The 132,792-nt window shown below is 43.7% G+C and overlaps 1 protein-coding gene and 3 long non-coding RNA genes across 10 annotated transcripts; 1 reads left to right on the forward strand and 3 right to left on the reverse strand.

The window, feature by feature from the left end:
* The first annotated feature begins 14,434 nt into the window (after positions 1 to 14,434).
* On the forward strand, positions 14,435 to 62,097 carry TRAF3IP2 (TRAF3 interacting protein 2). Of its 7 annotated transcripts, XM_059176835.1 has the most exons (10): positions 14,435 to 14,844; positions 15,417 to 15,544; positions 34,745 to 35,581; positions 45,446 to 45,614; positions 48,685 to 48,863; positions 51,105 to 51,193; positions 54,324 to 54,392; positions 55,472 to 55,588; positions 58,997 to 59,071; positions 61,518 to 62,097. In XM_059176835.1, the coding sequence occupies exons 3-10, from the start codon at positions 34,753 to 34,755 to the stop codon at positions 61,662 to 61,664; spliced, it is 1,674 nt and encodes a 557-aa protein (XP_059032818.1). In that variant the 5' UTR covers positions 14,435 to 14,844; positions 15,417 to 15,544; positions 34,745 to 34,752; the 3' UTR covers positions 61,665 to 62,097. The 7 variants fall into 7 exon arrangements, with proteins under 7 accessions (XP_059032818.1, XP_059032817.1, XP_059032820.1 ...); XM_059176834.1 differs by lacking the exons at positions 14,435 to 14,844; positions 15,417 to 15,544 and adding an exon at positions 21,371 to 21,467; XM_059176837.1 differs by lacking the exons at positions 14,435 to 14,844; positions 15,417 to 15,544 and adding an exon at positions 26,571 to 26,598.
* On the reverse strand, positions 17,849 to 21,354 carry LOC131833499 (uncharacterized). The gene is made up of 3 exons (XR_009354494.1): positions 21,338 to 21,354; positions 19,546 to 19,721; positions 17,849 to 19,130 (listed from the first exon to the last, which is right to left on the reverse strand). It is a non-coding gene; the product is annotated as an uncharacterized LOC131833499 (long non-coding RNA).
* Positions 45,614 to 91,914, reverse strand: LOC131833501 (uncharacterized). Its single transcript, XR_009354496.1, has 4 exons — positions 91,848 to 91,914; positions 63,084 to 63,142; positions 49,077 to 49,255; positions 45,614 to 48,156 (listed from the first exon to the last, which is right to left on the reverse strand). It is a non-coding gene; the product is annotated as an uncharacterized LOC131833501 (long non-coding RNA).
* A 21,046-nt stretch (positions 91,915 to 112,960) lies between these two features.
* Positions 112,961 to 119,813, reverse strand: LOC131833500 (uncharacterized). Its single transcript, XR_009354495.1, has 2 exons — positions 118,637 to 119,813; positions 112,961 to 115,214 (listed from the first exon to the last, which is right to left on the reverse strand). It is a non-coding gene; the product is annotated as an uncharacterized LOC131833500 (long non-coding RNA).
* Between the last annotated feature and the right edge of the window lie 12,979 nt (positions 119,814 to 132,792).

Here is a 132,792-nt window from a genome sequence, read left to right on the forward strand (position 1 = left end):
TGGGCTAACCTCGCCCATGTCACGTAAAGACACCACCGACGGGTCAGAGCAATTCTCTGCAGGACCTCGAATCATAGAGGTCTGGGCTGAAGCTTCTCCCAGGCCAGGTGGCTGAGGGGGTCTCCCATCTGGCTTGGAAACCTGACAACCGTAAAACAGAGGAGGCCCCAGAAGCAGATCTTGCTTGTTTTCATAGATGGCAGCAAACCCAGGGGCTGAATCTTTCCTTTCTTACCGGTATGTACCCAGAGAAAGTCTGAACATATTGAAAGGAGAAAAACCAAGGGGTATGAAAGGTCCCCCAATAATGGGCCCGAGATTAAAGGAGCAAGACTGATACAAAGTGAAGGTCAAACAAAGCTTTATTTCGCACCAAGCATCGAGAATCAAACCAACCGTCAAACAGACTGGTTGGGGCCACCTCTTACAGAGAGGGCGACCCCTCCCAGCCTCACAGACTAACTTTTATAGAGCAAAGTCCATGTGGTTGAGCCTGGCCACACACAGGTGGCCAATGAGATTGCAACACACAGAGAAAGCTGCACAGTCATGCTAGGTCACACACGGGTGGCCAATTGAATTACAGTTCACCCCATAGTAGCTATTTGAACTAGCCTATCACCTTGGTCAGAATTGGCGCCCAAAAGGCGGGGCCCACACTCCTTGGTAGCTAGGGAGACAGTATGCGCACTTTACTGATTGGATGTCTCCACCTGACCCGACTCATCCCTGCATTCGGGCTGTTATCTCCACCTGACTTGACCCACCCTTGTGTTTGGGCTTTGTTACCTGGGACTGGTTTCCCGGACTTGCTTTTAAGTAAGTTCCCCTGGGTTGGGGTGTGGGGGGTGGGGGGTGGGCAGCAGGGTCAATTTAAGTTTTACTGCATAAACAACAAAATGGCTGTTCAGCCGAGGTGGGGCCATTCTGGCTAAATAGGCCCTTACAGGGTGAAATGTATATTCACATATTATCTACAGAATTAGAGGTGTATATTTAAATATGGAAGACAGTACATTTTCTAAATATTTATAGAGAGCACCAAACCTGCTTCTGCTCTTCGGTGAATAGTGGGGAGAATCGAGACCCACCTTGGGCCTCTTCCTGGGGCACATGGTTTGGGCCAGGAGTGGGGTTCCCTGATGCAGCGGAGGCTGAGTTCCCGGCCGAGAAGTGCGCGGTTCTTGCCCCAGCACATGTTCTCTGTGCCTTGAGGCCAAGCATGGGTCTCCTGCCAAATCCATTTGTATCAACAGCTAACTATTCAAGACCAACTTCTTCATTTTGATAAGCTCGGGGTGGGAGGCGGAGGGAGGGGATGATGGATACAATCTCTCCGCTATCTCAGGCTAGACAGGCTGTCCTGGAGGTAAGGGGGGAGGTCTTAATTTACCTGGTGTATCTGTCAGGGCAATTAATACTACCTGTGGTAAAAAAAAAAAAAAAAAAAAATTCCCCACAGTCTCAGAGACTTTATACAATGCAGTCACATTCTGGTTTAGTGTGAGCTGAGTGTCTCTCCTGCGTAAACCTCCTGGGAGCTATGACTCAGGCTCTGTCTACCTCATGATACTTCTGGAGGCTTCTCTGGAAGACTGTTCAGTCTTCCACCTTCATCTGGTCCTCCATGAAGGGATAAGGAACACATGCTCTAATGGGACATCTTATGGGCCAGATCTGGAAGTAGGGTTTATTACTGCTTCTCACATTCTATTTCCAGAACTTGTCGCAGGCTTCACCTAGAAGCCAGGAGTCTGAGGAATGTTGCCTCCTCGTGTGCTTGCAAGAGGAAGTGAAATTAGTGGGCCTGTAGCCAGTTTCATGTACATCTAGGAACGGAGCCGAACTAAGAGTTGAAGGTCTGACCGCCTCCCTGCCCACCTAGAAGCAACATGTAATAATTCCATCTAATGTGGATATACAGTTCTGTCAACTACCTGATGTAATTTCTGGACTGTCAGGAGACTCTCCTACCCCAACATACCTTCTCTAGCCTGCCTCTTCTGGAAAGGTAACACTACAGAATCCCACGGGCTCAAGGTTACCCTGATCATTTCTTTCTCTTCTAAAATGTGTGCCAGTGATCAGTTTATTGCTTCTTAACCGGATATTCATCCTGCATTGCCTGCTATTCAAAAATAGACGTGCATCCTTTAAATAGTTTTCATCTGGGGCTCCTGGGTGGCTCAGTTGATTAAGCAACTGCCTTCAGCTCAGCTCATGATCCTGGAGTGCCAGGATGGAGTCCCGCATCAGGCTCCCTGCTCAGCAAGGGGTCTGCTTCTCCCTCTGACCTCCCCCCTTTTCATGCTCTTTCTCTCTCTCATTCTCTCTCTTTCAAATAAATAAATGAAGGGTTTAACTTTGCAGCGGGCACAAGGTTAAGTTTTGTCGATAAGGATACTTGGAGAGACACTGCAGGAAGAAGGGCTTTTCTATGCCAGTTGCCATATGCTTGTTGTGCAGACCCCCACAGTTTACCAACGCCCCGCGGCCCTCAGCCCCCAGGAGCCAGCAGCTTCCCTCTCGCTTCCCCCTGCCTCAGGTGGCTTGGCAGCAGTGAGATATCTCCCTATGATCATCTTCTCCTAACACCCTAGAGTGCAGATTTCCAGCAAGTTCTACCAGTGCAGCCTCCCCAAGTCTTTTCAGCCCTCCTGGGAGCCCCAGCTGTGACCTCTTGGGTAAGATCGGAATCCTGACTCCAGAGGTCTCTGGCTGGAGCACTGTATCTCAGCCCTGAGCATAGCTGTTACTCCTCATCTGCCATTCTTGTATTTTTTAGACTTCTCTTTACTTCCTACTAACTCTTTGTTACCTCAATCCCCTGTTATGGTTAATAATTCTTTGTAATATACTTTCCCTGTCCAAATGACTGTGTAGATTCTCTCTATTGGATCCAGAGTGATGTAAAATGCAAATGTCCTTAGGGTAAAATTCACCAAAAGTCAATGACACTTTAGTGTAAAATAGTTTGTTTTGTTTTCCGGGTACCTAGAGAGCCACAGGTGGCTTGAAGCTAAGAGAGGGGACAGAAGAAAGACCCAGCAAGGGCTGATAGAAAAATCCCAATGACAAACTTTGCCTATTTGACAGTTTTGCCATGGGCTGACTAGAGTTGTTAAATGTTAATCATTTCAGTGCAAAACATCTTTGGTTCCCCAAGGTCAGCCTAACAGCACCAGAAATAGAATGCAAACCAGTTTTTCTGGTGAGGCGGCAACTATTGGACTTCGATAAGCTTAGTACCTTCTTCCTTTGTTGTTTTGTTTCTTAATCACATACAAAAATGTGTTGCTGTAGAAAGAATCATGAGAACAGCTCTGGATATTTTACTTCATTGAAAAAAGCTGGGCCACACCCTGAGTGTACATGAGGTCCTTCAGATAGGACATTATCACCTTGAGGCAGCAAGGAAAATATGAATCAAAACCATGAGGATAGACAATGAAGTGGCTTCCTTAAGGAGAGGCTAGCGTTGCCTTTCTCCAGGGATGATTGAAAATAGGGTGGCACCTTGTATCTTTCCAATGGTGTAAGTGTGGTCTTGATTAAAAACTGAAGTAGGGAACAGAGAACTACAAAACAATCAGAAAACAATTGACAAAATGGCAATCAGTACCTATCTATCAATAATTACTTTAAATGTAAATGGATTAAATGCTCCATTCAAAAGATGCAGAGTGGCTGAATGGATTAAAAAATAAATAAATAAGTAACAAGACCCACCTGTATGCTGCTTATAAGAGACTCACTTCAGATCTGAGACACACATAAAATGAACGTGAAGGGGTGGAGAAAGATACTCTAAGCAAGTGGAAATGAAAAGAAAACCAGGGTAGCAATACTCATATTGGACAAAATAGACTTTGAAACAAAGACTGTAACAAAAGACAAAGGACATTAAATAATGATAAGTGCATCAATCTAAGAAGAAGATAAAACATTTGTAAATATTTATGCACCCGACATAAGAGTACCTAAATATCGAAAACGAATATTAACAGACATAAAGAGAGAAATTGAAAGTAATACAATTATATAATAGCTAATTTTAATACCCCACCTACATCAATGGATAGATCATCCAGGCAGGAAATCAATAAGGAAATGTTGGCCTTAAATGACACATTAGACCAGATGACTTAAGAGATATATGGAGAACATTTCATCAGAAAACTGCAGAGTACACATTCTTTTTGATGTGCACATGGAACATTCTCCAGTACAGATCACATGTTAGACCACAAAACAAGTCTCAATAAATGCAAGATGATTGAAATCATATCAAGCATCTTTTCTGACCACAACGGTATGAAACTAGAAATCAATTCTAAGAAGAAAACTGGAAAAATACAAACACATGGAGACTCAACAACATGACATTAAAGAACCAATGAGTGAATGAAGAAGTCAAAGAGAAAATAAAAAATTTCGATGCAAATAAAGATGAAAACACAACTTTCCAAAATCTATGGGACACAGCAAAAGCAGCATAAGAGGGAAGTTCATAACAATACAACCTACCTCAAGAAACAAGAAGACTCCCAAATAACTTTATAACTAAAGGACTAGAAAAAGAAGAACAAACAAAGCCCAGAGTTAGTAGAAGTAAGGAAACAATAAAGATTAGAGCAGAAATAAATAGAGCTTAAAAACAAAACAAAAAGAAAGATGATTAAAACTAAACACTGGCTTGTTTGTTTGTTTTTAAGATTTTATTGATTTATTTGAGAGAGAGAGAGAGCGAGAGAGGGAACACAAGCAGGGGGAGTGGGAGAGGGAGATACAGGCTTCCCACTGAGCAGGGAGTCTGATGTGGAGCTCAATCCCAGGACACTTAATGACTGAGCCACCCAGGTACCCCTAAACACGGTTTTTTGAAAAGATAAACAAAAGTGAATTGATAAACCTCTAGCTAGACTCATCAATAACAAAAAAGGGTCCAAATAAACAAAATCAGAAATGAAGGAAAAGTTGCAACTGACACCACAGAAATACTAAGGATCATTACAGACTGTGGCAAACAACTGCATACCAGTAAATTAGAAAACCCATAAGAAATGGACAAATTCCTAGAAAGACACAACTTTCCAAGACTAAATCAAAAAGCAGCAGAAAATCAGGATAGACCAATTACAAGTGATGAAATTGAATCAGTAATTTAAAAGTTCCCAAAAAACCCCAAAGTCCAAAACCAAACATCTTCATAGGTGAATTCTACCAAACATTTAAAGAAAACTTGGACCCTATCCATCCCAAATTATTCCACAAAACTGAAGAGGAAAGAACACTTCCAAACTCATTTTTCAAGGCCAGCATTACCCTGTTATCAAAATCAGAAACAGATACGACACAAAAAAGAAAACTACAGGCCAATATCCTTGATGAACATAGATGCAAAAATTCTCAATAAAATATTAGCAAAACAAATTCAACAGTACATTAAAAGGATCGTCCACCACAGTCAAGTAGAATTTACTCCAGGGATACGAGGATGATTTGACATCAACAAATTAATCAAACCACACAAAATGAAGGATAAAATTCATACAATCATCTCAATAGATGCGGGAAAAGCACTTGACAAACTTCAACATCTGTTTAAGAAAAAAGCTCTCAACAAAGTGGATATAGAAGGGAAGTTCCTCAACATAATAAAGGCCATACATGAGAAATCCGCAGCTAACACCATATACAATCCTGAAAAACTGAAAGCTTTTTCTCTAAGATCAAGAACAAGACAAGGATGCCCACGCTGACTATTTTTATTCAACATAATATTGCAAGTCCTAGCCACAGCCATTAGGCAAGAAAAGGAAATAAAAGGCATCTAAATTGAAAAGGAAGAAGAAAACTCTATTTGCAGATGACATGATACTGTATAAAGAAAACCCTCAAGATCCCACCAAAGAACTACTACCACTAATAAATGATTTCAGTAAAGTCATAGGATATAACATTAACATACAAAAATTGGTTGTATTTCTGTATACTGATAATGAAGCATCAGAAATTTTTTTAAAAATCCCACTTACAATTGCATCAAAAAGAATAAAATACCTAGGAAGCTATTTAACTGAGAAGATGAAAACCTGTACACTGAAAACCATAAGACACTAATAAAAGAAACTGAAGACAACCTGAATAAATGGGAAGATACACCATGCTAATGAACTGGAAGAATTAACATTTTAAAATGTCCATACTACCCAAAGCAATCTACAGATTCAATGCAATCCCTATCAGAATACTAATGACGAGGCACTGGCTGGCTCAGTCCATGGAACATGCAACTCTTGATCTCAGGGTCATGAGTTTAGGCCCCACACTGAACATAGAACTTACTTGAAAATAATTAATTAATTAAAATTAAATACATGATTTTTAAAAAGTGCTAATGGCATGTTGCACAGAACTAGAACAAAGAAATCCTAAAATTTGTATGGAACCACCAAAGACCCCAAATAACCAAAGCAATCTTGAGAAAGAAGAACAAAGCTGAAAGTATTACCCTCCCAGATTTCGAACTATACTACAAATCCATAGTAATCAAAACATATCGTACTTGCAGGAAAACAGACACCTAGATCAACAGAACAGAATAGGAAGTCCAGACATAAATCCATGCATCTACCATCAATTAATCTATGACAAAGGAGGCAAGAATACACAATGGGGAAAAGACAGTCTCTTCAATAACTAGTGTGGGAAAGCTAGACAATTATGTTCAATAGAATAAAACCTGACCACCACCTTACACCATATACAAAAATAAACTCAAAATGGATTAAAGATGTGAATGTAAGACCTGAAACCATAAAGCTTCTATAAGAAACCCAGGCAGTTAACTCTAACACCATTTTTAGCAATATTTTTTTGGACCAAATTCCTCAGGCTAGGGCAATGAAAGCTAAAATAAACAAATGGGAATACATCAAACTAAAAAGCATCTGCAAAGCAAAGGAAACCATCTACAAAATGAAAAGGCAACCTGCTAAAAGGGAGAAGATATTTGCAAACCATATATACAATAAGGGGTTAATATCCAAAATAAATAAGAACTTACACAATTTAATATCAGTAAAACAAAGAAGCCAATTTTAAAATAGAGGATTTAAATAGACATTCTGCCAGAAAAGACATACAGGTGGCCAAGAGGAACATGAAAAGATGCTCAACATCAGTGAGCAGCAGGGAACTGCAAATCAAAACCGCAATAAGGTATCACTTCATAGCTGTCAGATTGGCTATTATGGAAAAGACAAAAATAACAAGTATTTGTGAAGATGTGGAGAAGTTAGAACCTTTGCGCACTGTTGCAAGAACATAAATTGGTGCAAAGACTATGGAAAACAGTATGGAGTTTTCTCAAAGAATTAAGAATACAACTACCATGTGATCCAGCAATTGCACTTCTGGATATTTACCTGAAGAAGATGAAAACACAACTTGAAAAGACACATCCATACCCATGTTTATTTCAGCATTATTTACAGTAGCCAAGATATGGAAGCAATGTAAGTGTCCCATTGGTAGACGAATGGATAAAGAAGATGTGGTTATGTATGTGCGTATACATGTGTATACACACACACACACTCACACACACACACACACAATGAAGTATTACTCAGACATAAAAAATGAAATTTTGCCATTTGTAACAACATAAATGAAACTAGAAGATATTATGGTCAGTGAAATAAGTCAGAAAGAGAAAAACAAATGCCATATGATTTCGCTTATATGTAAAATCTAAAAACCCAAACAAACAAAATAGAAACAAACTCATAGATACAAGAAACAAACTGTTGGTTACCAGAGGGAGAGGGGTTAGGGTGAGCAAAATAGGTGAAAGGGAATAAGAGGTACAAACTTCCAGTTATAAAATAAATAAGTCATGGAGATGGAATGTACAGCTTAGGGAATCTAGTCAATAATACTGTACTAACTTTGTATGGTGACAGATGGTAATGAGACTTAGCATGGGGATCATTTCATAATGTATAAAATATCAAATCACTAAGACCTATACCTAAAACTAGCAAGATACTGTATATCAATTATACTTCAATTTAAAAAAAAAAAAACTGGAATAGGAACAAGACAACAAAGATCCCTTCTAACTTAAAAAAAATGTATTTTTACCAGAGTGATATATCTACAAAATTTAAAAAAACAAGTGGTAGAGAGGACTTCTTTAGCAAACCAACTGTCCTCTCTCTTACCTTCCTTCTCCCACTGTCCACAGATTCCTGCTTCTCCATTTTCTTCATTTTTGTGGGGTTATACCTTTTTCGTATTCCTTCATTATCATTTTAATGGATCCTTGGAAGGCAGCATATAGAAACCCATGTGCCCATCTTGAAAAACAAGCCTTCCTCTCATCACGGACTAATTTTTTTTTTTCCTTAGGCAAGAATATAAAAGGCAGAATCCATTGTCTTGAAAATCCTCTGCTTATAGAGTCAAAATGCATACAAATGTGTGTGTCATTTAAGCCTGTGTTAGAAACACACTTCTTCGATCTAATCTAGTCCTTTTGACCTTCTAGATATTTCTCTATCCTGTCGCCCTCATGGGTTCAGGATTCAGGCTTTTTGCCCTCATCCATTTGGTGCTCTCTGGACAAACATTACCTTAAACATCTACATTTTAATTAAAACTTTCGGGGGCACCTGGGTGACTCAGTGGGTTAGGTCGCTGCCTTCGGCTCGGGTCATGATCTCAGGGTCCTGGGATCGAGCCCCACGTCTGGCTCTCTGCTCAGCGGGGAGCCTGCTTCTTCCTCTCTCTCTGCCTCCCTCTCCACCTGCTTGTCATCTCTCTGTGTCAAATAAATAAATAAAATCTTTAAAAAAAAAAAAAAACTTTTGGTATAGGTCACCTGTCACAATAGCAGATTGTAAAATGATTATCAGGATAAAAACAGCAAGGCCACAAATAATGTATTAGCTACAGTCCCAAAGTGCTGTGCTCTAGGAGGGGAGACACAGTGAGGGGCAAAGCAGCTAGAACCAAAGTGGCCGAAGTGTGGGATTCCCCACACCATGGCCTTCCACTCTCCCAGGGATGATTACCCACCCCATGGCTCCCTCCTCGGCTGGCTCCCCCTGCTATCCCTGTCATTTCTGCCCTTCCCGACAGCTAAATGGAAAGCCGGGCGGAGCATAGAAAAATTAGACTAAATTCTATCCTCCGACACTGCCAGTTAACCCACCTGTACTTTACTTCATCCCAATTTCACTTCTCCCCAACTGCTACATACCGCAGAGGGCCCTGCCGGAAAGGACCAGCTAAACCAAAAGCATGTTTCCATTAGGCAGCAACACCACACTGAGCTCCTACTATCTCATGGCCATTGGTCTGTCATCTTTGTTTATTAATTCCTGCTTTGCAGAGGGTTAAGTAGACAACGCTCACAGAATGCACCTTTATCTGGGTTAGTACTCGTGAACAGGGAAAAAAAGAGAAGATACCTACTTCGGGAAAAAAAAAGCCATCAAAGCTCCTTAGCACATAATACATTTTAGCAATCAGAGCCAGAACCCAAAAGCTTCGTAAAGAAAAGCAAGTGAAAACGCCTCTAATCGTCATTTTTTAAATGCCTTGTTTCCTGCCAATCTTACATTCCCTTCCAGAGAAGCAAAAGTTGCCCGCTCTGCCAGCGCCTTTGTCAGCTGCCAGCTGTTACTTCCCTGGAAAAAAGGGTCAGAAGGCTGCTGGTAGCTAATAGCCAGCCAGAAGCCGCGAGAAAGAACCATCCCTCGTGGGTTTTAGCTGCTGGCTGATTGTCAGCCGAGAGCTACAAGTTCTGGTTTGATAAAAGCCAGCTATAGATTTCAAACCTTCTTTTTTTCTTTTTCCATTTGTGCTCTGAAATTGTCGTGCACTCCAAATGGAACTCTGTGAGCACGCGGGCCTTTGTTCTGCCTTGTTAGGCACCCGCAGTTCGAGTCCTCTCCAGACAGTCACTTTGCAGGGAGGGCTAAGGCGAAGCAGGGGAGGCAGGAGGAGAGGGGTTTGGGGCTGGATGAGCTGCGTGATGCCCGATGGCACGTGAGCAGCCCTGAGTGAGGATGGACCCAGCAGAGAGGGTTTCATGCTCTAAGAGACAAGCTCAGAGTCTAGTTGTTTCTGTGATGGCTGGTTGGGGGCGGGGAAATGTGCTTGTAAGTTCGAGTCAGGATTTATTGACTGAAGTCCCCTGAAATGAAACAGTCACCAGCTCGAAGCACCAGGCATGAAATCCGAATCTTAAACTGCTTCAAGGCTCCCAACTGTTCCCCTAGGCCAGTGAGGAGAATTACCTTCTCAGAGACATGGTGCGGAAATCAGAGCTCTGTAGATTTCAGGGGGTCGGGGAAGAAGGGGGGGGGGGCGCGGCAGGAACTCGGTACAATGGTGTGCTTTAAATCCAGATGCTTAGGGGCTGTCATGTGCCATGCATCAACGGTGAAAAATAAACACCCAGCAGAAGCTGGCTTTGAGTTAAGGCGAGTGCACAATAAATTTCAGCTGGTTAAATTAATCGCTCGCTGCTTGTTGTGAATATTAATCCCAGGGAGGGAGCTGGCTTCAACCCAATCAAAAGACAGGTGAAAACTGAAAACAGCAAAACATTTGGGATCTTTAGAGGCAAGGCTTACCTGTGAGCCAAGCGTTGATGCTGAGTCCCATTGAGAAGCAGAATCTGACAAACAGCCCCTCCCGCTCTTCGGGCACAACTGCACCGTGGGAGCCAGCTTAGCCTGCCCTCAGTCCGCACCTGTCCACCGGCTCTCCAGGGACGGAATGCAGAAGAGTCTTGCCTGAGGGTGTGGAAAAATGGAAGATGAAGGAGCTGGGACTCCTAATTTCCTAATTTGGCTTTTCCTGATTATTGTGGTAAAATGTACATTAAAAATTTTACCATTTTATTTTTATTTTTCTTAAGGTTTTATTTATTCATTTGAAAGAGAGAGAGCACAAGCAGGGAGAGAGGCAGAGGGAGAGGAAGAAGCAGACTCCGTAAGGGGCTGGGAGCCTGACGGGGGGCTCGGTCCCAGGTCTTGGAGATCATGGTCTGAGCTGATGGCAGACACTTAACCATCTGAGCCACCCAGGCGCTCCCAAATTTACCATTTTAACCATTTCCAAGCGGTCACGTCAGCAGCCCTGAGTACATTCACAGTGTTCTGCAACCATCACCACTCCCAATTTCTAGAATTTTTCATCATCCCAAATAGAAACTCTGCACGCATTAAACAACAGCTTCTTATTGTCCCCTTTTCCAGTAAGCTTTCTTCTATATTCTGTCTCTATGAACATGACTACTTTAGGTATCTCATAAAAGTGAAATCTAATAATATTCATTCTCGTACATCTGCCTTGTTTCACTTAGCATAACATTTTCAAGGTTCAGCCATGTTGTAACATGTATCAGTACTTCATTATGTTTAGGGCTGAATAAAATTCCATTTTATGGATATACCACATTTCGTTTATCCATTCATCTCTTTGGTTTCAGGGTTTTTTATTTAAGTAGGACGCATGCCCAGCATGGAGCTGAACTTGGGGCTTGAACTCATAACCTTGAGATCAAGACCTGAGTTGAGATGAAGAGTCAGACACTTAACCAACTGAGCCCCCCACATGCCTCTATCCATTCATCTGTTGATGGACATTTGAGTTATTTCCACTCTTTGATTACTATGAATAGTGCTGCTATGAACATTTGCGATACCTGTTCAAGTCCCTACTTTTGATTCTTTTGGGTTTGTTTCTTTGAGGAATCACCAAACTATTTCCCAATTTGTTTCTAATATTCCTAGAATTCTGATATAACAGAAAGAAAAAAAATCATTACAAAAAGATACAATAATGGTTGCTTTTGGCATTCAGTATTGATCTCAGTGGGAGATGGCTGTTTATGGAATGACCCTGATGGGACATGTTTGGGTATATAAAGAGAGATGCTTTGCAATGGTCCCGAAGGAGAAGGTCACCACCAAGAAGAAGAAGTAGAAGGTACAGCTTTGAAAAGGATGCGAAACTTTTGTCCTCCCTGGGTGGTGCTGAGATGGGGGCCCTGGAAGGAGGGAGAGAAGAGGCCTCTGGAGAGAGGGAGCCACATCGAGGTCACGGATCCTTAGGTGAAAGATGGCCAATGAAGCTAGAAGGCCTCACAGTCCATTGTAGATTGCTGACTTGGTCGGCCCTGGGCAGTCATTCCCCTCGGTCTTCCCTAAACCTTCAGCTAAAACCTTTTCTGTTTCATGAAATTGTGATCGTGGCCTTGTGAGCAGATCAGGAGCATGAGAGGGACAGGGAAGGGGGGGTAAGGCTCTCTCACTGTGCGGGAGGTTGGACTGTACCCCTATTCAGTGCCAGCAGAAAATCGGAGGGCCAGGTAGCCGTGAGGCACGTCAGAAACCCTGCAGGAGACGAGGTAGGGATTCAGTATCACTTGGAGTAGATATTGAAGAAGAAAGTAGTTGCAGACAATGAAAGACTTGGGGCTTTCCAGGGTATCCTGAGAATACTGTGCCTCTGAGCAGGAAAACCAGAGTCACCCTATGTAAAGCCCCAGTGTCAGATGAAGGCAAGCAAGTCCTGCTCAGTGAATGTTCCATCCGGGCAGGACACTGAGACTCACCCTCTCTGTGGTAACTTATGTCAAAAGGCACAGCCTGTTAAACAGAACTTTGTGGAGACACTGGGGCAGCTTAGATAAGATCTCACTTCCCTTCTCTATGAGGAACAGCCCCAGACAAGTCGTTCTGGGCACCGGCCCCGAAAAGTGAACTTGCTCAGACAGAACCCACCCTACACCGTAACAGGACCTTGTCAAGTACCATCGGCCTCAATACGGCCACCATGGGTATCAGCGCTTGGACCCACATAATGAAATGGCAGGAATTTGGGGATTTTTCCCCAGGCAGCAAGGGAGACCGTGGCCCCATGACCCAGAATATGTTGAGAGGGGTCAGAATAGGCTCCCCCAAATGGCTATGGTCACGGCTTACAGAGAAACGTAACTCTAGTGAGAAATTCTCCATAGCAGGCAGAGCAAAGGGTCCTCGGAACCGCAGTCCTCGGGCCCTGTGTTTGAGACCCTTGCTGTTCCGAATGTGACCCACAGAGTAGCAGCGACGGTAGCACCCGAGAGCTCATTAGGAATCCGAACCCCAGGCCTCACCCCAGACCTACTCAACCAGAATCTGTCCCTTAAAACACCCCCGGGCGGGGCACCTGGGTGGCTCAGTGGGTTGAGCCTCTGCCTTCGGCTCGGGTCATGATCTCCTGGGATCGAGCCCCGCATCGGGCTCTCTGCTCAGCGGGGAGCCTGCTTCCCTTCTCTCTCTGCCTGCCTCTCTGCCTACTTGTGATCTCTGTCTGTCAAATAAATAAATAAAATCTTTAAAAAAAAAAAAAAAACAAAAAACCACGCCCAGGCAAGGTACCTGTGCACCACATTTTGAGAAGACATTTTTGGCGTCCTGCTCCACAACCTTGGCGGTACCTTGGAATCACCTGGGAAACTTCAGGTTTTGACAGACCCTGTCAGAGCCCTCAGGTGATTCCAATCTGTAGTGGAATCTGAGAACCACCGCTCTAGAGAGTTCTGCTCTGGCCTCTTCCAGCTGCGCCCCTGTGCTCGGGTGATGGGTCCAAAGGCCAGTGGTGTGCTGATGAACAGGCTTCCCAGGAAAAAAATGAAAACAAAAACAAATGACCTGTGATTTTTGAAAGTTGAAAGTTTGCCATGTCTCCTTGAGTATCTATGCCTACTCGACCGCAGCTGAATTTGGGCTTCAAGGGTGGGAGCAGGAGGACAGAGGTGGGGAGAGATGACTCAGCTCTCAGGCTCCTGCACCAGCCGGCACCCAGGCTTGGGGCCAATGGGATGTGTCCACAGGGAGCCTCTGCCCTCCTCTAGGGACCGTAGAATTCTTTGATCCCGTGCAGGCCTTTTCTCCAAGGGGGTGGTACAGAGTTTAAACCGGGGCCCCTCGGAGGAGCCGGCTTTAGGAAGAGCATGGGAGGGGGTTGAGAGCAAGGGCTCCCACCTCCTCCCTGTAAGTGCAGGAATGAGCCTCATTTTGAATTTGCGGCTCTTTGCGGAGCTCTGCTGTGGTATAGCAACCCTCTGTTATGACCAAACTTTCCCCCGTCCTTAAGAGCAGGTTTAACTTGCCAGTCTGGGGCTCAGGTGTGTTTCGGGGAAAGAGGGAGAGAGACAGGGAGAGAGGTCAGCAGATGCTGGCAAGGGCTTGAAGGAATCGGGAATTTAAGTGGGAATGAGCAGGAGAATGTAACTCAACTCTGACTGCCCAGGAAGCCTTGGAAATGGTGGGGAGGCGCTGGACTTCCCACAGGATGTGGGAGACAGATTTACGTCACAGTGTTTGTTTGTTAAAGGAAAGATGATCTCGAAAGTTTGGAGGACTTATGGCAGAGAGCTCAGAGCCTGGAGTTAGACTGCATGAATTCAAATCGCAGCCCCATCACTCACGAGCCTTGTGGCCTTGGGCAAGTGGCCTAAGCTTCCTTCCACTCCCTACACCATATCTTCCTCATGAACCTGGGGTGCACTGGAAGACAGGGGACTGGCCAGATCTGTGGCAGGAAAGGGTTAAGGAGAGCAAAGGGCCTTGTGGCAATAACACTAGAAGGCTGGAGGAGGTGGCATAGAATGGGCCTTCTGTGGAAGGAGTTTCTTGGGAAGATGATGCTCGAAAAGAAGGACACGTAGAACCAATGAAGGGAATTGATTAATGAAAAAAAGGCTGAAGACAAGCATCACCTCCTTCCCAGCTGTTATTAGCTCCAGGCTTCAGTCTCTCACCTAAATGCCAGGTAATCCTTCTTTTCTTTTATATATTTATTTTTAAAGATTTTATTTTTAAGTAATTGCTACACCCAAGGTGGGGCTCGAACTTACAACCCTGAAATCAAGTCATGTGCTATACTGACTGAGCCAGCCAGGTGCCCTGGTAAGACTTCTTTTAAAAGATTCAAAGTGTGAAGGCTTGAGCTGCACCAGTGCCTAGAAATTAAGCTTCCTCAAAGGGCCTATGAGCTCCCCAGAATGCTGCCATCTCTACCGTGTGTGTGTGCATGTGTGACACAGAGAGAGAGCAAGACAGAGAGAGAGAGAGGATGTCTCATGGGTTGTCAGGGTCTTGTGGCTCCGGCTCCCTGGTCAGCTTCGGTGCCAGCCAGCAGCAGGACCCCCTTTGCTTGTCTGTCTCCAACTTGGAACTTTCACACGAGTAAAATTTCCTGACCTTATTGCTTTTAAGATGCAATTCTAAAAACATCTTTTTTACAGATTATCATCACTACTTCTATTTACTCTTTCTTCTATATGCATTCTGCCAAGTAGACAAAGCTCGCATGAGAAGAATCCGTATTTTTTTCTCTGCCAGGAAGGTGGGATACCAAGGCAGAAGCTTAGAGAGAGAGAAAACAATTCTGCTTTCGGAGGGCCTGGATGATGTAGCCCGTCTGTCCCCAGACCAGAGTGCGGATCAGGGCAGGCAAAAGCTCTCACCAGGTATGTGCTTCGGCCTTTGGTTTTTTCTCAGCTGGGTCCTCACCTGTGGTCGGATGCTCTGATCTGTAGTAAATTCTCTGACATATAACACTCCCTTAGTCAGCTGGTAGCAGGAAAGTACATCTTAGTGCCACGTAGGAATATTTGTAGTATCTTCTGTTTTGTTTTTGTTTTTGCCCTTCCAGTATTGACTGATCATTGATTCTGATTGATTTATGCCTTTGTTTGAGAGTTCCTATGTTTTACTATAATAGCAGCTCGTGTTTACTGAGCACAATGCCAGACACAGCCCACAGACCATTTAATCTCTTCATACTCCTCCCGCAGGCCTGCACAGTATAGTGGTGTCATTAGTTGTGTCATCTGTTGTCTGGCTGAGGAGGCAAGTGGGACTAAAGTCTACCCTTGCCCTCGCCCACCAAGGGCTGTGCTGAGGAAGAGGCTTCATCTCGGGGGAGCAAAAATTGTTCTTCACACAAAGACAGCAGCCAGAACTGCTACATTTGGAGCCTTGCTCCCCTGTGAGAGAGATGTCTTACTATTCCCATTGCAGAGATTAAGAAACTAAGGGACACAAAGAAGCAACGCAACTTCCCGAAGGTCACACAGCTGGCAGGCGGAGGAAGAGGGACACAGACCAGACACCTGACTCAGAGCTCAGGCTCTTGACCTGGATGCTATTGGTATAATGTCTGTTCCACTCCCTGGGAATTCCCAGTCTTGGTTGTGAGCGCCCAGAAGACAGGCTTTCACATCCCAATGGTTGGCCTTTGAGTCTACACAACTTACTGGGTTAATGTGTATATGAAGTGACCTCTTGTACTAAAGGCGTGAAAGCTCAGGTTCTCTGCACAGAGATCTCTGACTACGGCACCCGGTGGCTTGAGACTAGAATTTCATGATATAACAAGAAGAGCAGAGGCATTGAGAACTGTCAGGCAAAGGAAGCCCCGAGCAAATCAATTCTCTTGAGAGCATGCAAGTTCTGAGGCCAAGCAGGACTGCGTGCGGTCCAGAGCTCAGACGACCGAGCCTGCTTGAAGGGGAGGGTTTAACATGAAGGTCCACCTACCTGCCTTGTATCCACACCCCACACGGTGGTCGAGCCCTGAAAGGCAGAGAGAGAGGAGGAAGCAGGCCCCCGGCGGAGCGGAGAGCCCCATGCTGGGCTCGATCCCAGGACCCTGGGACCATGACCCGAGCCGAAGGCAGAGGCTAGATCTCCCTTCTTAACCGCGTGACTCAGGTTCCCCCGTTTACTGCGTTTCTCTGCGTTCTGCCCTGCCTGCCACCACCACCCTTCCAGATCCTTCCCGCCCTCTCCCTGATGCCTGAAATTCCTTTAATATGGAACAAAGGCTTTCATCTCATACAGGGTGATGAGGCTTAAAATGCAAGCACCCCTCGGAGAGGTGGCATACTGATTTAAATTCACACCATGTAACTTAGGTATAAACGAGTGCTCGGTTTTTTGTTTTTTGTTTTTTTTCCTGAGAGCACCTTTTGATGAGGGGAAGGCAGCAGAAAGAATAAGGACACTGGGAAAGGCAGCGTTAGAAGGATGGTGGTCTAGAGAAAGAAAAGGGCACAGAGAGGAGATGAAGCCGTGTGGCTTCGGCATGTATATGTGTGGCATCCTTGGCCCCCCAGCGGGTACCAGGCAGCTCGGTGGAGGGGTGGGCAGGGCGGCCTTTCTCGAGAGTCCACTCTGCTGTGTGGCCCTCGCAAGCTACTTCACTTCTCTGCACCTTGCTTTCCTCGCTTGGAAAATGAGGTGAATGAAACCGATTGTGCAGGACTGCTTTGGGGATTTCTATTTTATTTTCTATTTTACTGTGGTGACATGCACATAACATTTACCATCTTGGCCATTTTTAAGTGTACGATTCCATGGCACTTAGTACATTGACTTCAGTGCAACCATCTCCACCATCCCTCTCCAGAACCCTTTCCCCTTGCAAAGCCAGAAGTCTGTATGCATGAAACAATGACTCTTCTTGCCTCCTTCTGCTCAGCTCCTAGCCACCACCGTTCCAATTTCCGTCCCTGTGGATCTGACTATTCTAGGTTCCTTGTACAAGTGGGATTATGTAGTATTTGTTCTTTTCTGACTGGCTTATGTCACTTACCATGATGTCTTCCAGGTACAGCTGTGCTGTAGCATGTGTCAGAATTTCCTTCGTTTTTAAGGCTAAATAGTATTCCGTTGTACGGATAGATCCCACTTTGCTTATCCACTCATCCAAAGACGGACTGTTGTGTTGTTTCCACCTTTGGGGCATTGTGAATAATGCTGTTATGAACATGGAGGTACAAATATCTCTTTGAGACCCTGTTTTTAATTCTTTTGGGTATTAAAATAAAATTCTTTGGGGTATACCCAGAAATGGAATTGCTAGATCATATGGCCTTTATTTATTTATTTTTTTGAAGAACCGCCATATTGTTTCCCCACAGGGGCCACACCACTTAACATTCCCACCAACAGGATACAAGTGTTCCCTTTGCCCCACATCCTCGCCAACACTTGATTTCTCTTCTCCTCCTTCTTCTCCTCCTCACCTTTCTCCTTTTTGTAACCAACCTAATTATTAAATACCTTACACCGTTTTTACACAGTTTCTGAAAGACACACAAGAATACGTTGAGAATCTCACTTTGCATGCCTAGCACCTAGTGTAGGTCTGGAGAAAGGCAAGCACTCACTAAAGGTTTGGTGACTGGAATACCCAGAACAGTGCTGGGAGCCTGGGTATTTCTTCTCGTCCTGCCATTGTCCCTTCAACCATGCCACAGAGCGTAAGCCCACAGTGTGTGAGCACAGTGGACCCACTGAACAAGGGCCATCCTTGGGGAAATTCCTTCTGGTGTGCCCTAGTTTCACTCTGCCCTTTTAGCATTTGAAATCATACCATTTAAAAATGGAAACTCACGTCTTGTCCAAGGAATGGGTCTTTCCCTTTTTCTTTTCTTTTCATGAATTAATACTGTAGAGTGGAGAGTTTCTGAACATCAAGTCCAAATGGCTTTATTTGGTTTGGTTTACGGAGGTGGGAAGAGCTGACTTTCATCTAATGATGTCTTTTGCAAGAAGCTGGTGGGCTTCTTGAAGCTGGCAAACACAAACCGTCCCCTCCTAGGGAGAGGAATGACCCACATCTTGGCTACTCTAGTTATTGTTTCTGCAGCCGCCAGGCCCGTATACACACGGCACCATATGACCGACAGTCTCCGTGCCACTCTTTTAGTGTCTACATCTTCTTCTTCTTCTTGAGTGCTGTCAAGAGTTGTGCAAAGGAAGCACAATACCTGCGTGCACCCAAGCATGCAGGAAGGACAGAACACAATACAACAAGAAGGGACAAGAAGTAACATTCCCCCAGAGGGGAGACAGTTCTGGAATCCTTTTCCACGGACTAGCTGTGTAAATCTGGAGAAGTTACTCGATGTCTCTGAGCCTTGGAGTCCCCGAAGACCAAGTGGGAATGACAGTCATTGGCTTTCTCGGGACTGCTGGAGGGTTAAATGTGCTGACCTGTAGCATAGGGGGGGTTCCTGGTGACGCATCCCTCTCCTGTGATGGCAGCTGAAAGGGTATATGCATTAGTCTGAAAACACCAGTGGAGACCCCTGGGGGACAGACGTGCTCATTTCCCAGACTCCCTCACGCTTTCCCTGCAGCTGCCTACAGCACATTCAGACAGGACTCTCCACTGTTCTAAACAGTTTCCGTCCTCAGGCTGCTTTTCAGCAGGGGCCCCAGCAAAGGCCCCAGGTAGGAACTATGAACCTATTCCTCCAGGTGCCTGCCCTTCTGTTCAGGATAAATAAACAGAGACAGGAGGAAGGCCCAGCTCACAGCAATTAAAAGCAGCACTTCAGCACCTGGTTATCTTCCTACACAGCCCTCAGGCCTCCCATCTGGGGAAAGAGCTAGGAAGAGAAATGGAAAAGAAAATTCTCCCTGTTCTTCCTGGTGGGTTGTATTCCAAAGGTAGTACCTGACAGAAGCATCTTCCAGGCTTTTCCCAGGCCATTGAAGGGATGGAAGAAAAATGAAGACGGTTTTCACAGCCCCTTTTCTCGGCTCTCCTTGTTTCCTCCCCTTGACATTCTTTTCGTCTCTGTTCTCCAAGTATCCTGGGCCGAGCTGCCGCACAGAGAATACTATTTTTCCCTAAGCAAAATAAAAAAAATAATAATTTTTATAATTTTGAGGCAGAAAGTTCAAGGCCACCGTAATAAATACTACTTTTTAAAAAATATGCTTCTGGAAAAAAAAAGACTCAAACAGCCCTTATGTGTAAATAGCATAAAAGTCCTTCATTCTCACTCGTTCCCCTCAATCTCATCCCCTGGAGGTGACAACCACTTCACAGTCTGCGTATGCATTTTCCCAGACATTTATAATTTCTTCCTCTGACAGACATGGAATGATTGTCAGTATGTCAGACGCCAAGGAGAAGTGAAAAAACATAAATCTATATATGTATGTCCATGTGTTTATCTGGCATATATAGTGGCAAAAATGAGATCATGTGTCTCAATAAATAATATCCCAGAGCCACTTCTCCCTGTTAGAATGTAGAAATACATACATACATATTTATGATTTTTCACAGCTGCATAGTATTCTGTTTTAAGGCTATAGCCAAACATCTACAACATGTATATTTATTTTAAAAACAAGCCGTTTATCCTCTGCCTGCAGAATGCAGAGGAACCCACTTCATGGAACCTACTGGAGCAGAACCTGGCATTCTGGGTGGGGATGCTGCAGGGTCTGTCCCCCGCACAAGGGTGCAGAGATGGCTAGATGTGCGGGCTGAGCCTTGGGCCTCTTCAGTGAGTAGGCAGGGCCAGCACCTGCGGCACAATGTGCCCGCCCAGGCACCTCGCTGTGGTACCCGCCGGCCAGTGCCCTCACTGACTTCACACCCACATCCCTCTGATTCCAGAGCTCTAGCGGCCACAGCTCCCATCACATTCTGCTATCCCTGGCATCCTGTGTCCAGCGTCTACTTTGACCATGATTTCTGTAAGGCTACTGATTAAATAAGGAGAAGGAAGGAGAAGAAATAAACTTGAAGTCATGAAAAATGCAGCCAGAGGAGGACAGTGTGTATGTTGCATGTGTGCAAGAGTGCACACGCACGCCTGGGCACATGCCTGTGTGTGGGGGGGTGTGGGTGTGTCTGTTGAAAGGACTCACTTTTTCGTGCGTGTTGATGGGCAGGGTGTGTGCATGTGTGTGTTTTCTTAAAAGGAGTCACTTTTTCGTGCCTGTTGATGGGCAGGGTGTGCAGGCTCACTGGGGTGGGCAGGGAGTGCTCCCTCAGTGGTGAAGGGCAGCAAATGCTGATATTTTAAGCAGCTGCAGATAGTTAAGAAGCTCTTGCCTCATACTCCACCCAGCTATCTGCCCCCAGTCTCCTCCTTTGGAGCTGCTAATGAATAACCAATCTTAACACCCAAGCCCAATCCCCCTCACCCCCAGGCACCCTCTCCAGCTAAGGCTAGGGCACTGCGGGGAGCACGGAGATCCAAGATCCGGGTCAGTGTGGACATTCCTCCACAGTTACTTAGCTGGGTGGTGGAAGCAAAAATGCACCCTAATTGGTCAGTCAGTGGCCTTTTCTAGGGAGTGAAGGAGGTTTCTGTTTTAAGAAATAAAGTGACTTCTCGGCTGTTGATTCACTGCCCACAGGGAGATTTTTCAGCCGAGGCTTCCTAGACTCTAGAAATTTGCATACAACTTCCACTTCCTGCTTCGGAGCCTGTTCTACTACTTACCTGGGCCTGGAGAGGGAGGAGGGAGGAGGGAGGAGGGAGGAGGGAGGCGGGAGCCAGCCAAGGTGGAGTGTGAGAAGCAGAGAGCCCGACCACCCTGCCCGCTGGTCTGTCTGTCTTTGGTGGTGCTAAGGTAAGTTGTGGAGAGCGGTCGCCTGCCTGGCCTTACTTTTTAGCTGCTGACCCATTTTCCCAAACACTGTTTTCTTCTTTACTGAAACGTTCTGCCTTCCTTTCCCCCCACCCTCCCCTCCCCACCTTGAACTTGTTCTCGTATGGACTTGGGCTAAGAAAATGACACTGTAGTCTCTGGCGAAGAGAAAGTGCTGGTGGTTTAATATTTCAAACGGGCGAGCTGAGTGAGATTAACTCTTTGAGCAACAGGACAGTGCGCACACGGCTGTGTTTTTCTTCGGAGCTGCTTGGGAACCATTTGTTTGAGTACTTAGTGTCCCCACAAGTTTCGGTTAAGGATCCAGCCCCACTTCTCCAAGGAGGCAGCTGGGGACGGCAAAAATTAAGTGATTGGCTTCCAGCCCCAGGACACGTCAGTGGCAAAGATGGAAGGAAAACTCCCAGTTTTCTTGATCCTTGTCTCGTGCAGGGAATAGATCAACCCCACATTCTTGGGCCAGGAAGTTCAGCTCTGCTCTGTGCCAGCTCCCCCTACAGCTCCTCTTACCCTCCCCCCTCCCAAGCTGCCGGGACATTTACTGGCACTGAGAACAGGGGGAGAAATGCTATTACTTGATCTCAGCATCTAATCAAGCTTCATGTGACTTTCAAGTTCAAGATGAGCTCTTAGAATAGGGGATTTTTTTTTTTAATGGATGGCGGGGTGGCGGGGTGGCGGGGTGGGGTGGGGTGGGGTGGGGAGGCCAAATTAATAAAAAAGAGGACAAGAGACTTGGTTTCAAGTCCTTACTCCACTCCTTGCTGGCTCTGTGACTTAGGCAATTCACTTTGGTTTCCCTAGGCCTGGATTTCTTCATCAATAAAATGTGTGTGGGGGATGAACTAACATGATTTTGTCTAAATTCCCTTCTAACAAAATAATGGGAGTCCCACAGGGGTAGCCATACTGGGTGGTCTTGGACGATTTCTTTTGTTTGCTGACTATTCAAATAAATTAATTTTACCTCCTGCTACTAGATGGTTAGTTCCTTGAGGAAGGGGGTTTTGTTTCTTAATCCTTTTCTACCCCCTAGCACCCTGTATGGGTATCAAACGCTTTATAGGTGCTCAAGCTCTTTCCATATAAGCTGCTTTGATTTCTGTTTCATCACCTGCTCTCCACGCACAAGGTAAAAGCAGCTTTCAGGGCCAGACACTGGGGGTGGCTGTGAGGCCACGTGGCTCTGTGTGAGGGCTGCCCGGAATTTAGGCGTTTTTATCAGCTCTTGCTACATAAAACAGGGGGTTTCTTGAATTAGTTCATGTCCCATTTGGGTTCTCCAGGAAGAACTGTCCTGTGAACTTGCCCACAGAGTCAAGGCAGGCCAGACCAGCCTGGCTCCAGGAGGCTGTGTTACCAACTCAGCTGGAGCTGAAAACCACTGCTGGGCTAGACCAAGCACTGTGCGGTGAGGCGGGGTGGGGGTGGGGGGGCTTTAACCTGAGGTGAAAGGAAGCGTGGGGCACATCCCGATACCATGTAAGGGTGATGACTGTGATTGGCAGACAGAATCTTTAACCTTTTCCAAACCGCTACTTTATTATTGTTGTTGTTGTTGTTGTTGTCGTTGTTATTATTATTTCTTTTGGGCAGTTATTTTTTGTCAGTGCAGCTCCAGCAGGCCGTGGCTGACTGAGATGGGCCAACTCAGGGCTTTAAGTATTGCCAGACTCTTTCTGTGGAAAGGCTGAGGTATAGTCCTTGTCATGTTCTTAGATGGCTTTCTCCCCTCACCCCGGGATGAGAGGACAGAAATGTCACAGTGTTTCAACTGTGATGAGTTACCCATTAAATTTTCAAATAATGAAGCACCGTTATCTGAAATGAGGCTCACTGGTCCCGGCTGCCAACGTAACTTTTACCCGGAAAGACCACCCACAGTCATTCTTAATCTGGTGTTGTGGCTCCAAGTCATTTCATGATGAAGGTCATGACATGGTGCGGTGATGGCTCTGTGCGCTGTGTGGGGTGGGCTGACTAGCAGTGAAGTCAGGGCAATGAACCAACATGTCTGGGAGAAGATTCCTAACTGGGACATTCCCACTTCTGCAGGGTGCAAAGACAGAAAATGTTTAAGTCTGCTTCTCCCAGGATTAAAGAGTTAGTGACTTTCAAATGCTCTGAAAATAGGAGGAGAGGCATACTTTGACAAGCATTCAGAAAGGCAGATTATGTGGGTAATTTGTCTAAATGAAATCTGTTTTACACAACACAGAATTGAAAGCTCAGAAATACCCTGAATTCCACCATTTTTCTACGGCAGGCGATTTTAGATAAGCCCATAAAAACATGTAAGAATTGCAGGCAACTGTTTGGAGGGGGAGGGGAAGGGAAGAAGCACAGTCGAGGCACGTTAAACTTTAAATTCCTTTCAGATCCAGTGAAATGACCCCTAATGTTTAATCAGATTTCCTTATCAAAACAATCCTGCTGTCCTTCCGTGAGAAAGCATCGGAGGACTGGAATCAAGAAGCTCTCCCCCTGGGCCTCTCCGGTTTCTTCTCAGTGCCGTTGTCACCAAGATATTTTTAGTTCGTTAAACCCCAGCTGTCCCTACTACCCCCCCCTCCCCCCACACACACATTCTTCGTGTCCTGTCACCGGCAGGCCTTTGCCAGCCCACATGTGCTCCAATACCTGCAGCAAGGGTCTTTCTGCGCGTGCGTGCGAGGGGCGCGTGCGTGCGGGGGGGGGGGCGCGTGCGTGCGGGGGGCGCGTGCGTACACGCATGTATAGACACCAGCGGACACGGGGCGGTACTGTGAGTTGTAAATGGGCTGAGGTGGTGGGGCACCTTTCGTCTGCTGGGTGACCCCATAGAGCTGTGCCAGTTAGGCTTGGGTCCCTGATGAGGCCCCTAAAGTGGAGCCATTTGCGGGGTGATGGAACTGCCGGGGCCTCCCCCAGCCCGTGTGTCCCACTTCCTTCCACCCTGAAGACCGAGGCTGGCTGGGGTCTTGGCAGGTCCCTCAGTGATGAGGGAAACTTGGCTCTTTTCTGCCCCATTGATTTCCCGCTCTGGGGGGTTCCAGTGTTTTTCCTTCGTCCGCTCCCAGGGTCACTGAGGCTCCCTCCCGTTTCTAATCTGTGCTCCTCCTCCGAGCTGTCCGCCTAGGCTCTTCCTGGTTCATTAGCTGACCTATGACACTCTTGCCTTTCATTCTTTCCCTTCCCTTCTCTTCCAGCTACCCCTTCTCATACCCAGTAATACATAAAAATCCCAATTTAAATAAATCTCTCTCCTACACCAGTAAAGGGCACATTTTTAAAAATGCCCTTCAAGTTTTCCCCACTTTCCTTGTTGTCTCTCTCCTCTTCCATTCCATTTTTGCTTAATATCCCCTCTTCTTTCTCTCCTGATTTTTCCTTTCTGCCCCTTCTCCTTCTCTCTGGGGCTTGGACTGAAATTAAGAATCACAGATCTGTGCTTAGAGAAACCTTATCTCAAACAAAACGAACAAAAAACCTGGGCTTTTTTTGAGGCTGTTCTCCAAATATTTATCCCCAGCTAACTAGAGAGCAGAATCCATCCGTTCCCATTAGTCCGTGGTCTCCTTGCTTAGGAGCTCAGAGGAACTCCAAGGCAAACTTCAAAATCGGGTCAAGTCATGCTGTGCTGCCTTAAGCCCTATGTGAGTCGTACTGTGCAGGGGAGGAAAAAGGGCCAGTAAATGCTCCCTTGTCTCCTGGGCTCACTACTGCTTCCAATCCTCTGGCAAACCAAATGGAAGAACTTCTCTGTCTGGGAAATTCTGCAAGTAAACTTGGAAGTATTTATTCGCTGGAATTTGAACGGGAGCCAAACAGTTCACTCAAAACCAGCTTCCACTGAGCAAACCGACATTGTGAAAGTTTGCATGCACTTGGGCAATAAACAAAGAACATTAATGAGTTTAAAGATTTTTTTTTTTTAATACGTGACTTTTAGACTTTTAACTCATTAAAAAAAAAAAATTCCTCCCTGAGGAATGAAGTAAGACCTTGAGACTCTGTAATTGAAAGTATCTGATCCATATTGGATCTGAGGATCTTTCTAGCTGTAAATTTATATGTTTATTTATTCTGTCCACCTGAAATATTCATGTTGTGTGTCTCTAGGACTCTTCAGCCCCATTGTTGACCCAAAGAATTCTTTAAAAAAAAAAAAAAATCCAAGCAGTAGGTAAAGAACAAGCCTTGATTACTTAGGAGCTGGTAATGTGGTTTATTAATTACTCAGGCTGCTCACTTCTGCCCTTCCTCTGTTTCGTGCTCTGCTATTTGTCTTCTTCCAGGGACATAACACCTTCATTAAATCCTATCTGTCCTTGCCTCAGAGGCGTCCCCTGGAAGATATCCCCTCTCTAGATGCATCACCATTTATCATCACCCTTTGTTTGTGCTCTGTCAACCAGTTTTCAATTTATTTTGAATTCAGTTTATGATTAAAATTTAATGAGATCCAATCAAGTGCTTTTCTCAAATCAAGATGCCTGTGCAGTCTCATCCGTGTCCTCTATTGTAATGGCATGAAGGAAAGCCACCACAGGTTTCCCGCCTGGTAAACCTTTATAAAACACAGGTGGCCTGTATCCACGCCTCTTCAGCTTCAAGGTGAATGGTTACAAAACATACTCATTCTAGAAGCTTCCAGGGTTTACTCAGCTCCTTCAGGCCCCTTCCTCCCTCCTCCGTTCAAATAGCTATACAAGTCAGGGCTCCCAACCAACAAATTATTGAGTGCGTGGGTTCTGGGGCTGAACTGCTTGGATCTGAATCCGGTCTGTGCTGCTTACTGATCATGTGATCTTGGGAAAGTTACTTATCTTCCCTGTGCCTCAGATGCCCCACCTGTTAAATGAGATTGACAATAGTACTTACCAAATAGGGTAGCTGTGAGGATGAAATCAGTTAAAATATGTAAAGCACTTGGAGCAGTATTTGACATGTAGTAAATGTACGATGAACACTAACAATTACTACTCATAAAGGGGAAGATTTTTTTTCTTTCTTTCTTTCTTCCCTTTTTTTTTTTTTTTAGAGATAGAGAGCAGCAAATGGGTGGTGGGGGAACAGAGGAAGAGCATCTTCAGAAGATTCCATGCCCAGTGTGAGTCCTATGCGGGGCTCAACCTCATGACCCTAAGATCATGACCTGAGCCAAGAGTTGGACACTTACCCAACTGAGCCACCCAGGCACCCTAAGGGGAAGGTTTCTTTACATTTTGATTTGTCAGTATCGTCTGTATCAAAGGTTGGTAAACTATAACCCTTGGGCCAAATGTGGCCCATGGTCTGTTTTTAGTACAGCGTGTTGCTAAGAATGGTTTTTATATTTTTATTTTTATTTATTTATTTATTTATTTTAAGATTTTTCTATTTATTTGACACAGAGAGATCACAAGTAGTCAGAGAGGCAGGTGGGGGGGTTGCGGGTGGTGGAAGCAGGCTCCCCGTCAAGCAGAGAGCCCAATGCAGGGATTAATCTCAGGACCCTGAGATCATGACCTGAGCCAAAGGCAGAGGCTCAACCCACTGAGCCACCCAGGCACCCCTGGTTTTTATATTTTTAAAGTGCTGTTTAAAAACATTTTAAAAAGTAGAGTGGGAGACAGAGACCATATGTGATCCATAAAGCATGAACTATTTACTATCTGCACCTTTACAGAAAAAGTTTGCCAAGCCTCTGATCTATGTGGTTTAATGGAAAGAGCTAGGAGATCTGTAGGTTAGATTTGGCTGTGACTTTGGGAAAGCTACTTAATGTAGCTAAGCCTCGAAACAGGAATGCAAGTGTTAGCACGTACTTATTCTGTGGCCCAGCTTGTTTTAAGACAAGAGACAATGTGTACTGAATGTGCCAGAAACACACATTGGCTAAAAAGATACAGTCTCCATTAGGCTCATATAATAGCATTAACATTGAGGTATAAAACCAGTAAACATAGTGTAGAAGAAAGTTCTAAAACGAGGTCGCTTGTAAAAATAGTATGATGGGGCACCTGGGTGGCTGTCAGTTAAGTGTCTGTCTTCCTTCAGCTCAGGGCATGATCTCTGACCTGGGATAGAACCCCAAGTTGGGCTCCTTGCTTGGCTGGGAGTCTGCTTCTCCCATTCCCTCTGTCCCTTCCCTCCACTCATGCGCTCTCTGTCTCAAGTAAGTAAATAAGATCTTTAAAAAAATAATAACAGGGGTGCCTGCATGGCTCAGTGGGTTAAGCCTCTGCTTTCAGCTCAAGTCATGGTCTCAGGGTCCTGGATCAATCCCCAAGTCAGTCAGTGGCTCTCTGCTCAGCAGGGAGCCTGCTTCCCCTTCTCTCTCTGCCTGCCTCTCTGCCTATGGGGGCTTTCTCTCTCTGTCAAATTAAAAAAAAAAAAATCTTTAAAAAAAAATAACAAGATGGGTTTTGTTTTTTGAAAGCTTGTTATGGGACAGGCCCTATAGTCAGCATTTTTTTAAAAGAGTTATTTATTTATTTATTTATTTATTTGAAAGAGAGCAAGTATGAGTGGGGGAAGGGGCAGAAAACAATCTCAAGTAGACTCCCCTCTGAGCAGAGCCCTTTGCAGGGCCCAGTTTCATGGCCCTGAGATCATGACTGGAGCCGAAACCAAGGTTGGATGCTTAACTGACTGAGCTACCCAGTTCAGCCTTTCACAGCCCCTGGAGTCAGCATTTTACTTATATCTTCTCTCATCCCCACAATATACCTGTAAAGCAAATGTTATTTCCCCCATTTTACATCCCAGAAAAATGAGGCCCAGAGAAGTAAAGTCGTTTTTTCAAGGTCACGCATCTCATCATGCAGCTGGCAGAGAAAGAATTAAAACACGGGGAGTTTGAATCTAGAGCTTGTGCTGTTCAATACTGCGTATTTATCTACTTTCTAGAATTGTGTGTTGATTCAGGGTAAGTCCATCTGGAAAGCAGAATCTGCAGTTAACTGTGTGTTGGACGTTGGATCCCTTCATGTGTGCTCGGACAGAGACCTGTCTGCCACACAGGCTGGGGTCGGGTGTAATAGACACGCACAAAGGGAGGTGGGGCTGATGGAAGGAAAAGCAGCTTTCTGAGGAAATGTGAGATCAGAAAAATAGTGTTGTGAAGTCTCCATAGGCTTTGTTTCAAGAAACAAAGAATTCAAGGCAGGATGTGCTGGAGGACAAGAAGGTTGCAGGGAACAGATAGGAGCAGAGCTGGAGGCCGCTCTAGGGAGTTGACTGAGAGCTGTGCGCAGGGAGGGATGGGGAGGGGCTGGGGGATTCTGTGACTGGGACACCAGGGAGTGCTGTCATAGAGGACACCAGCACTGCTGACACCTGAATAAGATCTGAGCTACAAAATCAGGCTCCTCGAGGTAGAGTGGACATGCTCAGAGAAAGGTTTCAGGCTGGAGGAGACGGCGAGGCAGCCCAAAATGAGGGACTTGGACAGAGAAACACTGACAGATTTGAGGCAAGGTGTGGTCAGAATCCAAGAGCTAGAACCACAGCTCACGGTCCAAAGGGCGATGAGATTGAAGAGAAGGAAAGTTAGCGTCTCTTGGGTCAACTCAAGTGAGTAAGAACCAGACTTCCAAGCACGTACAACTGGTTCCGCCTAGGTCGTGTGAGCTGCAGACTAGTCGTCTATTCTGTCCTCTGTTCCGGGCTTGTGCCAACCCATTCCCACCCCAGGCAAATGTTCTCACCCTCTGCTGAATGCTCTTTTGTATTGTAAGGGACATGTTCTTTCCCTGGAGTGGTTTCCGGAATGCCTCCCTCCTTCACACTGGTTCTTAATCTTCGTGACCATCAGAAGCGTTCTGGAGCTATTCCTTTTCCTTTTCCTTTACCTTTTTTTTTTTTTTTTTTTTTTAAAGACTTTAGGTAGATATAGAAGGAATAAAATGCTCCAGAAATCAAGTCTCCCTCCTGCCCCTGTTCTCTCAGCCATCCGGTTCCCTTTCCAGAATTTGGGAATTTCTGACAAGATGGCATACCCAATCTTAGGTTCTACAAAGAGCCACATACTCCACATGCTGTCTGCTTGTTACTTTTCCTCCCTTCACAGATAAATCTTGGAGACAGTTCTCCTCAGTTCATGCAGCACTTCCTTAGTCCTTTTTTTTAAGATTTTATTTATTTATTTGACAGAGAGATCACAAGTAGGCAGAGAGGCAGGGCAAGTAGGCAGAGAGAGAGAGAGAGGGAAGGAGGCTCCCCACCGAACAGAGAGCCCAATGCGGGGCTCCATCCCAGGACGCAACCTGGGCCGAAGGCAGAGGCTTTAACCCACTGAGCCACCCAGGCGCCCCTCCTCAGTCTTTTTTTAAAAGACACAGATAAGTCATTGTTGGCTGGACTACAGTTTTTTAAAAAATCAGAACCTTTCTGGACATGCGGGTTATTTCTAGCCTTTGCCCTTACAAACAAGGCTGCCTGGCCCGTCTTCAGAGCCTCTTCAGGTCACACAGGGTGCACATATCCCTGTAGAGGAGATTCTTAGAAGTGAAATGAAGGTCCAAGGGCATGAGCTGTAGCAATTCTGACAGTTCTTGCCAAATCGCACAGATTACATTCCCTTGGTAAAGAATGAGATAACCTGTTTACCTATGGCACTTACACAAAAATTACACAGGAGCCCCGACCTCCCCTCAGAATCTCTAGGTGGGGGGCCTGAGCACCTGTATCGTGAGCCCCAAAAGAGATTCTGAGGAAGAGACTCTATTGAGTTGAGTTCCCTCAGCCTCCAGCCTCTCACTTCCCCCAGGAATTTGGCCCGAGGTGAGGTGGACAGGGCCATCGCCCTCCAGGCCTGACAGGCTTCAGCTTGCTCCAGGCTTCCTGAGCTGGGCAGGATGCTGGGGAGCCACAGACTGGCCAGGACACTGCCAGCACTGGGGCTCACAGGGTCCTCGCTGGCAGCCCTTCTGGTCCCCTGTGGAGCCAGAGCCTTCTCCACTAGGGCAACGGTAGGAAACAGGGTTTTTCCACTTACCTCCAGGTACCACTCCTGGTTAGGGACTAGAGCACAGGCCATGCCAGCTTTATAACCATGTGGGTGTCATGTGGAGAAGCCTTGCAGGGAAACGGGAAAAGGAAATATTAGGAGTGGTGAGATATTGACTGATTTTTTAAAACGCATAGTATTTTTACAATATTGGCATTAAAGACCAAAAATAAAAGCGCCATTTCCAACAACCCACTCATCTGCCCATGGCCTTCTGATGTGCCATTCGTGCATAGTTGTTCTCTGTGACGCTTTGGCGGTGGGGAGGATGGCAGGGTTGGTTCTGCCAGTTCTGGTAGGAGTCTAGGGCTGGGAGGCGCCTACGTGGGAGCTATAGGCGTGCCCACTCTCTACCGTTTTGGGTGAAGCCCTCAGGATGCATGAACAGACCAGCCCCCTGTCTGGAACAGAATAGCAGAATGTTCTTACGACACTGGGTAGTAGAATCACCTTTATTCTGCAAGCAAGGGCCATGGTCTAGTCTGCCCATGGATGGGACCTCTGAGACATGGTCCAGACTCACCTTGGGGGCCTGACAGTCAGTGAGCATTTAATAAATATTTGAGAAGAAGCAAGGAAGGAAGGGGGGAAAGGTCCCCATGTGGTATAATTTTTCTTAAGATTTTATTTCTTTCTTTGCGAGAGAGAGAACACCAGCAGGGGGAGGGGCAGAGGGAGAGGGAGAAGCAGACTCCCCACTGAGCAGGGATCCCAATAACATGAGGTTCCATCCCAAGACTCTGGGGTCGTGACCTGAACTGAAGGCAGACATTTAACTGACTGAGCCACCCAGGCGCCCCTACATGTGATATAATTTTAAGAACTTTGAGTACTTGGCCCACAAATACTCCTTGCTACCCACCATGGAGCCTGACTTCTCACTGTCAGTGATCCTTCCAGCTACACAGATCTGTACCCTCTCCAGAACAGGAATTGCTCATTTTTTCATTCAACAAATATTTATGTGTGCCAGGTACAGCTCTAGGTGGTGAGAATAGAACCATGAGACCAATAGTCAAAAATCGCACCCTCGTGAAGTTTAAATTCTGGGGGAGGAGAGAAATAATAAACAAATAAGGAATGTATTAGATATTTGTATTTATAATATACATTTTATAGAATGTAAGGTGGTGCTAATTGCTGGAGAGGATGGTGAAGCAGGGAAGAGAGACAGGGAGTGAGAAGGGTATGTAACCATTTTAGAGAGGGTGACCAGGGCACCTCACTGAGAAAGTGCAGCTGAGTAAAAAGGTCTGAAGAAGAAAGGAAGCAAACCATGCAGATATGTGGGGGAAGAGTGTTCAGAAAATAAGAAACAGCAAGTGCAAAGGCCCTGAGGTAGGGCCTTTGACTTCTTTTATTTATTTATTTTTTAAAAAGATTTTATTTATTTATTTGACAGAGAGAGAATTCACAAGTAGGCAGAGAGGCAGGTAAATGGGGAGGGGGAAGCAGGCTCCCTGCTGAGCAGAGAGCCCTATGTGGGGCTCAATCTCAGGACCCTGAGACTATGACCTGAGCTGAAGGCAGAGGCGTAGCTCACTAAGTCACTCAGGTGCCCCACGCCTTTGATTTCCTACATTAGTTTTGTCTCTTGATCTGGATCACAAGCAACATGAAGGTAGGAATAATGCTTTTAAGTCCTTAGAAATACTTTTGATTACTATTCCCTGTATACCCTTTTATACACTTGAATTTTATATCACTTGTAGGTATCACTTATTATTAAAAAATGTATACTTCAGCTCATGCCTCAGAAGGAGGATATACAACACAGAGTTGGACAATAGTCGGGTTCAGTAGTGATTTTCTGCTTGCATACTTGAGAGTCACACGTATAAACATCTGGGTCTATTCTGTCTTCTACGGAGTACCAACCCCATAGCTTTCCTTCGAGGCTGTTCCTCACCACGGCATCCGCACTGTTATCCGAGCGGCCATTTGTTCCTTTTCAGTCCAGTTTAACTGTAGAATCCCCGCTGCAAGATAGACCTTAAAATTTTGGTTATGTGGGATGACCCCACTTGTCCACTTTCTCATGAGCTTCCACCAAGCCCCTGAAAGGCTCCTCGGCTGGAAGAGAATTTGCAACTTTTTAGGGGAATACTTGTATTTAAAAACCCAGGGAAGGGATGCCTGGGTGGCTCAGTGGGTTAAGCCGCTGCTTTCGGCTCAGGTCATGATCTCAGGGTCCTTGGATCGAGTCCCGCGTCGGGCTCTCTGCTCAGCAGGGAGCCTGCTTCCTCCTCTCTCTCTCTGCCTGCCTCTCTGCCTACTTGTGATCTCTCTCTGTCAAATAAATAAATAAAATCTTTAAAAAAAATAAAAAAATAAAAAAAATAAAAATAAAAACCCAGGGAAAATGTCAACAGTGGCCTCTGAAGTGTGGGCAATGAAAGTGAATCTCAGCAAGAAGCAGTCCGCAGGACGAAGTCCTTTTGCCGGTTGACTCCCTTGGTGCATCTCTTTGCCCTCCCATCCAGCTGTGGGCCCACAGATGCTCACGAGACGGGACACAGCCCTCCGCCAGCCCCTCAGAAAATGCTTTTGTTTCCTGACCCGCTGAAGAGCATGTTGTATGGCCTATCCAATGTCATAGCTATAGACAAATTGTAGGAAAGAGAGGAAAACAGTGGTAAGCCTTCAAAAGTAATTATTTGGTATTGCAGCTATTTGCTGAAATATTTGTGTTTGCAGTAGGTTCCTGTTGATTTTTACAAGGTCTAATCAATGTAGCTGATGAGGTCTCTTTTTTTTGCAGAGTCCAGGGGGCAAGTGGCACCCACCACCTAGACAGCTGCTTAGAAAGGAGCCAGGCAAGAGAAGGGGGAGCCCGAGGCAGGGAGGGAGGGCCAGCCAGGAATTAGAAACTTAGAAGATTAATTAGAAAATTAGAGTTTTCTTTTGTGCCAAAGAACAGTACAAAGGTTTTTTGTGGCAGATGGGTAAGTTTGTCACCAAGCAAGGGGAAGAGACGGGTTAGTGTTCACTTGGCAGAGAGGGGGAAGGGGCAGTTGGGGGGGTCTGCCTATAGGCAGTGAAGATAAATTTGGGAGGAAATTGCTGGTCCCCCCTCTGCTCAGAGGGGAGCATCTTGCTGTCTGGTTGCCATTGAATTGGGTACAGGGCTCAAGAGAAGGCGAGTTCATGTTTTTCAAAACTTGTCTTAGGGCAGTAATTGACATACATCATGATTTTAGGCCCAGCAAGCCCTCAGGAAAGGTTTGTGGTTGAAATTCTAAATGGACTCAGAACATGCATTTAATAGTCCCCCACCAGCATTACCACCCGGTAATGATATGTGAAGTACATTGTGTGCAAGGCCTGCATAGAACAAACCTCTGGGATGTTTTCTTCACGGTCTCCCTCCCCCTCCACCTGCTCTGGAGCCTTCTACAGGCCTGCGGTCACTCCTGTGCTCTTTTTCCCTATCCCCTGTCTTCCCCTGGAGTCTGGGTATCCTGGGGCATCATCTCAACCAAACTCGTGATAAGGGGAGGCTAATTTCCTCTCTCATTTTGTCATGTTGACTAAGAGTTCTGTTGTTATCGGTATAACCAATATTACCAGGACCGTGGGCGAAAGGCGAGTTCAGGCAGCCTTACTCGTTCGGCTCGTACATCACAAGCCAGATGGCCAGGCCTACCTTAACTGCAGGCATAGGGCCAAAGGGAATTAAGTCCTGCAAACAATCTATAGCTGTTAAGTGGAAAATGTCACTATGACCTTTTTCTAGTGCTTTTTAAAAACTCATGCCTTCTTCTTTCTGTGTGTGTGAGTGTGTGTGTTTGATTAGGCAATGGCCACACAGCAAAGTTTTTAAAGTTTAAAAGGTGAAAACTCTCCCCTACTTAACACCATCCTCAAAGGCAACTAACACACCAAAGTCTTGTGTGTCTATCCTGCACACGTGTCGGACAGATCTGCACGCACACACGAAGCAGCCCACGTGATCATGTCTCCTTCCTCAGTACTTGCTGATGATTTTCACCTCCCCCCCGCCCCGCCTGTGGTGCCGTCCACCACATGACTGTCCAGTCACATCCTTTGAATCGCCTTCCATATAAAAATATCTTAGTAAGGATTAGAGGTTTTGCTGGAGAATAAGAGAACAGCTTCATGCGACTGGGGTTTTGAAGCACGTTGGTGTCACACTGCTGTTAATTGAAACCACATCTTGAACGAGGTCCCTTAAGGTCATAAAGCAGGGACTCCAAGAAATGATCTGTCTTCTAAGGCTGTGGCATGTTTTCTCTTGTTCCAGAAACTAGAATGAACCGAAGCATTCCTGTGGAGGTTGATGAATCAGAACCATACCCAAGTCAGTTACTGAAACCAATCCCAGACTATTCCCTGGAAGAGGAATCAGAACCACCTGCTCCAAATCTGACAAACATGGCGCCCAACAGCTTGTCTGCACCCCAAACCCCTCAAAGTTCCTCAGAAGAAGTTTCTCAGGCTCAGCCACCCTTGAAACTTTCCAATCACCTACGGCCTGTGTCGCAGCAGGTCACCTGCCTGCGTGCGAAAATCTTGGAGGAGAGCGAAGACAGCTTCTGGAGGAGACACCCAGACCCGGGCAAAGATTTTCCCTCGGGCTCCCCCGCAGCCAGCGAGCAGGAGCCGGAGTCTGTGGTTGGAGGCCTCCCTCTGGAGCATCAGTTTTCATTTATGGAAAAACGGAATCAAGGGCTAGGATCTCAGCTTTCAGCAGCTTCTCCTGACACTGGCCATGACTCAGACAAATCAGACCAAAGTTTACCTAATGCCTCAGCAGACTCCCCCAGCCGGAGCCAGGAGATGGTGCAGCAGCCCCGGCCCCACAGGAACCGGGCAGCTCCAGATCTGCCTACGATAGACACGGGGTATGATTCCCAGCCCCTGGATGTCCTGGGCCTCAGGCAGCTGGAAAGGCCCCTGCCCCTCACCTCCGTGTGTTACCCCCAGGACCTCCCCAGACCACTCAGCTCCAGAGAGTTCCCTCAGTTTGAACCTCAGAGGATCCCAGCGTGTGCACAGAGGCTGCCTCCCATCCTTCCCCCACACACTCCATGGAACTGTCATTACCACTGTCCTGGAGGTCCCTATCACCAGGTGCCATGTAAGTGAACCTCACCTCCTCTGGACCTTCTGGGCTGGGTAACTAAGCAAGCAAGGGCCTGGCATCAGGGCCTTGCGTCTGAGACCAGCACAGACTGGTCAGAGTGCAGGGAGGGACTCTCCGTGGGTGGTTGGACTTGCCAGGAGCTCAAGAAAAAGGCTGCGTCTTAGCTCAAAGCCTATCCCACTTGAAACCTACTTCTCTATAAAACTTGAAGGAGACAACAGATTCCTTGGTCTCAGTTAGTTTAACTGAAACCTGCCTACAGTCAGGGAGATGACCCAAGTGACTTCTAGAGTAGATTTTTGTTGACTTAATTTTGGGGTACCTGGGCTTTGCCTTCTCTGCATGGTCCTCCCTGTCTTAGATTTGGCAAAGAAAGGAGGCCTTCAGTCAAAAATCCCAGAATGCTCTTCAAACTCTGGATTCAGGCCATGACCTGAAGATGGAGTTGCTCCTGGGACACTGTTACTTAAACCCCTTTGGGGATTTAAGCCACCCCTAAGGACCACAGTCCCCAGAACTGGGCTAACTGCTTCTCGCTGGCAAGTGCCTGCCCTTCTCTTCTGTCTCCGGGATGTTCTTCCCCCTCCTTGCATGTTTAACCCAGCTCTATACCTCCTTTCTTAGCAGCTTTATTGTGATCTGATTTACGTACCGTAAAGTTTGCCTTTTATGCATTTAGGTGTGCAAGTCAATGAATCGTAGTGTTTGCAGACTTATACAACCATCACCATATATACCTCGTAATACTTAGCTCAGGGGTCATTCTGGAAAGCTCCTAGATCAATCCTGCCTTCGGGCTCTCAGTTTCCTTGTGCTCTGCCAGTGGGAACCGCCTAAAGTCAGTACGACATCTACCCACGAACTTGTTTTCCTCTCCCTCCAGCACATCAGCGAAGGTATAATATTTTTATTTTTTTATTTTTTTAGACAGTGCATGTGTACCTGCACATGTGCACAAAGTTGGGGTGGTGCAGAGGGAGAGGGGGAGAGAGAATCTTAAGCGGGATCCTCACCCAGTGTGGAGTCCAATGCAGGGCTCGATCTCATGACTCTGAGATCATGACCTGAGCCAAAGTCTAGAGTCTGGCGCTTAACTGACTGAGCCACCCAGGTACCCCAGGAAAGTTCTATTTTTAACCCATAATTCTCCAGAATTTAGCACAGTGACCAGCGTATCCTAGGCTCTCAGTAAATTATTTCCAAATGAGTGGCCAGGTGAACAATGTGTATCAGTGCAGTAAGCATTTCTGAAAGTGATAAAGTCTTAGATTGAGACAAAAGGTCCATTACAATTCTTGATGTTAAGTCTCCGCCGAGGCCACTGGGAAATAACAAGGCTGTGAGATCTGATATTTTTCTTAGCAAATAAATGCTGTACACGAAGTAGTTCAAATGGTCAAACCAAAGAGTCTGACCAAAGGCCTGATTCCTAGCTTTATTTTATTTTATCTTATTTCATTTTTAGATTTTTATTTATTTGACAGAGACACAGCGAGAGAGGGAACACAAGCCGGGGTGCAGAAGAGGGAGAAGCAGGCCTCCTACAGATCAGGGAGCCTGATGCGGGGCTTGATCCCAGGACCCTGGGATCATGACCTGAGCTGAAGGCAGATGCTTAATGACTGAGCCACCCAGGCGCCCCTGATGCCTAGCTTTAAAATAAATTCTAAAAATAACCAAAAATGTTGTAAGTGATCTCAATTTTTTGTATTTGTACATGTACACCTCCTATAAAGCTGCCTAAAGTGAATGGAGCAACGGAGTAATTCCTAATTAAAAAAAAAAAAAAAAAAAAAAGGAGGGAGAGAAATTTTTGTCCCGCTGTACAAAAACTTGTATTTTGAAGGGAGAAGTAGACATGAGGAGTCCGTGAGCAGATGCCATGCTGACATGAGGTGTTCTGACAGAGCACAAGGGAGCAGAGCCTAAAGGAGGCATTGATCTGGGCCGGTTTCTAGAAGGACCTTCAAGCTAAGCCATAGAGGAACTTAGAAGATGTTGGGAAGCAAAAGGTAGGAACGATTGTGAGGCTAAGAGTGAGGCCAGGAGTTGTGGAAGCAGCAGGGCTCGGGGAGAAAGAGCCTCTGAGGCCCAAAACTGGGACCTTGAGTCTTGGAGGCTGGGAAGTCACTGGCTGGGCTTGTGGACACCACTGCCAGCTCTAAGTGCCCGGTCATAGGATGGGTGTGGCGGGCGGCAGAGTTCCGTAAGTCTGATTCACTGAGGATTGAACCTTGCCAGCGTTGGGGTTGCATTTATTTCTCCATGATCTCCAGGTTAAAAGGGAATAATTCTGTGAGGTTAAAACCATCAACTACTTTTTTTTTTTTTTTTAAGATTTTGTTTATTTATTTGACAGAGAGAGAGATCACAAGTAGGCAGAGAGGCAGGCAGAGAGAACAGGGAAGCAGGCTCCCTGCTGAGCAGAGAGCCCTCCACAGGGCTCTATCCCAGGTCCCTAAGATCATGACCTGAGCCGAAGGCAGGGGCTTTAACCCACTGAGCCACCCAGGAGCCCCCATCAACTACTTTTTTAATGTTCTACTCTCTGCACTGAAAGATAAATTTTCTGATCATAACAGCAATATAAGTTTGCTCACAAAATTGAAATATGCCTAAAAGTCCTATTCATGTTTCTATCTCCTAAATATCATTCCTTTTGAGGGTTTTGACTTATGAAATATGACTATCTATAGCATATATATTTAATGTAAAATTAAAACAATTCCCAGTGACATTCAGTGCACTTCTTCAGAATCATTTAAAAATGCTACATGGTGTTTTCTCAGATGGATCTACCGAATCATTTTTAAGTTCTTCTCTGTTATTGGACAATGTAAAGAGTTTCCAGTTTCTGATCCAAAAAGAAATTGGAGGATAAACATCATGTATATAAGTTTTTATCTGCATTTTTTTTCTTAAATTTTTTTAATCTGCATTTCTGATGAATTCCTTATATTAATGTGTAGAAGTGTGAATACTTTGTAAGGGCTTTGTGATCCTAAGTCCCAGGCAGTTTGCCTTTATTGGTATCAGGAGAAAGCCTCATTGTGATAGACAAAGAAAGCATTAACTCGGTATGATTTGAGGATTCCAGAAAGATCTTCCCACTTGCAAGTATTTTTTTGTGTTGAAGCCTGAAATGACACCACAAGCAGTCCAGTCTCGGAAGCAAGAGCAAAATGCCCCCTCTGGGCAGACTCTTTTAAAATGCAAACACCCCGGACCAGGGACTCTTAGTCTCTAATACCTGCTGATGAAATTCTCTCCTCAGCTGTCTTGCCCTTTCTCCCTCCACTATCTCCTTCCACTGCAGCAGGGAGGAGAAGGCCGCTGTGGGTCCTGGGAAGGAGGAGAGGTCTGGAAAGGCAAAGGAGAGAATTTGGGCAGGAGAAGGGGATAATTCACAGAAGAAACACAAACAATAAGCATTTGAAATCAAGCTTCGTGTTACTAAAGTTAAGAAAAATGTATATATGCAAAATTTTTTAAGCTGCCCTTTTCCTATTTAGGTGTGCGGAAAGAAAAACCCTCAGCTCACATGCATTGTTGTGGGATTATGGAGTTATGGGGAAATGAACACTCCCACCTGCTCTTGGCAGAAGTGGCAATTGGTACAACCTACAACCTTCTGGAAGGCATCTCACTATTTATCAAAATTTTAAATGTGCTTCCTTGGCCCATCAGGCGTACTTGTAGGATCAATCCCATAGAAGCACTAAACAAGCCTATAAAAACATGTGAACAAGGATGTTTAGTAAACCATCATTACAATAAAGTAAGCAGGAAAGCAACTCAGATGCTACTCATAAGGGGACAGATAACTAAGTTGTGGTTTATTTATACAGTGGACTGCTAGCTCACTGTTACACAGAATAAAATATACATTTTGACATAAAAAAGATTAGGTGGGGGGCGCCTGGGTGGCTCAGTGGGTTAAGCCGCTGCCTTCAGCTCAGGTCATGATCTCAGGGTCCTGGGATCGAGCCCTGCATCGGGCTCTCTGCTTAGTGGGGAGCCTGCTTCCCCATCTCTCTCTCTCTGCCTGCCTCTCTGCCTACCTGTGATCTGTCTGTCAAATAAATAAATAAAATCTTTAAAAAAAAAAATTAGGTGGATAAGCAAGGTGCGTTGCTAATTCCATATGTGTTTTAAAAAGCTAAATGTGTTTAAAAACCATACGTTGAAAAGTCTGGAAGGATTGCTTTAACTGTTGCCGATCGAGGCATTGGGGGTGGTGGGGGCAGGGAATTCAGGAGAGACAGAGAGACTTTTCCTTTTACCTTTATATACTTAATTTTTTTACAGCAAACAGGTATTATTTTTATATTTAAAAATAAGTAAATGTCGAAGAGAAAAGAACATGGGGGAATGAGAGCATAGGGCAGCCTCATTCCCCGTGCCTCTCTTTACCCTGGCCCTGGCTCCCAAAAGCATCCATCACTGGTTGTGTCAGGGTTGGGCTGGCTTTGTCCGGGAAGCCCAGGGCTGAAGGGTTTCAAGCTGGGAAGCTTGATGAGGCCTCTGGCTCCAACGGCTCCCAGGAAGGTCACCCTGAAGATTAAATGAGATAATATACGGAGGGCGCTGGGAATGGAAGCCCTCCCCAACAAGCAGTTCTTAGTTATTATTGTTATTCCTTACATGGATCCTGTAGCGCGCCCCTCCCTCCCTCCGGCTGGCACAGATTTTAAGCATTCAGAGCAGGTGTACGAATGCTTAGTTTCCTGTCAGGACTATAACTGCACTTAATTGCCAACAAAACCACTTCAAAAGAGCTGTTCACCTAAGGGATGCTTGGAAACCATGGCTACGTGGTTCTCCTTGGCTTTCCGAGAGCGTTACTTCCTCATCTGTTAATGAAAATATAAATAAATAATGATCGCCATGCAAATGGCATACCTTCGTCTTTGCAAGTTAAAGGAGAAATAGTTACTGGTCACCCCTTCTATGTTAAAAAAAAAAAAAAAAAAAATTCAAAGCTAGCGAAAATGAGTAGAGAGTAAGTAGAAGTTGAATAAGCCGGTGTTTTCTCCCCTACCCCCGACCAGTTCCCCAGAGAAGCTGGCCCCGTACTGTCCCAGGATCCTTCCACTGAAGGTCACCAGAACGGCTGGTTGTAGTTGGCTGTGCAATCAAATAAAACCCATGATGCAAATCACTTGGGGGAAAAAAAAAAAAAGAATATAATGAAATCTAAAGAGCCTTTGTTTTACTATCAAAATGTTTGCTTTCTCTACCAAGAAGACTGAATAACATACACTTGTGGGCATATGCCTACTGTTGCTCGAAGGAACCCGAAAAGAAAGTGATCATTTGTATGCTGGAGTGCCTGCACAGTTAAAAGTCGGGGGAAAAAAATAACCCAGATGGAAAAAATGATAAAGGAAGGAGCTGCCTTTCAGGAACCCCAGCTGCTTACGGCTGTTCCGGTAACAGTTTATGTTGGCCATTTTGTTTCCTGGCCAAGCTGATTGCGTTACATCATCATGCTTTTTGACAACTTGAAAATCAGATTTTATTTTCTGTCTCGTACTCTTGTAATACCATGCTTAATAAGGAAGAAAAATGTTGAATGTTTTGACTGATAAGTGGAAAACCTCGTTTAGGATTTGGTTTACAGATTCCAAGTGGTAAAAGGCCAGTAACATGAAGACCGTCTATACCCAGGCCAAGAGGATCCTAAGGTTGATAAATAACACACAGTTCTGGGCACCCATTTACGAGTGTGCAAGATTTGTATCTTTGTTCTGTGATTAACCCTGCCTCAGAATTGAGGAGTTCCAGTGCTTACAAATCACTCGCCTGAACCACCATCCACTGCCTTCTGTCCTCCAACCTCTGCCGAATAAATTATCTTGATGGAATTTTAGGCACCGAGGACAAGTCAGTAAGGGAGATACTTTTGGGCAGTAATTCTTAAGTCTACTAAGTAGGTGGCTGCTGACTTCCACGCCTCCCCTTCTCACATACTAACGAGTGTGGGTTTCTGTTTCAAAACAGACACCCACAGACAAAACAGATTTTTCTCTATTTTGAGCCACTCAGAGAAACTATATCCTATTTATCTGTGTTCACTGCGTGGCTATGGCTAGCAATAGAGGTTCAACAGATACTTGTTGAATGAATAAAAAGAAGTTCTTTCTGTTCCCTGCCTCCTGGGGAAAGCAGTTATCCCTAATCGTGAGTACGGCCTTTGTGACAGCAAGCCTTGGAAAGGCCATCTTGAGTGGTCTTGTGCAAGACGGCAGGAGAGGAAAGGAGGGAGCTTGAAGGGACCTGGCAACAGAACTTGTCCATTCATTAATCAATTTATTCAACAAATGTTTCCCCAGTCCTGTGCTAGGCACCAGGTGTACAGCTATAAAACACACGTGGTCTTGTCTTCATGGAGTTCGCCGGCTCCTAAGCAGCCAGCTAGGAGGAGAAATCAGCAAACGAAACATACAAGTTCTAAGGGCCCTACAGGAAGAAACTGGGTGTCGGACATTAGTAGGATGGTAAGAGGAGACCTCCTTAAGAGGACACATTTGAGCTGAAATCTGAAGGAGAAGGAAGCAAGGAGCTTGGTATAGGGAAGGCACCAAAGGCACCCAAAGCGAGCCAGCAGGGCTGGAGCGAGGTGAGCTACGCCACAAGGTGAAGGATGCAAGGAGCAGGGTCGGGAACTGGATTTTATCGTAAGTTGAACTTCTTTAGGAAAACAGAAAATTGACCTCTCTAATCCCAAATAAGGAACTTAGTACAGTATCTGGCATGGGGCGAGGGTTGAATAAATGTTAGCCACAATTCTCTATCGAGGAGCCCAACTAAAGGAAAAAAGTTCGGTCAACATCGTGGAACAGAATGATTAAAACGTGAGCAATGAAAAGATACTCCTTTACCTGATAAACGTTCTTACTGAGCCAGTTTTCCACACAACCAAATTTCACTCACAAAAGGGAAAGCTTATTTTTGATTGATCCTCTGGAGTTCGATACCTTTTTGTTTTAGCCAATGAAAGCATGGCACTGAGGACTCCATTGTCAATTTTTTAAAAATTGGGAAGGTGGATCCTTTTCATCTGTTCACGTAAACCACTGTAAGTTTTTACCGCAGGTGACCGTTTCAGAAATGAAAGTTACAGCTAATCAAACCTTAGCCCACATGCCTTAGTGATTTTAATGACACGATTTGTTGCTATGAGACAAAAACATGTTGTGCGGGGAAATAATCTGTTAGAAATCATATGACCTCGACTCAAAGGCTTTTGATTAAGAGCACTAACATCCGCTCTCTGGAAAAGAAACAAACCCTATCATTAGAGCCTGGTAGCCCTTTTAAAGCAAGTAAAACCTTATTAGCCACTTAATAATGGATCAGGGAAGCAAAAATGGCTGCAAACATGAACAACTTTCAAGGCCTCCAGCAAAGTTTCCTCTCTTTTACCTCGTCTTTCTCCTTCCTACTTGTGGAGGGAGACAAGACTCAAGTGGGCTGCAGCTAAGTGGCCAGTCTCGTGGCTTCCCTTTCTCTGTGTGCAGGAGGTTGGCTTTGAAAGCATGCAATCTCCATTCGTTCGCGTGTTAACTAAGTATCCCTGTGTGCAACATGGCAACCAACGGATGCAGTCCCTGCTTTCACAGACATTAGATGCCGGTAGGGAAGGCAGACGAAAAGTTGACAAGTAAGAGTCATGCTTACTCAAACACATGATAAGCCCGAACAACAAGAAGCTGGTCTGTGTGAGTGTGAGAGCACACTAGGCAGAGAGGATGGCCATCTCATGGTCCTGGAGGTAGAGACAAGCTTGGGGTGTTCAAGAAGAAAGATGACCAAGGTAGCTGGGGCTTGGTGAGCTTGGGAGAGCATATGAGGGGCTAAGGTCAAGGGCAGGGATGCAGTCATGCAGGGAGGATTTTAAGTGCAAGGGGAGGGCTCCGGAGGGGTGTAGCTGTAGCTGGTTTTATAAATGGTCCACTCACACAAGACTCATCTGAAAGCAGGGCTGGCCCCTGCCTGGGGACCTAATGGCCGTGACACTTCTCCCCCTTTCTAGGGAAAAAGAACAGCAGTGGCAACTGCTTTGTTGCCCTGAATTTCCACCTGGCCATTGGACTCCTTGGAATATGTTTGACCTGCCCCAGAATGGCTGTAAGAGCCAAGTCTTTGGGGTATATCTTATGCAGTCCCGTGTCCCCACTCGTAGGCATGCTCTCCAAGTCCTGGTCTCCTTTATTAGTCAGGGAGCCAAGATAGATCCAGAAACATCTCTCCATCCTGCCTCCCCTTCCTTAAGCACCCCCCCACACACACACACAACATCAAAACCAGCCCTAAGCAATTTCAGGAAGGCATCAGGGGCTGGGCCAGGAGACAGCCTGTGTTGGAGAGGGGACAGGAAGGACCTGGCTGGTGTCCTGTGTCAAAGCAGACAATAGATTGAACCCAGGGAACCTGACCATGCTTGAGAGACTGGCTTGGCCACATTTCAGGGTCACCCAGCCAAGTTGCCTGAGTCAGACAGTGGAGACCTGGAGACAGTGAACATGCACATTATTTGTTTTTTGTCTATACTTGAGGCTATCGTTCCCCTGAACATTCCCTTGAAAATGTCCATGGCTGCTGACTGCCAAACCAAGAACAGAATTCCCAGCCACATTCTCACCAGCCCCCCACCGCCCTGCGTTCTGGTTCTGACCCACCTTGTCTGTGGCTTGCTTGCTTACTTGCTAGTTTTATTTCGCTTTACCTTCCTGCATGTATCCTACCTTCACAGCAAGCAAACAGCATTATTATTATCATCAGAAAAAGAATAAAGGCCAATCAGTGTTTTGAAAAACAAGGTTCCTTCTTCTTGTGACCAGCTCTGCCTCCTGGATTATCCTTCTTGGGCAGAGGCGGTGGTGCGTGGATCACAAGGAGGTACTCGTGGTCTGTGCTGCACGGTTATCCACTTGGTTCTCTCCAACCCCTCCATAGGCTAGACCCATCCCTAAGGCGCATCCCCACACTCACTGCTTAGATGTCCTTCTCTAGCCCCTTGGGGCCTGGGCAGGTCCCTGGGGGGCTTCCTCTCTCAACCTGCCTGGTTTCCCACCTCCCTCCTCTGCCCTTCAATTCTTATCTTCCACCTGCTCAGGCAGGCTGCCGCTCTTCCCTGGGGACCCTTCTGCTTCCTGGCCTGGCTGGGACCCACTTTCTCTTAGATGACACATGTACACAAGTCGCCACCCATCCTCGCTCTGCTCTCGGGCTGGCCCTTTCCTAAGTGCTGCGGCCCCTAGTGCATGTAGGCTTTAACAAGAACAAAAACCGAGAAAGTTGGGAGATGTTGCCAACCGGTTATCTGCTTCCCAGAGGTACGAGCCTAGTTTTCCTCATTCATTTACTTCTTCCTAAGGGAATGGTATATGTGTGTGAGAGCACGTGTGTGTGTGTGTGTGTGTGTGTGGTGTCCCCTTGGGGGAAGGAAAAAAGAGAGTATCAATTCTGTATCTATCATGGAGATAATTTCTCCTAGCCTTGGGTTCTAGAAACTTGGAAAATTATGGTCGGAATGCTGGTGTGAGAGTTTCTCGTGGTTGGATTATCCTAAGTATCTTATTAAAATAGAGGCCTGTGTGGAGCTTTGCGCTTTCCAATTAGAACACCGAACTCGTGATTTCACAGATGTTTTTATTTAGGGAAAAAAAAATGACTCAATTTCATGAAAACAATCAAGTAAATAACAGTACAGAAATATGGCAAGCATTACGGAAGTGGTAACTGATATCTGGAACCCACGATATGGAGAAAAAAAATGGCCCTGAGCTTCTGCTTTCCTACAAAGGTGCTCGAGTCATTCTGCCCTGTTCACTTTGCTGTCTTCCCCTACAGGTGGCCACGACCACCCCCAAGCAGCCTACCACCAAGTGGTCCAGCCCATCCCTGGAGCCAGTGTGAGGGGCCCACGGCCTGTGCAGAAGGTCGTCCTGAATTACCCCAGCCCCTGGGACCAAGACCAGAGGCCCGCACAAAGAGACCACTCCTCCCTGGGGCTCCCAAGGTATCACTATGACAGGGCCAACTTTCAGACATTTTTTAGTGATGATTTAGAACGATACCAATGGGACCAAGATGTATCAAAACTCTCTGTTGTTGTGCCACCCAGGCTAGTGACAGAGGTCCACAGAAGAACAGACTCTTTGAGTCAGGAGGAAATGGCGGCTGGTGGTCAGGAATCTCTCCACCAGACACATTCAAGCCACTGGTGACTTGTCAAAATTCTCTTGAAGGAAAGGCCCTTAAGATGCCAAGTGACACTCCCCCCTCCTTTTACTCTCAAGTCACGTGGTCTTTTAGCTCAGAAATAGATTTTTATTTTTACTGGGACTGACTTCCGCCATTAGGAAATTCTTGCTTATATCCCTAGTTTCCACGCCTGTTTAAATCCATGTCTTACTTTGAAATTTTAAATTCCGTTAACTCTCAGTAGCAGTTTTAAAAAGCCCGTTGTTTTCTTTTGTAATACAAGCACCCACACATACGGAGCGCCATTATTAGGTCTTTCCGATACTTCTTTCAGAAAACCATTTCTGGTTTTGCTTGACCAGACCAGCTGTCTAACCTTCAGTCATGTCTCCCCCTCATTGTTCTCCTTTGACTTTTCTTCACATTTTCCTCTTCTCTTAATTTACGGATCTAAAATACAGAGGAAGAACTCCTAGAAATGGAACTTATTAACTTAAGAAAAAAATTGAAGAGTAGATGAAAGGTTTGTTCCTGCTCAAGCAGAATTTTTATATACCACTCAAAGTAAAATTATATTCTGTTTTGAGAGACTAGAATGAGATACAAAGAGAGATACAAAGATCCTTTTAAAGCAGATTTTTCAGAAATGCGGAAGTGGGTAATTAGCTCAGAAAGTTTATTAAAAGAAGAAAAGCCCATTCTATTTACAATGGCAGATAAGGCACATGCCTGCTTTCCCCTCTCCTAAAAAGCCCAAACATTCTCAGATTTTCTTTCTTGACAGAGCTCTTATTTTTTAAGAATAAAATTATGCAGAATTTGGGGTACCTGGCTGGTTCCATCGGAGAATCATGTGACTCTTGATTTTAGGGTTGTGACTTCAAGCCCCAAGTTGGGTGTAGAGTTTACTGAAATATAAATAAACTTTTAAAAAAATGGCACAGAGTTTAAATAACGAAATCAAGACAATGTGATTTTACAACCAGAAAAGTACTCTTGCATAAGAAATATCCACAAGTCCAAGAAAACAAACACAACTTAAGCATCCTTATGAAACATGTCCACTGGCATTGGATAGGGGAGGCAATAGTAAGTTTTTAAATAAACATTTATTTCAAAATATTTTTAGATTTACAGAAGAATTGAGAAGTTAGTACAGAGGAATTGCTTTTGTAACATCCATTTAAGCCTGCTGTGGTCTCCTTGGATTTATTTTATCATTTTAGGATAATGAAAAATAAGTTTGGATAAAGAAACTAGTCCTCAGTGATAAATTTGAAAGTAAACCTTGACATAGAAACTTTACTCTGTCATTAATATCCATGATATTGTTTTTCCAGGGAGGTCTCTTAACATTACCAAAGCTTTAACATTTTTTTTTAATCTAATGAGCAATTGCTTCTATTACAACCAAGTAACTTTCAGTATAAAGGAATTTAATGCAAAAAAGATGTGGACCTGGGTCCCCATTAGATGAGGGCATATTTTATAAGGATTTTTTTTCTATGTATTAGTAAAAATCTAAAATAAAAATAATTTCCTCAAACATTCACACTTCAGAAATATAGTACACTTGAGATTCTGTGTAATTTTATTTTAAGTCCCGTTGCATAAGACTTTCAAAATTTTTTATTACTCTTTTGGGTAAAAATGTAAGTGTATGCAATAATCTATAAAAACTGGGCAGATACACAACAATTTTGAAATCAAAGCAGTTTTTAAAATTTAGAATAGAAAACCATCTCAAACCTACAACAAATAACAAACATCCATGTTCCCACTCCCTAGATTTTTTTTTTTTAAATGTTAACAAAGAGCCACACATCCTTCAGAGTTTTTTTGGTTTTTTGTTTTGTTTTGTTTTTTCAAGGAAATAAAACGTTACAGACACAGTTTTAGTCCCCCTGTCAGGAACCCAGAAACAACTCTAGTTATTTGTAGCAGAAGGGATTTAACACAGTAGGGTGAGTGCTTCTAGAATTGTTGGCCATTGGAGGAGCAAGTTTTAGGCCAGCATTCCAAGAAAGATCCCAAGTAGCACCACAGAATAGGATGCCAAAGAAGCTGCTTTCTCTGTCTCAGGGAGAGAGGCAGAAGATGAGAAAGTCACCAGAGAACTCTCCATTGGAGGCCACGCTGTCATAGTACAATCCAGAATCAGGAAGCCACAGCCACTGCAACGACTAGATCCATTCTGTTCCTGTTAGATCTGTACTGACCCAAAATGGCTGCCTAGGCCCTTAACTTGACAAGGGAGGCTGGTAATAGGACATGGGGATACCTCCTGACGAGCTCGGCACCTCACAGCAGCACTTTGCACAGAATCCTTCGGCTTTCCAAATCTCCCACAAGTGTACCTGTCAACCAAAAAAATAATAAAGATGCCATATAACGATGTGGTAGAAACTTCTCTAAGGGGTCTTCAAAATCAGATTTCTCATCTATATATTAGCAACAACATAAAAACTTGAAGCTTACAAGGCCTTTCCTACCTTCTGATACACAATTAAATGTTACCTGTCATGAGTTAAAAGTCCTGTCTTTTTATCTGAATGCCTGTAACACCAACCTTGTATATCACCCATTATACTACTTTCTTTTACTGGTGACCATGTCTGCCTTGTACATACCACTTATCTTCCCAATTAGACAGTCTTTAAATGGAGAAATCGAATTAAGTTCCCTCTTTTGAACCCTCACACGGGTCCTTCCACTCGGCTGCCCGCCAATCACTTATTGACTCAAATTCAATGAAGCAACCCTCGCTTAGGAAAGAAACAGAGGCAGAGGGGAAGAGCTAGCTCACTGGCTTCTCTAAGACTTTCTGTCCCTCTGGATTGGCCATTGTAAAACGAAAATTTTACTATAAACGTGTTCTTTTCCAGGGACCAACTATATAACCAGCCACCTCATCGAGCTGGAGTTCCTGAGGAGTCCTTGGAGTGTCCTGCAGAACTGAGACCACTGGGTCCCCAGGCTCCGTCCCCAGCTGCTGTCCCTAGACCCCTTAGTAACCCTCCAGCCAGAGGAACTCTGAAAACAAGCAATTTGCCAGAAGAGTTACGTAAGTTGTTTGCAGTGTTATTTTTTCTTCTTTTTGCCAGGTCTTATACTTTCAGAATACTTGAGGATTTTTCACCCATAATCTTGGGTATTTCTCATATACACAGTGAAATAAATTTTACTTCTTTACTCTTGGCTAAAAAGAGTAACCCGCATTTTGTAGCAATGTTTTTAGTGACCCTGAGACCACCAGCAATACTCACAAAATGCTTACCGCGAGACTTTCTTAAACATATACTCCAAAGACAAGTAACCCGAACGCTTCTCTCTTCTAAATGATGCCCTTGAGTGGACTTGCCCCTGGGTAAATTGATTGGATGTCCATGTGGTATTGGCCAGGGACCTAGTGTTTCGCCATAAATTAGCAGCAGCCATCAAGAACGAGGTCATTTCCTGTAGGAATGAGCAATCTTGTTTGGAAAAAGCGGTCTCACATTCTCCATACTGCTTTACAACCAAATGCAAACTAAGCCTTTTATTTAAAGAAACATTCGACTAAGTGTCAGGTGATGATTCTTTTTCCATATTTTGCAGCCAGAACCAGAAATGTTGAACTATCACCAAAATGTTCTCATATTAAGGTCAGTCAAGACAGTAAGTTCCAGGAATCTTAGGAAAACAGCCACTACTTGTGAAATTGTTATATTCTGTTGTGCTTGCTAGAGAAGCTCAGGTAATTCTGAGAAGCCCTTTGCAAATCTGGGTGCCTCTTTGAAACAAACCTGGAAATCAAGCCTTTTGCATTTGATAACTCCCATCTGGGGAATCTGTGCTCTAGTCATTTAGGACTCCTAAAGATTTCTGTGGCAAGGATCCACTGTTCTTTATCATTCAAAAAATTTATTTAATCTTCTTAAAGATCTCACACATTTTATTATATTTTATTTTATTTTTAAAAAATATTTATTTATCTGACAGAGATCACAAGTAGGCAGAGAGGCAGGCAGAGAGAGAGAGGGAAGCAGGCTCTCCGCTCCCGATGTGGGGCTCAATCCCAGGACCCTGAGACCATGACCCAAGCCGAAGGCAGAGGCTTTAACCCACTGGGCCATCCAGGCATCCCAAGATCTCACACATTTTAATTCTGAGTATTTCTGGAGAATGAATTCTGCATCGGTCAGCACCCTGATGTCAGTCTGTAGATCATTATTTATCTTACTCTAGTCTGTAAAGGAGTCCCAAAATTCTTATGTAGGAGTTGGTTGAATATTGGGTGTTAAGGATAGGTTGAGTGCTATCAACAGGACTGCTTAAATGAGTCAATGTAACCGCCGTCCACACTTCTGTTTGAGAGATCCGTTCCAAAGCACCAGAGCCCAAGCACAGATGAATACATACACATTTACATTTTCTCTCTAGCCTTCCTTTCTTCTCCACGCTCTGCCCCAGGGACTTTCTGAGATCGAGCCTGTCCATTGCAGACTAAAAGCCAACACTCCGAGATTATTCATCTCTCCCATCACCGTGCTAGTTAGATAATTTCCCACAAGATTTTAGTGCGAGAAAACAGTGGTTTGCATCCTGACTGGGTCAGGCTCGTGGGCACAGGGCCCTCTGTGGCTTCAGGCTGATCTAGGGAGGAGGAAGGGGGTCAGTGACGCTGGGTATCCTGAGGTGGCATCTCAGTCCTTCAAGCCACTGAAAGTCCTACTAACATTTCTGCTTTCGTGTACCCCATCAGCCTGGCCTTTCTCCCACCAGTGGCCTTTCTCCCTCCCATAAGGGGCAGGAGGGCATAAGGAACCACTTCCTCCTTCTCCCCTAATTGCTCTTGTCAAACAAGCAGAGAGCATCGTGAGATCAAAAGAGGACACTGCTGGGTGGCCCCTTAGCAAGGTTCGGCTTCGTGGCCTGCTGTGAGAGTATTCCTTAGGCACAGTGCCAAGTGTCTCTAAGAAACCGGGAGGTGGCCTCATCTCAAGGACCTGTGGGTTCTGGCTGATGGATTGTATTAATGCATCACGTGGTTTTCCAGCAGCCTCCTTGGTTTGTGCGAGGCTGCCCGCGTTCCTCTTTCCCCGCGCAGGGGGCAGTCTGCACCCCCTTATTCAGACCCCCTGCCTCTCGGCCTCTCCTGAGGACAGCAATTCACACAGCTGCAGGCATGAGCCCTCAGACCACCCCCATCCCAGAGTTTCACTTCATTATTTGAGAAAGACAGAAAGACCTTGCACACAATTTACAAGCGCTCAGGATAGAATAATCTGACCAGTTTCTAATAAATGTGAAAAATCTCTCGTAGGGAAAGTCTTTATCACCTATTCTATGGACACAGCCATGGAGGTGGTGAAATTCGTGAACTTCCTCCTGGTAAATGGCTTCCAAACTGCAGTAAGTATCTCATCCCCAGAGAAGGCTGAACAGCTAAAGTGACTACAGTGGGAAAAAAAACAAAGGGAGAAAAGCCATACGTATAACTGTTGAGGTTTTAAACTGTATTATTTGAGGTACGGGATTGTGAACTGAATGCTTATGGACGTAGGTAATTGTTTTCTAGATTTTCAGCTATCCAGAGACTCTGGCACTTCCTTCTTGCATGCTTTCTGAGCAACCCCGAGTACCTCGGAACAGCCAGGATGGCGAGCGTTCATGCTAACCACAAATGCAGCTTGGCCCCTGGCCTGAAGGAAACGCCAGAGCCTACCACACTTTGGACTTGGCCCTTTTCCACCAAGCATGCCTGCTTCGGCTGGGATTCCTGTGGTGCAGGGGGCTGCGGGCTTCCCCCTGGCCACCTGCTTGTTGCACCAGGTCCTAGTGCTGGGCAGTGGGCTGTGAGGCCTGAAGCACGAGGCCCGCTGTGCCCAGCTGCCTTCCACACCCTGACGCGGCTGTCATGCTCCTGGGCGAGGAATCCACGGCCAGGTTCTCAGCTGGTCTAGTCAGTTCTAGGGGAGGCAGACGACCCAGCCCTGCCGGGCACTGTGATCTTGGCCCAAGGAATCTCAGAAAGTGCACGCTCCCCAAGTTTCCCTGCAGCACCTTCCAACAGCACAGCTTCACGTCATGTACGTTCTTCTATAGGATAAATAAAATACCACAGGAGGCCACTCAAAGGGCTGCCTTTTCTCAAACACTGAGATCACGTCTTTTCCTTCCCAGAGGCCCCCGTGGGGTATTTAGTGACAGTGAATTCAAGAGAGTAGTGAAAAATCAAGGAAAATATCTATGAATAGCAATGTTGAAGGATCAAAAGGAACTACTTAGTAACTAAACGTCCATTTTAATGATTGCTTAGCATTATTTTTAACAGTTTTTACTGCATTTTTTCTTTATTCTGTAATTTTTTTTTTTTTTAATGGAAGTGTCCGCAAGTTTAAGATGCATACAATTTGTACATTCCGACTTAGTGACTGTATAGGAACCAACATTTCAATTTCTCATTTCTGGAATAAGAAAGCACTGTGGAAACCAGGACATAAAATCAAATTACAGGTCATAAGGCCAACATCTCAGAAAAGATCTTACTCTTGGATGTTTCCAAGTAAGCATACTGATTGCCCTTGGAAAAGAGGACAGGTTTTTAGGACCTTACCAATCAGAGGCTACTTAGAATTTAAGTCTGTCTTTGATTCTGATCACCAGGAAGCCTTCTAGTAGAATCACAGAGTCCCACCCTGGACAGCTAAGTTACTGTATTGATACATCAAGAGCCCCTAAGTGTATCACCAAATACAGTCAGGTTGAGGCAGTGGGGGGTTAAGACTTCAAATAATGAATTTGGGGGGAAGAGACCAATTTGGCCTATAACAGTAGCTGTGTGGAGAAGTTGGCCTGACAGAAGCTGTGCGCTTTGGCGGAGATCTGGAGAAACAGTCCAGCACATTGTGCCTCCCAGAAAACCCACCTCAGTAGCAAGGAACAATTTAGGTCCTGGGGTAACAATTAAAGTAACCATTTATTGAGTACCTACTTCAAGCCTGGCATTATGATATACCTTTTCCATGTCCAACTGTTTCAGTCCTTACAACCATCCTGGGAAGTAGGCTTATTAACCACATACTACAAATAAAGATAATAAGACTTAGAGAGTTTCAGTGATGTTTTTAAAATTATACGAGTAGGAAGCACAGAAGCCAAGAGTAGAACCAAGAGTAGATCCCATCTGTCTTGTTTCTTCTCAGCCCCGACATTGTATTGCTTCTGTCTCATATGTTAGAAGTGGGTTACCAGTCCAGTCACCGAAAGCCACACAGGCTTTCTCAAGATCACCTCATGTGGTCATTGGCCATCTGACATTTTAAAGCAGGAATCATCCAGCCCAAAAAGAAAGCCATTCCATTTTGAGTGTTCATCAATAAAGATGCATATTCTGAACTTGTGTCTGACAGATTGGTATACTCGAGGCACTTTTTTGTCCCACAATGAAAAGATGTTATAATAATGTGTTTACTGTCCAGTACCACTGGTCACAATGGGGCAGAAGCAGGTGAGGCAAAGACGAGGAAGTCAGCATGTGGGAGAGGAGAGCACGGAGGTCTGTTATGCTTTCAGGGTGTGGGCAGTAAACAGTGCACGTGAGGGAAAGAGGTAAGGCTGGGTCACAGATGGCCTGGAGAGCTTGCTAAATGGCTAGGACTTGATACGTTTTAAATGGAGGAGTGACATTTAGGACAACTGATCTGAGAGCACTGTGGCTCAATCAAATAACCCCTCCTCGAGGACACTATCCCTGAGTCACCCATTCTAGTGTATAATCCGTCTTATAAGCAGGAGCACCTTGTACACACATATGTTACTTTCTGGCTACCGGATAGGCCAGAGCACCAGAAAGGCTGCCTTATTTAGTCTTCTGAAAAATAGAAAATAACTGGTTTTTTTTCCCCTTCAAATATTCCTTCGAAGACTTGATATTTAATATCAGTCTTTTCAAGGCCCAAGAGATCTGCTTCTTGACTTTCATCATAAACCTTTTCCCACCATCTCAGGAATTGTTTTTATGACTGTTCCTTGGATTTGCGCCAAGTTTCATCCAATCCTTTTTAAACGCATAGATCGAAACTGGACATAATACCATAATAATGACCTGGCTAATGCAACAAAAGCACCAGAATTGTATCTCAGTACTTGTACACCACACATTCATTAAAATGTTCCAGGATGATATCATGTTAGCCTTTCAAATTACATATATATAATCTCTATGTTGCTGGCTTATATCCAACTTGGTCTACTATGTCTCTCAGATTTTTAAAACATAATTATTGTATAGCCAAAGATAGATTTTGATGTGTACCACTATATCCTAATTATGGATATTAATACTTGAATGCCTACTCATGTTGAAATAGGGAACACTTTAAGAAAATTGTATTTTGTTTTAGACTTATATGTTCCTCCCTGCAAAAAGCAATCGTAATTTTTCCAGTCTTAAATGCATACAGTCTCTTGTGTTTTCTCTCCCTCCACATCTACAGAAAGCTTCTCATTAAGAACCACTTCCCACATCTTTTTCTCGTAGATTGACATATTTGAGGATAGAATCCGAGGCATTGATATCATTAAGTGGATGGAACGCTACCTTCGAGATGTAAGTACAGTCCCAAATTCTGAGCTCGTTTTCTGGCAAAAAAGACAATTCGCCTGTGGAGTTATTTTATGAAAGAAGCCCTGGCAAACCTACCAAGTCCAGAGCTGCGAGAGCCCCCAACAAAGCCTCGCTTGTTGGCAGCCCTGTAGAGACCTGGAAAGGAAGGATGGGGTCACCCTCGTGGACATGCACAGGCAGGAAATAACGGTCAAACCAGACACAGGTGGTTGATAACAATCAGAGCAGGTTTTTTGTTTTTTTGGCTTTTTTTTTTTTTTTTTTTTACACCAGAATAGGAAAAGCGGAAATGAAGGCAGGGAGTAGGGAGGGAGCAACAGAATTCAATTTAATCCGAGGCCACCCCAAGTGTTCTGCCCGATGGCGCTCCAGAGCTTCCACGGGAGGGGGAGGAGGTGGGGAGGAGGCCCCCTGCCGCGCAGCCCCCCACCCAGGCGCCCACTCGCAGCCCTGTGATTTGTTTTCCACTGACAGAATCTATACTGACCACTGGGACACTTTGTGCTCTAACAAGATAGAAATTGATCGCCTCCAGCGTGTCCGTGTCGGCTGAAGCAGCCGCTTCCTTTGGAGGGAGCGGTGGGGGACAGAGTCGCAGCAGGCTGGGGTCCTGCGGCTTTTCCTTTTGTCTGCAGCCGGCCGTGGGCTCTGTGCGGAAGGGGCCGCTCCTGCCGGCTGCGCTGAGACGCGCTCGCCGCGGGCAGGGCGCTCGGGAGTGCGGACCCGCAGCTTCCCTGCCGCCGCCGGACTCCGGTCTGTTTAGCGGCGGCCCCTGTGCGAAATGGTGGGCCAAGCCGCCTCCCTTTGGGAGCGCGCCCCAGTTTGAAGGGGGCCGGGAGGGAGGCGGCGGGGAGGTGGGGACCCAGGAGCCCGGCCGAGTGGGGGCCGCCGCCTTGCGCTCTCCGCAGCGGACCAGCGATGCAGGCCCTCGGGGTGCGGGGGGCCTGTGGGGAGGCTTGGGGCCCTGCTGGCCGCTTGCCAGCCTGCCTTCCCCGAACCTCCCTTCGGCGAGCGGACCACCCTTGACACTTCCATAAACACGCTTTCTCTCTCATTAACAGAAGACAGTGATGATAATTGTAGCAATCAGCCCCAAATACAAACAGGATGTGGAAGGTGCCGAGTCGCAGCTGGACGAGGACGAGCACGGCTTACACACTAAGTACATTCATCGCATGGTGAGTGGCGCACCCCCCACCCCCCAGAGAGGGGTGCGCTCTTCTGGGAAGGCCTGTCCTCCGCTGGGGACCAACAGAAGGTGGCGAGGTGATGGGGTGAGGAACCCCGGGCAGGACAGGGGATGTTGCCTCTGGCTCCGGCTGCCTTCGGGACTGTGGGCCAGCGGCCACATCCCTGGGACTCCGTTCCTGTCTGTTGCAAGGAGACAGTCATCGGTGATCCCTCACTTCCGGTTAGATGACCCTGGAAGCAGGGTTCTGCTGGCTTGGTTGTTCACCAACAGCTGGGTGGTCCCAAGAGGGGCCTGGGCCAGGGCTGTGAGGAGAGGGGGGCTCCTGCATCTGTCCTGTTCTGTCCCCTGGTACATCAGAGACGCAGAGTAGCGAAGTAGAATGGACACACGGTGCTGTGTCAGAGGGACTTGGTTCAGATTTCGCTTCTTCCTGTATAGTTGTGGGACCCTGAGCCAACTGCCTAAACCTCTCTGTGCCTCCATGTCCCTAATCATGCAGTGGGTCACAGGGTGGTTGTGAAGATGTGATGGGGTCATGTCTGTGATGTGTATGGGACATGTCCACGCTCAGGTCAAGGGAAGGGATTGTTCTGAGCTCATGATGGATGAGCAACAGTCTGCTGCCACACCCGAACCATGGGGCCTGGCCCAACTAAAGCCAGTGGGAGAAATCTGTAGGAAGTTAGGCTTGCTTGGCATCTGATAGATAGAACATTCTGATGGAAAATATCACCCAGCTTTGGAATTGGCTGTTTTGTGAGCTAGTGATCTCCCTGCTTTCCAAGATGACAGAGGTGCTGTGGAGACAGTTCTGCTTGACTAGGATGCTGGACTAGGCTTGTGACTTTCAAAATGTTCCGTGGAGTCCCTACTGGGTAGCCATAGGTGCTGGGGGTCAGGGCGGCTCTGGGATAAAGCCCCACATCGGGCTCTCTGCTCAGCAGGGAGCCTGCCTCCCCCCCTCTCTCTGCCTGCCTCTCTGCCTACTTGTGATCTCTGTCTGTCAAATGAATGAATAAAATCTTTAAAAAAAAAAATTTTTTTTTAAAAAGGCTTGACAGCCGCTGGACTAGAACTTGTAAGCTCCATTCCAACTGGAACATTCCACAAGCGCCTGGAATGGACAGAAAGGATCATAGTCTAAGATGGGAATATGGGGCAGGACGCTGAAGTGGCCCGGATAGAATAAGTAAGCGGCACAAGGCAGGACACAGGGGACCAGCAGCAGACCTCAGGGGAGCCTGACCTAAGTCCGAGTCTGCCCTGTGGATCAGGAGCCCAGGAAAAAGGCAGAGCAGGTGGGTGGATGGGGCTTCCCCATCCGTCTCCTCTTCTAGCAAGTACCGACCACTTATCTGAGGTTAGAACCAACCCAAAGTAAAGGCCAAGGCGAGTGGTGAAGCCAGAGAGTAAGGCCAAGGAGCCAGGGGCTAAGCGTCCTCCCATTCCATCTTCTCCCAGTCTGATGGCCCACGGACGGGCCCGGTCCACGGTCACGGCTGGCTGTGGCGGCCGCCGTCCCTTGGCTGCCTGCTGCATGTCTGCGTGGCCCACAGCACTGGATGTCCTGTCTGCATCTCTAGGAACCTGCCAGTCCTGGGAGCTGACAGCTGGTGTGTGGGAAGGGCTCCAGGTCCCTGCCGGTTCCTGAGGAAACCTGTCACGCTGTGCTGGTGTGCGGCAGTGCCAGGCAGTGAAACAGCTACCCCCGGAGCTTGTCTGACGGTGCCCGGCCAGTAACCAGATTGTCTCCCAACTCAGTTTTCTGGGGACAACAGTGTCTTGGGCTCTTCCTTATCACCAGAGGGGCTCAAGAGGCCAGATAAGTAGACCTCCAGGTGCCCTCCAGGCAGCAGAAGCCTCTAGGACGGAGGGAATGAAGAGGTAGCCACGAGTAACTGCATCATAGGGCCAACAACTCCACAAAAAGCCAGTGTCTGGAAATAGGAGAGAAAATCAGCATCCGGTGCGGCCTAGTGGACGAACAAAACTTTACGGATTCTGGGAACTGGATGGAAGTCTGAGACTAAATCCAGTTCTTCCCTTGTAACTTGTCAACCCTGGGCCCTTCCTTTCCACATGTTTTTGTCCTGGTGATTGGCGTGTTCACGTCACACAGGACACAGATTGTTTTAAACATGTTTTGGTCCTCTCAATTGTAAAAGACAGTGGTTCTGAGAGGGAAAAAAAAAACTGGTGCATTCGTGTGTGTGTGCGTGCGTGAGTGTGTGTGTGTTTGTGAGGGGGTTTCTATGGTGACTTCAATAACCAGCTGTCACCACCGTCACTTTCTTCTCTGTCCTGTTTTTATTCCCCTGTACAATGAAGACTTCTCGGTGATAAAAATCAATTGGAAGATGAAATACTTGGGGACACATAATTCCTCATCTCCTCGTCATCAGATGACTGAGAGCTTTGTGCTGGTCACAGCATTGGGAAGACGCTAGCTCCCCTCAGCTTGAAAATTCTGGGTTTGATAAAGAGTTCCTGGCAGCTAAGCCTTTGGGGGCCACGACAGTGTCAGCGCAAACTGGAACTGTGTGGGGGACCTCCAGTGTGGCTGGCAGAGCTCCTCACAGCGGACCCCCAGGCTCATCTCCCACTCCCTCCCTAGCCCATCCTGTGCCCCAGCCACAAAGCGGTGCTCGCTGGTCCCGACCCCACCGACGTTCTTCCACAACCTCCAGACATTTGCTCATGCTGTTTCCTCTACTGAGGATGCCCTTCCCCTCACCCCTGCTTCCTCTCCTGGACCAAATTCTTGTCTTTCGATATCTAAGTGATCTATCCCTCCTAACTGTCCTTCAGATCACCGATGCAGAAATGGATGGCCCCCATTTTGGGTTTCCACAGCAATTTATTTCTACTTTTCACACTGCATTGTGGTTGGCAGTGTATCCTTCTTCCTGCTCACCAATCTGCTGGCTTTGGGAGGATAGGAATCCTATCAGCAGTGCTCTGATTAACTAGTCTCCACCACCACCCCCCCACCCAAAAAAGAAAGAAATCCTGATTTGTAGTATTTCCCCATTTCCATGGTGTAAATACTCTCATTATGGTCAATTTCAAGCTACCAGTGTGAAGTCATCAAACACAGAATTAGGAAGGGATACATACAACTGGCTTTCCTGAGCCGATACAAGCCAGCTCGGCACACCCTACAAGGTATCCTAATCCTTGAAACCTGAAGTCTAGCACAGAGTGTGACTTTTAATAGGCCTTCAATAAATGATTCATGGAAGAGTGAGTAGCATGCATGCGTAATGGGGAGACCTTAAAAGTCTCAGTGTGTGGCACTCAGGGAAGTCAGAATAAAAATGCTATGGGGGTTTGCAGGGTGCCATTAACTCTCCTTCATTCCTGAACTCAAACCTTCAAATTCTTTCTGTTCCAGATGCAGATCGAATTCATCAAACAAGGAAGCATGAATTTCAGATTCATCCCCGTGCTCTTCCCGAATGCTAAGAAGGTAAACAAAGAAATAAGCCAAAAACCTTCCAATTCAAGCTTTGGTGTGCTTGTTATCTGGGCTTCTCAGTGGAAAAGCTTGTGAACTCTGTATCAGTTCTTAGAGATAACAGTGTTACAGAAAGATCCACAAGTTGTAGCACTCAGCTCAGCGGCATGAATCAGGAAGGTTTTAAGGTGTTATCTGCTGGGCCATCGCTGTCCTAATTGTTCAAACAGCCATTACACACAAAGAAGTAGTTTGTGTTTTAACTCTGGAGAGAAAAAAAGATGGTTCATCTGATACTTCTTATCTCTCATAAGTAAAAGTCAAGATATGGGCAGTTTTTGCTGACTGTCCACAGAGGTATTTTGGTGCACAGAGTTCAGCTCTCAAATCTGTGTAGATGGCAGGAATTAAATCTACAGTGTTACCAAAGTGAACTTTGCTGTGGTTTATATGAGCGTTTTTACACCGAAAGAACATTCTAGCAGTTTGGGGCATGGGGACAAAAACCATCTGAAGCCATGTTCCAGGCTTGGCAAGGGGCAGGCAGAGGTGTCATGACTGTTTCGAGACTCAGACCACAGCACCCTGAGCTCAGGCCCAGCTGTACCTAGGAGGATCCCTGAAGGTCAGGACCGCAGAGACTTCCTGGGGCAGGAGGCAGAGGCGCCCTGAGACGACTTCAGTACAGAGCTCACACCCTGGGCGACAGCGTGCATTTCCATCCCCCACGCAGGCTCCCATTGTTCTCCTTGCTGGTCTCCCTGCCTACTCTGGCCCTGTACTAGCCACCCTCTCTCCTGCCATGAAAGAGGAACATCCAAAATACAGATTTGATCTGTCTCACTCCAGCTTAGAAACTGTGCCGTGGATTCCGACGGACGCCGGGATCATGTCCACTTTTCTCAGCATGACAGATGAGGCCCCTTAGAAGAGGGCTGTGCCCACTTGCTCAGTCTTCTCTCCCCGCCATCTGCACAGGGACTCTATGCTCTGGTCATACTGGACTATCCCAGCATGCCCTCACACCTGCCCTGTTCTTTCTGTTTCTGTGCCTTCGCACTGTCTGTTCCCCCTGCTGGCCATGCCCTTCCCTGACTTTTCTGTGTAGTCACCTCTCGCTTAGCCTTCTATCACCCAATCCCTAGATTCCGCTGACCTCTCATCCTCCTTGCCAATATACTAACTTGTTCCTCTTTTGAGCTCTCTGAGCTAGAGTGCCTTGAGCCAGGGGCTCGCGGCTAGGGGTGGAAGGGCTGGTGGGAGCACAGTGGTGGAAAAGGAGACCGACTCTGAGTTGGTTTTATTAATGCTTATGAAACTTCTTCAGACAACCCCCTGGTTGCCTGTGCTCGAGGTAGAGTGCTCCCACCTCCTGCCCCTTTGGTACACCACTGCCTAGAAAATAGTTTCTTCACTTCATTTACATTCCATCATTGGGCCATGAACTCCTCAGGGCAGGAGCTGCGTCTTTTTCATTTGGGTGTCCTCCACACCAGCACGGTGCCCGACCTGTCGCAGCTGCTGCTTCTAAGCTTATTCTGCAACTACCGAAGGGATCCCATCCACTCAGAGAAAAACCTAGAAGGCCCTGACTCAGGTCCCTCTGCTTCCAGACCTCTCCTCCCCCTCTGTCTCACTCATTGACTTTTCTCTGGCCACACTGGCCCGTTTCTCCTTGAACAGGCCAGGCACGCCCCCACCGCAGCACCTTTGCACTGTCCGGACCCAGACATCCACAAAGCTGGCCCCTTCCGCTCTTTTAGGTCTTTGCTCATTTTCTCAGTGAAACCTTTCCTAAACACTGTACTTAAAGCTGCAAGCCTTTCCGCCCTGCCCAGAACCCCCTCTCCCCTTTCTCCGCCATATTTTTCCCCACAATATGTAGCACCGTCAAACCGACTATGTATTTTCCATATTCATCGTCTGTCTCCCCCACAGAATGTCACTCCGCGAGGGCAGTCTGGGCCGGCACCCTCACGATCCCAGGCTTATAGTTTCTGCTTTTGGCCTGATCCCAGGTCTGGTGGGCTCCTTCTACTGCAGGCCAGATCTGTGTGGCTGGAATGAAAGGATAATGAATCACATCAAGCCCGTAGCCTTGGCATACTTCTCCTGAAGCCACAAAGGAATTCGCATCACTCTGCGTGACCTCTGTCCTACCCCTTTCATGTGAGGGTGGTGAAAAGCACGTTGAAATGCAAAGGGCAGGTAGCCCGGGAGGCTGACAGCAAACGCCGCGCACATGTGGTTTCCATAATGAGGTCTACAGCTTACCCCGAAGCCAGGCGCGTCTCACATGCTAACCCCTTCCAAAAAGCCAAACAGCACGACTCCCCGGAGACTGCCGGAGGGCACGCCCCTGCAGGGAAGCCGGGGAGGTTTAGGAACTGGGCCTGGGATCTGGAATCCGGGTTTCTCTCTAAAGGCCTTCACCCCTGTGCTGCTGTCTCTCCCCTAGGAGCACGTGCCCACCTGGCTTCAGAACACTCACGTGTACAGCTGGCCCAAGAATAAGAAAAACATCCTGCTGCGGCTGCTCAGGGAAGAGGAGTACATAGCCCCGCCCCGGGGGCCCCTGCCCACGCTTCAGGTGGTGCCCCTGTGACCCCTCCGTGCCCAGAGCCCTGGGGTTGTGCCGGGGTGTGTGTGTGGGGGGGGACCTGTTCGGACAACACGTCCCCTCGGGGTCCCTCTCGGAGGACCCCTCCCCACCCCAGAAGACCTGTCCTGCAGACCCCTCTTCCCATGGAGACCTCCATCAGACCCTGCCTTTCAGAAAGAGGCAGTGGCTGCTCTGTAGTCCCTACTTCTGACGTGCCCCCCACCCCCACCCCCCACCACGCTGCTCCTAACAGCCTGATGCGTCCGTCCTGGGCCTCTCCCCCGTTAGCCCGTAGATCATATAAATGACGCTGCTGTCCACGACCCCAAACACCCTCCGCTCGCTTAAAGCTACTTTTATGAGTTAGCCAGATGCTCGTGGGTCCTCCGATCAGCCTGGTTCGTGTACAAATAATAAAATGTTTACTCTTTTGTAAGATGGTGTTTTACTTATCTCAAAGGAAATGGATGTGTGTTAATTCCTAGTGACGCGGGCAATTGCTTCGCGAAAGCTGCTCGGATGTCCTATTAGATAAATGTATCCGACTGCTCTATAGGAGAGGATTGGAGCCAGACAGTTAAACAATCTCTTTTTAATGTAATCTTCAAAGCTTTATTTTTGCAGTAGAACTTTTTGGCAAAACCATTCCATACAACACACAGCCGTGGTTATAAATATATTCTAAATAGGGCCTGGCTATCCACGGAAGAATATCCAGGAACGGGAGGCAGCGGCTGGACCGGTGGTTGGGGCTCTTGTCTCGCTCCCCCCACTAACTTGCTGTGTGACCTTGAGCAGGTCCTGTCACTTGCCTGAAACCCCGAGGACTCGCTTCTAAAATGACGACGTGGATGAAAGTATCTTCTGGGCCCTAAGTGGTTTGGGTCCAGGACCCAAGTTCTAAATACCCAATTGAGGAATGACTGAGTTTTCATAATTATATCGCCCAGAGGACAAAACTACGTTTTCTTTTTAAAATTTTCTTCAGCAACACCTTCACATTTGTAATTTTAGAAGCATTATATATCTTGCTCATCTGATCTCAAGAAAACACAAACATAACTATATAATAAATACATCATATATATAATGTACATAAGCTGTAGAGCCAGGTGGGGTGATAGTGGTGGGGCGACATTAGTTATGCCCTAAATAGAAATACGAAGTTTTTTGGTTTTTTAGATCTTATCTATTTATTTGACAGACAGAGATCACGAGTAGGCAAAGAAGCAGGCAGAGGGGGAGGAGGAAGCAGGCCCCCAGCTGAGCAGAGAGCCCGATGTGGGGCTTGATCCCAGGACCCTGGGATGATGACCCAAGCCAAAGGCCGGAGGCTTTAACCCACTGAGCCACATCAGGTGCCCCAGAAATACGAAGATTTTAAGGTGGGGCTGGGGGGAGAGAGCTACTGTTTCCTGTTACCTGTCTCTGTCGTCTGGGAAACAAGACCATCACGCTGTCTGTTCAGCTCTCGTTTGTCACTGCAGGGAAAAGACAAATATCGATGCTAAAGAAGGTTTGCCAATGAATTGCAAAGAACATGGGTTCATGTATGGTACCTTGATGTGTACTGGGCGGTAAAGTGAATGTTTATAAAAACAGGAAAAGGGAAACCACTAGTTTGCCTGAGGTCGTCATTACCTGAAGTGAGAAGGTCACCAGCATCCTGAGTGCTGTAGCGTCTGAGACCTGGTGGGACTCTCTTGTTTGAGGGGACACCATCATTAAGGATTCCAACAATTATAAGTAAAATGACGTCAGCAATTATTTCTCTGAAATCGTTCCAGTTTGCAAGGGTTTAATAATGTGAGGCTGTGACCCTTCCTCCCTTCAGAGACCTGTCCTGAGCTCTCAGCCACTGTTCCTGCCCCAGGTGAATGACGAGGGAAGGTCCCTGGTGTTCCCACAAATAGTCATTAAAGTGTTACAGCTGGTAACAGTGGTAGCAAAAAGACAAAACAAAAGTACACACACACACACAACACCTGGCCAGGTGATGAAAGCTTGACCCTTGAAGTTTCTATGCAATCTGATGACCACGGACATCAAAGGAATTTAACAACTATTTTAGAACACCGACCCGAAGATTAACACTTGGTTTATTTAGACATTATCCCTGTCCTTGTGTATTCATCTGCACATATTTCGGGGGAGGATGTGGGGTAAGGCTGACTCAGTAAAAAAATAACCTCTTGGCCACAAGGCTTTATTCAGACCGAAACTGACTTTAGGGGAGAGGTATGCCGAATGCAAGGTGAGATTCTTATCCAATGTTTAGTGACGAACTTAGAATTTGAAACGTAATTTTTAATTCCAGGGACCAAATGTACATATGCCTCATTAATTCAACTTAACCTCTATCATCCGGCGGCATCTCGGTGTATGGTTACAGTCTAACTATTAGACTAGCTAGGTCTCAGTTCAGTGCTCAGAAAAATGATGCTTGTAGATACTCTTCTTTTTTCCTCTTAAATAAATCACCTATTTAAAGATTGAGTTTTTCCTCCGTCTTCTCAGCAAGGGAGGGACGCCCTCCGCTCTGAGCATTCCAGACCTTGTCTCATGATGTTTTGCCAAGAGCGTTTTTCTTCACCTCAGCCACTTCATTAACCACCTCCACCACTTTGCCAAACACCCCATTGTCACTGTCACCTTTGCCAAAGGGACTGCAAAGTCCTGTGATCATTGGGAAATGATCCAGAAAGAGTTTCTCAAAACACAGGATCTTTCTGTTTCTTCCTAATGAACCAAGAAGAATCAGTGAGCCCCACCTCCTCGTGGTGAGTGAAAAGAGAAGGAAGGTTAGACTGTGGGAAAATACCACAAAGAAGAAATGCCTCTCCTGCCGAAGAATTATGAGCTCCTTTTCACGATAAATAGCTCTGTATGAGCCCACCAACCAAATAAACAAAAAGAAGAACGAGAAAGGAAGAAAGCAAGCACTGAAATAAATTTAATTCTTGAATCACTTTCTTCTGGAACCATCTGGGATTTTCAATCTGAAAAGAACCCTAGAAATCACACACCTCTGCAGTGTAGTTTTCGGCATAGTAATCATGGGACCCACCGAAACCACAGTTTGTTTAAGTTCACCCTAGGACTAGATCCCAGATAGCCTGGTGTCTAGTCTGCTGACATTTTTCTGTCAAACCTAGAAAGCTTTCTGGCTTTTGAGGGTAGATTTGTTCCACAAATGACCCAGTATCTCCCGGAGGTAAACTGAGCCTCCTGAACGCAGGAGGCTGAGGGAAGTCGTCCCTCTGTCCTCTGGTGGCTGTAGGATTAAACGATCGTGTTGCAACTTGTTCTGGGGGAGACTCTTTGGGGAATTAATTACTGCTGTGATTAGCTGGAGTGTGACTTCTCGTGAAGTCGTTTTGGCATATTTATTTATTTCACACTAGTATTATATAAAACCGAAGCACAATTTAAAAGATCTTGGCACCTTCCCGAAGCTTACAGATAAAATCTGCCATTAGATCAATTTTGGTTGAGTTTTATCTGGCCAAACGCGGGAGAGGTCCCTTTTATCAGGAGGCACAGGGACACCACCCAAGAGCCGAGCCCAGTCAACAGAGCTGGCATCTGGGGAGGCCTTGTGCATGTTCCTAACTCCATACTGATCTGTTCCATTTTCTATTGGGAAAAGCTTTCAGATAGAATCCCAGGGGGCACCTGGGTGGCTCAGTGGGTTAAGCCTCTGCCTTCAGCTCTGGTCCTGATCCCAGAGTCCTGGGATCGAGCCCCACCACGGGCTCTCCGCTCAGTGGGGGGCCTGCTTCCCCACCACCACCACCACCCTTCCCCTCTGTCTGCCTCTCTGCCTATTTGTAATCTCTCTCAAGGAGCATGTGAGCGTGGGTCCAGGTCATACTCCGGGGGGTGTTTAGGAAGTGAGACTAGAGCCTCCGCTAAAACGAGGAGAGGCTCTTGGCCCGAAGTGCGCCTGGGTCAAGGTGACCATGTGCCGGGCCTGCCTGCTCTTTTCTGGAAACACTCACATGGGAGGAATAAGTAACCGCAGCCCCCAGATCTCCCAGCACTTACAACTGAAACCACGAGGACACACACTTCTTGTCCCTTGCCTGACCTCCCTGTGCTCAGTGCACCAGGAAGGCGCTGATGGTAGGCGGCAGCTGGGGAGAGAGGGGGGCGGGGGGCGGAGGACGAAAGAGAGAACTCGTGCCTGATGGATCCCATTAGGCTTAGTGTGCAAAGCAAGTTGAAATGGAGTCGCTGCTCTGGTATGCGTCCAAACTGCTGTTCTATTTTTAGCCTCTCCCGCGTGCTGCTTCGCCCCGCACGGAGCGCCCAGGCACCTGGATCAGCAGCAAAACATGGAACCGAGCCCCTCATTGGTAAAACTGGAAGGAAGGAGGCCACTGATGCGGGGCTCGTTTACGGCTGGCGGGGACGGGGGACCTGGAGTGTTAATGAGGATGGCTCTCTCGGAGGCAGGCCTGCGTGGCGAGCTGCGAGTTCAAAGGAGAAGGGAGCCTCAGTCCTGCGCGGCGCAAATGTAAACCGTGGATAGAGGCAAGGAGAAATCAATTATGCTGTCGCAGGCTTGCATGTCATTGTGTTGGAGTTGTTAGGAAAGGTAGGACAAGGACCAGACCTCAAAAGGAAACAAAGCCACATGGCCTTGAAGTATAACGAGTTTACCATGGCAACTGATGGAACCGAGCCTCCCGGGCCCCAAGCAGGTGTGCTATCTTACAGAATAAACATGCTTCTCTCACTCCCTGGTTTTTATAATAAAACCTGTGTTTGGATTACTTTCCCCTCCTCTTTGTTACCGGGAGAAGTTGGCTGGGGCTCAATCAGCCCAAGGCTCCAGTGAGGGAAATGTAATCGCTGTTATCAAAAGGGCTGCTTTAGAACAAGCTGGCGTGGGGCTCGGCGGCGGGCCTCGTCGCTCAGCAGCAGCTGGGCGGCGCGTACCTGCCTGGCCTTTGGCACCTTGCGGGCGACGCCCTGCACAGAAGGCCGCTTGTCCCTGCACGCATCGAGGTGGGGCGGGGAGGCCGCGCTCTCAGGCTGGCGGGGGTCAAAAGCGGCATTCTTCCAAGGAGAGGAGAAAGAAGTGTAGGTGAGGCCAGGAACCGACTGATTTTCAGCATCCTGTGTTATCTGGGATTCGGGCCAAGGGTTCCCCGAGTTCAGGGATTAACTGATTCTATCTTCCAATCTGTTGTTATCTGCAAAGTTCAGTTACTCAGAAACTTACAGAGAGCAGCCACATGCCTGAGCTTTAAATCCCTCTCAGATGGGTTCTGTGGTGGAGAAGTCTCACATTCAAAATGTGCACAAAATGTGGAGATTTTATAAAATCCTCCCAAGCTAGAAAGAGAAGTTTCCCATTTTTGTGGTTACAACATTGAAAGTAATGATCGACTAGGATAGTCCTATTTTCATTGTTCTCACTTTGTGGCTAAAAGAAAACGTCTCCCATTCTAGCTTCAAATTGGTTTTCAAAACAGGATGCTCATTCACAATAAACTCCAAGGACACAGGACAATTCTAAACCAGGTTGGGGCAAAAGAGCTGCACTGGGGACAACTTGTGCAGTTGCCTCCCTGAGCAACTATCCAGTGGTGCTTGCTATTCAGCAGCACCAACCTCCCTCCCTGCTCCTGTCCACACCCCTGCATTCCTCCTCCAGGATGCCCAGCACGAGTGCTCCTGCTCCACTGTCAACCCCCAGCCCCCTGGGCAGTGCCTTGGAGGCCCCTTCACTCGTCATCCTACCTTTGACCTTAATAAATAAAAAATGGATGTCTGAAGAAATAACTTAAACTCTGTTGTCCACACTGGAAAGAGTCTCATGCACTAACCCTCCCAGGCAAAAGAGTATCACCAAGTTCAGGCATTCAACCAGGCTGGCAGGTGACTGAAGGGAAGGTTCCACACTGGGTGGACAGGACCTTCCTACATCCAGATTTTTTAAATTCTAGATTCTAAACTAAGGTCTTTGGATACCAGCATACAGTTCTTCGTCAAAAAGGCACTTGGAAGCAGAAGTCCCAAGGTAACCATGAAGGTTTGGGTTCCATCATGCTACCATTTCCAGTGAGATGGGAATTCAAAACTAATTCCAGAAGGGTCACCTAGTGGGAGCTAAGCAGTAGCTAGAGATCAGCAACCAATCGACAATTAGTTATTAAATGCCTACTATGTACAAGGTCCTATGTTTGGCACAAAGGTGATACATGACTCTTGCCTTCAAATTATTTAAAATCTAAGACGTGGTGGTGGGGTACCTGGGCATCTGACTCTTAGGTGGTGGGGCTGAAGCCTGCATCAGGCTCCGCACTCAGCACCTCTCCCTGCTCGCTCATTCTCCAAAATGAATAAATAAATAAATAAGTCTAGGACATAGATAAAATTATTTAAAATCTAGGGTGGGACATGACACGTGAGAAGACCAAGTCAAGGCAGTACGTGGTAAATGCTGAGTGATGGAGCCACTGTTCCCTTTCCCCTGACCCTCGCTACGACCCAGCACTCAACTCACATCTACGCCGCTTCCAGGTGTCTCCAACAAGCAGACTGGACATTTTCCTAACAAACAGAAGTCTTGCTCATTCCTCCTCCCCGCACACTCCCTTTTGATTATAATATTCAACATCCCTATAAGCCACCATGTGGGTGAGATCCAAGATTAGGAGACACAATGTAAGAAACGGGAAAGTATGGAAAAGCACTGCAGAGTATATGTATTAAAGTAATAAATGAGGGCATCTGGGGGGCTGAGGTTAAGCATCTGCCTTCGGCTCAGGTCATGATCCCAGCGTCCTGGGACGGAGCCCCGTGTTGGGCTCCCTACTCAGAGATGAGCCTGCTTCTCCCTCTCCCGACCCCCCCCCATTTGTGCTCTCTCTCACTCTCAAATAAATAAAATCTTTTAAAAAATAAAAAATAAACCAATAAAGGCCAATGCAGTCTGCAAGGTATACATCAGCTCTCTCTGAAGGCAGCCTACGTCCATCCCACAAGAAGGGCCAGACCACACTGCAGTGAAAGGGCAGGGAAGGATGTGCTTTTCGCAGTGTACCCTCCAGTGATCTGGGAAGGCAGAGCCCTGGCCGGTGCTGGGATCCACTGGGAGAGAGCAGATGGGTTTCTCGACTCTGCTAAGTAGGGAGTGGAGAATGCTGGAAGTTGAACCTGTCAGCCGTTTGGCAAATGTTATTTAAATAACTAAGTGGGGAAGCAGAAAATGATAATTTGCCAGAAGGGGCAAGGGAACTCTCTCCATGAATGACTGTTGGCATTGTCCAACTGGGACCCACACTCAGGTTTGTCTGATTACAAAGCTGCTCCATCTGCGCAAACGAGAAACTTGTTAAGACGCTTGTTAAACTTGTCCAGACAGACTCAGCGTGGTCAGTGCTCTCTGCCACTTGTCCCAGTTCACTTACTTACAAGTTGCATGACCTTAGGCAAGTTACTTTCTCTTAGAGTTTCAGCTCTAAAATGAAGACGACAGAACCGACTCCCAGGAAGACTGTCAGCATAAGGTAAGACGGACGACATGAATCTTCTAGAATAGTGCCCGGCAGGTAGTCAGTTCTCAGCAAATGTTCCTCTCTTGCCCTTTCCTTCTTGCTTTCTCCCTCTTAACCAGTGATTATTTGTGGAGACTTTGAATATTTTCTTATTTGGGAGAAGTAAAATAGCAAATCCTAACAACAACAAAAAATTCTTTCATTTTAAAAATGAAGCCTCAGGAGAGTTAACACATAGGCTTTTAAGCTAAAAAACACCTCCATCTAGTTTTCCAGAGGAGATCATCAGCATTCGTTTGTTTTCTCACTAAGGCCTGGACCACAGTCAACTCACAGAACAATCACAGCCCCTGGACACAGCCTTCTTCCCATGGTCGGGTCGCGAAGGAGCAAGAGTTTCAGCAGCACGGGATAGGATGATTAAAGGTGTAACATATCAAACTTGGCAATGATGTTTGACATTAAAGGAAACTAACGTTAGAGATTCACAATGGGGCCTCAAAAATAGGATAATGGATTTGAAACTATTTTGAAAAGTAATTTGAAAGGCAGTATTGTGTTCATATTATACCTGTTATTAAAAAGGAAATTTTGAATTCACGTTGGGAACACTGCTATGCTCTCCTCGGCTCTGCTTTTTCAAGAAACAAGGTATCACTGTCACCTCCAAAACAGCTCACTCCAAGCTCTTTAGCCACGAAGGAAAAGGGGGGAGGGTTGGTTAAGCAGACATTTCAATTGAAAGACAGTTGCCATACTGATTAGTGTTTCTCAGACTTCCCACCCACCAACGGAAAAAGTTCTCTTGAAATTTCCCCCATGTTGGCTTAAGTCATTCTCATTATATATGTACCATTGTATGATAAGGTATAAATGCTCATAACGTATACTCTTAGCTTGCTAAAAGCTATACAAACACAAAATGAAAAAGTTCTAGAGACCCACTACACAATAGTGTGAGTATACTCAACATTACAAACTGTACACTTAAAATTGGTTAAGATGGTGAATTTTATGGCATGTGGTTTTGCAATTTAAAAAAACTATAAGGGGTGACTGGGTGACTCTGTCAGCTAAGCATCTGCCTTCAGCTCAGGTCATGATCTTGGGGTCCTGGGATTGAGCCCCACATCAGGCTCCCTGCTCAGTAGGGAGTCAGCTTCTCCCTCTCTCTCTGTTGTTCCCCCTGCTTGTGTTCTGTGTGTGTGTGTCTCCATCTCTCATATGCAATGCTCTCTGTCAAAAAATAAAATCTTTAAAAATAAACTATAAGAACAAATCAAACTTAAAAATTAAATAAAAATGACATCAACAGATAAATTCAAATAAAAAACAATATTTTAGTGTAAAAGTGGTAACATTTTGCTGAGACTAAATAGCCAGTGTTGGGTTTAATTTATCCGTGTCATTACAAAAGCAAATGAAGATTTTTTTTTGCATTTTATCTTTCAATTGTTGACTTAAATGTTTGATGGTGAAAGTAACGACAGTCGTTGACTCACAATCATTATCATTATAATTTTGCCTCCCATCAGGTTACTCATTTGAAACTATCAGTTGATTATTTTAATTGGTCCAACTGATTTAAAAAATGGTTCACTTCAAAATATAATATTGATAAATCATATTTTTTTGAAACGCTCCTAACAAAAAACTCTTCATGGAGAATATTTGCAAGCTGGTATGTCAAACAAACATAGAATCAAACCAACACATCTGCTTATAATCTGAATTAAGTGACTGCTTTGCCTAGCTTCTTTTGAATTTAGCCTATGCTACCATGAGACCTGTAATGACTCAATTTTCTCTCCATTTTTCTCTCTTTGAACTACTGTAAAACTTCATTTATGCTGGTGCCACGATTCCTTTGGCCTTCACTTTGCATGAACACGTCATCTGTGTGTTAAGTCATCTTTTCTCATTAGCCTGTGACAAAGTAGCCTGGCTATTTTTATGATGGAAAATCAAAACCAATTTATTAAATACCTTTAGACACTAAATGTAATTGCATCTTATCGCTGAAAAAGAGCAACTTTAGCTTTCTAATTGATAAGATAATTCACTTTGATTTCCATCAAATAGAAAGCAAGATAGTTTTTGTTATTTTGATGCCCAGAAGGCCAATCTAAAGATTACCAACACATCAAAAGTTGAATATTGCCATATTAACAGTCACGTGGTACCCACCCAATTTTAAACACAAAGCACCACCAACAAGAGGGTGGCTATAAAACAAACATCCCAGTTGAACCAAATAAGCTTATATTTTATTGTATACATGCTTTTAGACTATTGTTGAAATGAAAACAGTATTTGATGGACCATCAATAATATATACAGAGACTTCTATAGTTTGAGGAAAAACCGATATAGAGAGAGATAATCCAAATCTTTGAAGAATTAGAACACCAGAAAATTGGGGTAGGGGGGCATCTGCATGAGAGGAAGGCCTGGTGCAGGGTGCTGGGTGTTGGTGAAGAGGGTTGGCTTGGCTCAGTGTCAGAACCAAAAAAGCAGGCTGAGTGGATGGCTCAGGGCAGGTTGCTGGAACCCAGGTGGGTTGAGGATTGGGCATGGGTCGGGGAGGCAGCCCACCTGGGCCTTCAGAGCCTACATGGGGGCAGGGGATTGTTCTTACAAAGCGATAGCCCCGTGTGTGGGGTGTCCGAGTCCAGGCAGGGTGAAGAGGGCGTCCCTGCAGAGAGGTAACTCGGTAGAGGATTTCAGAGCCCAGGAGAGATGAGCGGGGTATCTGTGTGGGAAAGTGGTCCAGCATGGGTTGTTACAGCCAGAGCAGGTGTGCCAGCTCCTAGCATCCAACAGGAAGAACCTATTAGCATCACTTCTGTGGTGTTCTTGACAGAGACATAGAACTTAATTACGAGAAAACATCAAACACAAATGGAGGGACATTCTACAAAACAACTGGTTTCTATTCTTTAAAAACTGTCAAGGATATGGAAGTCAAGGAAAGAAAGAGGAAATATTCTAGACTGAAGGAGACTAAGGAGATAGGAGAAATCATTGCATCATGTGGTTCTGAACTTGAATCTTTTTGCTATAAAGTACATTATCACATTATCAGGCCATGGAGAAACTTGACTAGTGTCTGAACATTACACCTCAATGTGTCAATGTTAGTTTCCCAGCGTTGCTGTTGGGAACTGGAGCTCTAGAAGGGAAGGTTTCTCTTTGAGGAAATGTGCACTGTGATATTCGGGGGTGTTGGGGGAATCGGATTGGCAACATCCTTTCAAATGGTTTGGAGGAAAAAGGTCTTTGTATCTTACTCACAACTTTTCCGAAAATTCGAAATTGTCTCAAGATTTAAAATTTAATGATATGTAGTTAAGTTTTAAAAAATGATAAAAGCGTACATACGAAGGATGACCAGCCATACAGACATATCTTGCAAAATAATAAGAGTTCTCATATTGAGATACGGGCGAAGTAGTTTAAATGTTTTATCTCATTTAAATTTCACACCAATCTTTCGAAGTGGGTGTTACTAGTTTTGTTTTATAGATGAGGAATCTGAGGCTTGGAGAGGTTGAGTAACCTCCTCAGGTTCTTAACTAACCTATTGTACTATACTGCTCAGAGAAAAGACTGGGAAAAGCTTCCGAAAAGATTGTGTAGGGACTAAGGTCATGCCAACCCAAGACGAGCCACTTTGGCATGAGGATTGTTCTGAGCTGAAGGCAGTCAAGACCCTACAGGCTCAAGAGAAATCTCTGTCCCTTCCTTAACTACATAGAAGAATTGAAACTGAGGGTCCTAATAAGTAAGGGTTATTAGCAGAGATCAATTTTATCTGGGTGACCCATCTGTATGGCAGGGCAAATATCTAATTACCCATCATCCGCTCTTCTTATCACCTTGTGAAGCACATTCTCTTCCTCTGAAGTCCCAGGCCCTTCCCCTTCTTAGCCCAGAATGAAATACAGACCTCATTTTGCCTGTCTTTGGAATTTCCATGTCTGTGTGGATTCCCTGTATGTACACTATTAAATTCGATTTCCTCTTGTTAATCTGCCTTATGTCAATTTGATTCTTAGTCCAGCTATAAGGACCATGGAAGGCAAGAGGAATTCTTGCTTCCTGACCTTTGGAAAATGTTCAAAACAGAACTGCCACTGGGTCGTGGGACTTTGAATGACTTTTAGTTTTTCCTTTTGTCATTTTCAGTATTTTCCAAAATATCTACAATGACATGTTGCTTTTGTAATTACAAAAAAAAAAGAGAGAGAGAGAGAAAGTTTTCATTTAAAAACTAAATCATTTGTCTCGGAGCAATTTGTAAAAATGTGCTGATTATTCTAAACCCTATTGAATAACCCAAACTATTAGTGGTGATACTGTCTTTTAGTAGTGGTATTATCTGTGACTTTCATTTTTAATTTTTTGCTTCTGTGCAATTTGTTGTTTCCATAAACAATCCATTCAACAAATACTGTAATCTGCTATGATTTATTTTTATAAGAAAAAAATGTTTAATGTATTATAGAAGTCCAAAGTTATAAATTTCATTCAGAAAAGAAAAGGATAGGAAGGATAGGTGTGCTGAGAAAAAGACGGCCCCAGGATATTCACAGCAGTTATGTTTTCGTGCAAATTCGATCTTTTAAAAATACCTTTCTAGGGGCACCAGGCTCAGTGGGTTAAGCCTCTGCCTTCGGCTCAGGTCATGATCTCAGGGCCCTGGGATCGAGCCCCGCATCGGGCTCTCTGCTCAGCAAGGAGCCTGCTCTCTCTCTCTCTCTGCCTGCCTCTCTGCCTACTTGTGATCTCTGTCTGTCAAATAAATAAATAAAATCTTTTTTTAAAAAGTAAATAAATAATTTTAAAAAATAAAAATACTTTTCTATGCTTTCCCGGTTTTCAACAATAAGAATTCCTTATGAGGTGCCTGGATGGCTCAGTCATTAAGCATCTGGCTTTGGCTTGAGTCATGATTCCAGGGTCCTTGGATCAAGCCCCTCACTGGGCTCCCTGCTCAGCAGGAAGCCTGCTTCTCCCTCTCCCACTCCCCCTGCTTGTGTTTCCTCTCTCACTGTCTCTCTCTCTCTCTCTCTCTGTCAGATAAATAAATAAAAATCTTTTAAAATTAAAAAAAAAAAAAAGAATTCCTTATGTATTCTATTCATGGTTGTGTCTTCAGTGCCTAGAACCTTAGAACCAATCAAGAAGATTGGTTGAAAGAATAAATGTTTTTGAACATTTATACCAAAAATGTAGTTTTCAAAAATAGCATTGACCTGTAGTCATTCACTCCCTTATGGTAGTTTGCAAACTTTGCATTCAACCCATGCTCTCTTCCACTGGAGAAGATCTATGAGAAGGCCCAGGTGTGGCAGGGAGTTCTCATGCCATTTACTGGGTGGTAGTAATGTGGAGAACCATGTTACAAGAAGACAGCATGAGTAGAAAGAGGGGACACGCTATTCAGAAGAAGATCACAATGTTCTTTTATTAAGATTTCTATTCAAACAATTTCTCGGAGGATTGGAGGTGATAGATCATTATACTAGTGTCCACTGAGGATAGACCTTGTGTTGTAACAGGTGGGTTTCTTGGTATGGTGCTATCTAAGGTTTGCGGATGATGAGAGAAGGAAGTGTGGGATAAGGTGGGGATGACTCAGTCATAAGCTTCTTTTTTTGCTTATAATTATGAAGTTCATTTCTCTGGTTTTATACATGAACTTGGATCGTGAACCTTAAGGGACAGCACATATCAGGCCAATGTGGGGAGATAAGTCCCTGAGGCGGCGCCTAGCTCAAGCCGACTGCCCAGCATCCAGATCTCCACTCGGCTGTCCAACTCTCAACTCATTTACGGAGGAGGTTATACACTACAGTGATATTGCCAAATGTGAAGATTCTAAAAAACCACACCAGGTAATGCTCATGTATATCCAGGGACTACTAGAAGAAACAAAACTTTGAAGTTAGCCTGGAATCTTCTCTCTCTCTTTTGAGCCACACACTGGCAAATTCTGTTGGCTCTACCTTCAGACTATACCCAGAACCTGACCATGACCCATCTACCCGTTACTGCACTTGGATTATTGAAAAAGCCTCTTAACTGCTGCCTGCTTGGCCCACACAGCAGCCACAAGGACCCTTTTTAAAACCTAGCTCAGTCTTTACACAAAAAATTGCAATGACCATCACCCATGCCATAAGGTGCAACCTAGAGTCCTACGACTCTCTGACCTCTCCGAGCTAATTTCCTACAGCTTTCCCCTTGCTCACTCCACATTAGACACCTCAATCTGCAAACCTCACACATGCCAGGCACACTTTGCTGTATCCTCTGCAGGAAGTAATCTCCACCCCCAACCAAATGGCCCTCCCTCTCTCAGGATCTCTCCTCAAATCTCCTTATCAGACAGACCTTTCCTGACCCTCCACATCAAGCAGAAACCACCTACCCGTAGACCATCTCCTCTACCTTGTATTTTTGTCTTCATAGCATCATCTGGAGCAGTTCTGCCTGCAAAGTGTGTCTGATTTTCCCAAACTCATGGTATGACTGCACTCCCTAACCTTTTGACATTGGATGCCACCACGTGATTTGCTTTGTCCAGTGACACGTAAGTAGAAGGGCCATGTGTCAATTTCAGGCATAAGCTTAAAGATCCAGCGTGCAATCCACCACTCTGTCTTCTCCCTCGCCCGTGGGGACTAGCCATACTCCAGGTGACGGCTCTCCGGGCAGCCCGGGTTCCGGAGCAAAGGTGCACAGAGCCCCCAGCTGTCATGCAATGAACACGCAGTGTAAATGAGAAAGAAGCTTTGTCTTTTTAAGTCACTGCGATGGGTTGTTTATTCCACACTCTCTGACATACTACATATTTATTAGTTTACTCCCTCCCCCGCACCCCCTCTAGAATGTACTTTTTTTATGACTGTAGGACAGTCTGTTCACTGTTCTAGTACCTGGAACTGTGCCTGGCACATGGTAGGTATTCAATGGGTATTTGTCATCTGAGTGAATGCTAAGCTGATCACACCAACTGAAATCGGAAGATGTGACAATGACAGGTGACTCTAATCCTGGACTCACCTACAAAAACATTCATCCTACCTGCTCTACCCATGAACAAAACCGCCCTGATTCAACCCAAAATGTGGCTGCTTATCTCTCACCAGCCACTGTCTGAAGGCACACATCGCCTTCGGGTGCATAACACAGCTAGTCACAAAAGCCCATAAAGTAGCTGAAGTTACAACACAAATGGAGATCTGGCCTACTGCTGAGGGGACTCGGTGACAACCATAAATAAAAAGCATTAGCAGTGTTTGTGTCGATGCTGAATACTGATGCGGTTTGCTTTCCCTGTGTGGACATTAGCATTGGTAATGAACCGAGCTTCAGAGGACTGGGATTTCATCCGCCGTTATCATAAATTGGTGTATGAGCCCCTCTCAGGACTTTTGCAAAAGCTGTGTGTGCTTTTGTGAGCTGCTTTCTTTTCACGTGCTTCCTCCTGGTCTGCCTGAATCTGGATGGGGATAATGCATTTCCTGTATCATGTGGCACCGTACAAGGAAACTCATTGTATCCCTCCAGAGGAAGAGTACATCTGTAAGTAGTTTTTAAGAGCGCACTGAAGGATCTTGTTAGGGTGACTTATTCTCCCAGTTCCATTTGGTTGATGAAGTGGATCACGTGACCCGTGTGCATAATGAACGGCTTCAGCTGCTGCCAGTGGGAAGCTCAACCTATAAAACACGAAATCTCATGGACTCATTGAGGGCAGAACGAGCTGATCACATGAGAGCGAAGCCTGCCTCGTTCTGAACTGTCATTTCTTACCCTCGCACACAATGCGCCAGTGTTGCTAGGCTGTTGCTTTTACTTTCCCCCAAAGTCACTGCCTCTCCAGCTTATTCCTAGTTCGCGCAGGAAAGGCACTTCTTTCCGCATACGATTCCCTAAAAAGCTGACATTATTAAGATGCGCAAGTCATCGTCTATTAAACGCACAGGCAAGGACTCTATGCCGTGTCATTAAAACGGGAAATGTTTCCGGCAGAGAGCGGGATTGGGGGCTGGGGTTGGTTTGTTTGCTCTTCCCCCCATCTCTTTTCCTCTCATCCTTTTCTGCATTTATTTTCTTTCTCTGTCCCATTACTTATTTTATTCCTCTTTACCCTCATTGATAATTCCCCAATGACGGCAATCACGGGGGATGGACGTGGTCTCCCATTTTCCATGGTCGATAGAAAAAGGTGATGTCTAAGCCAAAAAACACAAGTGATGAGCCTTTTCCAGGAGTGATCCGACTTGCATTCTGGAAGCTTCTGAGTCACTGAGGGACCTGTAGCGAATGGGGAACTAAAACTCCAGCTTCCAACAGGATAAGAGAAGAATGATGAAAAAGGCTGTGTCAGTTCAACTCGCTTCTACCACAAAGTGTTCACTTGTGTTCACCAACATGCTAGGCACCATGCAGGGAGCTGAAGAGAGCGTGTGGTCCTTGGAAAAAGTCAGTGAATCATTGGGGGTGTATGGGGACATAGCCAAATGCTATAGCAGCGACACACATCATGGGGCTTCTTCGGGTGGTCCCCGAGGAAGATCTCCATGAGGTCTTAAGTTGTCAGGCAAGGATTTGGGCGGGAGGCAGGAACTGAACTAGAACTTGAAGTGCAGGTAGGTGGTAGCTGCCATCCGAAGAGCAAAATCCTCTCCGATTAAGAAGGCAAGACTTGTTGATCGAATTCAGCTGTCTGGGGCGCCTCCCCTCATGGCCCTGGTTCCCCCAACTAACCGCTCACGTCAGCTGCGCAGGTTATCTCAGGAATGTTAGCAACAAATGGTCATCAGGTGTTAGCATGAGGCAATTCATCACAACAGAAAGTACCAATATGTCACTGCTGTAAGCTTTAGATTGATTACAAAGACAGCAGAGTCGTTTTGAGAAAGAAACGATACCAATGGGAGTCACGGATTATAAGCGCTGCTGGGGGCGCCTGGGTGGCTCAGTGGGTTGTGACTGCCTTCGACTCAGGTCATGATTCCAGGGTCCTAGGAGCGAACCCCATGTCGGGCTCCTTACTCAGCAGGGAGCCTGCTTCTCCCTCTCCCTTTGCCTGCTACTCCGCCAGCTTGTGCTCTCTCTTTCTGTCAAGTCACTAAATAAAATAAAAAAAAAAAAAAAAAAAGCACTGCTGAATTTAAGGAAAATAGAAAACATAATCCGGGAATTGAGACCTTCCAGCAGGAAAACAGCCTACGAAACTTCTTTGGGAGACCTTTAAATATGTCAGATTTGGCTTTCATGACTTGAGTGAGTTTTCCTCTGTAGACAGAAAGCTGGCGTTGGGGCACCACAGGACGCACCCCCCCCCCGCCCCCTGGGCACCTCGGCTCCCTCCTGCTGACTTTGATGCTGGCTGGCAGCCTGGGGTGAAAATCCCTGGCTCTTTTCCTCAGAGAACTGGCAAGGCTTGGCAGCAACTGGTGTGTTCACAAAGAGATGGGAGTGACTTGTTCGCAGGGTCGGCGAGGGTGGGGGTGAGAGGCAGCTCAAGGCCAAGAATTTGACTTCCTGACCCTTCCAGAAAAGTAGAGCACTCTTTAATTTATTCCTAATTGGAATACTTTGCTGTGGTTTTCCTGGCCACAAAGCACGCCCTTTTAACCATTTCTTCTCAAAAGACCTTTATTAGGTTTGATTTCGTTGTTTCTGTATCAAAATAGCTTCCATGGAAAAATCAGTACCAAAAATGTCCCAGATTTCCATTTCACACAACTCAGTAATAGGGTTTCTGAGGTCTTGAGGCCAGGACTTTTTAGTCCTTTTGGGTCTGAGGGGTTGGGAGGAAAAGTTAAATAGAGTTTATGAAGGGGCACCTGGGTGGCTCAGTCAGTTAAGCGTCTGTCTTCGGCTCAGGTCATGATCCCAGAGTCCTGGGATCGAGCATCACGTCGGGCTCCCTGCTTGGAAGGGAGTCTGCTTCTCCCTCTGCCTGCTGCTTCCCCTGATTGTGCTCTCTCTCTCGCTCTCGTTCTATCTTAAAATATATATATAGAGAGAGAGATTATGAAGGCTAGAAAGAAACTCTTTGGGACCATCTCCCTTATTGTGAATAACACGAAAATTGAGTGTGTGTGTACTTGCTCATGGTTGGTATACTTGTGTGCCCGCACACACACACCTCCTCACACATCACCTATTTCACTGAAAAATACCATGATAGAAAACTTTATTCTTGTGTCTAAGGTCCGGGTTGTAGTCCTTCAACACTGGCCATCTGAGAGGCAGACATGTTTGCAAGCAGCTGGGAAGACAGCTAAGCCGTCCGGCTGCAATGCAAAATGAGATTGAGTTGATGATTCTACTGGGAGAAATTTTCCCCCGTTTTCATTCCCAAACTCCGCTACCCCCGCTACCTGTAGGGACTGAAGTCACGGTAGATGGTACTCAAAAGTAATAACTCCAAAGAGACTCTGGAAAATCAGCATGCAGAAGGCAGTTGGCCCCAGAAGCCAAGGACTCTTGGCTACAGCAGTAGAATGTTAAAGCCACACAGCGGTAAAAGGAATCTGGGTTTCCTATATTTAAAATCGTCTATTGTTTCAGCCTTCACTTTAGTGAAATCAAGAGGATAAATTAAAGATTTGGCTTTGGGAGTTTTTATAAAAATAGGGTGTTTGTGTTGTTATTCCTTCAAAGATGATGAAAACGTGGTGCTGAAATTGAGATGCCTTCCGAAAATGACTCGGAATCATTATATTTGTGAAGCTGGGCAGCCCTGATCTGATATTGTATGCTATATAAATCAACTTTCATTATTCTTTAATGACTCTTTGAATTCTTTTCTCTCAAACTCTGCAAGCTTGACTTGTGTTCACCTTGCTGTGGAATGCTTTAAAGGGCATTTCATCTAATAGCAGGGGGACATGATAAATTATAGATACCAAATCATATAGTAGTGATTTAGGCAGCACTAGGGTAAGGCTGTAAGCAAGAAAATAAAATTTTCCCAATCAACCTCTATATTAGGAGCAAAAAAGAAATCGCTGTCTGCATAATTAAAGAGCAACATGTCAACATGCTTGTTAATATGCTAATCTGAAGGCTTTTTTAAGAAAACTTGTAATCACAAGGCAGAATACTGGGAATATTTATCAGTTTAACTGAAGAAGTTCTGTATTTATGAATGAGTATGAAATAATTTTGTTGGGAGTGTGCTCTGGAAATACAGATACCAAGGAAGAAAAAAAGGAACGGGGTCTCAGTCTCTTAGACACTTGTGGTGGCAGGACAATGAGGTGGTTAAGAGTGACATGGGTTGGGGCGCCTGGGTGGCTCAGTGGGTTAAGCTGCTGCCTTCGGCTCAGGTCATGATCCCAGGGTCCTGGGATCGAGTCCCACATCAGGCTCTCTGCTCAGCAGGGAGCCTGCTTCCCTTCCTCTCCCTCTGCCTGTCTCTCTGCCTACTTGTGATCTCTGTCTTTCAAATAAATAAATAAAATCTTTTAAAAAAAGAAAAAGTGACATGGGTCTAAATTTGGGCCAAGTCCCTACTAGCTTGTGTGACCTCAGGCAAGGTACTCACCTTCTTTAGGCCTCTGTTTCCTCAACTGTAAAATGGGGAAGTTGGCGGGTCCAACCTCACAGGTTATTGTAAAGATCACAAATAAGGCATTTAAAGTAGACTCTGACAGAGGAAGCACTCAGTCAATATGGGTTATAAAATACTTGATCATCCCTCCGCCCATACTCCTGGGTGGCTTCTTTTCTTACTCTGACTGGAAGCCAAAATCCTTCCCGTGTCCTGTGAGTCCCAACACAACCAGCCTGTTTTCTCCATGACCTCATCTCCAGCTGCTCCCCCTCTCAGCTCACCCGCTGGCCTCCTGCCTGTCCCTGAGACGCAGACACACGAGGCGCCCTCCCATCTCAAGACCTCTGCAGTTACTCCTCCCCTGCCTTGAAAGTTGTCCCTTGGACATCCTCATGGGTGACCTGTCACTGCCATCCGGTCTTTACTTCAAAACCACCTTGCATGAGTCTGTCCTTGAACTACCACCTGAACATTTCAACAGCTCGTCTCCATTGATAGTCTAGGGTCCCCTTTCCTGCCTTGTTCTTCCCGTTAGCACTAACTCCTTCCTAATAATACCAGTAACTAATTTATAGTATTTGTTTTCTACATCTCCCACCAGAACCTGAACTCCAGGGATGCAGGGATTTTTGTTTTAGTCACTGCTGTATCCCCAGCGCCTAGAACTGCGCTTGTCACCACAGTAGCCATCAATAAATAATGCGAAGGCTGAATGATGGTGTTCCTTAATTTCCAAAAGAGGATAGTTCTCGGAACACCTGGCTGGCTCAGTGGGCAGGGGGTGCACCCCTTGATCTCAGGGTCATGAGTTCGAGCCCCACGTTGGGGGCAGAGATTACTAAAAAATAAATAAATAACTTAAAAAAAATAATAATTCTACCTGCACATATATTTCCTCATTCCAAGTTTAGTGGAGCGTCATTTTTCTGCCACATGAGTTTTTCTTGGTTGTTATGATGACTGTCAACCCTCGATACAGCGACCACCACTCCTTAAAGGCCTGATAACTACAGAAGGAAAGGGAGAGGTTCAAGCGTAGCCATCCAGGCCAGGGCACAGTTCTTTTTCTAAGTCTCTACCAGTTCACCTGCAGGAGGCAATACTGCTGCTTGCTGGGGCTCCCTATTTCCTAGTCCTTTATCCACAGATAAACCAGGGACGGCTTCCCATATGCCCTTTCTACCTCGTCCTTCTACCCGCGAGGTGAGGATGCTTCCTAAGTAAATATGGCAAATAATTTCTAAAATCTGAATGTATGCAAGGGCAAAGCATATATAATACTCTGAGTTCTCTCTCTCCCCACAAGATTTTTTTAAATTTTTGTAAAGATCTCATTTATTTATTTGTCAGAGAGAGAGAAAGTGTGTACACACGCACACACAAGCCAGGGAGTGATAGGCAGAGGGAGAAGCAGACTCCCCACTGAGCGAGGAGCCCAATGCGGGGCTCCATCCCAGGGTCCTGGGATCATGACCTGAGCCCAAGGTAGATACTCAACCTACTGCGCCACCCAGGCGTCCCTCCCCACAAGGGGTTTTTTTAAAGGTGTTGTCAAATACTGACCTGCTTAGTGGGTCAGGCAGTAAAGCGGAATGTAAGATTTCCTGTGCTCCAGACATTACACTAGGGACCTAACATATGACATCTAATTTATTCCCTCAGCCATCCTGCAACGGCCGTACTATTACCCCCAACCTTTAGATGAGGAACAGAGGTGCGATCAAGGCTCGGAGGGGCTAGGGGACCAGCTCAAGGGCACGAGACTAATAAGTGGCGGAGGAAGACACGGAGCATTTATCAGAAACATGACAACCACTTTCTTTCTCTCTTTGTCCCTGTAAGCAGTTTCCTAAGCATTAGATCAACGGGTGTGTCTTGAGCCAACAATTTTGGAATTACAGAGTTAGTGTTCATGATGGATTTCTGCAGCCCCTTAAAGTTACTGGGATCTCAGCAGCTTCTCCTCTCGTCAGAGTGGTGAGGACCTGCACACCAGGGACAGGCTGACGTCAGAGGAAGAGCGGCCTCTATGCCCGTCCGTGCTCCCCATTAGTAACCAGATGTGATCTCTCCCTCCCTCCTCACTTTACCCCGTATGGCACTTACACTGCTCTGCTTTGTTTGATAAAAATGTATGTATTCATGGGGCACCTGGGTGGCTCAGTGAGTTAAAGCCTCTGCCTTCGGCTTGGGTCATAATCCCAGGGTCCTGGGATCGAGTCCCACACCGGGATCTCTGCTCATCGGGGAGCCTGCTTCCCTCTCTCTCTCTGCCTGCCTCTCTGCCTACTTGTGATCTCTGTCTGTCAAATAAATAAATAAATAATCTTTTTTTTTTTTTTTTAAGTATGTATTTCTCTTGTTCTAAATCCCTGGTGGGCACAACTGCCCCTCCTACCTGATGCCAGGTGGGATTCCACTGGCTGGGTGTCGTAGTCTTTGTGTCCCCCCACCAGACAATGTTAGCGCAGGAAGATCCCACCCAGTCTAACTTCCTAATGCTACTAATGGTGAGAGTGAAGCCTAGCATGGATCCGTAACTTAGTCAAAGTCACAGAGCTGAGACCAGAGCCCTGGTTTCCTTAGTTCCTTAGTTTTTCATTATACCACACTATCTCCCTTGTCTATAAGCAGAAGTACGATGTGAGTGGAACGTGCTTTAAGAAAAAAGCTATCAAGGCACCTGGGTAGCTCAGTCCATTAAACGTCTGACTCTTGATTTCAGCTCAGGTCATGATCTCAGGGTCGTAAGATCAAGCCCCATGTTGGGCTCCACGCTGGAGCCCACTTAAGATGGTCTCTCTTCTTCTGCCCCTCCTACCCCCTGCTCGCTCTCTCAAAAAAGAAGGAAAAAAGCTATCTGGTTGGTAAAAGCTGTGTAGGCAGCTCAGGGTCCTGCAAAGACGGCAGTGGGCATAGAATAGCTCATGAACTAAATAGCGATCATTTAACTAAGTTGGTGGCCGCGGAAATGGAAAAAGGGAGGCAAATGCAAGAAACACAATGATAAAGACTCGCTAGGACTTGTAACTGATTTGGGGGATAAGTTCATGGGGTGACAGAAGGAAAGTCAAAGTTGAAGCCAGAGCAAGTCTGGAATAGTGGTTAAGCAAGATCTGGTTTCGAATCCCAGATCCTATGTGCTTATATATATGACCCTCTGTTCATTCAATAAATACGAACACCAGCATGAGCCAGGCATTATTCTAGGCACTTGGGCTATATCAGAGAATAAAACCGACAAAGATCCTGGAGCTCATATTCTAGTCACGACTTAACCTTGCTAAACTTTCGTTTCCTCAGACGTAAAGAAGGTAGTACCCATTCATGCGGTTGTTGCGAGGATGAAGTACTCAACTGACATTAGAGATCATCATGCCCGAGTTTTGAGTCTGGATAACTATGATAAAAGTGCTAGTAAAGAAATTGTGAAATTGGAAGCCCAAGATGGTTCAGAAGCCAGCTTCGGGATTAGCCTATTAAGTTACATACAGTCCTTTACCATCCCAAGTTTCTGGTAACAGATGTGACCCAGGATGGCGACAGAGTTCAATCTGTATGTGTACCAAATTTAAATTTGCCTATATGTCCTGATGTCCTTTAAATAAAAGAAGTTGATGTTGTACCCCCAAAATCCCAGATTCTGAGTTTGGCCTATTGCTAGGTAGGAGGAAGAGACCTCTATTGAAAGGACACTCACTCTGTGCTTCCGGGTCTGGGCTCTGTCTTGATATGCAAGAGCCCTGGGGGAACTGGGAATGAGGTGGTGTGTGGCTGGTCACGGGGCAATGATGAACACCCAACCAACCATTCATGGAACTCTACTGTCAGAGTTTAAGACTACGCGACAAACAATCTCCAAGGGGACAGAGGAAAGTGCAGTTCAAAACTCCAGACTGAAAAAAGACTCATGAACAGAAAACCAACACTGTTTGATGGCAGCATGTGGGTTATCAGGAGAGAGAGACCTGCGGGTGTCCACCAACTTCCATGGGCGCAGATGGGAAAGGATCCTAAACAACCATCAGGGTTTAAGAACACCCAGATTACCAAGAGCTACACGTCTAACCAACAGGGGTGCTCAGAGTGTGGTCCCCAGACCAGTGGCATCACTGTCACCGGGGAACTTGGTAGAAATGCAGAGTCTTGGGTTCCATTCCAGACGTACTCCCAGAATCTCTGGGAGGGTGCAGCCCAGCAATCTTCATTTTCACAAGCATCCAGATGATTCTCTGATACTCAAGTTGGACAGCTATTGAGACACGCTGTTGAGCTCTCAGCTCTCTTCCCAGCTGCCCGTCTCCAGCCTCCATTGCTCACCTTCCAAAACGTATTTCCCTTGAATGCCTCTGTTTCCGTATTTCCAGGGTTTCTTTTCTTTCTTTCTTTCTTTTTTTTCCCTATACAAGACTCTGTGAGGTGGAGAAATGATAAATAGTAGGTCCCATTGGGGCTCGAGTCAGTGAAGACCCTGAACTTTATCCCGTCACTCAAGATCTGACAGGAAGGTTACATAACCCATATTTATCCTTGTAGAATTTTCCACTTGTTTTCATGTTCATTAATAAGGTACTTCTGATTTTTTTTTTTGTCTTCTCTGTAAGACTGTGAACAGGACAAAATTGGGCCTCAAATCCAAGGCGAATTAAAGTAATCATGGATAATAAAAATAAAAAATAAAATAGCAGCTATAATCAAACATTCACTACATCATAGACACAGTGCTATATTTTACATGACTTCTTAACTTAATCCTCTAACCACTCAACATTAAACTCTTTTTTAAAATTAATTATTTTTTTTTAGTAATCTCTACACCCAATGTGGGGCTCGAACTCACTGAGTCACATGTTCTTCCGACTGAGCTAGCTAGGCGTCCCTGCATTAAAATCTTACTAATACATTATACATTCGAGAACACTGAGGCTCTGACAGGTTAAGTATACTGTCTAAGGTCAAATATCATGATGTGGTATACAGGTAGGGTGATGGCAAGCAAGCTGACTCCAAAACCAAAGTTTGGGTCACTATTCTCACTGGGGAGCATTCCAAAAATATTCATGCTGGGACCCACCAGAGAGCCTAATTTAATCCGTCTGGGTGGGGGCCCAGTCAGGGATACCTTTTATAAGCATCTAGGTGATTCCACCATAGGCAGGTTGAAAACCTCAATATACAACACCATCTCTATATCTCCATGCTTACACAATAGCACACCTACCCTAGATCAGCTGCTCGTAAGTAGTGGAGCTGGGTTCTGAATTCAAATCTGTGTGGGCCCAGAGCTTGTTTCAATCACCACCATCACCTTAACCACAACGTCTACCATTTCCACTCTAACGCCACTTTACACTGAAGATAGACGACTTACATGACATATTCAAAGACATGGAACAACAAAATTTCTCCAGTCAGCATATCTAATAAAAGATGCTGCTTTCAAAGAATATTTTTATGACTTCTTAAATCATCTAAAGTTGTCATCATCAACTTTTTCATCGGCTTTTAAAGGTTTGGCTTCTAGAAAGTATTCCAAGCATAATGGCAAAACACCCAGCTTGCCTATGAGTTTATAAACTGAAGTGGTTCTTTGGGATAAACAAAAAATCTTTTCATCTAAAATTTTAATTGAGACCAATTCAGGGCCCTGGGAATTAGTTCCCGTGTTTGGCTCAGGTTTCTGGCACTGAGCACTGGGCCCTGGCCTCAGGCCTGCCCTGGGTCACCTTACAGCTGCACCTCGGGGCTCTATGCCAAGAAGCTGGTCTCATGGCAGCTCTGCCCTATGGCTTAACACCAGAACATTGAGCCTCGATACCCAACCCGGCTGAAAGCAATTCACATGACCGCAACTCTGTTTAGCAAACAACCTACAGGAGTCATTTCGCATAGCATTGCAGCACAGCACTCTCTGACATTTCTGGAAGAAAAGAGGACTCATTTTCAGCAGTTTGTATAGGAGCAGGGAAGGGTGTTTCTCAAAGTTTAATTTATACCCAGAAAGTTGTAGATTGATGTAACCGTCACATAAAAGGGAAAACGTCTGTCACTTCCATTTGTAGCCAAGTTTGTAGCAGCTTTTTCAAAAAAAGGAGAAGATGAGGGACCAGCTATCCTGGTTCAGGAGCAAGAGAACTCAGGATTTGAAATCTGGTCTTCCCACTAACCAGGTGGGTTTAGGCAGAGAACTTAATTTCATTGTGCTTCGGTTTCCTCATCTAATAAAATAAGGTTTTATTTTTAAATGAATACTAAGTATCAGTCCTAAAATTGAATTATGTGGATGAATACGTATTTATAGTTTTTCTAATTTGGTATAACCATTTGATACATCTCCTTACTAGAGAAAATCTGAATTTCTAAAAACCTGAGCTTGACATTAAGGATGGAACTCAAGAACCAGAAATTGTAGATTTTTTAACTGTATGAGGTTATTTAGACAATGTACTCTAACTTGCTTCTTTTATCTTCTTCTTTTGTCTTCTCTTTCTTTTCTTCTTTTTAAAATGCAAGAAATATTTTCTGAGTTCTGCTGTGTATCAGGCACTGAACCAAGAGCTAGAAACCAAGACTGAATCCTTAGTCTAAAAGAATTTCTAGTACCTTCCATGCGAGTAAGCAGGTTATTAACACACAATGAAGAAAGTGCTACAATAGAAGTGAGCAGAGGGCACAAAGGCAGACAAAGGCTTAGTCTCAGGGTGGGGAAGGAGTGGGAGTCAGGCCAGGGTTCCTGGAGAAATGCATCTGAGCTAAGGCCAGGAGAAGGGGCCACCTTTCTAGGCAGAAAAACAGCAGAGGCCTTTAAATATCACAGAGGGAACTCTGAAATGGTGGGGAGGATTACCCAAGGGCATGCAACTGGCCAGTGGCAGAACTGGAGCTCAAGGCCCTAACCCCCAAATTATAGGCTTGGTTGAATGTCAATGACAGGAATTAATAGACTTTGTGTTTGGCTTTTTGGCAAAGGTGAAATATTACAGTGCCTGCTTTGGCTGCCACTAACTTAATTAAGATTCAGGGCTCTTCCTGGACTCTCTAGCCTTAGGACCTCCCCTGTCTGGCTCCAGTGTCTTCAGCAGTAACTCATCAACACAACCACATCAGAGACCCATCAACTGAGAATCACCACCACCAACCTACTCTAGGGAGGAGACTTTCAACTGCTGAGTAGTGTGGGTGCATACAGCTCCTGCTGTGACTGGCTTAGGAGACAAGTCTTAAGTTAGCAATGGCTCGGTTACAGAACAGTCTTAAGTCATAATGACCATCTTCAGATATTTGAAAAGTTGTAGGAGGGATTCAATCTATGCTGTGTGGGGTGAAGTGGAAGAATCGGATTCAGATGAATGTGTAGGTACAGATAAGTATATTTCCCAAAGTAAGACAAACTTGAGGTTGGAGGTGTTCATCAGTAATGGCTATCCCTACACCTACAGTATTTAAAACAAGGGCGGAAGAACCACTTCGCTGGGATGCCACAAAGGGGATATAAGATTTGATTTATAGAGGTCGAATCAAATCCTTCCAGCTCAGAGTTTCTGTATTTTTTCAGTTGGGCCTCGCCAACTGAGGTCTAATTGTTCTAGTTTCTTATCTATTCTTCACAAAGTATTTACTCTCAGTTCTAGTTAATTAACATTTGCAGGCACATTCTTTTTACATTTCTATGCAAAGAAAAACTTACTATGTGGTGTGATGTTTAAGAAGGCAATTTAGCTGGGTTTTTTTTTTCCCCTCATAAAGCAGTAATATATTTATTGCTAAGTAGTGAAACTGTTCTATTTATGTGAGAAAAGGGGAGGTTTGGCCTATTTGGACACAAACCACACTGACCTCTATCCAGCCTGGTGCACGGGTACTGCCTTATTTCAGGTTCACTTTGCCGGTGTCCTTATATGCTGGGGTCTACCCCCTTACCTACCCAAAGGAAACTTTATAGACTCTTCCTTTCCTTTCTTCCACCTTTGTTTTTCTTTGTGAAAACTGTGCCGCTGCTCCCATTAGTCTAAAGGTATGGACAGAGAAGGGAGAGTATAGTCAGTGAAAATTGAAGATATAACTGGTAGTTCTGACAGGTGCAATTTAGATTTTGTTAACCCTGAATTACTTTCAGAGAGCAGTGGTAAAAGATGATTTATACTGTTTTGCAAGGCAGACTGCTCTGTTGCTAACACAGTAAAGTAAAAAACCATATAATTTGTTATTACCTGCTTTCTATGCTTGGTGCATGTAATGTGTTATAAATCAACTATATTAAAAATATTTTGTTTTAAATTAGTATTTGGAGGGGCGCCTAGGTGGCTCAGGTCATGATCCCAGGGTCCTGGAATGGAGACCCGCATCGGGCTCTCTGCTCAGCAGGGAGCCTGCTTCCTCCTCTCTCTCCCTCTGCCTGCCTCTCTGCCTACTTGTGATCTCTGTCTGTCAAATAAATAAATACAATCTTTAAATAAATAAATAAATAAATTAGTATTTGGATCATATATTACCCAAGGTCTAAAACATGTATGTTTTAAAACAACATAATAGTTTTTTTCAAAAAGAGAAAAAGGAAGGCAAGCCCATTTTCTAAGTGTTCAAAATCCAACATTAAAGGTACCAGCCGAAATGAGACGGCTCTTCCCTATAAGCCGGGGAACAGAAATGGCTTTAACATATTATGCAAAGGAATTTCTCCTGCACTAGCTCCCATAGTCTACCTTAGAGAGAAGCTTCGGCTCAGCGCTACACTGAAAAAACAGAAGTTCAGCGGCCGCTGATTAGAGCAGTTTATTATGCACTGAGAGCGACACCGGCAGCGCTCCGTGCAAAGTTACAGGGACCGGCCTCTGGTAGAGTTGTTTACTAGGCATGGGATGAACAAATCATCTTTCTCAAGGTAATCCTGCGGAGGGCCTCCCCTCAAACAGTCATCAGCATCCCGCCCCTGCACGCAAAAGTAAAAGCACAGCTGGACAGTACGCAGATACGGTAGCGCGCTGGAGAGAGCTCCACGGAAACGACTCGCAAAACTTGCAAGGGCAGCAGCGAGCAGCCCATAGACTTTGTTTTGTTTTGTTTTTTCCTTCCGGTGGTTCCTCATATGACAAAAACTTTTTTTTTTTTTTTAAGATTTTATTTATTTATTTGACAGACAGATCACAGGCAGGCAGAGAGAGAGAGGAAGGGAAGCAGGCTCCCTGCTGAGCAGAGAGCCCAATTTGGGGCTCGATCCCAGGATCCTGGGATCATGACCTGAGCCGAAGGCTTTAACCCACTGAGCCACCCAGGTGCCCCGACAAAAACATTTTGATGAATGATTTCTTTGATCATCAAGAGTGATAAAAGCAAGGGGACACCAGGCCAGATCTCCTGACATCAGCGTAGGGGGAGAGCCGGAACTTGGGTGTTGCAGCGGGCGGAAGAGGGCGGTGACCCATTTTGGAAGGCGGGAAAGGACAACTGGGAGCCGAGGATGGAACAGTCTGCAAAGCCGGCGAGCAGATGACACAGAAGATTCTACAGCTGCTTGCCGCAGCTGCTCTAAGAGTCTCCTCTGCTTCAGAATAGAGGCAAATGTGTTTAGAAATGAAAGGCAAGAGGGGAGAGGAAAAATGTACCTTCCATTTCTAACCAACTGGAGTATATGCTTCACAAAGCACACTCTGTTCTCAGGAGGTGGTTATTTTTAGGATTCAAATATAGGCAAAATACTAACCAGCAAACTCTATGTGCTTCTTAGCTGCAAGTACAATTGGGAATACCCAATTTATGCTGCAGTTTCTAAAGACAAACTTGTAGTTGGAGCCTTGAACATTAGAAATGGTAGCAATTTAGTAATAGGATAGTTTATGGCCATGCCCACCTGTTACTGAACTCATAAAATGCTTTGTTGTATGTAACCTTCATTTTTATATGCTGTAGGGCACATAATGGCTTTAAGCCATTATTTCTTGTTTTAAATTCAAAGGAGGGTAGTTGATCCCCCTACTCTGAGATGATTTCCAAGAACTCTGGACTATTCGGACTATCGGAAGGACTGGCTGTGGCTGACTTGAAATCCTATCCTCAGGAAATAAACACACGGTTGGGGACAGAGAGGTCAGGGGCGGGCCAACTCCACCCATCCCCGGGCTTTCTTCAGGAACCACCAGCCTCCTAAACAGCGGGGTTTCACCTTCTTGATAGCAGAGAGCGCTTATAATCAGAAAAAGATATTCCTCATAAATGTCAGGGACAGAGAGAAATCACAAAAGAGGAGGAAGAGAGTTAATAATAACCGCTTAGCTGCTGGGCTGTTTTACAGATTAAAAAATAAAACTCCCATAAAGTTTAGTAATTCAAGTCACACAGGAGGGTCAGAAGTCAAATAAAGGTCTGTGAACACCAAAATGTCTTTCTACTTCTGTAAGACGGCCTGAGGGATAGCCGGGGTGGGGGGTGGGGGACGGGGCCTCTCGAAATTCTATAGAGCTCTTCCCTTGTAGGGTTTATGACCTACAGACAGAATGAGTATGTCACTGACTCCAAAAGGCTAAGACGTTTCTCAGGCTATCTGCCTTCGCAGGCAGGGTGCTCTCTCCCAACCCCAGTCAGACACTTCGAACTACGAAAGTTTACTCCAGGGTCTCCTGCCAGGCCTGAGTCTATGGAGGCCGAGGGCCAACAGCTGCCTGATTTCCCAGCTCAGGGAGGCCTGGCATGACTCCGGCCCTCCGAGTCTATTGCTGTGGTCTGAGCAGCCTCAAAGAAAACAAACATGCTACTAAACGCAAAGAACTTGGTTCTGTTGAGATGTGTTCCTATAAACACGTTTCGAGAAATGAGGTAACTTCGACGAGCAGCTCAGCTAACAGAATAATCGTGCTGACCTCCAGCATGAAGCCATGGTCATAATCTGATCCCCTGTCTGATCCTCGGGCCTGTCCTGTTACCCCCACCCCCACCTCCACGCCCACCCCAGGTCTGTCTGTTCCAGAGAGGATGTCTCTTCATTGTTCCCACATGCTTCCCTCATTCCTGCCTTCATGCCCCAGTTGCTGTGGAATCCTCAGGCGGAAATGCTTTCACTACGCCCCGCCCATCTCTCAAGACCGGTTTCAAACCCACCTTTTCTCCACTGGGAAAACTGAGGTCACTTCAGTCAGCAGTGGCCTCTCCAGTCCTGAAGAGTCATCACTGTATCTCCACTATTTATGTTGTCATTCGATTATGCCCAGCTTAGCATGTGACCGTAAGGACTTTGTAAACGTTCATGAACTCATCTTTGGAAATCCTGCCAGTTGCCAAACTGTAAGCATCTGTTGACATACTCAAATGACTGGCAAAGAAGCGCCATAGCAGCGTTTCCTAACCTTAAATCTATTCTTTTTCTTACTTTGGGTTTAAACCAGATGTGAGCTGAGGAATGCTGTCCTTTGAGACTCAACGAAATTGGCTCAAATCCTGTTCCTTTGTGTGGTGGGAGCCCTACATTCCTTCCTGCTGGGGATTCTGGAAGCGGGTAGGGGTAGTTTATGATTTCTTTTCCTAGTCACCTCTGGCTCCAAGTTCTTGCCTTTTGTGGACTTAGTTCAGTGGCTCGGACGAGTGTTTTGCTCTCTCTGAACCCAACATCTCCAGCTATGGAACTCAGCTCCTTTTATTGCTTCAGTAAAATGGACTAAAGCAGGAATGATACTCCGATACTCCGTTAGGAGAAAAACGAGAAGTGTGTCCAGGTCTTCAAATATTGATACTTCATTGTACATACTATTCGCCTTTGACGAGTTAGAAAAAAAATACTTTGTATTAACTAATTCTTCATTACATAGGTAGAATGCTAGAAAGAATTTTCTTTGTCATTTTCTAAGTGACTCTGATTTATTACTCGTGCCATAACAAAAGAATAAACGAAAACTGCTTCATTATTTTTCACATATGGCAGACTAGTAATTGCTAATTAAACATATACCGACTTTTAAAGTTAATTGTAACTTTACCTCAGATAGATAGTACTGTGTTTTCTGTTTCTTTCTTCCAAATGGGATGCTTCTTGTGAGAGGGGCAGTAGAATACAGTGGAGGGGCACAGACTCTGGCATCAGACCGTGTGGACTCAAATCCTGTCCTCCCACTTACTACCCATGTGACTTGGGACCAGCTACTTAACCTCTCAGCAACAAATAGGGATAGGAATAGTACCTTGCTCCTATGGATTAAAAGAACGTGTGCAGTGTTTTAACACAGTGTTGGACACATAGTAAACACTATGTAGGAGTTATTTTCTTTTTTATTTGGTATCACATGGCTTATGCTACAAATACAAATGGGCTGAGTCGTGTCTCCTCAAATTCATGTGTTAAAACCCAATACCTCAGGATCTCAAAATGTGACTGTATCTGGAGATAGGACCTTTAAAGTTAAAAAGTTAAAATGGGGTCATTAATCCAAAATGACTAGAGTCCTCACAAGAAGTGGAGATTAGGACACATACAAAAGAGAGAGAGGGATGACCAGATGAGGACACAGAAAGAAGGGAGCCATCTGCAAGCCAAGGAGAGAGGCCTCAGGAGAAACCCAACCAGCTGACACTCTTGGTTTTGGACTTCCAGTCTCCAGAACTGTGAGAAAATAATCTTCTGTTGTTGAAGCCACTCAGGCTGTGGTAATTTGTTATGGTAGACCTAACAAAGTAATACATGCATCAAAAGTAAATGTATTTTAAAAAATTAAATATGGTAAGAAACTAATGATCTGTTATTACAATTGAAATTGGTAGGATATGTCTAGTCCTGGTTCTGCCACTTTCTGGCCACGTACCTGTAGACTAGCAACCTAGAGACATATGTAAGGACTACGTGAGCTCCACGACTTCATGGGTACATAAGAGTAAACGAGAGAACGTGTAGCACAATGCCTGACACATATGAAATGCTAAGCTAATAAAATTCTATCTATCTATTTAAATTCTCTTAATAGGGGCGCCTGGGTGGCTTGGTGGGTTAAAGCCTCTGCCTTCACTTCAGGTCATGATCCCAGGGTCTTGGGATTGAGCCCCACATCGGGCTCTCTGTCAGCGGGAGCCTGCTTCCTCCTCTCTCTCTGCCTGCCTCTCTGCCTACTTGTGATTTTTGTCTGTCAAATAAATAAAATCTTAAATTCTCTCAATAGTGGGGGTAGCAGAACAGGGGAGATATTTTCTCAGGATCCGGCATTTTCTGTTTTGGGTGGAGGGGTGTGTGTGTGTGTGTGTGTGTGTGTGTGTGTGTGTTTAAATCTGGATAAGAAAGCTGAGAGGCCCTTAGAAATTAGTGATTTCTCCAAGGTTATAAAGAGTGTGGTGGAGACGGGATTCATAGGAAGGTATATCTGACTCTAAGACCCATTCCCTCCCCACTCTATCAATTATCTTTCCCATTAATTTTCTACAGCCTTTAGGTTCTAGTATGCTGTCCACAGTACTCACCTAATACATGCTTCCCAGTATTTATATTTATATATATATATATTTCTATTATAATTATAACATTATTATATATAATATATATAGTTAAAATTGTAAATATATACATATATATTTATTTGTGAGCGGTCATGAGGCCAGAGCAATAAGAAATTAAATATCATTCTCAAAGGATCTTCTCATATATAAAAGAAAAACAAAAAATAAAAAAATAAATAAAACCCAACCTCCAGGTAGAAGTAATTCTAGCTTTGGTAACTCTGCTGTAATGGAGACTGCCGGGGTATAATGGCCTCACAAGAACATGGAATAAATTATTATATTCTCACATTGCAGTGTCCTGATTTGAACCAACAGACTATGATTTCTAAAGGATTATAACTTGTGCTGCTATTGGATCAACCCCAATGTCTACTTTTAGCACTGAACTTGCTCCAGCAGTACTTAGTCCTAGTTAAATAAGCAAAGTGTGTTCTTAGTCGCTAAATGATAGCTCTTCATTTCGTTTTGTAACTTGTCCATACTGCCAGTCAGGAATCACACACCAGCTACCTATGGAGACATTTTTAAATGCCCCAACAAGGTGTTTTTCTAACTAGTTTCTTTAACAAAAAAATAAACCAATAAAACAATAAGGTAGTAATTTCATGAATCATTTAGTTTTTACTAAATTACCTCCCAGAAAATGTTTCATTCCATCATGTGAGCAGGTGTTCACTGATTTAGTTATATGTGAGCACATATTTACTTTGCTTTTGTTAAAAAAATAGACTGGTTCTTAAAGAAGGTGATACCATGCAATCCAGGAGGAAGAGCAGGAGACTCTTTTTTTTTTTTAAGAATTTATTCATTTATTTGACAGAGAGAGAGTGACAGCAAGTGAGGGAACATAAGCAGGGGGAGTGGGAGAGGGAGAAGCAGGCTTCCCGCAGAGCAGAGAGCCTGAGGTGGGGCTTGATCCCAGCACCCTGGGATCATGACCTGAGTCGAAGGCAGATGCTTAATGACTGAGCCACCCAGGCACCCTATACTTCAAATTAAAGAAAAAAAAAACTTATTAGGGGTGAAAAAGACCCTTCATTTTCAAAGAGGTTGGCAACCATTGCCCTAGCCTCCCTTTGATTTCTTCCTCTGCCTCTTCAGGAATGGAGCAACAACAAAAAAAGAGAGTAGCTAGATGTGGTGGTAAAGATGATGGCAAAGCACTGCCTGATAGCACTTTTATCAAGCAGGAGATGTGCGACGGAGCAGCTGGAACACGATTCCTTTTTTGTTCTATTTGAACTCAAACGCTGAGTCACGATCCCTCAAGAAAAGAATAGAACCACTATATGGACAATGACTGCATTTCACTTGAATTTCTGTGACTCGGGATTCCTCAAAAAGACTGAAAGTGCTGCGAGGGCTTCTAGATAAAGCAGGCTGTTAAATTACATTTCGTAAACTAGGATTTCGTAAACTAGGACAATAACAAATTAAAAAAGAAAATCAGCAGGATTTCCAGTCAAGGTGGCACAGTAAATTCGTGCTTCGATTCATCCTGTATGCTCTAATGCACAATAATGATGGAGGCAATAGAAAAAGAGAAAAACCAAAAGGTCATTGCTGGGCTCAAAAAAAAAAAAACAAAAACCCAAGATAAACATCTTTGTGGACCAGAAATGCAAAGCACTGAGTTGGGCGAATGCTGCAGCCTATCAGGCTCTGAGTGTTAAAGCAGCTGGTGGCAAATGGAAATTCAGCTCTGGTTTAATACTGGGGCTAAAATGCTCCATTCAAAATGGAGACAAAACCCAGCAATGTTACTGAAAGCTGGGAGGATCTGGAGCAGACCAACCATCCTGGTTTTCCCAGGACTCTCCCTGTTCTAGCCCAGAACATCCCAAATCCCAGGAAATCCCTAGGTTCTGGGCACACGGTGGTGACTGGTCACCCGACTTTCCCTAGCCCCATGAAAGAAGTGGAATAAAACTAGTGCCAATACACTGCCCAGACCTGTGGATTTATGGGAAGCAGTGGACCCAGGAACAGGAAAGCAAAGCTCAAAAGACAAACAACACTACAGCAAATGAACTGAGATACCAGCTGGTTTACATACTAGATTAGCCATATTCCTAACATGGATCAGGAACATTAATGGCCTGGAAAGTCCTTTCACGATCTTGTTCTAGACTGCGGTGTGCCAAGGAGATAAGGACAGGTGGAAATACTCATCCAGCTGGAGATGGGATAGGGAAGGATGACAGAAATAGCCCCTACTCAAAGTGATTGTGCAAATCAAAATTCCAAAACATGTATGGTTCATGCTAAAAAAGACAGTTGGGCAATGAGGGAGTAAGTGGCACGGGACCAATGTTCCTGCTATAAAAAAAATTATAAAAATAGATAAAATCTATAAAACCACCATTTGCAGAAATTGAGCAACAAGCACTAAGAGGCTGTGATTCCTGGGAGAAACAAAACAAACGAGATCGCCCAATGCCCCAGTTTTCTGCCCGGAGGCTCTCTGTGGATGGACACATAGAGAGGCAAAACTCAAGCACAGCACAATGGTTTTGCTGTGTTTAAGAGCAAATGGCTTGGGTCATGAAATGGGAGTCACGGGGTAGGGCCCTGCCTCAGTCTCCCTGCCCTGCTGGGAGTCTGCATGAGATTCTCTCTATCTCCCTCTCCCCTCCTCTCCCCTGCATGGGTGTGCTCTCTCTCACTCTCTTGCGAGAAAAATCTTTAAAAAAACAAATCTTAAAAAATAAATAAATAATAAAATAAAACAAATCTTAAAAAAAAAAAAAAGAAAGTGAGTGGAACTCAGGAAGGTAACCACAATTTGAGTAACAGGGTATCCGAGAGGGAGAACATGTGCAGAGACAGAGTTCAGAAATCTGTAGAAGGGTCATCTTGAGTGTTTGTTTGAATATTAAGATGCATAAGCATGAGGGAGGCAAAACAACTACTGGGAGAAGAACCACTCTCAGGGAATGAATTACTGGGGATCTGAGACGTAGACAAGACTTTCACAAATGGAAGCTTTGAGCTCTAACCAGGGAGGAGTCCTCTTAAACATGGGGGATGCTAGGAGACAATCTTCTAGGACGTGTCTCCATGTCTTGTGACAACTTTTGTCCTTTTTGTCCTTTTGTCCTTTTTGACTATCTTTCCAAGGATGTTTGTATAGTCAATAGCCTTTAGAAGGTATGTACAGTGTTGCTTTCCAGGAGAAAGGGCAAATTTGTTTCCTGACCAGGATAATTAAAAATGCCTCCTTCTGGGGCAAAGTTGGGGGCGGATTTGGTAGCAGCTATCTTATCTCATTATAAAATGAGAAATCTAAAAAGATTTCTCAGCTATGATTCAGACTCACTGCGTGTAACACCTACTTGGATCCACTCTGCATTTGCCTCCATGAGGTCTGGGGGACAAGAGAAGAGAAACCCATGAGAACATGGAGTTCATGCTACCTGCTGTAAGTCATCAAGTACTTTGTCCTCTGACCTTGGAATCCTGTGTCTTCTGTTAGCATGTAGGCAACCATTACAGGCTTGCAAAGTAGGGAAATGTCTCAGACACCGAGTAGCCACTGACCTGACAGCAGGCGTTTAATAGAGACGTCAGAAAGGTCATCCAGCCCACAAGCTAAATCCAACCCATAGCCTGATTCTGTGTAGCTTTTGAGCAAAGAATAGGGTTTTTTTGTTTTGGGTTGTTTTTCTTCTTTCTTCTTCTTCTTCTTTTTTTTTTTTTTGTGTGTGTGTGTGTTTTTTTGTTTTACATTTTTTTTTTTTAAAGATTTTATTTATTTATTTGACAGCGAGAGATCACAAGTAGGCAGAGAGGCAGGCAGAAAGAGAGGAAGGGAAGGAAGCAGGCTCCCAGGACCCTGAGATCATGACCCGAGCCGAAGGCAGCGGCTTAACCCACTGAGCCACCCAGGCGCCCCTGTTTTACATTTTTAAAGATACATTAAAAACAAAAATGAAAACAAAAACAAAAAACCCCAAGAATTTGCAAGAGACTGTAAATAGCCTGTAGAGCCTAAAATACCTACTATTTGGCCCTTTAAAGAGAAAAGTCATCCACTTCTACTTTAGAACCATCTTAACAAAACTTTAAAACATGACTTGAAAGGATCAAGCTGATGTGCAAGTAGATTTACTGCCTGCTGAAACAACATACTTTGGAAAAGAAGACCAAAAAATCTAGAAATTCAATAGCATGGTAAACACGGTGTCCAGCACCAATAAAAAAATTATTAGACAGGCAAAGAAGCAAGGAAATGTAACTCATAACCAGGATAAAATCAGTCAATAGAAACAGACTCAGAGTTGACAGAGATGGTAGAATTAATAGAAAAGGGCTTTAAAACAGTTCTTATAAATATGGTTAAGGATGTAATGGAAAGCATGAAATAATTTAGAGACAAATAAGGTATCTCAATAGAGACAGCAAAAGAATTTTTTAAAAAAGTACTATATATAGATTCTAGAGCTGAAAATTCAGCATCTAAAATCAAAATTTTAAATTTCATCAGATGGGCTTAACAGGAGCAGATGATACACTACAGAAGGTCAGTGAACCTGAAAAATGGGAATTTTACAACCTGAAGCACAGAGGAGTCAGAGTCTCAGTGAGGAACAATACCAAGGAGTACGATTCGGAAGAAGAGAAAAAGAGTATATGGCAGAAAAAAATATCCGAGGAAATAAAGGTTGAAATGTTCCAAAATGAGGTGAGAACTTTAATCTCCTAGATCCGAGAAATTTCATTTCTCTGGAAATGCGAGAAAAAGAAAGGTTAATGATTGGAACAGGTGGTAATCCCAGTTTCTGAGTTCTGAGGGTAGCGGGTTGAGATTCCAAGATGTCAGGCTTAAAGCATCTTCCAATGGAGCGAGGGCCAACAGTGGTGACCTGATAGACGGTCCTGTTTACAGTTTGCTTTGCAGGTGATCTGTCTGAGTGGCCCACACAGCAATAAGCACAAAGATGGTACATACATCAGCTGTTGTGATTTCTCTTATGTTTATAAATTTGTCCCACTTTAATTCGCATGGCTTTGGGGGAAAGGGCAGTTTTAGTTCGCAATGATTCCAAGCCAGAAGGGCGGGGGTAAAAAATGAAAATGTAACTTTGAAGAGGGGTAGCCAAGTATTGGAGGAAATGAGGAGAATTCAGGATCCAATAGAGAACAAAACCTCAAACACAATGAACAGAACTAGAATAGAACCTAATATTCACGAATATGTATTTTTCCACTGAAACATGATTTTTCTCTCTATAACCACCTTCATTTCTATCAAAGAAAATCATAGTAAGGCCAATTTGTTTGCAAATTAAGTCTGGTTTCAACAAACTTGGCCTGATTATTTACATAAATGCGACAAAAACAGTGATTGACCAATCAGGTCCTAAGTCTGCTTTGCTGGAACTTTTTATAAGGAATCTCAAATTGAACTTTCAAAAGTCTCTCAAGGGTAGGAAGCCAAACCAAAGATTCATTATCACATTTTTGCTACAATGCCTATTGATTTGGGTGAATTCCTCTCTTTTTGATGCCCCCCCCCCAAGTATCTTGAGGTTCCTGCACCTACTAGGAAGTAACCCTTCTAGGGCACCTGGGTGGCTCAGTGGGTTAAGCAGCTGCCTTCAGCTCAGGTCATGATCTCAGGATCCTGGGATCAAGTCCCACATCGGGCTCTCTGCTCAGCAGGGAGCCTGCTTCCCTCTCTCTCTCCCTGCCTGCCTCTCTGTTTACTTGTGATCTCTCTCTGTCAAATAAATAAAATCTTTTTTAAAGCAATTTAAAAAAATTATTTCATTTAGAATTTGAATTTTATAAGGTTTGTCAAAATATCAAAAAAGCTTGGATACAATACTTATTATCCATTTCAAGAGACAAAAAGATTTCAAAAACAAATATAGAAGGTTACATCGGACTGGGCAAAACTTAGCTCTTTTAACAGAGAAGATTTCGTTTGCATCATCAGACCTGAGGAAGACAGACTGAAGCACAGTGGGTAGGACACAAAATCTTTGCTTTCCAAGCTGATGACTTAAAAGGTAAAGAAAAGCCTTTGTTCAGATTTTTTGTTAAGAGCAGACTAATAACCTAAGAAATCTGTCTTTTTGGCAGATGAAATAAAAATTAGGTTTACATGAGAACATTATTGGTATTAAAGCTTAATTTTAAAAATCCTCATAATAGGAATTCAATTTTTAGCCAGCTTGACTACACTAGACTCCTTCTCTCTCTCTCTCCTTCCCCAACACCTCCCTCTAACCTTCTAGGTCTATAGTTTGTCTTTCATTTTCTTCTTTCCCAATCTGAAATAACCAGCTTTATTTTATTTTAAAGATTTTATTTATATATTTGACAGACAGAGATCACAAACAGGCAGAGAAGCAGGCAGAGAGAGGGGGAAGTAGGCTCCTGAGTCACCCAGGCACCCCATATATTAGAATTCTTAACCTTTAGGAAACTTAATTTCTAGTGAAAGCTAAGAGGTAGAAATTGTGAACTGTTACACCATCATTGTTTAGATTGGCAATTTTATGAATACATTTCCTAATTTGTAGAAATCTACATTTCCTCATAGTATTTTTTTTAATATGGCACAACACATGTTTAGTAAGAGGCCCAAATATCTATATTTCCTCTGCAATAAGAGGTCAAACGTAGGTAAACTTAGATTTGTTTAGCAATTAATGTTTCAGTATTTTTATTTTATTTGGAAATGATGAAGACATTCAATGAATTCCCATCATTTAATTTAACTTAGCAAAATTCTAAGGATGGAAGTGACCAAAGGTCTGGGAAACTATTTTTGGTGGGGGGTTGGGAGGGACAGACAATTTTTAAGGAGACGTAACATAATGATTGCTGCAAAGCTCACTTATCCTACTTATATCTATCGAAGTTATTTGCTCCCAATAATTAGGTTTAGACTGCCCCTGAAAACTTCATTAGACTCTAGACAAAGTCAGTCATCACACCAAGCTACTTTTCTTGCTGACAAATGTTGTAATAGAGATAACATGAAGTTATTTGACTAGTAAACCCAGGTAGGATAAAAGCTGTTATCTGCACATTTAATGCTGACAACCCTGAAGATATACCTACTTCAATTAAAGCAAACTGAAAGCAGTTTTTATTTACCCAAGATTATGCTAGATAGCATGAATTTGAAAAATATTTGGGTTAGTTTCCATATTTCTGAGCTTTAGAAGTAATTCGCAAGTGCTTATTTTTAAGCCAATTCAATAGGGTTCTTCTACTAATTTTGGCAATTCCATCCAGAGTTAGAAGGCAAAAGAATATCACATGCATAACTTATATCCGCAGACATTTGTAAACATGCTGATACAGACAGAGACCTGTCAGTTTCCATTTCAAAAGTTTAGCAATGGGTCAAGTACAATAAAAAATTCACTAGTTTACAAATAACAGTTGAATCCAAACTGCTTCTAACAGAGGAACAAGTTAAGGTTACCTGCTCCATGGCTAAAGTTTTTTACTATTTGTGGAGAAGACCTTTAAGATTTGTATTTTATCCTTGACAGTCTTCGGGAGGCTGTGAACTAGAGTTTGGATTGTAATTTCTGTTTTAAAAGGCCTCTTACAGGGGCACCTGGGTGGCTCAGTGGGTTAAAGCCTCTGCCTTCAGCTCAGGTCCTGATCTCAGGGTCCTGGGATCGAGCCCCGAATCCTGGCTCTCTGCTCGGCAAGGAGCCTGCTTCCTCCTCTCTCTGCCTCTCTGCCTACCTGTGATCTCTGTCTGTCAAGTAAATTAAAAAAAAAAAAAAAAAAAGCCTCTTACATCTGTCCCCCTTTTTTCCTTTGGTCTCAGGCACAGTTTTAGTTACCTCCAGGGGTGCTGACATTACAAAGACTTGATAAGATTTACATCTTCAATGAACAGAGAAAGAATGTAAGTTTTCTCCTAGGAGTTCCAGTGCCTTTTGGATGGCTTCAGCCCTCCCCACTAAATGTAATAGCACCACCCTGTAATTATGGGGGTGCCTTGTAAAAACAATTCTCAGGGTCAAGTGGAGCCTCTTCAGGTTAGAAATGAAGAAGGGGTCATTTGGGTCACTAGGGTCATGGAAATGATGAACCCACTGGACCATGATAATTTTGTGAAGCAGGAGATCAGCTTCCTCCAGGAGCCTTAGTGATCACTGATGGAAAGATGGGTACAGCGCCAGGCAGCATATATCTAGGTGAGGAGAGGGAGGGCTCGGGTAGGAGTATCAGTGGCCGTAGGGGCCTTTGTCTTCCCACTTCCCTCTTCCTCCTCAGGAGAGGCCTCGATAACCCCATCAGTTCATCACATGGTGGCAGGGACACCTTGAGAGGCATGTTGGTATTGGAAAGCCATTTGGCAGAAAGCCAAAGGGGCTCAGAATCTGTGGTATCTCAGAAGGAAAGAGCATGCAGCCCAGATGGATCTCTGAGAAAGCTATGGATTTTAGGGTCTTTCGATACTGACCCCAGTTAATGAATTTTGGCCACTGTGAGGAATTTAGAGCCCGTTCCAAAAAAAAAACAAGAAAACCCAAAATAGCCAATTAGCTCTTTTCTCTCCTTCCTACTGTATAAAATCTTTAAGAAAGATTTGAATCTCATTAAGTTTTGTTGTTGGTTGTTTTTTTTTTTAAGTCTCAGTTTCTACTTGTTTTTCTCCTGTTACCTTAATCTTATGGGCTGTTGCCAGAAAATTTGGGATGACGTTACTGTCAGCCCTCTTTATAGGTGGCTGCTTTCTTTTCCAGGGTATCCCAAGAGACCTCTCCAGGATTGGAGTCTGCCTTTAAGAGTGTGATATGCGCAGGGTGGTCAGGACAAGCCTGTAGGCCTCTGGAGCATGAACCAGAGTCTTGGCACGTTGGTGCCTGACATTGAATAATAGCCAGGAAGCACCCATGAGGCCATGCATTTATCAAGGAGCTGGTGTGCCTCCTCAAGGTTCTTTGGAGGTGCTGGCCCCAGATGTTTAGGACATTTATATTTGTTCATTAATTTTTTAACAACACCACACCAAGCAGTTGAACCCACAATATCTCATTGGGTCAGGGGACAAAGAGCAGCAGTATGAATGAAGTGGTGACACAGAGATTGTAGGCCCCTGTTGTATTTTCCCTCTTGCTTTGACGCTGGCTTCCAGTTGCAAGGCTATTTCACTTTTCTGGGTTAGGACATGTAGTCTGGGCACAAGCCACCAACTCAGTGGTGACAGGCAGATGTCTCCCATGCTCACTTATGGGAATCTTTTCCTGTGCCTTTAGCCTAGAGCCCTCCTTGGGCGGTGACAATAGCCTTGCGATCTCATCCAACCTCCTCAACTCTCCTTAGCATGGAGGACCCTTTTGCATGTTAATAGTCAATTAAAGTCTTTGTAACTAGTGGTCTTGTCATCTTGTTAGACCATACGGCCTTCATCGCACCGCTCTGGGGAGAGGGTGAGATGATTGCAGCAGGCCTGACCTTTTGCATTGGATACTGTGGTTGATGTTGAAAGCATCAAGCAGCACAACAGACCCCCGGGTTAGCGTGCTTCTTTCTCAGATGGTGTTACCCCCGTGAGTGTGGCGGTTGGTAAGCAAGGTAAAGGCGTTTCCCTGGGTTGATTGCGAGGGCAATCATGCAATCTTACCAACCACGCCAGTGTGTCGGTCTTAGCCCATCAACAACTAGTGTTGTGGCTGGAGTGGTACCTGTGGTTCCGATCATCACAAGATGCCCTTCAGCAGTAATTATCAGGAAACTTGGAAAATAAATAAATAATGGTTTATTACTTAGAGGATAAACTACACAGCAGCCTGGGAGCCACACAGCAAGGTCATGGGTAGAAAGAGAAAGCGAGCACAGTGCATGAGAGGACCTGGGGTTCTGCTTTTATTGGGAGTGAAGGTGGGAGTCTAAGATTTCAACTCATGCTTTATTGGTGAGTTTAAGATGTAAGAGATGGAATTTAAAGCCTGGGAAGAGGGAAAACAACAACAACAACCAACAAGTGGCCCAAATGATCAGTTATCAAGATCCAATCAAGATCTCTAAAGCAAGGGAAGCTCAATGGGGGGAGTTGGCCTGGCTCTGTAGCTAGTGGCTGGCAATGTGTGTTGGAATAGCCATCTTTGAAGTGGTTGCCTCTTTGAAGTGGATGCCATCAAATTTTAAATCAGGCATTTGCATGATAAAAAACAACAACCAAAAAACCCCCCAAAAACAATGGTCAGGGCTTACATTACACCCACATTATTTTCCAGTTATACTTTCATATAGCCAGATTGATTCTTCTGACAGATATTTATTGAGCATTTACTATGTGCAGGGAATATACCCGTAACACGGGAAGGAGGGAAAAAGGGGGAGAAAATCCCAACACTCGTGGATCCACTCGGGGATCTTCCTTAGCTAGGGAATTAGGAGCAAACAGACTATACACAACAATTAAATGAAAACATAGTATCTCACCACATGAAGAGAAGCGAAGAAGAGAGCAGGGGAGGCAGGGGAGTTACCACTTTCAAGAGTGGGCAGGAAAGACCTTATTAAGAAGGTGATGTTGGAGGAAAGATCAAAAGAAAGGAAGAGAACAATCTATGTGAGCATCTGGTGCAGGTGGTAGCATCAGTGTGGCTGGAGCAGGAAGAGCCCAAGGGAAGGAGCAGGGGGAGTGCAACTGACAAAGGGAGGAGGAGGGCGGGGAGGACCAAAATGGGCCTTACACACCTTTGCAGGGACTCCAGCTTTTATACTCAATGAGATGTGATGCCTCCGGAGGGAGGGTTTGGAGCAAGGGAGTGACACGATCTCCTTGGATTTCCGCAGAAGCATGCTGGCTGTTGAAATGAGTACAGTCGGAACCGGAGCAGAGGCTGAAAGAAGGTGGCCAGTTAGGAGGCTCCGACAGGAATCCAGGAGAGCGGATGACTGTTTCCGCCAAGGTGGTAGTGGTTTAGACAAAAGGGAATGATCTAGTAGAGAGGGTGGGAATGATGACAAGGGGGAGAGGAGACAGTGGTTGATTCACTGTCACTGGCGGGCATTGGGGGTGGGGAGTGGGGAGGATGGAAGGCAGGTGGTAATATGGCCTCGGATGCCGGGAGGCGACTGTGGGGTCCATGGAAGTTCTTTTCCGGTTACTCCTATTTCGCAGGGAAGGAGGAAGCAAGGGCTGATCAGGATGGTGGGGCAGGAGGTATCGGTGGCTTGATAAGGAAAAGGTATAAAACAGTGGATTAGGAGAGGAAAGAACATGAAGTTTAAGACTTGCCGTTGTTGCTCTTTTCAACCCAACAGACATTTGAAACAGTTCTCTAAACATCTTGCTCCTAACTCTATGGACATGAAGAAAGCATCATTTTGAAGCCAAGTAATTATCAATGGCTATCCATCTTTATTATGCCTGCTCTCTGGAGAGAGAGGGAAAGTTCTGCCCTCTAGTCAGAGGGGATGTGCCGCAGAAATGCAGAGCTCAGTGTGATCGGAATGCTGGCTGATTTGTAGCCTTCTTGTACTTCTGCAGAAACTAGATTGTGTTTGTTTGAATTCCTTATTACAAGACTCCTTTCAAAAAAGAATCAGCACATTATGAACGTAAATGCACTGATCATTATCTTTCCCATTTCCCCTAAAATTGCAACTGAAGTAAACCCTTTAAGGAGAAATTAATGTCATAGAGGGGGAAATGCTTGTTTAAAGGGTTGGATGATTAGAAATTTTTTCATGAAAAGGCCATGAAACTCTCTAATGACGATATTGGGCTTGGATGTCGAAAGCTTAGAAAGAAATGAGTGGCCATTTTTTCACAGCCTGCAAATAGCATCTAATAATTCATCTCAAATAAATAAGGGTGTAAGTTGTGTCATAAATATGCTAAACATCAAAATTATAAATCTAGAAAACCTAGGATGAGGTGACAAGAAGACTAATTATCATTTTGCATTTTTTCTATCGATGCAACTCAGGGAAAGAGAAAAGCAATCTTGGTGTTTTATGAGACATGAGCAGTGTGTTGATTCTCCTAAAACATCTTATTTTCCTAAAACTCTGCATTTGAAGGGGGGAAAATCCTACTTAAATTACATTATTGGATGACACTAACATGCACATATTTTTCCAGAATCTAAACCTTTTGTAACTGTCTCCTCACCCCAATCCCTCCATTAGGGGATCTTCCAAGACAGATCTTGGAAGTTTACCACAACATGGGGACCCAAAGGACACGTATCTTTATAACAGACATATTTTTAACAGGGAAATAATGAGTTTTCCTTTTGTGTGTGGACGGGATGGCAGGTTATTATTTTAAAAAATTAGGCCACTTCCTATAAATAAGTACTGCTCATGTTGGGGAATGAAATGTTTAAATAATCACTGGGAATAGGGGCACCTGGGTGGCTCAGTCAGTTAAGTCCCTGACTCCTGGTTTCAGCGCAGGTCAGGATCTCAGGATCATAAGACTGAGTCCCCAGTTCTGCCCCATGGTGAGTCTGTGTGGGGCCCACAATGAGCCCCATGCTCAGCAGGGAGTCTGTTTGAGTTGCTCTCTCTCCGCCCCTCCCCACACACCCCCCTTAAGTAAATAAATAAATCTTTTAGAAAAATCATTAAGAATATTCAAAGCCAACTGAAGAGTCAATATACTTTACTTTTTGGTATGGATGAAGCAAAATCAATGAAACAAACTCACTGCTTGCTAGCAAACACTTAAGGTCCTAGAACTGCTGCTCCAATTACTCTTAAAGACAGAGGAAAGCAGTTATAATTCTTACGCAGACTATTTATTCTGCTTAGCTCAAGTTTTAGTTTTGAATGGCTTTAGGCAGTTTTTCACTCTTGGGCAAGGCCCGTCCGGCCATTCTCAGGTAGGTTTGACTTTTTCCAGATGGGCAATTTAAAAAATACTGGTTGAAAATGAATAATACAAATGTTCAGATTAGATCCAACAGGTGATCACATGGGCCACTGGCCTCTGCATGTAACGAGGCACAGGTTAAGAATGCATACCAAAGCAACCTGGATTCTTTTAATACTATATTATACATGGTTGAAACATTATGGCAGGAGGGCAGGAGGGAGGCCCAGATTTTAACTAAGAAAAAAAACTGTAAAGGGTTATTTATATTTTCAGCCATTACTTCCTCTGGAAGTAACAAGAATTTTCACAATTCACTGCAAAACTATATTATTTATCCTAAATTTGTCTTTTCATTCCCTCACAGAAAGGAAATGTAACTCCAATAAGAACAAATTCCAGTCACAATGTCTCTGGTGTAAGATATGATTGATAAATAAGTTTAAAAAATAACCACTAACATGAGCTTTTTGTTTTATTCATCGCTTTGAATCGCCTCAGCACTTCTTGCCCCTCATTTGCACACGTAATTGATGGTGGTGCTGCCACACTCCAAATTTCATTCTGCTGCTACCTACCATGTTCTAAGTTTCAAGAGTTTCTCAGGCCCAAACGTCTTGGCTTTCTGTCCAATTTTAGTACGTGCGTTGCCGAAGCGAGCACTGAACATCTTGGGTTTCTGATAATAGTGTCTTTGTGTGAAAGAGGAGAAGGGACAGCATGCCTTGCATTGATTATTTAAGTGACAGCTAACCCTAAAGCCTTATGTGCGCCATTAATACCAAATGCAAGCTATAAAACCTGGGGAAACAGAAAGCCGGCCTAATAAGCCCTCAAGTGTGGAGCTCATCTGATTCTTTCTCAGGAAGTCTGTGTTGGCCTCTGCCAACTTCTCCTGGGGTCCCCTGAGAGACCATGGCTATCATTCTTAGCTTCTTCAGGGGATGCTCTCCATGGCAGTTACTAACCTATCGTGTAAGTACCTATTCAGCATTTATAAATATGAAGTATCGAATCCATCTTTGTCAGATTGATAAATAATTCCGTAAGACAAGGGGTTTCCACTTGATGGCCTCAAAGTTTCCTACCTGGTCTAAAATTTTGTGATTTTTATTTGTCTCAACCTTTACCTATAGATTTTCGGAACTCCTATGAAAGTTTATGTGAATATACAAAAGTTGCCAGTTTGGTCATTAATGGGGTGTTAATCCTTTCCCTGCATTATGTTGGTGATTTAAGACCTAGTGTGAAGAAAAATCCTATTAATAGATTTTTCTAGATCAGTGCTATCCAATAAAAATATAATACAAGCCAAAAATGCAAACCATAAATGTGATTTAAAATATTCTAGTAGCCACATTAAGATGGTAAAAAGAAACACATGAAATTGATTTTAATGATATAGTTTATTTAACACCATATGCCCAAAAAATAATTTCAACATATACTGAATACAAAATAATTGTTAAGATGTTTTACATTCTTCGTGTGTGTGGGTGTTAAGTCTTCAAAACCAGTGGGTACTTTACATTGGTACATCTCAATTCTGACTGGCCACATTTCAAATACTTAAGGGCTGCATGTGGCTAATTAGTGGATGCTTTCTTGACATCGAGTAGTTTTAGAGCCCTGATACTCAAAGTCCTCTGTGGACCAGGAGCTCTGGGATCATGTGGGAGCCTGTTAGAAATACAGATTCTTGGAATGAGAATCTGCATCTCAACGAGCACGGCAGAGGATTTGTATGGACTTTAAGAAGGACTATTCTGGAGGGTGTATCCAAATTCTTCTCTTCAGTGAAACCTAGTTTTGAATATTCTTACAGCTTAACACATTTCTACTTTGTGTACATTTTTTTTTATAAGTCTAAATGTCTATATGCTTTCAGGTCTCCCCATTTTAAAAAAGTTACTTATTTTTTTCTAGGTGTAAAAGCACAACTTGTTTATACTGAAAAATTAGAAGCTAGAAATAAGAACAAAGAAAACAGAAAATACTCATCATCCCATCAATTGGAGATAACTACTATTAACTTTTGGGTGTTCAGCTTTCCAGCATCTAAAATGTTGCCTATTTCTTAATAACATAAACATAATACATAAATAAATTCTTTTAAAAAATCATACAGTAACATATAAAATAATGGAAATGCAGTTCCTGCCTGATCCACTCATCAGGTGAAGAACATTTGGGTTATTTCCAACTTTAGGCAATTATGAATAGAGTTGCTCTAAACATTGACTTCCAGGTTTTTGGGTAAGCACACAGGAGTGGGAATGCTATTAGAAAACATCTTTTTTTTTTTTAAATGCTGCCTTGTATTCAGGACTTGAATATATATGAAGAGGTATGTATTCACTCAATTGACAAATATTAAATATTTATATTGTATTAGGCAATAAGAATCAGTGAAGGTAGTAGTTGGACCCAATCTTCATAGACTTTTTTTTATTCTAATCCCTACTAATAGACATTGAAGTTATTTCCGACCTTCCTATCATAAACAATATGTTTTAAAATTTCAGTTCAGTCATTATAGATCATCTGCTATTTGCCCAAAATTTTCCTAGGCGCTTTCAAGGAAAATAATGAGCAACTAGGCAGTAGTCTTGGTCAGGAGAGTCACCTAACTCTAGCACTGGTTAAAGTGGGCGTGGGGGAGGGGAGGGGAGCCTCTAGCCCCAGGCAGGTGTTGCAGGTTAATTCTAGGTTAATGTAGAGCACCTGGGGTTACCCTTCATTTTCCTAGGCCAGTGGTTTTCAAACTCTGGTGTATATCAGGATCACATAGACAGTTTGTGAAAACAGAGTCCTGGATCCCACTTCTGATTCAGTAAGTCTGGGATGCGGCTCAACGATTTGCATCTTTAACAAGTTCCCAGGTGAGGCTAACCCTGCTGGCCAGCAGAACATACCTTGAGAACAGCCGTCTGTTATTTTTGGGGAGTTTCTGACTCTGATATCTTAAATTTGGACTTTCCTTCGTCAGCAGTTAGGAACTCAGGGCTCTAGAAGTAGCCATCCTCGAAGTTACTGGAGAAGTTATTGAAGCTGAAGAAACTTCCTTGCGCCTCGAGGCTGCATGGTGGGATCGCCAGACAACTCCTGTTCCTTGCGGTTTATTTCCAGTCCTCTTGAGCTACTACCTTCATGCAGGCTCTTCCCTGAGTTGCACTTGTGTACATGGGAATTTGGCCTCTGGCACCCTGCACCACCGGTAGACAGGGAGGGGCTTCACACTTGAAGAGTTCTTCTGGAACAGTGTCTTAATATCAAGTCCAGAATTTCCTCATCTGTGTTAGAGAGGACTGAGTTTCTAACTGCAGGAGCCTTGGGAAAGCTGCAGGCCTTTCTCCTGAGACTTCTGAAGGGCGGGGAGGGGACAGGCTTACCCTGGACTTGTATGTGTATATGGGGGTGGGGGGGCACAGGTAGTGGATCTAGGGAAAATGCACTAACTCTAACTCTGAGAGTTGCAAGGGTCCAGGTCCCATAGGCAGAGGAGCCAGAGTTCTTAGAGGTCCTGGTGAGTGTAAGGCTAAGTGCAGAGAAGTCTTCTTGGTTTTCTCTCCTTAGCTAGTTTAGTGGGCAGGTTTAAATAAGGAATCTGCAGTTCATTCTCCTCCTAGCAGGGTTGAAGGTGGTTTCACCGTTCACTAGCTCCATCAGTAAGGTTCTTAGGAAATTTCCTCATCTGTAAAATGAGGACAATAACCCCATTCTTGGGGTTACTGTGGGGATTAATACAGTAACATGTAAAGCACCTCATTACTACAGTACTTAACACACGGGCGGCCCCTCTTTACCTGACGGGAGCAGGGGTCAGGAGTGAAACTATGGTATATGCCACCGGGGGACCTTTGGTGGACTCATCACAAAGCATGCCCAGTTCTTTTTGTACTTTGGAGTCTTGGCATGACTCCCTCTGGAAAATGAGGTTAGCTCGCTTTGGGGACCTGCCGTTAAGCATTCGCGAGCATACCCACGGAACTAACTTAGCTGACAGGGTAACCATCATGCCGCACTAGCATTGAAAGACTTCCTAGGATCTAGGGTGACTATTAACAGATGGGACTTTTAGACCTAGAAGAAATAGGACTGATTCATTTCAATCATTCATTTTACTACCTTGGGAGGTTAAGTGACTACCTCAGGCTCAAAGAGCATTATAATTGTTTGGAGTTCCTAAGTCTGAGCTGGCCTTGTTATCAGCTATTTCATGCTTTCTGGACCTTGACCCTGTTGCTCTACCCATAAAGCACTTGCCCTAGTTTCCTTTTTATTTCAGATTGCATACAAGATGAAAAGGAGAAGTTGATGAGCACAGTTCTGTGGCTCTAATTCTTCGTTAGAGAAGGGTTTTAGGAGAATAAGAATTTAAGGTCAATTTGGAACAGTGTGAGTATAGGTTATCAGAACCCATCTTTCTGCTTTGACATTCCCAGATACTCTTAGAGCTTAATACTACTTATAGGCTCACTATAAACATTACTGCAATGTCTAATTTTAGCTTATTGGCCACTTAATACTTATGTTTATATTCTAATTTTCTGTTTTAGTAGTCAGGAATGTTTTCTTGTTGTCTCAGGCATATCTCAGCAGTGAAAATCATTTCCCCCTATGTCAGAAACTTAAAGAAGCAAGCCAGAAGCCTACTTTATTTATTTATTTATTTATTTGACAGACAGATCACAAGTAGGCAGAGCAGAGGGGGGTGGGGAGGAAGCAGGCTCCCCGCTAAGCAGAGAGCCCTATGCGGGGCTCGATCTGAGGACCCTGGGGTCATGACCTGAGCCGAAGGCAGAGGCAGAAGCCTACTTTTAAAAGTCTGTAAAATGTAAGCGTTAGACATGACACAGAGTATTTGTTATAAAGGAAGTTTCTTTTTCATTTTTTTTTAAGCAAGATTATTTATTTATGTATTTTTTAGAGCATATATGCTGGGGTGGTGGGGGAAAGGCAGAGGGAGAGAGAGAATCCCAGGCAAACTCCCCACTGAGGGCAGAGCCCAATACGGGGCTTGGTCTTCACAACCCTGAGATCATGACCCAAGCTAAAATCAAGAGTTGGACATTAACCAACTCAGCCACCCACCCAGGCACACCTCTTTTTTCTTTTTTCTTTTTTTAAATAGGCCTTAAAAAAAAAAACCTACAAAAACAAACTCCACTAGCCAAAGAAAAGGTAAATAGTTTCAGAATGGTGTGTACAGTGTGCACGCCCCTCCCCACACCCTCCTACTCTCTTCTCAGAGTTCCCACTGGTTTTGTTGAGACAATCAAAAACCCATCATGGAAATAAATCTTGATCACAGGAGCTTGACTCCCCATTTTCCTACCCTCCATACTTAGTGGAAGGCAAGATGGGTGGCAGTTCCAGAGTATTCCAATTGCAAAGGAAGCATTTCCTCATTGAAATGATGTTAAAAGAGATGCACGGGTTTCCCTTAATGTGAATTAGATAAATTTCTGAGATTTGGCCTAAAAAGCAAATAGCCATTTTAAGATTATTTCTATGAGAATCATATTTGTAGGTCCACAAATTGGCTAACCATCAACAAACATTTGAAATACAATCTGTCATAGGTTGGGAAATGGTTGGATATTTTAAAAAATTTGATTTATACAAATTCTTACAAGTGTGCATTAAGCCACAACCATGCCCAGAGTTCCTGAACATCTGTTGTATTAATAAGTGCAGCACCTATACTAATATATCACTTAAAGCTCAAACATAACTTAGGGGCTCATCATACTATTTGTTCTATTTTTGCATATGTTCAAAATTTTTTATAATAAGAAATATTTTTTAAAAAACCCCTTCAGATGTAAATTTCCAAAATTCCCAAAGGATTAACCTAGGGGAAAACTGGGAAGCAATATAAAACTGGGAAGCAATTTCACTTCTAATAAGAAGTGAAAACTTGAATTTAAAAAAATTTTTTTATTTTTTTAAAAGAGTTCAATTTATAATTGCAACCATTATATAGACAGCAAACCAGCTATCAAAATGTTGGAAACATTTCAAATAATGGACCTATTTTATAGCCTCCAAATTTTCACATCACTGTTGTTTAAAAATTAGGAATATCTTTTAAATGCTTACATAGGATATTTTTAAAAATCCATTGAGATTAATATAAAAAAGATCTTCAGCATCTTTTAAAACCACACTTCTCTTGAAAATGTAGCTTAATACAAATCTATTAGACTTCCTAAGATATAATTGTATTAAATTCAGAGTTAAAACATTCACTCTTTAGATATCCATAGTCAACTAATAAATTTTCTGTTAATATCCTTACATATCTTTTATAAACAAAATATTTTAAAGACCTACAATGGTGTGGTATAAAAGAACAATAATTATAGTAGACAAAATAATAAATGAAATATGATATGCCTTCTGCTATATACCTGTGAGTTTTACAGAATAATCATTACAACAGATGTCCTTAGAGAACAAAAGAGAATGAGAGAGGAGACAGGTTGAGGAAGGCACGGAAGATATTTTCTGTTATCTTCTACTGTGTGGTCTCTCACTGCACTATTCTTTAAACAAAAAAAGGTCTCTGCAAGGGCAGGTCGTGTTTCAAATGTCCCCTTACCCTTCTGACTAGAGAATAATGTGTTTGTGTAGGATATGATTACACCAGACAAGGCTGTGAACACATGTGACTTACTCAATGATTCTATTCTGCTTCCTTTTAAAGATAAAGAATGCATTTAAGTCGATTGTGTATGAGACTCTAGTAATTCCTTAGAAGGCTCCATTTGAACACAGAATAATATTACCTTATTTTCAAACATTAAGAGCATGGCCATTTCCTGGGCTTTTGTTTTCTTTCCAGAAACTATGAATTAATACTTTCATTTATTTTCAAAGAGAAAAATAGGACACATGTAATTGCTTCAAGATAGTTTTAATTTTTCTTTGTATAAGCAAAACATCCCCGTAAAACATTTACTTTGCAAAAATGTTTATATACAAATAACTATGTAAGGCAAAAAAAAAAAAAAAAAACAACTAAGAACAACACGACAGCTCCTAACAGTAGGCCAGGTCAGGGTGCAGATCTCCTGAAAACAAGCTGCTCACATTCCCAGAACCACAATCCTCTGGGAGGAATCTTGTCCTGTTTAACTCGTTGGGTGGCGGAGCCCAGAGGAATTAACTCAAACTATGAAAATCCCAAAGCATGGTCACCTATGGGGAAATGAGGAGACAGATACGACTTGAGCATGGTAATTATTTTCTGGTAGTAATAATAAAGAAAACAACCTCACATGGTAAAGGTTTTGTGGGCTTGAACTTCAACAGGTAGCTGATCGTACATGTATTTACCAAACATAGCATTTGTTGGCTGCAATGGAAAACACGTATGTGTGCTTGTCATTTGTCTTTAAGATAGTGCTCTCCAGAGCAATCCCATTTATTGATTAGAGATGCATGTAAGTGGCATTTAAAATAATAAAACAGAGCTAAAATTTGAGGGTTTACTGTGTATCAGACATACTGTTCTAAGTACTTCATGTTGTTTCTTTCACCTAATCCCGCCAATAGTCCTATCAGGTAAGAACTATTATTATTCCTACTTAACAAAGAGCTGAGGCATAGGGAGGTTAAAGGTCACACAAATAGCACACAGAACCAGGCACCTAGTGTGCAGAGCTCTTGCTTTTAATTTAGCTCCAGAGTTGTAATGTGAAATTGGATTGTAAACCCCATCGTCACACAGAACTCTTCTGAGATTGCAGATTCCATTTCGTTGTGAACTTCTACCTCTTCACAGCACTCTGACGCACTGTTTACCTTCTGCCTCCCAATTCACCTTCTGGATTCACCTGCCTCCCTATACAACTTGGACCCCCAGGGATTTCAATTAGACCCCAGACTCCTGCCCTGACCTCTCCTCTTGAAGAGGTGGTCCCCTGCACCAGCAATCTCTGTTATTGCTTCCGGGCAGGGAAACTCACAGCTGATTTAATCCAAGAAAAAGTCAAGTTTCCTGTTGCTAAGTGGCCTTCACTGCTGCACAGTAATCCTTTCTTTGACACTTCGAAGCATCCATAGCAGCTGTTTCCAACTTCTTCCAGGATTAAATCCCCAAGCTCACCCACGTATCCCTCTGTAGATTATTTTATTATGGATTTACTTGAAATTCATCCAAAGTAGGGCTGCCAGACAAAATACAGGGTACCTGGTTAAATTTGAATTTCAAATAAACAAAGGATCATATTTTAGTATAAGTACGTCCCTCCCAAAAAAGTATGTCCCAAATACTGCATTAAAGAAATATCTAAATGCCATTTAAAATAATAAAAAACCCCAGCAAACTATGCACTGAGATCCTAACAAATATTGTTTAGACCATACTTAATACTAAAAATGTATTCATTGTTTACCTGAAGTTCAAATTTTACTGGGCATCTTGCATTTGAATTTGCTAAATCTAATCCAATCAAATTCCCTTACTTTCCATTGCCAGAAGCATCCTTCCTTTTTTCAAAGGTTAACTCTCTGAGCTATGGTACTGGCCTTTCTCCTTGGTTCACTTTCTTCTTCATTCTATATATTCCTTCCTCTCTACTTTTAAGCATGCTCAGGTTATCCCTCCTACAGTATGAATGATCCCAGTTCTATACCCCTCCATGAGCCCACCCATGCCCTTTGCCATGTCACTGTGTGATTTCTCTACAAAGGTAAATTCTATTTCCCCACCCCTTGTTTCTGAACTTAGCCACATAACTTGATCTGGTCACCCCAATGAAGCAGAATGTCAGTGTGTCAGTTTGGAGTCAAGGATGCATGGGGCCTTGTATGTTTCTGCCTGTTCTCTTAAAATTCTCCCATCTCCATGAGAAGGGTGTGCCGAGGTAAGCCAGACAGGAGGAAGATGACATGTGGAGTAGAGTCCAGCATGGAGCGAAGCTCCCAGGTAGGCTTGTAGATGCACAAGCAGTCTCCACTGACATCAGCCAACCCTCAGGCATGAACTGGAATAATAAGTGCAGTCTTTTTTTTTTTTTTTTTAGACATTTTATTTGAGAGAAAGAGAGAGAGCACAAGCGGGGGGAGCAGCAGAGGGAGAGGGAGAAGCAGACTCCCAGCTGAGCAGGGAGCCCGATGTGGGGCTTGATCTCAGGAGCCCAGGATAGTGACCTGAGCCCCAGGCAGATGTTTAACCAACTGAGCCACCCAGGTGCCTCGACAATTACTGCAGTCTTGAGCCACTGAGTTTTCAAATGTTTGTTATGCAGCAACAGCTAACTGAAATACCTACCTTGAAAAAACTCTCGACTTTATTATCCTTACTTTCTTGTACCCCCGAACTGCTGTGAAAAATATCCTTTATTTTTTGCCTGTGTCCTCTTACTTGTTCTTGTTATCTGTATCACTTCTCTTAACTGATGCCAAAAATGGGCCCTAATGGGCACTCCTACAGCTGTAACTCTGTCCTTACCAACCCTGGCCTCTGCATAGCACTTGATTCTATAGATCACCTAATAGCTGTTAAATTTCCCCCTCCCCAATTGTACTGCACTGGTCCCAATTTATTTGATTGTTTCATCTATTTCAGGCGCTCATCTTCTCTCTTCCACTCTTGGGAGTTTATTCATTCCCCCAATAGCAATTATCATATATTTGATTCACACATCTTTTTTAGTATATGTGCTGCCAAAGCGAGCACTGATTCACACATCTTTATCTCCACCCCAAATCTCCCTTCTGAGCTCTAGTTGAGTTGGTTCTCAAACTACCCTGTGCATTAGAATCACCCAGAGGGCATACGAATGTTCAGATTGTTAGGGTCCCACTGTTTGAGTTTCAGATTCAGTAAGTCTGGAGTGAAGCCAGAGAATTTACATTATTAACAAGTTCTCAGGTGATGCTGATGTGTAACTTTGAGAACCACTATTGTAGTTTCATATTTCCTACTACCTAATGGTCTCCACTGGTTATCAAACATTGTACATGTGATTCAAACATTGCATAGTATCAGTTAGGGTGGGTTTTGTTGTTGTTGTTTGTTTGTTTGTTTATTTTGTTTTTAACTGTAAGCCCTTAGGAACCAATTTGGGCTAGCTAAAGCAAAATAAAGAATTTATTAGGGGGCTCACAGATTCAGTGTGAAGACTGGTGTGATCCATGCTCCAAATAAGGAAACCAGAAAACAGACTACTTGACAATAGGAGCATTACCTCTATATCTGAAAAAGTAAACAGTGTTTCTTGTGTTCTTGAGTCCCTCTGTTCAAGATTCAATTCCAAGGACATCTGGGTGGCTCTGTCGGTTGAACGTCCCACTCTTGATTTTGGCTGGGGTCACGATTTCATGGTCCTGGCATAAAGCCGGGTATCTAGCTCCACACTCAGCAAGGAGTCTGCTTGAGGACTCTCTTGCCTTCTCCTTCTGTCCCTCCCCTCTCTCTCCCCAACCAAAAAAAAAAAAAAAAAAAAAAAAATTAATTGCAAATGAGAGTCCCCTACCCATCCTTTAGTTGAACCAGGGCAGGGATGGAAAGGATTATGGTGGAAGTAACCACCACTAATTGCTCTTCTTTCATTCTGTCTTTGTTTAGGCCCTCACAATCAAGTGGGTGGATTACTACAACAACCTCTTGGGTTTTCTTGCCCCTAATCTAACCTCCAATTCATTCTCCACATCGTCTTCAGTTATCTCTTTAAAACACATGTCATTTTCTTCTTTGCATTGTCTGGTAGTGTTCCTGTCTTATCTTGTTTTAAGTAATAAATTGCTTTTCTTCACGTGCAAGTGGATGGGATACTTTTTCCTTAACAGACTCATAAAATGTAAAGTAGTTTTAGAAGGTAGGAAATACATCTCATTGTTAAATGAGAACCTATTGCTTAGTAACCAGGCAAAGGTCCGAAGTGGTTGCAAAATAGAGACCCCTCTAGGAGCCTTTAAGAGATCAATGTCTCACTAGATTGAAAAGCCCCACCTGACAAGGACCTAGCCCTCACTGCATCACCAGCAGCTCCGTCATAGCAGGAGCTTAATGAATTTTTTTTTTTTTTAGATTTTATTTATTTATTTGACATAGATCACAAGTAGGCAGAGCAGTGGTGGGGGGAGGGCGGGGAGCAGACTCCCCGCTGAGCGGATAGCCTGATGCAGGGCTCAATCCCAGGATCCTGAGATCTTGACCTGAGCCGAAGGTGGAGGCTTAACCCACTGAGCCACCCGGGTGCTGAAGGAGCTTAATGAAATTAATAAACACTTCATCTCTAGGCCCTCCCTACTTTAGATTACTGTTATAGTCTCCTAATTGATTTCCTGGTCTGCAGTCTTTGCCTGCCTTTAAAAAACAAAACAAAACAAACCAAAAAAAACTCGATGCAAAACAAAAAAAAAAACTTCACTACCAACCACTTCCCACATACCACTGTTAAATCAAGCTAGTTATCATTTCCTGCTAAAAACCTTCTGACTCCTCAGTATATGTTTGCCAATTCTAAATTCTCCATACTCAAAGCCTTCCATACTCTAGTTCCAACCAGGTTCTTTAGGCTTTCTTCCATTTCTACTTATACCGTCAACCAATCTAGATAAGACTTTTTAAAACATAACTTACCTTTTCTGTTCCTATTGCTTTGGTTCTACTTTTTGGAATGCCTTTCTCCCATGGTGTTTATCCTACTCTACCTTCAAGTCTGTTAACTTAACCTGCCAGTATTCTCAGTCTTTTTAAGTCCATGACCCACCACCTCAAGTTCTTTTTGTAATGTTCCCTTGAACCCTATATCCCTAACTCCCTGGTTAGAAATCTATTTGAAGCTTTTGAGTGTCGGATTCGCTCAGTCAGTTAAGGGTCTGACTCTTGATCTCAGCTCAGTCTTGAGCTCAGGGTTGTGAGTTCAAGCCTTCATTGGGTTCCATGCTGGGCACGAAGACTACTGAAAGAAGAAAAGAAATCTATTTGAAGTTTTTGCTAATTGATGTCTTGAATTTAATAATACTTAGTAAAAGTTGAACACATACTATCTTAAATTATCACTATATACTTGTTTATTTGTCCTAACAGATTTTAAGAGCTTTCTATCACTTAGTAATCTTCTGTATTCCTCCAGAAACTACTCTAGTGGCTTACACATGGTACTGATGAATGAAATCTGTTAAACAGATGAATAAATGGATGCTTATAATATGAGGCTAGTATTTGGGACTGGTCTCCTTGAGGCAGCAGCCAGTGGGTGTGCTAGGAATTCCAACTGCTAGAATCAAAGGGTATAAATCTTGGTAGCTTGGAAGTACAAGGTGAGTTTAAACCAAAGATGATCAGATTGAGCACAGAGGCCAGTGCCAGGAGGCCAAAAATAAGCATCAAATAAAAAGATCCAAAGGCCAAACCTGAGATAAAGTGTAGAAGAAAGGGTTTGGAATCAGGCGAAGACACAGTAGAAGAAACAGTAGCTTAATAATAGGTTGATGGGGATCTGGAAATGTTCACTTGTTTTAGGGGCTTGTGCATAGCATTTACAGGATCAAAACAAACAGTTTATTAGTAAAACAGAGTTGCCTAAGAGTCAGAAGTTGGTGGGCAGCCATTTATCATTTCTAGCAAAGAAATAGATGGAAATAAATTTATAATAGCAAATACAGTGAAATATAAACAGGATTGCTTTGAGAGGTAGATTTCATTTCAGCTCCATTTTCTTCTGCTCTGCCATCTTTTTTTTAAGATTTTTATTTCTTTTTTTTTGACAGAGAGAGATCACAAGTAGGCAGAGAGAGAGGGGGAAGCAGGCTCCCTGCTGCTCAATCCCAGGACCCTGAGATCATGACCTGAGCCGAAAGCAGAGGCCTTAACCCACTGAGCCACCCAGGTGCCCCTGCTCTGCCATCTTAATTTGTTTCACACGTTTGCAGAAGTTCACATCCAGGTTTTAATGCATTTTTTTGATTCCTCCATATTATGGATAAAGAAAAATATATTTTAAGAGAGATAATATCATAGCATTCAACCCCAAACACAAAAAGTCAGAATTTGATTTTTCTCTATTTTTTAGACTTTCAAACTACCAATCAACAAAGCTACAATAAGAAAACTGTACCTAATAACCACTGATTTTTTTTTTCTATATTAACCATTTATAGACTGGAAAATTCTAAGAATATTTTACAAAGGTTTTGTTTGTTTATTTGCTTTTTTTTTTTTTTTTTTAACTTAAAACAGGGCACCTGGGTGGCTTAGGTGGTTAAGCATCCAACTCTTGATTTCAACTCAGATCATGATCTCAGGCTCGTGAGATTGACCCATGTCAGATCCCACTATCGGCTTCCCACTCGAGAGTGCACAGTCTGCTTGTACCTCTTCCTCTGCTCCTCCCCTCGCTTGCATATGTGCGCATTATACGCATGCTCACTCACTCATTCTTCTCAAATGAATAAATAAAATCTTTTTAAAAAGTAAAAAACTTAAGATGTGGGGCGCCTGGGTGGCTCAGTGGGTTAAGCCGCTGCCTTCAGCTCAGGTCATGATCCCAGCGTCCTGGGATCGAGTCCCGCATCGGGCTCTCTGCTCAGCAGGGAGCCTGCTTCCTCCTCTCTCTCTCTGCCTGCCTCTCTGCCTACTTGTGATCTCTCTCTGTCGAATAAATAAATAAAATCTTTAAAAAAAAAAAAAAAAAAAAAAAACTTAAGATGTAAAACAAAAAAAATCCTATTTATATGAAATGCATATTTTATTATTGAGAGCTCTACAAAGCTTAATTCCTACAGCTACTCTTCCTTATAAAGCATTTGTTTGCTTTCCGTCTGTGAGGTTGGGTTGAGCAGCTCTCTGCCACACACAGTGTTTTCTTGTATTAATTAGCAGCATTGTGGCAAAGACTAATGTCCACATGAAAAGCACAGCAAAATTCACTTTAAATCCTATTGTAAATGTGCAGTAGTCCTTTGCATGAATTGTACAATAAATTTTGCTATTTTGAATTATGTGATGAATAAAGTACACTTTTTAAGCCTATGTTATTCTTGCTGATGTTACTGAAAGGAGGATAAATTCCCATATTAGTTCCTTGGAAACTTAATATACTTGGCAGCAACAGAGAATAGGAAGATCACTTATCAAGGAGCTAGGTGACGTTGATCCTACCTATTCTATGGGGTCTTACTCAAGTCATTCATTCTTTCTAAGTTTTACTATCCTTATCATCAAATATGAAGACTTGAATTATTTCAGTAGTTCTTGTAAGGAAGACTGCATCAGGATTGCCTGTGGACATTTCATTTTGACTTGGTAGATGTGAGAAGGGAGGCCTGGGTAACTGCAGCTTTACAACACTTCGTAAGTGATTCTGATGCATAGTTCTGGTTAAAAACCAATGGCCTAAATAATTTCTTGAGCCTTTTGCAATTCTAAAAGTCTAATTTTTATACCCAATCAATGGAATTTTAACAGCTCCTAGCTTTCATCATTGTAATGATGAAAAGTCTCTTCTAATGAATAAATGTGTTTTAGGAAATAGGGAAGCTGCCTCTAAATTATGAATAATAGCTTACAGTTACTGAGTGCTCACCAGTTCCAAGGTATTAACTCATTTAATATATGTAGTTCCATCTTCACAACAATAGTGAGGTAGATACTAATATTGTCATCTATATAACACAGAGCGGGGAAACAGAGGCATAGAGAGTAACTTTCCCTAAGCTACAGAGCAGATAAGTAGGGAAACTGGGCGTAGAGCCTCGACTCTTCACCAGTATGCTACTGCCATCCACCATAGGGGAACTACACCTACCAACAGCACCCGCACTGCTCCCCTCCCCAGTAGCACTGCTTTTTCTGTTACTTAGGAAAAAAGAAGGGTCTGTTTTTATTTATTTTTTATTTTTTTAAAGATTTTATTTATTTATTTGACAGAGAGAGAGAGATCACAAGTAGGCAGAGAGGCAGACAGAGAGAGAGGGGAAAGCAGGCTCCCCACTGAGCAGAAAGCCCAGTGCGGGACTCCATCCCAGGACCCTGAGATCTTGACCTGAGCCGAAGGCAGAGGCTTAACCACTGAGCCACCCAGGTACCCCAGAAGGGTTTGTTTTTAGAAAAAATAGTGGAATCTGAAATGATGGAAGGGGGAATCTGGGAAAAGCAAGAATGAAATGACTCAAGGGAGCTAAGCCCAAGTCCCCAGACCCTGAGTTGCAACAACTAGAGACTACTTAGACTCACAAAAGCCTTGCTGAAAAGATAATCATCCCTATGAGTGATTTGCTTTCAGTTCTCACTTCATTCCATAATGTTTGAGACAGGTTTTCTTTGACTGATCAAATATTAATTTTTTAAAAATTAGAAATTTACCTTATTGGGTGAACTAGCCCCCAAACTATAAAGTTATAACAGGAAATAAGCACAAAAGCTATGTTTGAGACTCAGAGAGAGGGTAACGACATTTGAAATAATTCAGTCTATTACTAATTTGGCATATACAAAGGAGAATTTATAACAAGTTACCTTGGCATATGGAGTAGAGTCTAGTGCATTATAAGGATAACCTTCCCTTCTCAACAGCACAGACAGAGTGACCTTACTGCTCTGTGGTTCTGAATGTACAATGTGAAATGCCAACCTACACAGGAGTGCTATTTTTTTTCTAACTGGGTGCACTCAGCAATCTGGGTGCAGGCACCCAGCTGGAGCTAGTGTTTTGCCAGGTTAGTGACAGCAGGGCAAGCAGGGCAAAGTTGAGTGGTAAAGTAATTTAAAATAGAATGCAGCAAAAGATCAGAGGAAATGAAGGCAGAAGAAGGTTGAGAGGGAGAAAAAAGAGAAGTCTGGATTGGAGGTCCCATGTCAGAGAAACGAGAGAAGGACGACAGACTGACATGGAGAGAGAAGAGCCCTGGAGACATCAGGGACCTGAGAACGATGTACTGGGAGGAAGTGAGGGACAGAGCTGTGATGCACGTCATGGCCAGAGACTGTGAAGTCTGCAGTTAGAGGTGAAACAGATCAGGTCTATGACAAGATCCAGTGTGCGGCAACAGAACTGATCCCCTGAAGATAACTGGAGATGAGATGTCAATGAACTTTGAGGATGGTATTCTGTCTACTTTGGTGATGGATTCACTCAGTTAAGGAAAACAGGAAGACTGTAAGCCACATGTCAGTCTTTAATAATTTAAGTCTTAAAAGACTTTGGATATGCTTAGTATAGGGGACTGGGTATTCTAGAAAGATGCTACCTACCATTATCTATGAGTTTTCAGTCTAAAATAGTTCATACTAAGGCAGAAGCAAGCAGCAGCTTAAGAAAAATGAGTAACTTTTCCCTTCATTCTTACGACTAATTTTCTTTTCCACTTTTTTGACTTGGTAAGAATCTGTGTGTCACCTTTTCAACTTAGGGCTAGGTTAGTATTTTCCTGAAGTTGAATAGAGAATGAAATTATTGCTAATTCAGACAAGAAAAACCTCAGCTTCCCACTCTCATAAGTTAGTAAAAATAAATGTTTAAAAAATAAATTACAACTCAGTTGCCCCAGTTCTGATTTGAAAACATCTGGTGAGACCCTGGGTACAGCTTCCCACTACTTTTTTTTTTAAGTGTAAAAAAATACACATACAAAGGTTTCTTATAATCTTGAAAGTACAGGGTGGCATGCTATTTGCTGACAGGCTGACCTTTACACAAAGAACCTCCACCTTCAACAAGCTGAAATTACTGTTACTGATGCCTTCAGAATATCATTGCCACGGAAAGCAGCATGTTTTGTCCAAGTCATACAGAAGTAGCTAGATAGACACCATTTGGTCACCAAATGGTGCAACATAGAGGGCAAGGGAAAATTATTTCTACAGTACCAACCATATGTCTGATACTGTGCAAGGAAGAAAAGGAAATGTCAAATCTGATTCCTAATGTCAAGAAGCTTACAATTTATTGGTCAATTACATAATACTTCACCCCAGAGCCATGTCTTACATTTAAAAAAAATAACTCACAGCATCTAACATAGGACTTTATAGATATCAATGAGAAGTTAATAACAAATTAAAACAATACAAAATGTTAAAGTAATAAAACACACATTTAACATAGGTGACTGAGAGAAGAGATAACAGTTGAGCTACTGTCATTGTTATCAATGAAAAAAATCTTGTTCCTATTCTGTTTTGAGCAGGTACTGACACAGGAAGGTCCCTATTCCTACATATTGAAATCTTTAGGAAGCAAAAAAAAAAACCAGGTCAGCCTTTCCTACAGGTAAAGACTGGAAGGACAGGCTTATCCTGCGCTGGGGCATCAGGAGTGGCCAACCCCTTACCTGTATCTTTTCCCAGATGGCCAAGGTAACTAGCCTTGAGCAATAGTTCTTTTAAGTATGCAACTAACCTGTTATTGAAACACTTTCCCTCTTGGATTATTTGATCTTATATTATTATCCTTTCATTCATTTATCAAAAAATTACTGGGCATCTACTAGATACCAACAATCTGTTCCTCTCTCTTTTACTTCTTATTTCTTTACTACTCTTCATTCTCTGCCCTATCACTCCCAGGCACCCTTACTCAGACCCAGCACTACTCTTCTCTCTCTCTCTCTCTCTATAGACACACACACACACACACACACACACACACACACACACACAGGATATATATATATATATATATATATAATCTTATTCTTCAAAAAAGTGTATCAGTTTACGAGGTTCATGTAGCCTTTAGGCTAATATCTCCCAACCAGTATATCCTACACATAGAGATGGAAGAGGGGGTTAGAGGGTCTGTAAGGTCTTAAACTTCTGTCACTGCTATGCCTCATTGATCATCCCTTCTCACTCTTTCCTGCTGGCACCTCTTCCTCTAGGGAGTATTAGGTTTTGAAAATTTGTCTTTCCTGAATTTGTCTTTTTACTCTATATTCTTAAAATTTCAGCTCCCTCTATCAGTCTCAAGCTTAAGTTGAATTTCTTTCTATTCTTGCTCCTTCTATACTTTAGGTGTTCATGGAGTCTGTCACTCTAACTTTAGATAACTCCTCTTCTTCCTTAAAGTTCTATTCCTTAAGAAGTTTTTGTTCTTTTCCCTAAACTAGGTTAGACAGCTCTGCCACGTGACTTCATTGCACCCTGTCCTTTCTTTTGAAAAAGAAAAGTAGTCATCATCTCATGATCTGTTCATCAGCTGTCTTGTCCAACAGACCAGGGGTAAACAATAGCCCATGGGTCAAACCTAGCCCCGCTGCATCTCCTATCGGAATCTAAACACACTCTCTTATTTATGATTATTGATGACTGCTTTCGCATTTCAATGGCAAAGTTGAGTAGTTGTGAGAGGCCATATAGTGTGAAAACCGCAAATATTTATCATCTTCCCCATAGTTTGCCAAATGCTGCATTAGACTATAAGCACAATGAAAACTGAAATCATGCCTGTTGTTCTCATTTCTATATTCCCAGCACCTAGAGTAATGCCAGACACATAAGTATTTCTGGACTAACTGTATTTCAGTCTCGAGCTTTAACCTATCTTGTCAGGGATACAAAAGAGATCACATTAATTGGCCTGTGTTGATAACATTATAATCACTGCTTATCCAGACAATGATTGTACTGTTCTAGTCCAAGGGGGGGAAACAGAAATTAACCAAATAATTAACAAATGAATAGATTATTACAACCAGAGTTAAGTGATATGGAGAAAAGGAACACTGTGCAATTAGAATATATAACGGAAAACCATAACCACATATAAAGTTTGGGAAGACTTCCTGGAGGAAGTGACTTTAGACCTGAAATCTAGAGCGAACTAACTGGGTAAAAAGAGGTGGAGATAAGGAACATGACATGTCACAGGAATTGATGTTCTTGTCCAATAATAAATTATAAAGTAAGTTCCTTGAAAAGTTAAGGGTAGGATCCAAAACGGAGCAAATGCTCAGTGGGATACTTATAATACTGTAAAATTTGAAACACTCTGTTGTTGGCCTACTGTGGGAAAGTGGTAAACTGTCGTTATGCCCATAGCACAGTATATTCTGCATCCATTAAAGTAATGGATATGAAGAATTTTAATTTGTATGGAAAATGCTTCCCTATAATGTAAAAAAAGTGGGACATTGTTTCCACTAAGAAATATATTCACAGAAAAATGTTCTAGAAGAAAAATGGACTAAAATGTTAATTATAACTGCCTCTGGGTGGGATTGAGTATCCTATATTTTCTTTATGGTTTTCTGTATTTCCTATGCTTTGCATTTAAAACCTTTAAGGTTGGGAAAATACATTTTATGGAGGAAATAAATGTAAGTTCTCTATCTACAACCTTTGAGGGTAGTCTTTCCTCAACTCTGGAATGAGGATATAAAATGAGGATCAAAACCCAGGAGAGTTCACTCTCGATAACAAAGATTATCAGTGGAAGTTTTCCTAGAATGTGATTTAACCTGTAGTTATAAAAGGGCAGTGGGGACATTGGAGCCACAGAAAACTACCTGATAAGCTGCTCTATACAGACACCTTGCTTCCGGGACTCTGTACCTTATTTAAATAGAGAACTTAATCTAACCTTACTCCACGTGCATCTGGTCTCTTCCTGGCTAGCCACAATCCATCAGAAATGCTCTGGTTTCAATTCTGGGAATGTCATTTAAATGAGGGTCTTGGAGACCTCATGCATGAGCTCTAATATTACTCTCTATTTTGAAAGCTGCTTTTATTTTTTGTTCCTCAAACATCATCTTTAATTTATAGGTCTATTGGTCTCTCTCTTAAAACTATTACTGCTAATTTATGGAAGTGGGTGAATTGAGAGTTGTTTTTAAAAAGTTTTGCTTCTTCCTGTAACTGCAATAAGAAGATAAGAACAGAAATTCTCCCCACAATGATTAATTTGACTTCCCTTTAGTTTTTAAAAAAGAAATAAAACCCCACTATTTTTTTTTAATTTTTATTTTTTATAAACATATATTTTTATCCCCAGGGGTACAGGTCTGTGAATCGTCAGGTTTACACACTTCACAGCACTCACCAAAGCACATACCCTCCCCAATGTCCATAACCCCACCCCCCTTCTCTCGACCCCCCGCCCCTCAGCAACCCTCAGGTTTTTTTTTTGTGAGATTAAGAGTCAGTTATGTAAAGCCCCACTATTTTGGTTAAAATATACTTTATTAACCATTTAGGCAACACACATTTGTGTGTTTATCTTACACCCAGGCAGGCGCTATGAATCCATTGGGGGAAACCTGCATGAAGCCTTTGGAGAGTCTGTAGTTGATAGCAATTGCCTCCAGAGTTTGCCATTCAGGGCTTCCAAATCCCTTGGGGTGGTGGTTGTTGGTGGTGGGGGGGTTGAGTTTCTTTTCCATCATGGTTTCACAGAGGCAATGCAGTACATGAAGGGCTGAGTAAAAATTTCCTTTGGACTAGATCAGGGCTTTTCAGCTTGGCACTATTGACATTTTGGGTCAGATAATTCTCTCCATTATGGGGCTGTCCTATGCATTGTAAGATATGTAGCCGCATCCTTGGTCTCTTACCTACTTGATACAGGTAGCGGTCCTTCAAATGTGATAACCAAAAATGTCTCAGACATTTTACCAAATGTCCTCCGGGGGGTGGAAGGAACAAATAATTTACCTTGACTTTCACTGAACTTAATAGAAAACAAACAAAAACAAACAAATGATTGAATAAGAAAATACAAATTATACCAGATCACTATGCCCTCCTGACTCATGGGATATTCTCTAAATTAGTAATGAATGGAAAGACACTGACTAGACAGTCCATTTCCAACAACAGAAATGACTAGCATATGACCCTACTCAGAAGATTCTCAACAGTAAAGGAGTAAAAGTAATAGATCTGGAGTTAGAAGGCTTGGGTTCTCGCTAAATATCTTCATTTCTTTGGGCCTCGGTTTCCTGATCTATAAAATGGAAGTGTAGCAGGAAAGCAGTAGAGAGAGTTGTAAATAGATCTAATTTTTAAATTCAATATATGCTAAAGATCTAGTCTAGCCACTATACATGGGGCTAGTATAGAAAGACGGGGTCCTTTCTTTCAAGGAGATTATATTCCAGTATAATGGCAGACTAATAAACAAGTACAATAATCTAACAGAAGCATGAACCAAAAAAAGTGGAAGCCTAGAAAGAACACCTAAATTTGTTTGGGGAAATCAGGGAGACCTTACTAAAACTTGGAAGATGAATAAAAATTTTGGTACGAGACAAGAAGAGGGAAGATATTCCAGTTAGAAAGGCAAAAGCAGAGAAATATGATGCTTTAAAAAATGTATATTTAAGGAACTATAAGTACTCCAGTGGTGCTAAAGGATATACGAAAAAGGTAAAATGACTCTTATAATGTAGCTGACAATTTAAAATTTAAAATATGTGATAGGCCACCCTTGCTTTAGTGTAGTACGTTTAGAGGGGAATGAGCCAAGAGTGACTACTTTTGAGCCAATCAAGTGACTACTGCTATAGTCCACCTATAGGTAGTGAAAGCCTACAGAAGGTCAATTATGTGCGCAGGAGTGGGGAATATTCAGAGAATACTGAATATTCAAGACTTCCCAAGTCTTGAAGTCAGAATGTTGGAGGGATTCTAGAATAAGACAGAGCACTTTTTGTATGTGCAATAGTTCATTTGATCCCTATAATAAGCCTAATAGTGACGGAAAACAGTACAATATGCTAAAAATTAATTTGCCAAAGAATCAGGCAGTTAAATTTACCAAATACTTGTTTTACAGAAAATCCACTTTAATTTTATTTAACAAACACATTCTTTGGTAAAATTACTTCTTTAGTGAATTGGCTTTGGAAAAATGACTTACAGCCTAAGGTAATGCACAACTGTCCTCATTTTGTTGTGGAGAAAACAGGTTCAGCATTAGCAAAGGCAAGGCCAGGTCTATAGAGCCAGAGCTTTTCTTCTGTACACAGCTAATAATAGTATAGGGATAAAGAAAACAAATGATTTAGAATATCTTGTTTCAGCTCTAATTTGTTATGATGTTAATATACTTAAATCAAGAACCAAAACTTAAAAAAAAAAAAATTAGAGACACAATGAAACTAAGTTCAAAATCTATTATTAACATATATTATTAACATATAATTATTAGCCCCAGGGGTACAGGTCTGTGAATTGCCAGGTTTACCACCTCATAGCACATACCTTCCCCAATGTCCATAACCCCACCACCCTCTCCTTACTCCCCTCCCCCTGGCAATCCTCAGTTTATTTGTGATATTAAGAGTCTCTTATGGTTTGTCTTCAAAATCTATTCGAGTACCACAGCTTTTTATGGCAACTTCCTTAATTTTTCTTGAGAGCTTTTTAAATTTTTCTCCCTTCAGCCAATTGATGAAGATAATGACAGTGGGACAGTTCTCTTTACTTTTCTGTAGTTCTCTCCTCTTTCTCTTAACTACCAGAAATTGCCATCTATCTGGAGTCAGCTGCTATTTATATCCATGTGACACATAAAACCCACTGATCACTTTTAAACTTTCATCCCAAATATTTGTTTCATCACCAGTGCAGATAGTATTATTTTCCTGACAAGGGGGAAAAGGTCACTGTAATTCTGTTGTCTCAGGTATGAGACTTCTGAAATCTTTTAAACTCAATTCTGTATTTTTTCCCTGCTTGAGAATCACTAGCAAAAACTGCACATGACCTTTCTTGGATCTGTAATGACCATGGTTCCCAGCCGCAGACAGTGGAGTGCACTCCAGGAATTCAGTGGAGAGTAGTAACTCCTCTTGGGGGGCATTTTTGTCAAGACTAGCATGGAGTGCCCAGGGGCCAGGGATGTTAAATATGCAGTACAATGTAGAATTGTTTCATCTAACATATCAGGAGAAGCCCCTTGAGAAACACTGAGCTCAAGGTCAACACCAGGGGCATGCAAACTGTGCAGTTCTACAGGGTACAGCGCTTGGTTTAGAGTTCTGCAGTCACCATTTTGAAAATCTTCATACATTTATGTCTGAACATCTGTTTTATAAATGAAGTCCAGGGTACAGTGGATCACACATTCAAGCAGATCATACATTCTTTCTTGGCCCCTGTTTGCCTATAGTCTTCATGGTGTGTCATAAACACAGGATTTGATGGACCTATGAGGTATAGGAACTCAGGGAGTCACAATGATGACAAGGCAAGGATATTACATCTATGGCTGAATTAGTGGACAGTTCCTAAATGTTAGGCTCTCCATTCGAACCAGAGCTTGCTTCAGATGTGAAAAGAAGGCAATGGCATCCTAAAAAATACAACTGACAGAAGAACCCCATCATACCTTTCTTACTAGTGTGTGTTACTTACCCATATTACCATTTATACTGAAAATGATGACAGAGAAGGAAGGAGGAAGGTAAGGTAATCCATGGTCCTCTTTCCTTTTGGCCCTTCCATACTCAAATTGGTAGGTAGAATGTGTGCATATCAAGAAGGGAAATAAAAACAGTTGAGTTGGTTCTGTGCAGCATTTACACTGTTCTGATAAGTACAGAATGCAATAAGCATGTATAAACTAGGAAATATGAATTGTGTAATTTTGGTGATTCTATGTATGAGTTAAATGCTTTTATATTTGCATTTATAAATGGCATTACACAAAATAAAGATGAATGGTAAAATTCATTCTAATAATTTAAAATTCTAATTTTTCTTTACTTAGAATGACATTAAAAAGCAAATAAAAAAATCATTACAAGTCAAGGGAGAGATGACAGAAGAAAGAAAAAGCTTTATATCTTAGTAAGTATAATGGCACTTTTTTCTTGCTTTTTGAACAAGGGACTCTACATTTTTCATTTTACTCTGGGCTGAGCAAATTACGTACCTGGCCGTGACTGAGCTAGTTTAAGCAGAAACGGATTAAAGGACAGTGTTTAGCTTACAGTTCTCTTGACAGAAGCAGGCTTGGATAATACTTAGCTAGAAACAACATCCAGGAAAAACCAAACCAAACCAGGAAGAACACTCATCCCATAACACAGGGTTATTCTACGGAAACTCATCCCAACACCGCCAGCCAGTCAGCACCTATCAGTCTAAAAATGGATGTGAGAACTCTTCCCCCAGCTACTCAGAAGAACCAAATATGGCCACCATGGTGTTAGTCAGAAAATCCCACCTCCCTGAGTGTAGTTGAGGCATCACGTTGCTCACCTTCACCTAAGACTTGAATGGGTGCATCTGATATTGGAAATTAGGTCAAAGGTACTGATATGCTGAAGCCGGCTGTTGATTGTTAGCATCTTTTCCAACTAATTCCACATTCGGTGAAGTCATTTTGGTAGCTTGGGAGTAGTCGTGCCATGAAGATTGGCCAATGCTATGAATCAGTTTTTCCCTCCCCCAGCCATTAGTAAACATTGACCAGCACACCGTCATGGAGCTGCAAGCAGCACTCCAGCTGCAAGGGAGTCTAGAAATTGTAGTTTTAATTTTCTAGCTTCTAAAGTGCAGGAAAGCAAGCTAGAAGGGGACTGGATGAGTTTTGGGTAAGCCATCCTATAACTTGATTATGGCAGCTATTGCCTTCTGTTCTAGATTATAAATTGCTATAGGCAATTTATATATATAAAATTTATATATAGCTATATATATAAGTTTATATATAAACATTTATAAATTTTTAAATTGCTAATAGGCAAATACTAATAGACATTCAACAGTAGTACAGTAGTACAGAAGTTTGGAGAGGTTTTTACTAAAAGCATGACATGATGAGTAGAGGTCACTAGACTTAAAGAGATAAAATGTTAATTGAGATAACTAAAATACATTTTTATGATACTAGACTATATACTCTGTAAGAGTAGGGACCACGTCTGTTTTGTCTCACTATATCTCAAATCAACCAGGAAAAAGAAGCCATTCAATGGTAACAACAACAAATACCTAAGGATATAGAGAGTTCAATTTTAGCATTTCTATTATTCTGTGTAGATAAGAAATCCGCAAATGATTTTATTGACTCCTTTTAGAGGGGCTAAACCTTTGGATGTCAACAGTTTATGATGATACATTTACATATGTTATCTCATTTGATCCTGTACCATTCTGAGAAGTTAAAACAGAAATTACTATCCATTTCATAGATGAGGAAACAAACTCCAAAAAGTAAAGTGATCTTTCCAAATTCATTTAGCTAGTAAATGACGGTTTAAAATCTTCATTTCCTGACTCAAAATTACAGAACTCTTTCTTACTTATACATTTGATAGTGATTAATTAGGGAAGTATTGTCAGATTTCCAAATCGAGCATCAGCTTAAACTCAATTACATGCAGTGGACAAAATATCCTAATTTTATGCTGCAAATGTTTTTCTTCAAGAGTGAACATTCTTTCCTTGGCGTTTTGGAAAGATTTGAATTGTGGTTGCAATTGTCTTTTCTTTGTCAATGATGTTGATTCAAGAGGTAGGGGGAAGGAAACCCTGTTCTAGAAATAGCAAATCCATGAAATTTGATGGTTTTATCTTTTTCTAGTTAGGAATAGTGTAATTTAAATATTATGGATGTATTTGGATTATAATATAGTACAGGGACACTCAATTTTATATTACTTTAGAGTCATGAACGGTGGATGAGGTTGCTAATACAGATTTCCAGGCCTCATCCCTAAAAATGTGACTAAGAGCCAAAATATTAAAATTCAAAACTCCAGTGCTATACAATATTATAAGAATCACTGGTGTCATGCATCTGATATTCAGCGTGTACAAAAAATTTTACGAGAAAATGCACT

Source organism: Mustela lutreola, chromosome 6 (genome assembly GCF_030435805.1).
Source record: "Mustela lutreola isolate mMusLut2 chromosome 6, mMusLut2.pri, whole genome shotgun sequence".
Lineage (NCBI taxonomy): Eukaryota > Metazoa > Chordata > Mammalia > Carnivora > Mustelidae > Mustela > Mustela lutreola.

What these genes read in the sequence shown, in the direction of transcription:
- TRAF3IP2 (XM_059176835.1), top strand. Translation starts at nt 34,753, where the DNA reads ATGAACCGAAGCATTCCTGTGGAGGTTGATGAATCAGAACCATACCCA. An exon ending in TAAATGGCTTCCAAACTGCA is followed by an intron (nt 51,194 to 54,323) that starts GTAAGTATCTCA and finishes TTTTTCTCGTAG; the next exon opens with ATTGACATATTTGAGGATAG. An exon ending in TGGAACGCTACCTTCGAGAT is followed by an intron (nt 54,393 to 55,471) that starts GTAAGTACAGTC and finishes TCTCATTAACAG; the next exon opens with AAGACAGTGATGATAATTGT.